The sequence below is a fragment of the Haliotis cracherodii genome, unplaced genomic scaffold, assembly GCF_022045235.1.
Source record: "Haliotis cracherodii isolate W230 unplaced genomic scaffold, xgHalCrac1.p SCAF_2, whole genome shotgun sequence".
Lineage (NCBI taxonomy): Eukaryota > Metazoa > Mollusca > Gastropoda > Lepetellida > Haliotidae > Haliotis > Haliotis cracherodii.
The window spans coordinates 33,091,819-33,209,121 of NW_027266275.1; the positions used below are offsets into that span (position 1 = coordinate 33,091,819).

General features: G+C 40.9%; 3 protein-coding genes and 1 long non-coding RNA gene across 4 annotated transcripts; 2 read left to right on the forward strand and 2 right to left on the reverse strand.

Annotated features, from left to right (window-relative positions):
- Window positions 1-29,236: 29,236 nt before the first annotated feature.
- Window positions 29,237-30,113, forward strand: LOC139469676 (neurogenic differentiation factor 4-like). The gene has a single exon (XM_071251915.1). The coding sequence runs from the start codon at window positions 29,237-29,239 to the stop codon at window positions 29,792-29,794; it is 558 nt and encodes a 185-aa protein (XP_071108016.1). The 3' UTR covers window positions 29,795-30,113.
- A 10,799-nt stretch (window positions 30,114-40,912) lies between these two features.
- Window positions 40,913-83,046, forward strand: LOC139468006 (uncharacterized). The gene is made up of 35 exons (XM_071249655.1): window positions 40,913-41,088; window positions 41,265-41,333; window positions 45,759-45,811; window positions 45,916-46,085; window positions 47,418-47,578; window positions 48,759-48,915; window positions 49,761-49,935; window positions 50,984-51,057; window positions 52,395-52,544; window positions 54,274-54,379; window positions 55,246-55,394; window positions 55,764-55,871; window positions 56,478-56,544; window positions 57,018-57,118; window positions 58,127-58,282; window positions 58,914-59,036; window positions 59,762-59,860; window positions 60,291-60,348; window positions 61,535-61,684; window positions 62,108-62,187; window positions 63,558-63,667; window positions 64,144-64,248; window positions 64,661-64,739; window positions 65,388-65,505; window positions 66,034-66,114; window positions 66,838-66,947; window positions 69,179-69,292; window positions 70,060-70,221; window positions 70,924-71,052; window positions 72,718-72,848; window positions 73,640-73,780; window positions 74,558-74,681; window positions 81,076-81,172; window positions 81,354-81,464; window positions 81,992-83,046. The coding sequence occupies exons 2-35, from the start codon at window positions 41,302-41,304 to the stop codon at window positions 82,057-82,059; spliced, it is 3,849 nt and encodes a 1,282-aa protein (XP_071105756.1). The 5' UTR covers window positions 40,913-41,088; window positions 41,265-41,301; the 3' UTR covers window positions 82,060-83,046.
- A 4,237-nt stretch (window positions 83,047-87,283) lies between these two features.
- On the reverse strand, window positions 87,284-91,975 carry LOC139469757 (uncharacterized). The gene is made up of 3 exons (XR_011653742.1): window positions 91,873-91,975; window positions 91,611-91,632; window positions 87,284-87,519 (listed from the first exon to the last, which is right to left on the reverse strand). It is a non-coding gene; the product is annotated as an uncharacterized lncRNA (long non-coding RNA).
- A 1,185-nt stretch (window positions 91,976-93,160) lies between these two features.
- Window positions 93,161-113,795, reverse strand: LOC139468253 (CUB and zona pellucida-like domain-containing protein 1). Its single transcript, XM_071250098.1, has 17 exons — window positions 113,760-113,795; window positions 113,267-113,300; window positions 112,413-112,576; window positions 110,416-110,548; window positions 109,271-109,443; window positions 107,792-107,945; window positions 105,723-105,758; window positions 105,441-105,619; window positions 104,322-104,484; window positions 103,322-103,360; window positions 101,354-101,526; window positions 98,913-99,069; window positions 98,037-98,081; window positions 97,413-97,606; window positions 96,121-96,515; window positions 93,988-94,253; window positions 93,161-93,318 (listed from the first exon to the last, which is right to left on the reverse strand). The coding sequence occupies exons 1-17, from the start codon at window positions 113,793-113,795 to the stop codon at window positions 93,161-93,163; spliced, it is 2,499 nt and encodes an 832-aa protein (XP_071106199.1).
- Window positions 113,796-117,303: the final 3,508 nt, after the last annotated feature.

Here is a 117,303-nt window from a genome sequence, read left to right on the forward strand (position 1 = left end):
GACAGAATTGAGCCTGTTTTTTTACTGAGAAACACTCCACGTCTTGGAACACCAGCGTTTCTTCTTTACTGGCTTCATTAATTTAACGCTGAAGTGTTATTACAGCATTATCACTTTTTGAGCACCAATCTTGCATGTTTTATGGAATAAATTATGATGATCGAAATAGCGTTTTTAATGCTGGTTTGAATAACATGAAAATGACATTTGGATGAAGATGAAAGAAACAATTGCGAGATTATCCTGATGGGTCACAAGTTAAAAAGATCTAACAGTTTCTTTTACCCCAAAACGACCGTTTACCGTTTAAAGTGGTCACTTTCACATTGTTTCCCGTGACAACTATGATGATTTGATGAACGGAAATCAATCACATCCCGAGGAGCATATCGAAAATACCCATTTAACACTTTTAGCCTCCCTCACTATTTTCTTTGTAATGCGGAAGTAGCGTATTGATCTCAAACTAAGATGACTTTTGAACCCCTCATGTGTTTTCATTTGCAGTGATGCGGTCAAAATGAACATGTCTGATACATCAATTAATGCGAGTTTCTACTTAGGTAAGGGTAACGCTTGTAGTCCAAGAACAACTGATAAAAGAGGAGAGACGCGCAACGTCCAAACAGAGTTGCACCTGGACGAAAAGATCGATCACTTTGATGTCCACGATCTTAAAGAAACAATTGAAGATATTGACGATTGATAACCATTCTCTCACCTTGTTACACCTTGATATTGTCATTAAGCGTTCATGTATCGATATGTTTTAATAATCCCACATGTCACTGTATAAACTAATTAAATTGTGCACTTGATGAACGGAATAATACGTGTTTAATATTACACTTATAATTTCGAATGCAGGAAAGATCAAGCAAGATTAAACTGCTCACTAATGAAAGTTTAATGTGAATATAAACACCGCTTTATGAGTATGCTATTAATTATATTCAAACGGTTTGAATATTGTCTTTGGGCAAGGTGGACTAGTGGTCTATATATAATTGTCAAGAATAGTCCCCCTTAACGTTCACGATCCGCTAAAATCTAAAACCCAGATTCGAGTCGATTACGGTTCTTATGTCTCTCTCTCTCTCTCTCTCTCTCTCTCTCTCTCTCTCTCTCTCTCTTGCAAATTATATTGTGCTATACACATTAGCATTTACTCTGATAACAATATGGACAGTAATTAACACAACGAAATCAGGGGCGGTCGGGTAGCCCAATGGTTAAAAGCGTTCGCTCGTCACACCGAAGAACGGGTTCGATTCCCGACCTGGGTACAATTGTACATTTCTAGTGTCCCCCGCCGGGATATTGGTAAAAGCGGGGTAAAATCAAACTCACCGACTTATAGCAAAATCAGTCACAAGGGCTTGAACGCAAATGCATGTTATCACCGATTGCGAATGAATATGTAATCATGTTATTCACCAGAACCACACTGGCATCTGACTAGATCACATTTAATATGGCATGTATCTGTTACATGGATGCAGTGTATGAGTGAGTGAGTGAGTGAGTGAACAAACGACAGTTTATCACTTAACGCTACAATACTGATCTTACATCTAAACAAAGCGATGGAGTGCTTAAACATGCGTCTGCGTGAGTGAGTATGGCTTTACGGTGATTTTCCAAATATCCATGGACAGTGGCATGCATTGAACCAATGGCGAGAATCGAACCCAATTCGTCAAAGCAAGCACTTTAACCACTAGGCCACCCGTGTCGCCTGTGACAGAAACAGTATTCTGTTCATGGTGGGAAGGTGTATACCTGCCGGCTATATGACATCCACGCTTTGTTTTTCAAGCCGTTATCATATACAACGAAGGAGTATGGGAAACAAGGGTTATAATATGAAATATAATATAAAATCATTAAAGTATACATTATAGGAATAAACATAAGCATGGTATTTAATAGTCTAGAAAATGTGTTAAGTAGTAAATGGTAGATAAAATATTAAACTTATCTGTTATTTCCGCAATTTCATCAACATTCGTCCCGTTCTCCATTTCTTAGTAATAAAGTGTCGGGCTAATAAAGATACACGGTTGACCAATGTTTGATGGTTGATGAAAACAAACAAGAAATGGTTATTTGTCGGGGATGTATTTGATACGGGTATCATTGTCAGTTATGTTTTGGAACTTGCTGTGTTTTCAGTATCGTTTTGATAACGTTTTTAATACTTTAGTCAAATCCAATTGTCAAGTCTCTTTTGCCCGGCCTTTTCATTTTTAACACGTTTCGAGATTACATAATAATCATACTCATGACAAAATGATAAAATAAATATATCGTGTTTACAGTAATGTTCAATACAAAAATGTTAACATACATGTCTGACGATCACGGCGTTGCCGAAAAAAATGTTTTATTCAGTGTACGTTCGAAATTTTATACCAAATTTATATCCTTTTTAGCGGTAATCGTGTGTCTTTCAATGATTGTTTATGCGTCTAATGCCATTTAGAGAACTGTGTTTAAAGGCAGTAAAAATTAACACACATTCACAGACGGGTTACAGCGTTCTCGTGTTGGCTTCACGTCCATGTTTCACCGTGCCATATAATTCCCCTCTTTCTGTTTTTTCCCTTTTTTTTAGTTCAGTGTTCGACGCAGTTGATTGCTGTTTCGGGTGAACGACTTATAATGACTAATTTTCATTTACTGTGCTTATCCACAAACGACATTTTAGGATAATAAAAATAACAAAACAATCAATTTTAAAATTATTTATTTCCTGACACTACTCGCGTCAATGGCTATATATTCTGATAATGTTAGCTTACGATTGAATAACTCTCAAAAGGGCGGAATGGCTCGGGGAACACGCTTGTTCCCAGGGAGCACCGACAACGATTGAGCCATGAATACCCGACACACTCGATTTACTTGCTTCGTATGAGATGTGTTGTTTTAATTGCGCATTGTCTTCGGCGAATCTTTCGCACACCGAGGATGACGGACAGAACACGGCGATAGAACAGATGAAAGATTCAGCAGGTGCCACGGCCAATTCTACTGAATCATGCAATTTTGCATTAAAACCATTATAGTAAAAGCACACCTTGAAATCAGGAAACAATCTTTTCAATCTTCACACGCCGACGTAAACCACATTCACAGTTTTTATCTCGCGCTCCGCACGTGCGAGACTGCTCACTGAGGGACACGTCATTGTTGGTGATTGTTGCGCTGCATGAATTCAGTTGGAGAAATTTCCCTGATTTCATAAAAAAAGGCCTTTTGGAACAAAAATGAGCACCTAAATCGCATTTATATTTTTTTACGGGCATACAGTCGTGGGATGGTGTGAGGTTTGGGTTGCCCATTGACCAAGAGCACAACACTGAATCACGAGTTGCTGTGATACCGTTAATCTTTTTACCCAAATGTTGAATATAATTAATCAATGCCGTTTCATAGAAGATGGCTGAGTCTTGATAATGCATTTATTCAGCTCTAAAGACTATTTACCGAGTTAATTCCGAAATTCAGAATGGTAATATATTCACGTTTCAGGTAATACATAATTGGTGAACAGAGAGCGATTGTCGGGAATGAAATAAAAAACCGGGACACATTAGAGATAGCACCGGTTCCACCGACGTGTTTTTTGTTGTCAAGGTCGTTTCCTATACAACCTGTTATTACGGCATCAACATACTATATAACATTTTGTCAATGGAATTGATACCGTGTTCATTTCAAATATTATAATTACTATTGAATATCAAATGAATTAAGATTAATGTGCCGTTATTGTATTAACTTTTAAACATTGCTTGAACCAAAATTTATCAAACTGACATGAATATGAAAATTATCATTTAGTCTTACACTACCTGTGTATGCGATGAAAGTGAGTGAGTGTGTGAGTTTGGTTTTACGCCGCTTTTAGCAATATTCCAGCAATATCACGGCGGGGGACACAAGAAATGGGCTTCACACATTGTACCCATGTCGGGAATCGAACCCGGGTCTTCGGCGTGACGAGCAACGCTAAAACCACTAGGTTACCCGACCGACGAGGTGACTTTTGAAAGTCAGTCAAATGTTATATTCCTTGGCTGGAAGTTGCCTCCTACGCCAAAGACGCTGTTAAAGGAGGTCTTGACTCGAGCTAATGATTAACCTTAGCTGGTTTGTTTGACGTCTTTCAAACATTGCATGTACATTGTTTGTTTATTATCCTAACTACACTCAGATATGTCTAAAACAATCTGGCGAAAACGTACTTGTATATTCTTCAAGGACAGAGATAACATGTTTTATGACACTGATGTCATAATAATATTTGTTTGTAGGTTGTATATATCCTTTGCTAGAGCGTCTCATAATAACGCATTTTAATTAAAATGTGTGACTTTAATGTAATAGTGTACATATCGCTGAGACTAGAATAAATAATCTCTGTCTGTCCTCACTTCAAAAGCAAGGCCCTACTTAAAACATCCGGATATTGACTGGCAATCTGTATCGGAGCGTGCTGCAAAGTTCTCCTTTAAGGATTGTTTGTTTGTTGTTTAACTCCAACTATATGAAGGCGCCCTGTAAATAATTGAGCCTGAACCAGACAAACTAAACTGCCAGGCAAAAGTAAGTGTACATCCATGTTAAATGGTGTCTGAAAATGAAACAAACAAGAACAGTTTTTTCGACGGTGAAGTATTTGACGGGTATCATTGCCACTTGTGTTTTGGACCTTAAGTATGCTGTGTTTCGTCGACTGTTTTCAGCCCAGTAACTTTTTGATTAGGTTTAATTTTTTTGGATAACTACAGTGTTCCCAGTGTTTAGTATTGAGACCCGTGAAGATCCGGGGTAGAATAGGTCTTCAGCAACCCATGCTTGGCGACTATGCTTGTTGTAACCAATATTTCAAAGGTCACATATTAAAATCTTCATTTCAAATCGGCCAAAAAATACATCGTCCTTTGTTTCACTCCTTGGACCGACACGGGGAAGAACAGGTTTTCAGCAACCATTGCTTGCCCTAAAAGGCCATGCAATTGGGTTACGATGACATGTATCAACCAAGTCAGCGAGTCTGGCCACCCAATCCTGTTAGTCGCCTCTTACGACAAGCATAGTCACCTCTTACGACAAGCATAGTCGCCCTTTACGACAAGCATGGGTTGCTGCAGACCTATTCCATCCCGGATTTTCACAGGTGTATTTGACATGCACTCAGTAATGGATACACTGACGTCCTGTAGTGACAACAAATCGTAATATTTGAACAATGGTAACACATGTTATTTTCTATGTGAATACCAACTTATGATGGATATAACGAACTTTAAGGACTTTGAAGAATCGTGCGAGTACTTACAAGAAAAGTTCATATCCCAACCTTTGAAGTATTTGAAAAACGGCAGTTGTTAATATTATTTAATCAGAATCACCTCATGCAATGTTTACTTATAACATTTTAGGTATGGTTCACTTGGTATTCAAACACAACCTTCAACAAAAACAGTAAAACAAAAATCAACCATCCAAAGAAACCAATTATTTGAGAAGGAAATGTATAGTTTAGTTTTTTTTGTCTTTATGGCCGTGAACTGAAGTAAAGCTAACGAGATGACTTTAAATCCAGCTTACCACAAAATTATGACTGTTTTTATTGCCGGGCTTTTCGACTTAAAGATGAAAAAGCATTTTCATAACTATAATTAGCTCGTAGAAGGCAACGTTTTCACGATAACGCCAGAGCACAGGGCGTGGCTGTATTAATTAAATCTGTTTGAATTTATAACGCCCTTAAAAGTTCCACCTGCCAATTGTTGTTGATTTGTCTGATAAGTTTCTTCGCTCTTTGAAGTTTTGTCTGGTTTAAATACTTTCCGTGATACTGGGTATTTAGACCGAACACACCGCTCGCGTGTGTCAAGCCTCAGTCCTTATCCTCTTGTTTAACGTTTACGGCTGTTGTGTTGCTCGGCCTGCCCTATCAATTATGGCCTTGTGTGGGCAGCCATAAACAAGCTCCAACGAGCTTCTTTAAATGACTTGTTTATACATACACCACAAAAGTTGAATTCATCGTCCTTAAAATATTTATTTAGAATGAAATTTATTCATATTTTTTTCCCAAATCATAAACGATGTGTTAACTGATACACAACCGTCGCATGCGGGCGATGATTACATCATCAACGATGACAACCGACATCTTCTCTGTTCCATAAATCATTAAAAAACACGTGTATTTTCTTAATTTTTTAGATTTGCGATTTGCTTATGCTAATTTCAAGCATGAATCATTACGCTATATATACAACAATCCAAGGAAAAATGTCAACTGTGTCAGAACATAAACCGTTTTTTTTAGCGATTAACCACTTCCCATTGGCGCATTTCAACTGTTATAGAATTTTCTACTCAGCGTGTTAAACATTTAGGCGTTTTTTGCACCGTATATTTGCAGTCGATTAAAATTTGGTTTCTCAGGTGTGGATAAAAAAAAACTTCGTTTCGTTCAACCTTGGTTCAGTCTTGGTTAACCACAGTTCATATACTCTGCCAAGCTCCTCAGGTGCACTGTGTCTTGGGCTATATGAATAATATCAATTTCAGAGGCAGTCATATTTGATTAATCAGAGTTATTAAACTTCGCTTAGGTCTCTTGATCAAGACAGTTATGAAACAAAAATAGTGCCCGTTACCTGACGGGTGTGTCCCGATTTCACTACACTCGGGAGATTTTTTCTTCTGATTTTGATCACGTTTTACAATGTGCCGCCGTTCATTACCACTCTGAACGTTAACATATTTACAATCAGCGCTCGGTCGAATCTTACTTTGTTGTTCTTAGCGATACTGCCAGCCTGTTTAAGAAACCGCTTTTGAATATTCTGTCCTTCTTAATTGGAGAATGGTTGCGGACATTGGGCGACTGAGCTACGTTGGAGACAGTCTATTGTGGAAACGCTTACCCGTTAGGAGCGGTGTCATTGAAATGTCTGGCTGGACAACACAATGGGGAGAGAGAGCGAGCACGGAGAATTGAGAGGCCATTTCTAAATTAAAAGATTACATTAGTCAGTCAAACACCTCAAATTGCGGAGCTAAAATTTAAAAATGTAAATGTGGGTTTTGGGTCTTCGTGTGTGTCAAAATTAATTTGAGTAATACAAATATTGTACAAAAGCCTATTTCAGGCAAAATTATAATCAGTATTTACTTTTTATATAGATTACGTGTAATTCAAGCAGGTACGGAATTTGGCTATTTTGATGAGACATTTCGGATTAATGTAGCTAATATGAACCTAGAGATGTACTGATAACAACAGAAGCTTTTGGTACATGGTTGCTATGACAACGTTATCAATAAATTACTTAGTCCTGTAATAAAAAAGGTACATTATATATTAATATATTAAATATCAAAAGAGATATTGTTTCTAAATAGACTTTCATGTTTATATTTCTAATTAGAAACAACTGTGTTTAATATTTATATTTATTATTTTTGGATTAAGCGGCCAAACTCATCTGCCTTAACTTGTGCGACATTTCATCCAATTTTAGAATATGTTGTTTCTTTGCCATCAAACATGTTGCGTGTAACATAAACTGCCGGTCAAAGATGTATACAACCAATTTTAATCGTGGCTTCAAATTAAACAGGAAATGGTCAGTCGATGGTGATGTAATGGTGATGTGTTTTGGTCCTTAAGATTGTAGAGTTTCGGCGAGTATTTTCAGCCTTGTTACGTTTTGATAACATTTGTAAGTTTTTGGTCAAATCCAGTTATCAAGTGTACAGTCCGAAAATTCCGTCATTGCACTATCTCGTCAAAGGATGTTCTGGTCCGTCACTGGATTGTCTGGTCAAGACTCGATTGTGTACTAGCCACCGTCGTATAGCAGGAGTAGAGTGAGTGAGTGAGTGGGTTGGGTTTAACGCCGCTTTTAACAAAATTCCAGTTATATCACGGCATGACAGCTTAATGTGGGAGGAAAGCCCGAAGTGTTGCAGGTTTCAGACGGTTACCGCTTCGGTGAAACCCACGAACACGGGTATGGTGCTGACAAACCTAGAAACATAATCGAGGAGAACCGGGATTCAAACCCACAATCATAGGTTTTTGGCGTGCCCAAGGGACACAACTCTGCACAGCGAATCGCGGCGCCTTAGACGACTGGGCCACCCGTGCCCCCCAGTAGGAGTAGAAACGTTGACTTTTTTTATGCAAATTGTGTGAGTGGTGGGTGCTGCCGGTCGGGAAGGACGTCATGCTCACCCTTTTCTCGAACACCTGGTGTCATTATTGTTTTTCAACGATCCATTCAAATAATTTAAACCGTTGTTTAATTTCTCCGGCAGATAATCGAGACTCTGGTGTTGACGTTTCATATTTGAAATTCCTCCGTAACCATGGTCGCTAATCCGGACGATTTCAACCGGAACGGGGCTGTCCAGATTAACGGGGTTTAACTGTATATAAACTATTACTTTCTAATGTAATCGGCAGTGTTGTCCATCTCCTATTTTTCTTCATTGATTTGTATGCGTTTATGAGCCATCAAGTCAAGTTCAAGTCCTTTAAATAAGCTAAGTCTGTTAAATATGTATGACTTGTCAACTCCGCTCGAGTGAATCCAATTTTCTCACAGTTACACCCCGATGAATGAAGACAACATTGAGCGATAGAACAGTCTATCACATTATTAAACTCCCTCCCTCTAGAGCTGAAGCTCTGTCTCAGTCGTGAAACCTTTACATCTAAACTTAAAACCTACCTGTTTGCAAGCTGCAATAGCAGTCTTTATCATCTCATTCTCGATCTCAATTATCATTATTATTATTATTATTATTATTATTATTATTATTATTATTATTATTATTTATCTTATCCTTTGATATGGGCATACTGGAGTCCCTAATCTGCACTCCCAAGTACGTATTTTTATTGATTTACAGATTAAAATGAAAACTGCAGCAAGGGTTTAGGTGATCCTGGCACAGTCAGGCTGGTTAGGCTCATCATCGTATATGCCTTGTCATCATCATCATCATCATCATCATCATCATCATCATCATCGTCATCATCATCAAACAACATGTCTAGTGGTAGAGCATCCGCCCGGAGAGCGGAGGGTCCGGGGTTCGATCCCCGACCGCATCATACCAAAAGACGTTAAAAGATGGTACTTGTTGTCACCCTGTCTGGTGCTCGGCATTAAGGGGCTAAAACAAGGACTGGTCGGCTCGGAGTCAGTATTCTGTGTCTGAGTGGGGTATTCAAATTAAACTGCGGCATGGTATCTCAGTGGGCTAGCACTATAAATCGGCATCAGTCCGGACTAGTACACACACACACACTTTCACCTCACTACCTTATCATTATCATTATGATTATTATCAAGCTCTGCAGTGCAGCATTAACCCACTGGATGTCAGATATACTTGGACAGTCGTAGTATTAATTTATGCCAGGCAAAACTTTTGTTTGGTGTATATTTTGTTGTTTCGGTTGCTCACTGCCAATTCACAAAACGAGATAAATGTTTCTTATATTGTAGTGGTTTTATCAAATTGTTTTTTACCCAAGGTATAAACTCTTGTTTTTATTCATGCAGACGCTTTTGCATTTCAGAAATTCTTTACCCCAACTTTAATTCCGTTTATTGTGATAATGAAAGCAATTTAGAAACAAGCCACTCTGTCCAACTGCTGCGATATGTTCACCCGATAAAAGGCAAAAAATCTGCAGCTTATTAAAATAGGTTTTCGATTATGTTTTCGATTGTGTCTAAAATAAACAGTTTAAAATTTGTCCCGTTTTAAAGTTCCTACAGCAATCACCTGTCCTTTAGACTATTAAAAAACAATGTATTTTTTAGTAGCCGCCCATGCAGTCATTTTCAGAAGTCGTTACCAACGATCCCAAGTCCTACCCCCCTCCCTGATCTCAGAGCGCGACAGAGCTGTACTCTGTACCCTGTAAAAAAACATGCAAATGTTTTTTTTGTAGAACCAGTTGGAATTTTGTGTCGCCAACGTTGAAATAATTTAATGAGTGTATCGTGATCAACTCCATTTATTGTTAAAATGACGATCCCTACAAATGCAGGCACACCATCTAGATGGCTGATAACACGTGCGGATTATAATAATGTACATTGCGTTATCAGAAACATAGATTTAAAGTGTTCCAATGAATAAAACGACGGCATGAAATTACTGGCATTGCCGTAACCTCAATTGCTGAATTTGTACCGCAAATGCATGATTCGTGCTTTTCATTAAACCACCACATGCTCAATGCTACTGCCCACAAACAATAGGTGTTCGTGTGGATTGAGACTTGCAATCTATTTGTCCTGATTTATGTACGTTTAGATTCCCGGGGATGTGGCATTTTATGGTTTATCCTGCAGAGACATGGCCCTGCTTCACGCTTCAATGATTTCCTTTCGGTTAGAGTCAAAATTCGGATTTGTTTGAATTACCATGTAATTTTACATGGCTGTACACTCACTCGGGCTTGGGAACAACTCGGAAAAATTATCCGGAGTCCAAAAAGTTTAACCTTGTTGGAAACGGAACGATAATAATTCTTAAGTTTTTTCCGCATGTATCCTCCGTCATTTATATATCTGCTATAGATGCTTTTACAAATATGCTTTTACACATATGTGTTATGATTAATTCGTTCTTACTTTTACAAGAAATGAGGAGCGGTGGGGTAGCCTAGTGGTTAAAGCGTTCGCTCGTCACGCCAAAGACCCGGGTTCTATTCCCCACATGGGTACAATGTGTGAAGCCCATTTCTGGTGTTCCCGCCGTGATATTCCTGGAATATTGCTAGAAGAGGCGTAAAACTATACTCAATCACTCACAATAAATGAATGCATTATGCGTGAGTGAGTGAGTATGGCTTAAGGCTGCATTGGTTATTTCAGTTATAATATCATTTCCTCATTTCCATTTGGTCTTATACTACTGTCTATGATATATTTGTATACGTCCATGTCTACTGTAGCGCTTTGAGCAGACACACAGTGTAAGGAATTTAGCGGTACAAATACACAAGTTTATTATTATGATTATGATTAAAGTAAATAAATATACAATTCAGAATAGATGACTTTCACTTCTATTTTACTACTATTTATCTAAGGTTGAGATTGACTCAATGTTTGTTTGTTGTTTAACGCTGCACTCAGCAATATTCCCGCTGCATGACCGTGGTCTGTAAATACTCGGCTGGACCAGACAATCCAGTGATTGACATCGGGACCATCGATCTACACAATTGGGATACGATGATATGCTTCAAACAACCCGGTCCCTTTAGTCGCCTCTTACGACAAGCATGGCTTGCTGAAAACCAATTCTAACCCGGATCTTCACGAGTGTTGTCATAATAATGTCAGCAAGTTCAGAAATATATTTTCAGATAATTAAGATGTTTATGGCTTCAAGCATTTCTTTAGTTCGGACATATTACACAAATGATATTTTTGTGCTATATACAATATTTTTTGTTCGTGGAGAACGTTACATATATGAAGAGGTTGAATAGAGTATAGACTCTGTCTTCGATTTCGTGACAGATGAAACAATATAAGCGCCATAAAACAACATGGCCGCCATGGTTGAACCTTTCAGTGAAACAGAACTGTTTAAGTTTGTCACGGACATATGAAGAATATTTAAATGCGCCAAATCACACACGCTGAAATGGTAGATTCAGTAAAGTCTGGTCCCTTCTCGTAGATTTTTGGATATGTCGAAACATAAAAATTAAACGTAGCTTGCATGTAAAAACAACTACATTTTAAATGTCGTAAATTGTTTGATAAAAACATTAAATTTATTTTAAGTATGGCATTTCAATTTCAAGGACGGACAGACATAAATCCAATGGTGAAACGATGTCTTCCTTCCATGGGAAGTTGTGTTTCTGCTTTAGTTTAATTGGCGACAACACATTTGACTTGTTGTTGAACACGGAAGCGTTTGTGATTTAACAAATCAGGCAAAAAGAGAACTCAACATTTCGGCAGGATCTAAGACATTGTTAATAATACACAGGAAGGGCCCGCGCGAGCCCGGTCCAGGCCAATTAGAATCCTCCTTTCATTGTTCCGACACTGTCTCCAAATCTGACATAAAATAACCATGAAGACGCTGACCTTTGACCTCAGGTCGTAACCTTTAGTTTGGGGTCAGCATAAAATTTGGTTAGATCACTGATCTGACATGAACTTTGTTGATGTGTGTCCCGATTTAAAAATGACTTTATTCATACATGATTGAATACAGGACTCGTAATACATCTTCTGAATACATGTAAACTGCCGTGCAAAAGAAAGTATACCCTTGACATTTGGATTACACCATCCAATCGCAAACGTTACGCGACCAGTTTCTGACCAGTCGTGAGATACTCATTGATATATTGGAGATAGTGCGATTCGTCTCCAACAGAGGATGAAAAGCGTATAGACTCTGTCTTCGATCTCGTGACAGATGAAAAAATATGACCGCCATAAAACAATATGGCCGCCAAAGGTTGATATCGCCTATAATACCCGTATAAAATACATCACCATCGATTTAGAACCATTTCTTGTTTGTGTCATTTAAAGCCAGCACCATGTCTGTATATATTTAAGAATTCCACCTAGAACTGTAACTCAGTGTTTACACTGACAGACGTACAACGGAATAAAAGAGTTAATCACCTTTTGTAGTTTGGTTTGAGCAAATTGATTCATTTAATATCATCCTTAGATGAAAAGGGTCTCTTAAAAACTATCCCGTCAGTAATTTTGACAGCGCTTCGTAATATATTTACATTAAATACACGACGTCAAAATGGCTGACACGTTAAACGTGACGGGGGAGGTTTCCGAAGTTGTTAATGAACCTGTGGCAATTAGTAGTGTTCGTCATCATTGATCAATTGGCCGCTCCTTGCATGGTGATAAGAAAGATGTGTCAAATAGATACTAAGGTAAATTAACAGATTGTAGTAGACTAAGTAAGGATAAGAATTTATGGATGAACAACGTCTTTATTACAATTAAGAGCCGATAATAAAATAAATTCTTATCCTTACTTAGTACTCCAACTTCTAAATGCCTATCAAAGAAGTTGTAGTAGACTGTCGCCTGTGAGTGTCGACGGGGATCGAGTCCACAGTCTGGATGTGCATTTCTTCGTTTTATTCACAAGGTTCGGTCGCATCGAGGATATTCCTGAACGCACATGCAGTCAAACTCTATGACTTATCCCAATGTATGCTAAAACGCTAATTTGAAGATTATAGAAATTATATTTTCAGAAACAACGCTTCTGTATTTATTCGCACAAGGGAATTCACAGGAATGTGGAAATAGTGAGTGTTCACGTCATTTGAAGAATACAATCTCGTGAAAAACGCATGAACGTCAAAATGTGTCGTTCATACACTTATGAATGTCAGTTTGGCGGTCATGTGACCGATTTCTCGTCCAATTGAAAAGCCGTATTTCGTGCAAAACTTCACATTGAAATTTGTTTGCCCTGCAGTTAATACTATACACAACATGTTTGATGGTAAAAAAATAAAATATTTTCAAATTTGATCGAATTTCGCTTCACTGTTCATCAGCATTGTTTCCTAAGTATTATATTAAATCTTAAAACTGATGACTCTCATTTTTCAATATAAGATTTTATAATTATAAATAATCTTTGTTTCACCAAGAGTGAGTGAGTACGCCGCTTTTAGCAATATTCCAGCAATATCACGGCGGGGGACACCAGCAATGGGCTTCACACATTGTATCCATGTCGGGAATGGAACCCGGGTCTTCGGCGTGACGAGCGATGGCTTTAACCACTAGACTACCCGACCACCCCGTGTTACCAAGAACCACACAGTTGCTCGTGGGTTTCACGAAAGCGGTACCCATCTACATATTTGATCATTTCGGGCTTTCCTCCCACTTTAAACTGACCAACCGAGAAATAAATAAAATACTGTTTAACTCACACGCTTCTAATGACCAGGGGCACGGGTGGCTAGCAACCTATGGTCGTGGGTTCGAATCCCGGTTCGTCCCGATTATGTTTCTAGGTTAATCACCACCATACCAATGATCGAGCATGCATCACTTGGGGCTTTCATCCCACAGTAAGCTGACACGCCGTTAAATAACTGCAATACTGTTTAAAGTGGCGTTAAACCAAACACACTCACTCACATATTACGACATACCAAACAGACAGTGACAAATGGCATCCAAGCGATAAGGACGGATAGTAAATTATTGTGAAAAGCTATTTTTTGTTTGAATGAATATTATCATGAGTCAAAGGTCAAAATGTCCGTTTGCATATGAAGCAACACTATCATATACGACTTTATGAATGTCTATCTAACATGATAGTAAACTGTAGTAAACTGACGGGCAAAAGAAAGTATATACTTGAACATTGGATTTGATAAAAAAAATATAAATCAAAACGTTAAGGCTGTATACTTAAGGTCCAAAACACAGTTTTCACAGTATGAAATGCAATAAACTACGGTTATAACGAACTGACAGGAACCGCTAAATTTAGTACGTTATAACCGCAGACCGTTATATGCATACATGCAGCATAAAAACAGCAAATGGGCGGGGCCCCCAAACCGTTCGTTGTATCCGTCTGTTCGTCATAAGCCCATAACCTATAAACGTAATTTACTGTTCATCAACATCGAATAACCATTTCTTGTTTGTTCATTTTAACCACCATCAGACACCATCACAGAGTAAAACAGTGCTATCAAATTTTACCTCGGCAATGTACATGGAATTGATTTGATTGAAATATACAATGATTCGCCACTCAGGTGCCTATCTGTCATCGGTACGCATTCACCAGAATGATGTATGCTCATAGACATTGAAATATGCGAGGTCCTTCATACTTTGCACTTATTTCGTACACCTTGAATGTTCATCGACACGTGCTAAAATAACTTTTAAAACGTCTGAAGTCAATTTAGTGTGACGATATGATATCATTTAAAACATCTGTATATTATCAATATTGTCTACCTCTTTTGATAACATCTATGTCTTCATTCTCATCATTGTTGGTTAATGTGATGTAGAGAATCTTGTATTAGATAAGCCGGGTCAGGAGGGTGCGTTCCCAAAGTTGATAACAAAAAAGAAAGTATTTTGATAAGACATGGCCAACATTTCCAAACATTATCATGCGATTAAACTTCAAAAAGCGCCATTGAAAAAAACATTTTTTACAGCATTCAAGCGATATGGGACAACAAGGTAAAGATGGGCTTCACAAATATAAGTCTACAGAGCGTCATCTTACTAATTGTGCTGTCGCTATCTCCAAACAGTCCTAATATGGTTTTAATACGGTTCAATTTGTCATGGGGTTGGGCGTTGAACGTCGCCTTCAGCGTGGTGCCGTCTGAAGCCCGTTTCGCCGAGTTAGTTTCGTAAGGGCGCTGAAATGGTGGAAAGATTTTGTGAGAACCAAGAAAAACGGCTTTATCATTGAGGTCACGGTTGACTTAATGAACGGGGGTGGGTGGTACGGGTGTCGGAGGGGGGATATAAAGGGTAAGGGCTTTTGATCAAAGTCAGCGATAAGCTGTAAATATGGAGTAAATGGGAATGGTATGAACGGCTTGGTTAGGAGGAGGCTCATCTTTGCACTTGTCTTCCGTGCATCCTTTTACTTCATCGCTCCGCAGCCATCTTATACTCTCACGTTATTTGTAAAGATATGCCATAAAATATAATCACCTAACTTCGGGGTCCGGGACGAATCTAGCCATAAAAGTCAATACAATATGACAATGTAAAGCCTTGGAGTACAATACGGATGTTCTAAAGCCTTGTGAGGTTACGGCAACAATTATAGCTGTATTATAACGCGATTTAACCCATAATAAATTTCACTTATTTGAATTTTACGATAATGTTCCGGATTTTGATATAGACGTAGGGATGGATTATCTTTGTAAGTTCTGAATAGTTCTTCATACATTGAATGATCTGGACATTAAACTGAGAGAAATGATTTGTACTCAATTAAACTAAAGCAAGGGCAACTAAACTAAACTCATACAACTGTGCAAGGATCGGAATCTATTCCGGTGAGTTCTTGATTTGTACAAATTTGCATTTTGGTATTTTTGTAATTTGGCAACGTACGTATGTCTTGTCGCAAATTAACACATATGCTGTGTGTTTATCCGCGTTCACGAGTCTCTTCAAATCCCTGGTGATCTTGTAGAGCTTAGCCCCTAAGACGAGCCAGACACCTTCAAATGTGGGGTTGAATTTCAAATTCGATATATATTTCAATTATATCTTTAATTATAGGTTCGTCAGCACAACACCCATCGGAATACTTTCCAAAATGTCTTTTAAACTAAACGCACTCACGTAACGTGGCCTCTTAACGCGAAGTCATGTAATGTCCCTGTAATTCGAACATTGGTGTCGTCGGGTGTACCGATATTACGAAGCATTCCTTCGTACCTACCGTATGTATTTAAAAAGGAACAACGTTTGTCTCGAAATTCGAAATCAATCCCTTTCGGTTAGAATGCCGAGTTCACTAATGGACAGTGTATCCTTTTTGTTCTATAATTCTACAAATTTGAGTTTATCTCTTAATCTGGATTTTCTTAATATGGGCGTTCACCGTGACTCCTTCCCATTCGAGAGAACAGGAGTATATATTTTGTACTCTTTTATCACCATTAGGACTCAAATCAGTGAACTATCTTCGATCGTCGACAACCGTTGGTCTCTGAGCAAGGGTGGGAGTCTAAGCGGCACATAGTCTTTGTGACCTAGTGTATTGAAAATGACTCACAGCAGTATTGTCCGACTCTATACGAGTGTTCTCTACTCAAATGAAAAAAAATGCCGTCGACCAACAAGACCAACCACAATAATAAAGCACTTGTTACTCGTGAAATAAACTCTCAAATTATGACGTACGACATTGCCAAGGTGTTGGAATAAGTGGGGTGGATGAGGGGGGTTGGGTTGGGTGGGATGGGATGGGATACACCAGCCTCAAGCATCCTACCAGCACAAGGGTACATCGATGTCAGCATTAATGGTTTCCAAACTTAGTTAATAGAGAGGAAAGGTTATTGACTTTTTTATAAAGGAATGGGCGTATAAAAGAATTTATCAAAGGACTATCAAACGTAACGTTAATGCAACCGCTAATGATATTGGGTTACGATTGTCAGTGTATTGGTATTGTTCGGAGGGGACAAACTTTAATTGAAGTATTGTAGATTGTTTGAAAAACCTCAATCCAGAACGTTGTGATCGGCGTTTGGAGGGTTGTAAGAGGTTTGCACTTTATGTCAACCTGCCAACCCTTGCCGCTGTATCGTGGGATAAGGTGCCAACTATTTGATATTCAGGAGCGGGGGTATGTGTGCTCAGATTTCATAGAAAGAAATATATTGTCCCAGAAAAGGCTTGACATATTTTTTTATGCTTCAGATCGCTGAGGAAGAGGGGAAAAAAGAAATTGTCCGCCACAAAACTAAGTTGATGCGAACCTTTAAAATCTATTTAGACTCATAGTATTATGAAACAGTCGGTCCCTAACGTTAAACATACGTTCTCATACACCCCAACAAGGTTTTTTAAAGAAGAGGCGGAAACAAAAGTACTACAGTACTACGCTGTCATACCCTTGGTTTATGTGGTGAGTGTAGTGACATTATCCACGCGATATACAGTATTACACTGTCCTGCCCTTGGTTTATGTGGTGAGTGTAGTGACATTGTCCAGGCGATATACAGTACTACGCTGTTCTGCCCTTGGTTTATGTGGTGAGTTTAGTGACATTGTCCAGGCGATATACAGTACTACACTGTCCTGCCCTTGGTTTATGTGGTGAGTGTAGTGACATTGTCCACGTGATACACAGTACTGCGCTGTTCTGCCCTTGGTTTATGTGGTGAGTGTAGTGACATTATCCATGCGATATACAGTACTACGCTGTCCTACCCTTGGTTTATGTGGTGAGTGTAGTGACATTGTCCACGTGATATGCAGTACTACGCTGTCCTACCCTTGGTTTATGTGGTGAGTGTAGTGACATTGTCCACGCGATATACAGTACTACGCTGTCCTGCCCTTGGTTTATGTGGTGAGTGTAGTGACATTGTCCACGCGATATACAGTACTACACTGTTCCGCCCTTGGTTTATGTGGTGAGTGTAGTGACACTTCATCGTTGCACGATGTCACATGTTCAGCTAAGTCACAGAGACTGGTCACCTAATCCACACCAGTCGCCCCCTAGATATGCATAGGTTTCTGAGCACGCATTCTACTGCGAATCACCTTCGTGATGGACATTTAATTGAGGTAATACGTTTCTAGGAACCATAAACCGTACCCACCTTAACGCTTTATTTCGATTTTACACAAATGATATAATTTTTAATTAAATGATTATTAAACGTTAAACCTGTCTATGCAGCCTATTTGACGTACAAAATCAGTGGATTAAATACACAACGACATGTGCTATCAATGTACGGTATACCCTGTATCCGCTCCTGAGGTATAGGGAGCATCACATATTTCTTAAGTCCTACCCATCATCCTTTAAACTCAGTTAAACTTTATCGGTGTGCTATAACACGCACATACAACTGTTGCAATAAGACAGATTGTCCGACGAAATCAGGAATTCAATAAACCCCTATATTATCCCCACATTTTGAAATAATTATAACTAAAATGATGGACTAGGATTTTTAAATTATTGGAAACGACGGGACATTTGGTAAACAGTAGTTTATGTCTTATAAAACCATGTGTATTTACGGACCTTGGACCACCTAATAATATGGTTTCGTCGAGATTTAATTTCATTATACAGCAAACAAAGTTAACAAAAACACCCTGGCCCATTGAAAATGTCATCCGTAGCGGAGAATTACTGTAATTATATAGAGCGTAATGTTAAGAGAACGACACATTATGCCCGTCCTATAAGGCGATGTTGCTGGATACTTATCACACTAGGAAGCTCCGTACAGAACAATTCCTTCCAACCATTTCACCCCTTCTAATTCTTATGACATCCCATTTACAGAGTCAATGAGCGCTGAAGAATCGGATGTACATTGTAGGGAGAGGTTCCTCGCTCTGGATGCTGGGTTTCCTGGGGTACAGGGAGGAGAAGAACTGGGGAAGAGTCCTCATCTTTGTGTCCCCTGACCTTATGTGACCCTGTCAAGCGGGACCCTGGGGATAGGGACAAACACGCATACCTACACCGGGAGGGGTGGTGGGGGCGTTTGGTTTATCGTGCTCTAGAGTGTTAGATCGTACGAAGACATCCGACAAGTTGTCAACGAGGAGTTACCCGTTGAACTCTCCACATAGGCTTTGCGTGATGTTAACGGTAAACTTTATATTTTATAAGAGCGCAGTGGATTAGTTAAGAAGGGTTGAGTCGTTGTGGAATCATATATATACAAATAATAAATAAAACACGTACATTGAACGGGTAATGCGTTAGGTTTCATTCTGAAATGTTTTACTGTACATGGGTACTTTGATTCTGGGTTACTGGGTACATATGCACTTGACCTGGGGTCATGGTGTTGAATGTATTATGCGATTTTTAAACATGATAGAATTTCGACAACCATAGTGATACAGTCAAGAATCGAACTAAAAATAATGTCACTGAGTAATTACCACCACAGTCGTATTTGCAAGGGCAGCCCTCATATTGATATCTAACTAGGAGAAACAATCAATTGCGTTTCTTGAGGCCCTTTGGTTAAAGCTTGGAATGAACAGTCATTCATTTAGAAGTAAAACCAGAAAAGTGACTTTAACAATGATGATTTTATATTTGTCTTTACATTAACACGGCATCACATATTATAGGATGTGACGTCATCATATCAAAGTGACATAACTATAAAATATTGACACTGGGGTTTCCGGAAAACGGATATGAAGATATGAGTCGGGGTAATTTCTTTGATCATAAAATACAAACGAGTAAAAATATTAACTCCCTAAAACCTAGTTTCGTATGGGACCAGGGTTCTTTTCAAGTAAATGTTTTGTGATATCGGTACATTCGACGCTCATGAAGCTCGAGTTAAAGGGACATTTACGTTACTTTGCATTAAATGGTTATATGGAGTGAGTGAGTGAGTGAGTGAGTGAGTGAGTGAGTGAGTGAGCGAGCGAGCGAGTGAGTGAGAACAATGATAGTATTTGTTTTATGTTTGTGTGTTTCTTATTTAAGAAGTAATTATCTGAGGTATTCATTTGGCCCGCTGCATATTGCAATTAATTTTGTACAGTGAAACCTCATCATTCCGGAATGGTCGCGAAATATATAAGACTGTATATTTTTTAATCAAATTCCATAATTACCAGCACTTTTTAAATCAATAATTTAGTTACATCAAACATACACGTACACACGCAGCCACGCACCCAGGCACACGCAGCCACAGACAGGCACACGTAGGCACACGTGCGTAGCGCCGTACTAACATACGCCTTCTAACACTACACTATGTGTAAACAGACGTTTAGACGACTGTATAGCTTAATAATCATATCAATAACATATGTCGATAAGTGAGAACGTATACTCAACATACACATTAGGTTAACACAGTAATTGCTGCCTGTGAGCAGGTGTTATAGATAAGATGATGCGACTGAACCAACACATTATGAATAACAGTCAGTGATGGCCCACAAGACGTAGACACTGAGACTATATGTTTACGACCGTCGGACAAGGCGTCGAATGGATTGAGGCGTTCCTAAAGTAACTGGATCGTGTACATCCAAATCGCTTCATTTCACTTCAAATACATATATAAGCGTAGCGGTGTAAATTGTAGGGTAAAGTTGGTTCACACTCAAAATGAAGGATAAATCTGGTTTGGGGGACAATAGGCCAAAGCTTGGATGTAAAGGCAAACTGGATTCCACTGTGAAGGACGTAGCGGTAATAGATTCTCCATTAGGATGCAGAGTTGCCGAATACACTGACTTCAAAGCCGTAGCCATATGCTGCTACGATTTGGTAATTATGCCGAATTGTTCAGTTTACCGCGATCCCATTTGCCAAACCAAATGCATTTTAGTGGTGAATCATAGTGATCAAACGCACGGCAAGGTGTAAGTAGATTTATAGCCCTGCGTTCCTTTACTTGGGTGCTGACGCTCTTTTCACCATACAGCCGGTTGGCTGGTGTCATGTGACAAATTCAATGTTAAAGTGTACCCTAGAAAACAGGTGAGTTTGGGGCTGAAAGCATTGTAACCCGAGTCTGTCTGCCGGTCTTTGTGGGTATCCTACATAAATAATTTAATTTGAGCGTAATATTAATGACTTTGACATGTAAAGCTTACCGCGTCCTTTGTTGGTTCTTGTGAAAACAAGTTCTGCCACTGGTGTAACTAATAGCACAATTGTAACATTTTTAGTACACAAGTACAACACACAGTACATGCATTAGAAAAACACACTGTACAACGAGGAGTACTATCCATAGTACAAGCAGTATAATAGCTGGTACAAGTAGCACAAATTGTAGAATCAGTTGTACAACAAACATACAAGTAGTACCACGAGTAGTACAATCAGCAGTGTGAGGAGTACAACTGGTAGGGCGACATGTAGCAGAAATAGTCGTACATGTTGTACAGTTTGTAGTACAAGCAGTAAAAACAGGAAACATTACAGTCAGTAGCACAAGTAATAGAATCAGTAGTACAATTAGTACAACAAGTAGTACCACAAGCAATACATCAGTAGTACAAGTAGTACAAAAAGCAGTACAACCATTAGTTCAATCAGCTGTACAAGAAACATCACAATCAATAGTACAACATGCAGGACAACAATTAGTACAATGCGTTGTACAACAAGTAGTATCACCAGTAGTGCAATGAACAGGACATTCAGTTGTACAACAAGCAGTACAAGTTCTGCAACGTAATACAAGACGTAGTACAATACGTAGCACAACATGTAGTAGAATCAGTAGTACAAGTAGTACAATCTGTTGTACAAGCAGTGCAACAAGTAGCATTACAAGAAAAGGTACAACAGTTAGTACAATCAGTTGTACGAGCAGTGCAAGTAGTAGTAAAATAAGTACAACAGTTAGTACAATCAGTTGTACAAATGAAATGGAAGAACAGACAGTAATACAACATGCCCTGATTTAAATGGGATCTGAAAATCAGGATTGTTGGCGTGTCTATCATATCATCAATTTTATAAAACAGAGTTAATATGTTACCTGTAGTATATCATTATGTTACACATTGGAATTTGATTATAAAAATCATCAACCTGGAACATAATTCCTTCAGAAATGGATGATAAACAAGTGATTTCACCACCACGCGTACTATTTAAAGAGCCCGAGCAAGCATATTTAGTTGGATGAAAAGACAAGGACATAGAACACCGCCTTGCCTGAGGCCTGAGGTGTCATTCGCGTGCAACCCATGTGCTCACTCGTGCCTAACCCGGACTGAAAGTGACAACCTCCATATTGTACCCTTGTCATCACGGAACATCTCAATCGTTATAATGTCCCAGAGGAAACCATCGAAAATATCCTTTAAAGTACTTGAGCTTTGTCTTGTCTGCCCAGAATTACATCCATCCCATTGACGGGAATCGATGCGTGGGCCGCATGTAGATACGCTTCGCTGTTAATGTCTAAGTTTATAACGATGGGTAATACACGACAAGAGGATTCATTGAGAGCTAACAATATGGATGGGGCAGCGGTATAGCGGAGAATAGTCTGCACGCTAAGATCTTTCACCTTTGTCAACTTTCTAAGTAGAAACATGTATCTTATACAGAGGAATTATTACTATTAATTCAAATGTTCCCGTGTTCACTATCTTTAAATTTTATAACGATATTCAAATAAAGATTTTGTGTTGCTCAAACCACTTTCTCATGCCCTTTCCTTAACAGTTGCCTGACTAAATTATTAACGCCAACCACCACCACCACCACCACTACTACTACTACTACTACTACGCCGCGATATAACTGGAATACTGTTAAAAGCGGCGTAAAACCCAACTCGCTCACTCACTACTACTACTATTCCTCCTCCTCCTCCTACTACAACTACTACTGCTCCTACTACTACTACTACTACTACTACTACTACTACTACTACTGCTGCTGCTGCTACTCCTCCTCCTCCTACTACTACTACTGCTACTACTACTACTACTACCACTTACAGTACCGCGGCTACGACTACCACCCCCACCACCACAACTACTACTACTACTACTACTACTACTACTACAGCTACTACTACAGTTACTATCAATTACTACTACCACTACTACTACTACTACCACTTCTAGTACCACGACTACGACTACCACCACACCACCACCACTACCACCACCAGCTCTACTACTACTACTACTACTACTACTACTACTACTACTCAATACTACTACTACTACCACCATTCATCGCTTTCATTAATATTTTTATTATATTTTTTCCAGCTGGTACTGCCGAGTATCATCCAACTGAACTCATGACCGTGTCTGTACCCATACTGACATTAACTACCGCTACCTAACATACTTCAACTATCGTCTATCATTGCTACTACTTCTACTTCAACCCACCAGAATAGATTGTTTCGTCATAATGCTGGATATGTATATACACATGCCATTTGAATTACATGCTATATTTGAGGCCAATACTAGAATATAATTGTTAACATTTCATGTTTGCTTCTGATTTTAACGATATATAATGAATTTCCTTTCGTAGAAAATTGGTGCTATATGTGAATATGTGTATCTATAATTAGGTATAGAAGAGTATCTTTGATAAATGTGATATCATCACTATTTGATAGTGATTCACAGACATAGGCTTATAATATAGCCTGAAGCGTACATACGATTTCTTATGAAAATGGGAATGTTTTCTACTCCTTTCTACTTTCTACGAAAAAGAAAGCATACACAAATACTTTTTGAAAAACTCTCAATTGTCAACCTGATACAAAGGGTGAGCATATTACTATTACTATACGTCTAATACATTTGAGAGTTGCTTCGATAAACGTGGCAGAAACGAAAATAATTATACAGTATTGCTTATCTATGGTGAGATGTATAATTTTATATAAACAACCTGTCAGAATAATCCCTTTTGAGTCTTAAAGAATCTAATTCTTGAAAAACGACTATCAGAAGCATTCAGATTTCACTGACCTAACGGTGGCCTATCAAAGCGCCAAGCACCCAGTGCCCCATGCATCAGCCTAACACAAAATTAAACAGATAAAAATCATCAGAGTTGAGCTATTATGACAGATGGACTATAATAGAAGCCTGAATATTTGTGAAGATTTTGGATTATTAAATCGGGAGTCTGAGACAGCCTGACGGTCGGGCTGAGAGTCAGTGTCCATTACAGTCCAGACTTGACCATGGTCCACAGTGATACAATGAGGGAAATGATAATATAGAGTCCACAGGCATTGTCCACGGAAACCCCGGAGCAGAGACCGTCCTTCTGATGCTGGGAACAGACCGCTAGTAATTATCCTTTTCTACTGAAGCACAGCGGATCCAGAACTATCCGTCTGGTCAACTGATGAGGTCAATATCGCTCAAATAAGCAGTTTCTTTTTCTGCAATTGTTACCATTTTGTGAAATCGCATCCGAAATTGAATTTGCATCGGTGACCATATGACTGTTTGAAGGGTGGAGGTATTTCTTTTGTAACCAACGAGGTCGTTTAGCATTAAAATGAGCTTGACCGTGATGAAATAACGGCCTTTACCTGATTTGGCTCGATAGTTACTGTTTTGTAGGTTCATTGAAATGTAATAGTTGGTGACGGTGCCCGAATTCTGTTACTGTAGTAATTAGTTTTTGTCACAGAGGATGCTGAGATAATTGGTGGTTAGATTGGACATTAGTCCAGTTGTCCAGTTCTTACTTGGACATTAGAGCAGTGTCAAACTATATGTACTCTAACAGACGCGACGCGTTGAGAGACACCAAGACATTATGAAATCGACATATGCAAATGAAGGTTTGACAATACGTGTCAGCCTTAAGGCAAAATTGTATTTAGCAATTTGTGTAAATATAGCTTGATACTCACATACAGACACTCACGCAAAATGTACACGCAATACTAAAGAAATAGAATATCAATCAGCACTGTTTCTTTTCGAATTTAATGACTTTTTTTATACATATACAGACGGTAAAAGTATACACTTATAAATTGGATTTGGAATTTGATTTCACCCCATATACAAACTTTATCAAAAAGTTTTACGGATAAAAACAGTCTCTGAAACACTGCAAACTTAAGGTTCAAAACTCAATTATGATAACCGCAGTACATATATCACATATAATAAACATTTCTTGTTTGTTTCATGTTTAGCCACCATCAAACATGGGTGTATACTGTTTTTACTGGGCAATATATATATACCATGTTCACTAATAACTTCGATACTTTTAAGGTGTTTTCTTTAAACTTAACCGTAGTAAGCAAATATTATTTCAACTTGGACTACGAGTGTATAACCTTAGTTTTCCTTAAGAGTCAACTGTATAGTGAATTGATGTAGGATTAGCGAAAAGAACGTTAATGTACAAAGCATTAGGCGTTGAACGGGAGGGGGTGAGAAGATTGTATGAAACAAAGCGGGGTGAGCTTTGATAGGTTCTCAGGCAAGGGTTTATATTTTGTGTCGGTAGCGTCCGACAAAAACAAGATCAAAGAGCACTAAAATTTCTAACGGCAAGTTAACCAGCAGCGTTGTTGATTAATGACATTAGAAAGACATCATTGATCATCGCCATCAGCCCCGGGCCATCAAATGACATTTTAGTGGGGCTGAAATACTACCGAAAAACACACGTTCAATTAAGGCTCATGGCGAACACTACCATAGGTGGTTGTGATATACTTGGCGGTGGTGATGGACTCCATGTCGGAGTCAATCCATACACACCTTTATGTCATTAGAAAGCGCCAAGCTCATAAACCTCTACCCCATAGAGTACCTAGCGTATTGTCAGAGTCGAGATGCAGGGTTGATTGGGGGATAAGTTCTTCCCTCTCTCTTGTATTTAGATATTTTACCAGCTCCCTAGTATTTACAAATGTGAAAATTACAAAATTCAGATATTGGAAAACAGCACTTTTAAAGCTAACACTTAGAGGTCCCAAAATACGTATGTATGTATGTATGTATGTATGTATGTATGTATGTATGTATGTATGTATGTCTGTATGTATGTATGTATGTCTGTATGTATGTATGTGTGTGTGTGTGTGTGTGTATGTGTGTGTGTGTGTATGTAGCAAAGAGAGAGAGAGAGAGAGGGAGAGAGAGGGAGAGAGGGAGAGAGATATTGGAAAACAGCACTTTTAAAGCTAACACTTAGAGGTCCCAAAATACGTATGTATGTATGTATGTATGTATGTATGTATGTATGTATGTATGTATGTATGTATGTATGTATGTATGTATGTGTGTGTGTGTGTGTGTGTGTGTGTGTGTGTATGTAGCAAAGAGAGAGAGAGAGAGAGGGAGAGAGAGGGAGAGAGGGAGAGAGACAGAGAGAGATGCCATGATTGATGTACATTCCATGAGATTTTGACATGTATATATATCTATGCATATATTTGTGTATATAGTAATACCATGCCAATACAACTTCTTCCATATAACTCTTAATACAATTGACTTCATATTTATCACATTTATGTATTAATATAGCATATTGCCTGTTACCACATGCGCACTACAATAGTGACGTGGATGGTGCTTCTTTAAAAAAATTAAAAACACTAAGTCAAGACATGCAAGTTAGACATGTCATGTAATTTTCACCGCTATTTGGCCTCACGCCCAATTGGATCTGTTTCGGCGGATCTCCAGAGTGGTTATTCCCTGGCGTTGACGATATAAATCATAGCACGTAAAAGGTATATGAGGGAGTTTCATGTATGCATTTAGAAACATATATAATTCCATCTCCCTCATCAAGAAGAAATGTACACTGGTTGCATCCAATGTTTGCGCTTCAACCACTGTGCCACTCTACCGCCACTTTAATTACGAGAAATATTTGTTAAATTGAAATTGTATAATAAATGTAATATATTCAATGCCTTCAATCATTGTTCAGCACATTTTGATTAAATAAAAGCGACAAAATATTCATAAGAAATTGCTGAAATCTCTGATTCAGACAAGTCATAAACATAATTATGCGGCTATCTCTCATCATGGCAGGACAGGTTTGGTCCATATCCAGGGCAATCTTGTGGCTCAACGATACATCAATGAAATTCTCCTACCACAGGTCCTCCCAACTGCAGCCAACGGCAACGGTGTATTCCAGCAGGACAACGCTCGACCGCATACAGCACGGATCACAAGAGGTCCCCGGATTTGAACCCGATAGAGCACCTGTGGGATGAATTGGATAGACGGCTACAGCCCCAGACGTTGCAGCAGTTGGCTTTTGCGTTGCAGGCCGAGTCGGCTACCATTCCCCAGGATGTGATTCGCATAAGATGATCATCGTTTTCCTTTAGTGTGTCCTACGCAGGATTATGAACCATACATCGTGTTCCTGCTATTTAAGGAGGCACAGGTGTAATCCTGAGATTCTAAACACCCCAAAAGACACATCGGCTCTTCAAATTATAGGGCGTCTCTTATTTACACAGCCTTGCATCTAAAATAAAACTTATACACAAGTACAGACACATTTTATGATTACAAACATTTGCGACCATGAGACCTATAGTACTCCTTGTCAACCTTATACTTGAAACATCCTCTTTAACCTTCCGTACACAGATTGAAGGAATACTGCCATTTGCAACAATCCAAAGAACAGTTAATGCATCAACAGTGTCGTAGCCAGCCTTGGGGGTGGGGTGGGGTGGGGGGGTGGGGTGGTGGGGGTTACAGAAAACATTTTTCCTTGTGACAGTTAACTTGAATAAAAAATGAATAATCTTATTTGACCGCCCACCCCCCCCCCCCCCCCCCCCCCCCCCCGGCAAAACAGCAAAAAAGGTTAACTACGGCCTTGGTTATTGGATGCCGATGAGTGTTCCATCTCCGCTCACACCATACACTTGCCTGTACAGATTTGCTGAAATATTCATAATTAAAACTCATTTCTTCAGTGTTGTGACTCGTTTGATTACCTCGTAATGAACAAATAGACGAATAGACCAAATCGTCGTTTATCATTTATTCCCTCAGAAATGTGTAATTGTAATACCATGTTTGGAGGGTAAGTGTTTGAACGGGCACAAGTGTTGCCTGAAGCTGCTAATATCAGCAGTGAATAGTTTCATTTCCGTTTGATGTGGAGTCTTACTGTTAAACACCTTCTTATGAAACTTGTCCTCTTTAAAGGAGATTTTATAGTTTTATAACATATCAACTGAACACTTTTCTACCATCGACGACACCTGCTCTGGAAAATGAGAACATACAGAGATGTGTAAGAACATGGTTTGAAACCATTCGTGATGTGAATCTGACAAGCGATAGAAGGTTCTCTTAAACATCTGTAACTACAAAGAGATTTAAAGTTTGAGTGCGTGGGGCTGTACGGAGCGAGAGCTGTGGGCGTGACAAAGGCAGGGGGCATCCCTGAGTGTTCCGACAAGTGTATGGCACACCACAGGCCCGTGTGCTCGCTCAGCCTCGACGGACAGCTCATTGGATGACAAACTGTTTTATGTAGAGCAGTGTCTAAAGATATGTTGATCTGTACTGGGATACAGGATGGTAATGTCTCATACATTATTTACCGTCGTCGGAGGGTTGTAAGACAAGCTGTGTCTCCCGCGTCGTCAACATCAACTGTGTTTGAAGGAAGCTTATGTTTACCTTTGTTAGCTGAACGTTTTAAAGCAGTTGCTTCATCTCATAAGCGAAGTATATTCATCCAGTTGACGTGGATATATGGACATTTAATTTCAAAGGTGAGACACGATTTGTGAAGTCTGTGTAGGAGGTACGCTTATGAGTATCCTGCCCGGAGCTTCATTGAGCAGTGTAACTGATACAGTTAGATAATATTCTCCTGTTGTCATCACATAAAGAAGATACAGATTGAAAGATAGAGAAGATGAGCTACAACTTTAGAGACCTTGCAAGCACAGAGGAGATTGTACCATCAGGACAGAAAGTGTTGAACATTACTCTGGAATCGGAGATGCTATCAAGCAGATTCAGAATTAATATTACTGACGATGTTCAAGCGGTTATAAACAGGAATCTATCTGAAGCGGAGACCCCGCCATGCACTCCCTTGACCCCACTAAGCGCTTCTGGGAGTGAGGGGGACGTTTTCACTTTCTCCCCGCTTTCTGAATCGGACGACCAGTGGTCAGGATGCACCCCACACAAGACGAAGTTGCTTGACCACAAGTGTCCGAGAGCTCCCCGGAAACGACAATCAACTTCAGACGCCGACATCAGCATCGATGAACGACGACGTCGACGGCTGGCGGCCAACGCTCGTGAGAGGAGGAGGATGGAGGGCTTGAATGTAGCATTCGATCGTCTTCGTGCAGTTATTCCCGCCAGCAGTGACGACAGCCAACTGTCCAAATACGACACCCTCCAGATGGCACAGACGTACATTCAGACTCTCTCAGATCTGCTGACCAAGGTTGAAAACTGAACACTGCACCTACAGTGTAAGGTCATACACCCGCAACAAACTTAAACCCGACAGGTGCTCATATTGTGAATTTTACTTTTTACTTTCAAAGTATGAAAGAGTTTGGGGAACTGTAGCCTTCTGATGGTGCGTGAAATAGAGACTTGCGAGCTTTTTTTTTACCTCTGGTGACTATTCACAGACGCTTTGATAGAGGGACAAAACTATTTAAACTCTCTTTCAGACAGATGATCCAGCATTAAAGGAAGATGATATAACACGCTACGGTAGGCCATGCTTTGTGTTTGTCTTCAACGACGGATGGAGGTGCAGCGAGGTGACACAAACATCTGTCCTCATCCTCATCTTTTTCTGAAGAAGAGCGTGCCGGAAATGACAAGTAGGTAAGAAGTGGCGCGTGCTTGCTGGAGAAAGCTACTCGTGGCAAAGTGATGGACGTACGCGAGAACACGGCGTTATGCATGACTGCAGTCTCATCTAGAACCTCTTACGCGACAAAGATGCATTGCAACGCTTACAACTGCTCTTTCTGTGTGTTGGATATGAATGGAGTACCAGACCTTTATGAGAGAAGAAACGACATGTCCACTGAAATGGAATTGAATTGCATCATTGACTTGAAATCATAGCCAATTTACCATCCTAGATTCGGCGATAAGGTCGAAGGCTGCAGTGATTTTATGAATGTCAGACTTGGAAGTTGAAACTCGTTGACCCTTCTTTGTGGTTTTGACACGACAATTACACTTATATTTCTATGTTCATATGTTCTTATCAAATCTAGCCATCTCAACCCACCAGGGATATGTTTTGATAACATATTGTCACGCTGTGACAGGTTGTACCTGTTAATTCAACGTGACAACGATGATCCGCTGTGGTCCCATCTTCAACCCTCCTCTACAGTACCCTGAAAAGCAAACCGACGGGGAAACAGAATCTGCTCGCATCTTAAGCGCACTTACAATTGTAATTGTGATTTGAAGTGACAACTGTTAACCCCAAACCTACACTGAAACAGCTATAATGGTGTCTGATTGGTTCGTCACGGATGTCCTGTTTGACAACGAGTGTCAATCAGGCGCGTGACAGGCTGTCGGTCACGTGATGTCACGTGGCACAAACTATGAACACTGTCGGATGCAAAGCATACAGGCGTGACTTGATACGTTTTTTATGTCGAAGTAGGGGTAAATAGCTGTTAATTTATAATTCGTTATGCAAAAGGGAAACCCACTGAACGTGTGACAAATACATGTAAGAATACTTCAACTGAATGTTATGACTGTCTTATGTATCACCGGCCAATGGTTTTTCATAGCTGAGTTTATATTTTATGTCTCAATAACATATTTTGTAAGAACAATGATGACACTGCCAGATTATTGAAAGTCGTGTATGGACTCACTATCCATATTGCTCAATATTATATTTTTGCTGATGATTTTATGGAGGTTTATATATTGTTGATTAATAAACTATTTTATATAATTAACTGGTTTGTATTATTTCATGACATGGAGCATCTCTAGTCTGGACACCTCATATTCGGACGATTCCTTTTGTGGACTATATAATTACAGGGATATTTATGAAGGAATGATTCAGTTTTCCGGTCATTATTAAATCTGAATGATTCCTTAGAAACGGTACCGTCTGGGTTAACGGGGTTTTAAGATTTTACATTATTCTCTGAATGTACACAGGACATTTGTCGGGCTTGATTGTTTTGTGCAATTTGCCAAAACGTGTCTGCTAAAGTGAATACAACACTTGTACAGCTGACAATGACAGCTGGTACAGGACCGGGCCCCACGGATACCGCGTTTCTTTAGGTCCCCCAGTCTCTATTACCTGTCGCGTAGAGCCGACATAATTGGATCGGAGGGACTGAGGTGGTTCTCAGAAATGTATGATCGTGGGTTCGAATTCTCGGATTAGGCTTCTAGGTTTGTCAGCACCGTAAACGTGCGTTTTATCAAAGCGGTGCATGTATAAGACCCACATCACGCTGTTAAGAGCATCATTAAACAAACCTCACTCAGTCACTTAATGAAGCCGGTGGTAATACTCTATGATTCAGCTGATTGTGTAACATCGTACTCCGACGGCATGGGACGTTGCTCATAATATTAATCACCGGTTTGTGTGTGTGAGTGAGTGAGTGAGTGAGTGAGTGAGCCAAAGTTTAAAACACCTACGACCGAGCCAGTGGTCCCATCTTCAACATTCTGACACAGAAACATCCAACAGTACATCCAGCGCAGAGTAACCTACTAAACAAATACTAAATACTAAACATAAACTTCCCTCCGTACCAAGTCTATTTTTGGAAATGAGAAAATCATTAAGACCTGGTCGAGATCCATCTTCACCATGACTACATGTGGCGAGACGGATATACAGATATTTCTCATATGCGCAAAGGTCTTGTTTTTATAATATATTATGGTTTGCGGATTTTGTTTTCACAATTCTAGTAGGTCTTGTGGTTGAAAAAAACAACAAAAATAGAGTTTTCATTAAAAATATTTTGTCGGTTATGTAACACAAAGAACATAAATTGTGAAACATTTTTTTTCTCAGTCAAGCTGTTATATTCCTGCCATTTTTTGTCGTATCTCGTGATTTTGTTTATTTGAAATTAGTTGATTGTCTCGGATGGAAGGGAAAAACTGTTTCAGAATATACCCAGAACATGAATTTATCAACATTTGTGAAGTTTTGGACGGTATAGATATACTGTTTTATACCGTGATCTTGCATCATGACGTAATATGTATGGCATGCTCACAAACGCGCTCATGAATATGCGTTTAGTATAGCCCATGTATATGTATGTGTGACTCGTGGACACAGGTGGCCGAGACGTCTACCACGCAACAATTCGCCTTGCAAAATTGCGTCCCTTAGAAGCGTCAGTATCCTCTGATTTGAGATTATGATCCTTGGTTTGTCAGCTAAATACCCATGGACGTAGGTTTCACCAAAGTGCTTAACATTGCCGATCTGCGTCATTCACAGCTTCTTTCTGGCCAGCCTTGATACAACTGGAATTGTGTTTCAAACGGCGTCAAGCCGAATCACAGAGCAGAATATATGTTCATCAGACAATCGTCAGACAATCGTCACACAAGAAATGTGAAAGTACCGAGTTTGCAAATAATAAGCTAATAAGTGCTTGGGGTTGTCATGAGCTGATCTCAGTAAGTACATATGTGGTGTTTGTAATAATTAGGCAGATGGGAGAAAAGTTATATTCTTATGCTTTGTTTGTTTGTTTGTTTGTTGTTGTTAACCCCTCACTCAGCAATATCCCAGCTATATGACGGCGGTCTGTAAATAATCGAGCCTTGACCACACAATCTAGTGATTGGCATTATGAGCATCGATCCACGCAATTTGGGATACGATGACATGCTTCAATCAAGTGAGCGAGTCTGGCCATCCGATCCCGTTAGTCGCCTCTTAAGACAAGCATAGTCACCTATTATGGCAAGCATGGGTTGATTAAGACCTATTCTACCCCGGATTCTTCACGGTCTCTAATGCTATGTACGTTTGGGTGATCTATGTTGTTATTGTGTTAAATCTCTCTCTCTCTTCCTCTCACTCTCCTCTTTCTCACTCTCTTCTCCCTCTCCGTCTGTCTCCCTCTCTCGGTCTTCTCTGTGTGTGTTCTGTTACACACACACACACACACACACACACACACACACACACACACACACACACACTCTCTCTCTCTCTCTCTCTACCACCACAGCGTTATTGATCCGGCAGGTGCCTCAGCTGGCGCGTCAGTGGTACGCATGCGGAATCAATGACGGCTTCACAAGAAATAAAAATACGCTTTGGAAAGATTTGGTAAGACCGATTGCGTTTTTTAGTAAATACTATTTGAAGGCACGAAAACATACTGTAATACAGTTGGTACTCCACACGGCATATGACGTATACGTTTTTATAATAAAAGTAAACTTTTTTTGGAATATATTCAACGTTTTTAATGAAAATTTGTGAAATCATGAAACACAGAAATTGTGTCTGTGACGTAGATAGCAGGTGCCCGGCCCGAGTGTGCTGTTTCGTGCTTACCGCCCGTGGGGGAAACACCCTCCGGTTAACTAATCTCGTCGACTTTCATCTGAACGTGAAAACGCGGTATTTATGCAAGTTTAGATATTAGTTTCATAAATATGTCATTTCGTTTCGTTTTCCTGATTGATAACGGCCGAGAACAATAGCCGACCAGTTTATTGGGCAAGATTATCTGTCGCACGTGCTAGACCAGCTTTGCCTCGAGGCTATCTTTTAACGGCGCGCGCAACACAACTTTGGGGGTTACCTGCAAAGAACAGAGGCAGGTTGACACAAGAGCATATGGGTTTACAACCCCAGCAGTAACACAAGGCAAAAAGTTAATTATGATCTTTTGGGTTTGACAGGTAATTTGTTTGGCAATACAACTATATTCTCAAATAGTTACCGCCATTTAATACGATAAAATACTGATCAGGCTATTGATACCGCTGTTGCGAAAACTGTGAATAATGATATGAATATTTTTGTAATATAGTAGTTTCCTGCTAACGTCCGTTATAAATTAGGTGTAACGTTATACAATGAGTGTTTTTCTGAAGCGCCGTTCCTTGCATCGTGGGCCTCCGTTAACCGAGAATGTCGTAAGAGGCGACTAACGGGACTTGGTTGATGCATGTCATCGTATCCCAATTGAGTGGTTCGATGCTCATGATGTCAATCTCTTGACTGTCTGGTCCAGACGCGATTATTTACAGACCGCGATCATATAGCTGACATATTGCCGAGTGCGGCGTTAAACAACATACAAACAAACAATAACCGAGAATGAACGATGGCGTCTATGTTGGCCATCCACGACTGTTGGGATAATTCTGACTTGCTGATACATTTGGTATAAACAACACTTGTTATTGTAGGGCAACTGATGTCTGTGCGGCATTCGTCACCACTCGCCCCTTTCCGTCACCTGCAAGAAGACTCGTCCCCCTATCGATGAATGTTATGTGCGAAAATACGACAAACCAATCAGAATGCGCGTATGATTTCAAGTTCGTCGTCAAAGAATCCCTCGGAAATAATTTTTGATTTTATATATGTCTTGCATCTTAAAATATACCCAAGACACAGTTAAATGTGTTCAATCATACTGTATAATTCCGCATCTCCCGATGTGCTGTAACTTGCATCTGAAATATATACAATATATAGGGAAATATATGTGAACCATTACGCAAAGAGTTGACAATTGTTTTAGGTATGCCCGTTTGCGCCAAGACGGAACCCGGTCGCAAAAATGGCCATCAGAGGGGCACGTGTCGCTATTCGGCTAGTCCCGGAATAACACGAGTTGGTCACGAATGGTCTGTGCGGATGTCTAAATGAAGCATGTGCGGTCCACATCAGCCACTGAACTTGTAAATTTGATTCAATCAGAGATTTTACGGAACTTCATTAGCTACCATTGCGCCGTACAAGGTATGACGTGGTAACCTCAGTCGTTATTAAAGTACTGTATTCTTCGCTTGTTTGTTCTTTAACGCCGCACTCAGCAATATCCCATCTATATGGCAGCGGTTTGCAAATAATCGAGTGTGGACCAGACAATCCAGTGTTTAGCATCATAAACATCGATATACATAATTGGGATGCAGTGATATTATGTAGTGTTAGATGTAGAAAATAAATGGACTTTTGACCCTCACATTTGATTGTTTAAAGAAAGACAATGTTTATTTTGTTGATATAAACAACAACTTAATTGGTATTTTGATCTTGTCTAAGCCGGATAAACATCTACAAAAAATAGACATTTACACGTAAACATGTTGTGAAATAGGACCCTGCGACGCGAAACATGAAACCCACCACTCTGTGTTATGAGATGTTTTCGTCGCCTAGTGATGCGCATTGTGTAACGCTGTTATTGTATATAGCCGCTGACAGGTGTGACGAAAGAGAGACGAGCGGTGTCAAATACTTCACGTGCTTGTGTACTTAAAAACATCCAGTACAATTATTTGTTTTCAATGATTAAATAGAATTTATTACACCAAAACACCATTAGCTGTAAAGTACTTAGATCGACTTGAAGTGTGCGAGTGACCACGCACTGGGAATGACAGCGGGAAACAGCGATCTAGCTACTTTTCGACCTTTTTAGAGTCCGGACAATCTAAATATGAGGTCATTTGATCATTAAATCATTTAAAAGAAAATGATGCCTTTTAATATTCTATACACATCTCATGGGTAGCAAGAACACTATTTTTTCAAATGATCCCCCTGTAATAAAATATTTGTCATATCGGCTCTTGTTATAATATGATTTGAACAATAGTTTAAATTAAAGTTAACAAATTGGGATATTTTACAGACGCATCATTAAGTGTATTTAAAAATAAAAAGGAACATGTCTTCTGAAGTGACACTGTTTGTTTGTTGTTTAACGCCGCACTCAGCAATATTCCAGCTATATGACGGCTGTCTGTAAATAATCAAGTGTAAGAGGTGACTTAATAGCTCAGGCAGTCTGGTTAACTTGTCGATAGCATTGTTTGTTTCTTGTTTAACGTCACACTCAGCAATATTCCAGCTATATGATGGCAGTCTGTAAATAATTGAGTCTGGACCAGACAATCCAGTGATTGACATCATGAGCACTGATCCACTCAATTGGGATACGATGACATGCATCAACCAAGTCAGCGAGCCTGACCACCCTATCCCGTTCGTCGCCTCGTACGACAAGCATAGTCGCCTTTTAAGACAAGCATGGGTTGCTGAAGACCTATTCAACCCGGATTTGATTTCCTGATATTTACGATATGGAAACACACTCGGCCAATAGTCACTATTTATATGATTTTATATTAAAATATTTCGAGAAGAGGACATTCTTTGATATTTGAATCTGGTATGCTATATAATACATGCAATAATGGTTTTGTATCAACTACCTTCATATGTGGAAGGATAATTCCATAACGAGAAATATATGAAGACTTGTCTTACTACATCTATAGCCTACAATGTCTCAGAGAGTAATTTCATTAAGGGATAATACCATAGGATATTACTATGGTAACAATATTACTATGGTAACTATTACCAGGTAACGTCAGAATATATTGTAAATAACCTCATTTTGAAGTTCACATGGGTACAATGTGTGAAGCCGTGATGTTGCTAGAATATTGTTATAAGAGGTTTAAAGTTATACTTGACTCACTCACCCATTTTAGAGAGTTTACCAATCACTTATATTTTGTGCTGGAAGGAGTTTTATATGCTGAACTTGAAAACTCGGATCAGTGTAGGGTTTGGTTGTTACCGCCAGTACCACCATTTTCAAAGATGGTAATGCCAAAAGGGGTCACGGGTAGCCCAGTCGTCGGTGGCACTTCAATTCGCCGTGTAGAGTTGCGTCCCTTTGGTACACCAGGAGCCAGTGATCGTGGGTTCGAATCCCTGTTCGTCCCGATTATGGTTCTAGGTTTGTCAGCATCATATCCGTGCCCCTAGCCGAACGTCTAATACGTGCATCACTTCGGGGTTCCTCCGACAGTAAGCTGACACGCCTTGACATACCAGCTAACAGACTAATAGTCAGGGACTGTACACCCTTCAGGCATGTACTGCAGAAAACACAATACCAATGACCGACATGGTAATCCATGCCATGGCTTCAACATTCAGTCAACAAAGAACTTCAAGACTCAGTTCTGTGGAGATTTTAATATTTTTAGACAACTGTTACACCTTTCTAAATTATTGATTGTCAGAATCTTCTTTCTTTGGTGCTGCCCTAGGGCACGCCAGAAACCTATGATTGTGGGTTCGAATCCCGGTTCACCCCAATTATGTTTCTAGGTGTGTCAGCACCATACCCGTGCTCGTGGGTTTCACCGAAGTGGTAAACGTCTGAGACCTGCATCACTTCGGGCTTTCCTCCCACATTAAGCTGACACGCCGTGATATGACTGAAATACTGTTAAAAGCGGCGTTAAACCCAACTCACTCACTCTTTCTTTGGTTTTGCCTTAATCCACTTTTCTGCAACATAAAACAAATTCTGAATATATATATATATATATATATACACACACACACACACACACATATATATATATATATATAATTATATATATATATATATTCATTCAACTGAAGAGACGAAGAGACAAATTAATATTAAATATTCCATGTAAGATAACGTTTTACATTGTATTCTAACAATAATATATTTGTAGGTGTTTGGTGGAAACTTAGAGACAGATAAATAAAGCACAAAACGATCAAAAGATACTTGATCTAGTTGCTCATGGTATTTAACAACAGTTTCTGCACTTACGTTTGCATCATTCACAGCCCCTGGTGTATTTGGTGTATTCCTCAATACACCTAACATTTCCGTGTGTAGCTCCTGGAATGCTGTTGTCCCTGGATGCAGCGAAAACAACAACGTTCCAAATTATAACAAAGTTATAACTTGAACTATATTCAATAAGCATTATATTGTTAATTCAAAGATGAATTTAAATAATCTTATACAGGTTCATAAGATTATTTTAATTCTAGAAACCCAAATGTCCTTCGTGAATGTTTGAAGGTTTTCATTGATGAAATAAATTTGATTACGAGTTACCGATCGTCGTATGATCACATTCTCATCTTTAGTCCCATCACATCAATCTTTAACGGTTGTGCGTGTGGGTGACAGGTGCAGTTGGTAAGAAATACAAAATGTTCTGAACAGTATTCAAAAATCAAGTGGTGTGCAAGTCCATACGCAGCTATATTGTGCAGCTGAAGAAAACAACCGAAATTTTATTGTGATATGTGAAGAAGAGAAATATATTTACTTAATAAATTCCAACGTTTTACAAAAATTGCTTGCCGCAATGCTTTTTAAAATTTTACGGTCGTCTCCATGATTATTGAATTACCTCTCTCTCTTTCTATCCTTTCTTTTTCTTTCGTTGTTGAATAGAGGAGTGTGTTGTTGTTTCCTGTGAGTCTTCTGATTTCGTAACTAAATTTCCCACATCTCACATTATATATTTTGTTTATATATTTTGTTTATATTGTATATAGTGTCTCATAAGCCAGTTTCTGGCTGGACGAACTCCATACACCTTTTGTCTTTTGTGCATCTATTTTATATTGTACATGTTGTGCGCGTGACACTTTAATAAACATTTTACTACTACTGTATTTTCATAGTTGTTTACATCAGGGCCTTTATGCATTGTGAACATCATTTCAATGCTACATTGCATAATGTGACGATTACTCACAATGGATTGCAACGACAGCTCATGGGTGAAAAGAACTTGGTATCAAACAAACAGTGACATTAACATTACGAGGCCGTGAGAAACACATTGCTGTATTAGCCAACTCAAGTCAACAGTGTCCCTCTGTATTTCTACACAATATGATATGCTACAAGCTGACCTCTGGAATACGCTAAAAATACAAAAATACTCTGCATTCAACACGGGTAAAAGTCTGATTGCTGATGTGAATATGATGATTTTTCAAGTACATAAGGGAATATATTTTCCGCATATGCACATAAAAATTTTCACTTCGAGCATTATGTATTGTGTAGGTTGGCGTCTGGTACATTTGTAACTTGAAAGGCTTTCAGGAATGTTGTCTAACCCCCTTAGCCACCGAGGCCCCACAAAAATCCGACAACTGGTAGTCTAGGGGCGCGTTGCAAGCCACGAATCACTTAGAGAAAGCAAATTAATTTTGCAACAGTTCGAAACGCATGCGCACGCTTCCAAAATGGCGGCGCAACTACCGCTTGGTTGCCTTGACGTAGACGAACGTAATAAAAGAGGCTTGATGACGAGCTAATGAAATTTATGACTACTTTGAAGATGTGGAGCAGACTGGGGAGGATGGGGTGTTAGCTACCTTTGATCATTTCCTCGTTGATCCAGTCAAGAATTTCTTGCATAGCTGCACACTGTCAATCCGTCTATGTACACTATGTTAATACATAGCTGCACACTATCAATCCAACTATATACATTTTATTAAGACGCATATACACATTGTGTCAATCCACCCATGCACACATAAATGCACACTGTCTCTATTCACCTATACACGGTTTGTTACAATATAGATGCACATTGTGTCTATCCACCTATGCACGGTTTGTTACAATATAGATGCACACCGTGTCTATCCACGTATACACGGTTTGTTACAATATAGATGCACACTGTGTCTATCCACCTATACACGGTTTGTTACAATATAGATGCACATTGTGTCTATCCACCTATGCACGGTTTGTTACAATATAGATGCACACCGTGTCTATCCACCTATACACGGTTTGTTACAATATAGATGCACATTGTGTCTATCCACCTATGCACGGTTTGTTACAATATAGATGCACATTGTGTCAATCCACGTATACACGGTTTGTTACAATATAGATGCACACCGTGTCTATCCACGCATACACGGTTTGTTACAATATAGATGCACACCGTGTCTATCCACCTATACACGGTTTGTTACAATATAGATGCACACTGTGTCTATCCACCTATACACGGTTTGTTACAATATAGATGCACACTGTGTCTATCCACCTATACACGGTTTGTTACAATATAGATGCACACTGTGTCTATCCACCTATGCATGGTTTGTTACAATATAGATGCACACCGTGTCTATCCACCTATACACGGTTTGTTACAATATAGATGCACATTGTGTCAATCTACGTATGCCCGATATGTAAATACTCAGATGCACACTGTTTCAATCCAAATATTCACAGTTTGTTAAAACATACATGCACTCTGTACCACAACATTGATATACGAATGTGTGCCATTGAGATGTGTCCCACCTCACGTTAACCTAACCTGTTCAATGTTGCAGGTTAGAAAATCAAACATTTGAAGATGTTACCTAAATCCAGAAGCATGCTCGTGCTTGCAAATGTGACCAGTATTTACGGACAGTGAGCCAGTGAAATACAGGTCTGTCAACCGCCATTCAGTGTGCTGTACTCTCTACTGTGCCCTCATCTCTCAGCGACATCTCGTAGGGTGTGTAGAGTACTATGACTCAACACAAGTAGGCTGCTTGTGTATGCACAGAGCGCGGAGTTTGTAGGTGGTGGAATTTCTCCGTACTGCTTTGTCAACATTTGGTTGAAGTTGTAGGTGTTCTATACGGGCGAATCTTTAAGACAGGCTACATTGCAGGTATGTGTATTAATCATTGTATATGCCAATAAATAAGCATTTATCATTTAATACAACCGTATAAATAGTTCATTATTAATGGTATGAAAATAATGATAGTAATATATTAAATGGCTATCTCAAATGTTGTGCGAGTTTGATTGGACTGATTTGCCTGTGTTTGACGTTTTATTCAGCTAGAGGTCTTGACAGTTCGCTCTCTGAAATCCAAGGATGCCTGTGAAAGGAAGGAACCAGGGTCAAGGGTAAATAGCCTAACACTATCTCTCATTAGAGCCGCTCAAAAACATTCATTGAAAACGCTCCAACCTGTAAAATCTGGAATGATATTATCTAAACAATTAATACAATGCATACACCAATTCTACAGGTATCCCTGACCATCCCCTATAAAAGAACCCGAAAGAATCCAGTTTAATCCATGGCTCTTTGATCCAAGCATCTGCATTCATAAATGGTAATCGCAATTAGCAAGTCATTTAACATTTTTTTAAAATAACTGTCTCTACACAAATGAATGGTGTCATGAACATAAGTTCAACCTTAAAAAGGTATAGCTTTCCCAATTTTGGGTTTAATTTATGAACAAAGGATATGTATGTCAGATATTAAAAACTGGCTTTAAAATTGACACCCTGTGTGGATTCCGGGCTAAAACAGGCCAGTAACCTTCACGTACGCTTGTCGTAAGAGGTGACTGCCCTTTACGCCAAATGCAATCTGTTTCGGCGGATAATCAAGACTGGTTATTCTCTTGCATTGACATTATATATTTTTTGGATTTGGTGGTCCGTCTCATTGACTTGACTGACTTGACTCCGATGGTGAAGATCGTTGTTCATTATATCAATCACTAGATTGCAAGGTTCAGGCTCGATAATTTACATTATGTCGTCATATAGCTGGAATACTGTTGAGTCAAAATAGTATAAATTGACATTCCATGACAAGGTATTGTTAATTTGCTAGATTGCTTTAGTGTTTATGATGTATATATCTGAAACGTTTGTTATTGTGTACATGTACATGCCCTGTTGTTGTTTTCTCTAGTTCTATTTCTCATGTGGTAAGCCTATTCATGCGTTCCAAAGTTAAAAAAATGTTAAATAAATAAATTGCATGTGATTCGAATTTTTTTACATAAAGTTTCCTTTTTGCCACGCCCACTAGCGGTCTATTGTTTCTACATTGGCTGGTGAAAGGGATGTGGGATTTGGGTTGTATTATTGCGCAGAACGATGCCACTGATTTTGTACTGTTGTCTGCAGTTTTTGTTGTTTCGGGTGAAAGCAGCAGTCTGTGAAGTTATTGTTGTTAACTTAATTATTTATAAGCATTTACTTAGAGTAGATAACAAAACGCAGTTACCCCATTTGATTGTAGGTTTCGATCCCGCTTCGCCAGAATCATGTTGCTAGGTTTGTCAGCATCATACTCGTGCCCGTGGGTTTCAGCAAAGGGGTAAACACCCGAGACCTGCATCACTTCAGGCTTTCCTCCCACATTATAATTATTCTGACACGCCGTGATATGACTGGAATACTGTTCAAATCGGCGTTAACTCACTCGCTCTCATATTGTAATGCCAGATTAATATTGTTATGTTTTATTACATATCACAAATAAGATTATAAAAAGATAGATTTATATTATCTGGTATTTAATTTATTTTCAAGTTTAAAAGTAGGTCAAGTAAATAAATGTGTGTGAGGGTCAATATTTGTGAAAAGACTAAATGCGTCATACCCGGCGTTGTCAACAGGCCAGACCAGTCGGAGAAATATTTGATGACAGCACTTTTGTAGCATGGCAAATTTGAAACCACAATAATCTCACACACTCATCACTTTTTACCATACACTAACACCAGATGATGACGTAAAGGTCTCGCCCATATACCTGCTATATAACATCGCTGGGTATCTTATTCACAAATCCAGGCCAATCATACACGTCCCTAAGTGATGCTGGACATTTTGTGAAAATAAAATGTACATGTCATGTCATGTACAGTATACTACGGTTATAACGAACTTAAGTGACTGCCAATCTTAGTTCGTTATAACCGAAGTTCATTATAAGCATATTTTCAGCATATATACAGCATATGGCTGGGACATAAAAAACAATTCGTTATATCCCTCAGTTCGTTATAAGCGTAGTATACTCTATTTTTAATAACGCGCCTTAAAGAACACACTAGCAACTTCATTGTTTTCGGACTAATATCACTTTAATGATGTCGAACAATGTGGTGATTAAAACTGGGTTCGCTTTAACCAAATATTCAATACAACCGACTTCGTTATTTCAACGACAAAGAATAATAAGGCTCTACCATCTGCGGAAACAAATACCCATTGGGTGTAAAATATCAAACAATGGTGACAATTATATGTCCTTAAACAGGTCCCTGAAATCAGTGATGACGTCAGGTGTTCGTGGAAAAAAGGTCAGCACCCGCCACTCGCACAATTATTTGTTGTCTGACGAACGTCATTCTCTGAGAACACTAACAAAAATAAACCTACATGCGATATACACAATCAACATTTTCTAAAAAATATACATCTCCATGAATGGGTTATCCCCAAACATCGCAAATTGACCAACACATTCAAAGAGGAAGAAATACATTTGCTGTGGCCTTAGGTACACAATTTCAACTTCAAGGATATGACATATCCAGATAGGAAAGTTGACAAGGATACGTCCAAACAATGGAAACAAAACATGGATATTACATACTCAGCACTAGACATTGAGTTTACCCTGATCCAACATTTGCTTTATATATAGGCTGGGGTCGTAAAAAAGCAAACACTCGATGTTACTCACTCGATGGGCAAATGTTTTTACAAAAAGTGAGAACTGAGAACTCACTGACTGATCTCGCGGAGTTGTGTATTGACACAATGGGCGTATCGGTGTAGCATGAACCGGGATGTGGGTTAACGCTGCACTGTAAGCCCAAACGTCGCCACAGTTATAAATCTGACTAAAATGTTGACCCAGTCCTCTTTTCATCCGTGTTACATATACAGAAACGGAAGCCATAATGAAAGATTAATAGCATGCCAGAAAAATCCCCCCTCCCCGACATCGGCCTTGAGCGTATAATGTAGATGCGGTTTTAAACAGGTTGTCAAATCGTGTTTGATGTTTGTGATGTATTCAACTGACGGAAATCATCATAGAGGGGTATTTTTGTAAAATGTCCCGCTGTAGTACACGGCACGGCGATTATCTCCATGATTGTATGAAAGGGCCAGACAAGTCAATAATGGAATGTATTAAACAAATTTGGAGCTCGTATTGAGAAAAATCAGTCCTATAAAAAAGGAAAGGACCTTCAGGTCCTATTTGAGAAAAAAAACAAACCCTAAGCACTCTCCTGGATGTTGAGCAGTGAAAAAGTCAAACTCCGGGTATGACGAACTTCGTTTTATCCGAAGTTCACAATTCTCATGATAATAACGTTGATTACCATGCTGATCAATCGAATCGTATTCGCAATAACTTAATTGTATTATTCGTGATATCCGTAGTTGAATGTAGTTGTGAAGTGTTCTACAACTCTGACGCTGTAGTGAGAGATCCTGTTTGACATTTGATTCACGGCTCAAATGATGGCTGCGTATTTGTTCACAGTCAGGGAGAGGCCTGTCACCAGAATGATGATCCAGCGAAACATGTAACAACAACCCGCTGACAGACTGATCCATCTGAGCGGTAGATGACAACACTCGTGTACCGCCATGTTATGCACCTGATACTGGGTGTTTGTTGCAATGTGTACCAGTAAACACATCTGACATACAAATACAATTTTAACCTTCATATCCCGACGTGTCCTCAACGTGGCATATACAGCTTCCAAAACACGAAGTCCTCCATTCAAATATACCTCGAATTATCATTGTTCGAGATAAGAGTCGAGCGATAACTCGATATTAGTCCAATCTATAGGCAGAACCATGAAGTGATCGAGTAAAACGATGCATCGTGTTATCAGGGTTCGAGTTAACGAGGCGTGGGTACATACTCACACAAAACACACATATTATGAAAGTTAACCTCGTTTTGGATCAACCATTTTATTAGAATGCTGAAGGGATCGGTATCTTTTTTTGAATTATGCATTTGTAATAATGAGTGAGTGAGTTTGGTTTAACGCCGCTTTTAACAGTATTACAGTTATATCACGGCACAGCATATTGCGGCGCCTAAGACGACTGGGCCGCACCCCTTGAAATAAGGATGAATATACAGTCTGATCTAATGAGTCTAAAATATTGTGCAGGTGCATGTGCTCCATGGACATGGTGAGTGAGTGAGTGAGTTGGGTTTAACGCCGCATTTAACAGTGTTTCAGTTATATATGTGCGTGTCAGCTTAATGTGGGAGGAAAGCCCGAAGTGATGAAGGTCTCAGACGTTTACCACTTTGGTGAAACCCACGAACACGGGTATGGTGCTGACAAACCTAGAAACATAATCGGGGCGAACCGGCATTCGAACCCACAATCATGGGTTTCTGGCCTGCCTAAGGGACGCAACTCTGCACATCGAAACGAGGCGCCTTAGACGACTGGGCCATCCGCGCCCCCGGGCATGGTGGAGAGTTATTTCACGTGTGGATTTTGTTAATATGAAATTTTGCATTTACAGGAACACGGCTTGCACACCCGTCCGGTTCTTTATAAACGGCAAGCAGCATACAGGTAGGTGTTGTTACGGACAAGCACCATTCGTATTTCAACATTTTGATCATTAAAAGTGTGGTATTCATTATTGTTGCCTGACAAGCATATTCCCTACTTTCCAGTCCACGGCGAATATGACCCGACTACGTCCCTTAACGACTACATCCGAGACACTGCAGGTCTACGGGGTACAAAGGTCATGTGTCGAGAAGGAGGCTGTGGGTGCTGTGCTGTCATGGTAACGCAGAAAGACGTCTCCAGTGGACAGGACTCAAGTTTCTCCATCAACTCAGTAAGCTGCTTAACACGCCTTGTGGCTGGAGCAAGGGTGGAAGGGGAGTGGGAGGGGGTAGGTGGAGGGGTGGTAGATAGGGTGCAGCTAAGCTGTGTCAGGTGAAAGAGTGTCCTAGTGAGAGCGGATTTACCAAATCGTCCACTCTAAGCCCATAGTTGTCCCTCCCTACCCAACCCCTACAGTAAATATCAAAATGACAAAACGCCGGTAAAACCTTACGAATATCCACCAAGAACTATTCTCAGATGATTACAATATTAAGTTAGTGAAAGGAAATAGCATCCAAAATTTATTGAGGTGTATCAAGATCACGCATTTGCATTTGCTCATTTAACTTTAATCCTGAATGGGTGTGTACTTGTATAATGTGTTATGTGTCTGCTGTCTCTATCCTGTACATGTGCTCTGTGTCTGCAGTGTCTGTGTCCTGCACATGTGAAATGTGTCTGGAGTGCCTGTGGTCTGTATCTGTGTTATGTGTCTGGAGTGCCTGTGGTCTGTATCTGTGTTATGTGTCTGGAGTGCCTGTGGTCTGTATCTGTGTTATGTGTCTGGAGTGCCTATGGTCTGTACCTGTGTTATGTGTCTGGAGTGCCTGTGGTCTGTATCTGTGTTATGTGTCTGGAGTGCCTGTGGTCTGTATCTGTGTTATGTGTCTGGAGTGCCTATGGTCTGTACCTGTGTTATGTGTCTGGAGTGCCTATGGTCTGTACCTGTGTTATGTGTCTGGAGTGCCTGTGGTCTGTACCTGTGTTATGTGTCTGGAGTGCCTATGGTCTGTACCTGTGTTATGTGTCTGGAGTGCCTATGGTCTATACATGTGTTTTGTGTCTGGAGTGCCTGTGGTCTGTACATGTGTTATGTGTCTGGAGTGCCTATAGTATGTACCTGTGTTTTGTGTCTGCAGTGCCTGTGCCCTGTACATATGTTATGTGTCTACAGTGCCTATGGTCTGTATCTGTGTTTTGTGCCTGCAGTGCCTATGGTTTGTACATGTGTTATGTGTCTGCAGTGCCCATGGTCTGTACATATGTTATGTGTCTGGAGTGCCTGTGGTCTGTACATGTGAAATGTGTCTGGAGTGCCTATGGTCTGTACCTGTGTTTTGTGCCTGCAGTGCCTATGGTCTGTACATATGTTATGTGTCTGGAGTGCCTGTGGTCTGTACATGTGAAATGTGTCTGGAGTGCCTGTGGTCTGTACCTGTGTTTTGTGCCTGCAGTGCCTGTGTCCCCTGGACATATGTTATGCGTCTGCGGTGCCTGTGGTCTGTACATATGTTATGTGTCTGGAGTGCCTGTGGTCTGTACCTGTGTTTTGTGCCTGCAGTGCCTGTGTCCCCTGTACAGTGCAGACGGGTGGCAGATCACCACGGTGGAAGGTATCGGCAACAGGAAAGATGGCTACCACCCCATACAGGACAGGATCGCCAAGTTCAATGGATCCCAATGCGGGTACTGTACCCCGGGGATGGTCATGAACATGTACGGGTAAGTGGAACGTTAAAGCCCAGGACCAAATATGTCTGCTCATGGACACACTTCATTTAGTATAATTAGCAATGCATAACATGACATAGATTATGGAAAACTCACACCACAGAAGATTCTGTGGTGAGATATAAAGTTCAAATTGAAATCAAAAGGAGATTTGAAAGCGGGTTTCGATTATCTAATAGGCTCAGGTCATCGGTGTCTAGGTGGTGTCCTTCTAGTATCCGATGGTGTCTTGATGGTCTCGTGGGGGTATCTGATTGTGTCTGGATGGTGTCCGTGTGGTTTCAAGTGGTGTGTGGTTGGTGTCCATATAGTATCAGGTGGTGTCTAGATGGTCTCGTGGGGTTAACCGATGGTGTCTGGAGGGTTTTCTGGTGGTATTCGTTGTTGTCTAGATTGTGTCCGTGTGGTATTCGTTGGTGTCTAGATGGTCTTCTGGTGGTATCCAATGGTGTCAGGATGGTGTCATGGTGGTATCCAACGGTGTCTGGATGGTGTCCGTGTAGTATCCGATGGTGTCAGGGTGGTGTCCTGGTGGTATCCAATGGTGTCTGGATGGTGTCCGTTTAGTATCTGGTTGTGTCTGGATGGTGTCCTTGTGGTATCCAATGGTGTCTGGATGGTGTCCGTGTAGTATCCGACGGTGTCTTGATGGTGTCCTTGTGGTATCCAATGGTGTCTGGATGGTGTCAGTGTAGTATCTGGTGGTGTCTTGATGGTGTCCTTGTGGTACCCAGTGTGTTTGGATGGTGTCCTTGTGGTATCCAAGGGTGTCTGGATGGTCTCCTGATGGCATCCGCTGGTGTCTGGATGGTGTCCTTGTGGTATCCAAGGGTGTCTTGATGGTGTCCTGGTGGTATCCACTAGTGTCTGGATGGTCTCCTGGTGGTACCCGATGGTGTCTGCGTGGTCTCCGTTGGCATTTGGGTAAGTGTGACTGGATTCTGTTCTGGGGTCTGGGGTCTGGATGGTATCAGAGTGCTGTTTAACGTGTATTCGGCAAGGAACACATTGAGTCCGATGGTGTCTGGAAGGCTTTCAGATCGTAAAGGAACTTTGTGTGAACCGTTTAAGGCGTTCAGGTCGTATCCACGTAGTATCCATGCTGGAAACATTTGCGGAAGCAGGGGATGAAATACTGTAACTGATGTGTGCCAACCCCTGTCTGTACCAGGCTGCTGCACGACAACCCCTCCCCCACCCAGCAGAACGTCGAGGACAAGTTTGACGGCAACATCTGCCGCTGTACAGGTTACAGACCCATCCTGGACGCCATGAAGTCCTTCGCTGTTGACTCCACCATCCCGCAATCACAGTGTATTGACATAGAGGTGAGAGCATGTGTATCTGCAGCTTGACGATCAGACATGTGAGGGGCGGTGGGGTAGCCTAGTGGTTAAAGCTTTCGTTCGTCACGCCGAAGACCCGGGTTCGATTCCCTAAAGGGTACAATGTTTGAAGCCCATTTGTTTTGTCCCCGGCATGATATTGCTGTAATATTGCTAAAAGCGGCGTAAAACCATACTCACTCACTCAAACACTTGAACCACAAGTTCACGGTATATCTCCAGGGCTCGCATTTCGGTGAACCTACACTTATCCCCGGATCCATCCCCGTGGTTCTCGCGATCAAGCATTACCCGCCCTGGATTTGTATCTAATTTAACATTTTACGACCAATCAAAGGAAATGGATAAGGGAAGACTTGTCTCCGCCAGTTTTAAAAAAAACATGAAGAAATCCTTTCCATGAAAAAGGTTTTTGGAGGCTTCTTTTGCATGTGATGATCAGTCAGTTTTTTTAATGTTGATTTACTGTCAAACTCAACAGTAATCATTGGGACTGGCCGCCCTGTTGTTGATATCGCCAACCAAACATTTGCGGCTTGTTTGAAACTCATATTCCGATTGGTCCATTAGACTGAGTAGCGCTTCAAATCAAATTGGCTAATGAAAATCGAGGGCGGATAATTTGAGATCGCGAGAACCACGGGAATGGATCCAGGGTTGGTGCAGGTTCACCGACAGAGAGCTCTTGAGATAGCGGTATAGTCTACACCACCGACTACCGACAACAGGAGTCATTCATTTACCGCAAAAACATTCATTTAGTGATGAAAATGAGACTTTTACAATTATACAATTATGTTTTTGTCCATGGCCAATCATTATTTCAGGATTTGAACAAGAAGCTGTGTCCTCGCACTGGCATGGCGTGTGGCGCGGATGGACTGCGGTTGTGTTTTGGCGAGCAGTCTTGGTACAGGCCAGAAACACTGAAGGATATGGCCGGCATCGTGATGGAGAACCAGGGAAAGAAGGTCCGCCTGCTGTACGGCAATACAGCGTCAGGTAGCGTGATACAGATTATAGTCCCAAGTTTATATTGTGAGAAAAGCCGAGTGGATCCGAGTGGAATATATACTTCATATGAATCCCCTTTCTCTCAGCTATATTGTTTCATATGCGTCCGGGTAAGGAATTCCGGATTAACGTATAATGAGTGAATGAGTGAGTTGGGTTTAACGCCGTTTTTAACAGTTTTCCAGTTATATCTCTGCGTGTCAGCTTAATGTGAGAGGAAAGTCCGAAGTGATGCAGGTCTCAGACGTTTACCACTTCGGTGAAACCCATGAGCACGGTTATGGTGCTGACAAACCTAGAAACATAATCGGGGCGAACCGGGATTCGAACCCACAATCATAGATTTCTGGCGTGCCCAAAGGATGCAACTCTGCCCAGCGAATTGCGATGGCTTAGACGACTGGGCCACCCGCGCCCCCTAACGTATAATGAGTGCGGAGATATGTCCTTGGTATTCAGACGCACGTTTTAATTAAAAGAGATCTACCAACAACGTTATTAACAATGACATCACCGGAGATCGATGATCGCACTGCCAGGAGTCACCGTGACCATAGCACGTACATAGGTTTAACAGTTTAAAGGATAACACAAGTAGGTACAAGACAGTTTACAGTCTCAAACGTGCATGATGAATTTACATTGGTAAATGCTTTTACGACGCTTCAGCTTATTAAACGTTCAGTTATTCCCGCTCGTAAGCGGAGTACATATATGGCTTAATGCGTAACGTTTATAAACTAGAATGAGAAAGCACAAGGATTCTTTACCTTTTTACATTGCATGTAACGGCGATATAACGACGGCGATGACGACGATGGTGATGATGATGATGAGTGAGTATGGTTTTACGCCGCTGTTAGCAATATTCCAGCAATATCATGGCGTGGGACACCAGCTTCACACATTGTACCTATGTGGGGAATCGAACCCGGGTCTTCGGCGTGACGAACGAATGCTTTAACCACTTAGCTACCCCACCGCACCTGATGATGATGATGATGATGATGATTATGATATGTGTACTTTATTCTAGGTGTATACAAGGACGACGGCCCTTTCAGTGTGTACATTGACCTGCATCACATCAAGGACCTGTACCAGATCCAGGTACATGCCCTTCGTTACGTCGTCTGTACGTCCTTGCTTTACCACCTGCCCTTCACAGATGATTACTCATCACAAAAACAGGAAGTCTCGTCCTCCAAACTCGGTGTCGTTTACGTCACTGAAGGCTTTCAATGACGTCAGATCTTACAGGTCGGCGTACACAGACCCAGACGGTTTACGCATGATCAGGGCCCACTTGCACAAAGCGATCTGTAAGCCTATGTTAAAGTATGGGAGTTACGATCATCATAGCACTAAGATCGCTTTGTGCAAGTGGGCCCTGGTTGGAGATGCTTCACATATCAGGAAAGCGATCGGCGGTTGTCGAAGCTGCTATGAAGCTATCACAAAGGTGCTGGGTCTAATGCAAGGAGGTTGCGGTTTTCCTGGTGGTATATTGCATCCACAACCTGTTGATAGTGGCCCTGGTCCCGATTTCTCGAAACAAACTTAAGTTTTTACTCAAATCTCAAACTGAGTTTGCAAACAAAACTCAGCTGAGTTTTTTACTCAACTGCATTTCTCGAATCAAACTCAGCAAAAACTCTATTAGCAATCGCCATTTTTGTCCGAATAAAAACTTAAGTTGCCATGTAGGGTTACTTTATTAATTGTTAATAAAACGGGTCTTACCCCACGAAGTGCATAAAATCACTTGAGCACCTTAATTAAGAACATGAAAGGCGGAGCACATGTTTTGCAAATCCTGCTGTCATGTTGAAATCCATGTTGTTTACGAACCGGATGTCTAGTTCGTTACACGGTTCATCAATCAAGCCAAAATGTAACTCCGAAATTCCAGGGTAGTTCGGCAAGGGTGGACTTTTATTGTCAGTTTACGCTCTTGCCTCGGGAAGATAGACAAGCATACATCATATTTACACATTACTATTTTGTTCACTGCTTTAAATCAGACGGGAGCCAGACGGGAGCCAGTCGATCACTGTAATATTAGAGGTGACGTGAGGTGAAATTGGGTTTAACGTCGCGTCCAAGATTATTGCACTTATATACCGACGTGCATGCACGTGTGTGTGGCTGCTTGTACTAGTCCGGACTGATGCCGATTTATAGTGCTAGCACACTGAGATACCATGCCGAAGTTTAACATGAATGCCTCACTCAGACACAGTATACTGACTCCGAGCCGACCAGTCCTTGTTTTAGCCCCTTAATGCCGAGCGCCAGACAGAGTAACAACAAGTACCATCTTTTAAAGTCTTTTGATATTGACGCGGCCGTCGATCGAACCCCGGACCTTCCCCTCTCCGGGCGGACGCTCTACCTTTAGACCACAGAGGCGGTCCTGTAATATTAGAGGTACTGTTTCCTTACAGGTTACAGACACCAGCATGCAGTTCGGCGCCAACATGTCCCTCTCCAAGCTGATCGACACACTCGACCTCAAGAAGTCGGAGAAGGGATACGCCTACTTCAGCGCTATTGCCAGTCATCTGAGGAAGATAGGAAATGTTCTCCTCAGAAATGTAAGTCTCATTTTAGGTTAGTTTAACGCCGCTTGGAACAGATTTCGTGGATCAGTTACATTGATGTACCTGCGTGATGTGGGAGGAACGTGATGCAGGGGGACGTTTACCACTTTAGTGTAAATAAAACAACAAAACCCTTTCAAATAAGCTACTAACAAACTTTCAGGGCGAAATTGGGTTTCGAACCCACGATCGTAGGTTTCTGTCACCCTATGGGGCGCATCTCTGAACAACAATTGCGTCGCCTTAGATGACGGGGCCACTCGTGCCTCCAGAAACGTAAATAAAACTTTGACAAATATGACGGTGGAAAATATGTAAAATATAACCAACGCGACAGTAACAAATGTTATATTTGGATAACACTTTCTTAGTAAAGTAGAGAGTCTAGTGCTTTTTGAGGCTCCCACAAAAATGAAAGGCGATTATGTGCCTCACTCTGGCAGCGTAGGTTCGAATCCCGAATTGGACTCAATCAATGTACTACAATCTGTACTTCACTGAGAAAGTGTTATCCAAAATAGAACATTTGTTACATTTGACCACTTTCTAAATGTCACTGTGTATTCATAGCTTTCGGCAATGGCAGCCGTGCCAGTTTACACTTGTCAGAGGGGTACTCAAAGTATGTGATCTAGACTACCAGTTGTCGGACCTTCATTTTTGTGGAAGCCTCGGTGGCTGAGTGGGTTAGATCGTTGACTTTGTGTGCTGGCGATTAAGTGCCTTACTCTGGAAGTGTGGCTTCGAATCCCGGACGCGTACGGGACTCAACCCCAGAAAGTACGAGAATCGGTACTTTACTAAGAAAGTGTTATCCAAAATAGAACATTTGTTGTTGTGGAGTTGGTTACATTTGACATATTTTCAACCGCCATATTTGTTACATTTGAACACTTTCTAAATGGCATTGCATATTCACAACCACAAAGTGACCAGATAAGTTTATAATTTACAAGAAGAAGCCACGTTAACACGAACGTAATTATCTGATACGTCTTATGACTACTTTTTGACCATGGCGGAATCGTTATCGGCATCATGATATAGCATTGTATTTGGCTTGTCTGGAACTTCGGATGTCTCGACATGTAATCGATGGTGCCCAAACTGTCGATTTCATGGGGTTCCAGTGTATTTAGTTCCCTTTGTATTTGCTTCATCCTTTCAAAACGTGATGGTAGCCTAGCGGTAAAAACTTCCGCTCGTCACCCCGAACATCCGGGATGAGAAGCCCATTCCTGGTGTAGATCGCCCTGATATGACTGGAATAGTGTATAAAAACGGACTTAGACAATACTCACTTATTTGAAATTGCGAATTCCAACAGCCTTTATCGTCCGAACAGAAAGAATGTGATGTAATAGTGAGTGAATTAGTGTGTGAGTGAGTGAGTATGATTTTGCGTAATTTTAGCAATATTCCAGAAATATCACGGCAGGGGACACCAGAAATGGGTTTCACACATTGTGCCCATGTCGGGAATCGAACTCGGGTCTTCGGCGTGACGAGCGAAAGCTTTAACCACTAGGCTACCCGACCGCCCCTCTAATGTCAAGTGATCGTCAAGCTGCAGATACACATTCTCTCACCTCTATGGCAATACACTGTGATTGCGGAATGTTGGAGCCATTGTGGCTAACGATATCGAAATTTCACTTTTTTTAGGCACTATGGTAGAATGGTATTAAATATTATGTACATGTCGTTGTATGTGATGCTGCAGGCTGGCTCCTGGGCCGGTAACGTCATGATCAAACACGCCCACCCCGACTTTCCGTCCGACGTCTTCACCGTCATGGAGGCCGCCGGGGCTCACATCGCTGTTGTTGGTAAGTTCCGGGGTTGTATCGCTGTTGTCTAGGTTGTGGTGCTGTTGTCTGGGCTGTGTTGCTGTTGTCTGGGCTGTGTTGCTGTTGTCTGGGCTGTGTTGCTGTTGTCTGGGTTGTGTTGCTGTTGTCTGGGCTGTGTTGCTGTTGTCTGGGCTATGTTGCTGTTGTCTGGGCTGTGTTGCTGTAGTCTGGGTTGTGTTGCTGTTGTCTGGGCTGTGTTGCTGTTGCCTTGGCTGTGTTGCTGTTGTCTGGGCTGTGTTGCTATTGTCGGTAGGTTCTGGCGTAATATCGTTGTTGTCAGTAAATTGCAGGGTTGAATCACTGTTGTCTGGGCTGTGTTGCTATTGTCGGTAGGTTCTGGCGTAATATCGTTGTTGTCGGTAAATTGCAGGGTTGAATCACTGTTGTCTGGGCTGTGTTGCTATTGTCGGTAGGTTCTGGTGTAATATCGTTGTTGTCGGTAAATTGCAGGGTTGAATCAATGTTGTCTGGGCTGTGTTGCTATTGTCGGTAGGTTCTGGCGTAATATCGTTGTTGTCAGTAAATTGCAGGGTTGAATCACTGTTGTCTGGGCAGTGTTGCTATTGTCGGTAGGTTCTGGCGTAATATCGTTGTTGTCAGTAAATTGCAGGGTTGAATCACTGTTGTCTGGGCTGTGTTGCTATTGTCGGTAGGTTCTGGCGTAATATCGTTGTTGTCGGTAAATTGCAGGGTTGAATCACTGTTGTACGACCACTTGGAACTAATTCTAGTCCGGATGCGCCTGGAAATCCCCACAAAAAGGAATTCAATGCGCCAATACACCAATTTGATTATCTATTCATAAAATGCAAGGTGAAATCTGTCCCCTGTACGTTGTTTCACAGACTGCGCGGACGGTGTGGTCAAGTCCTACCCACTCCTGTCACTCGTCACGGAAATCGACATGAAGAACAAGCTCATCGTGTCGCTGGAACTTTTTAAACAGGACGAGAAGTTCAAACTGATATCATACAAGATCATGCCAAGATCTCAGGTATGGCATCAGAAACACGCACACAAACAAACACACACACACATACTATCCACACGCACGCACACACACACACACGTACACGCACGCACGCACGCGCGCACACACACACACACACACACACACACACACACACACACACACACGCCAAACAAAACAAACAACAACACAACAACAACAAACAAACAAAAAACCCAACAAAAACAACAACAACACGCACACACACACACACACACTCCACACACACGGGCACGCACAAACCCCATAAACACACACACACACACACACACACACACACACACGCACGCACGCACGCACGCACGCACGCACGCATGCATGCGCCCACCTACATACCCACGTTTAATTTTACAGAACGCCCACGCCTATGTCAATGCAGGATTCCAGATCCATGTGGATGCGTGGAAATTCAAAGTTGTCAAGAAACCGTCTCTTGTGTTCGGGGGCATAAACCGGGATCTGGTAGGTGCTATCTCATCCACGTCTATCCGGGTTCTTGTCATCAATCTATGGTGATTAATACTCTTATACCTATTCGCCACCAAAGCTGGGTCACTATAACAATCTCAAGTAATGTAACTTCTCACAAAGTTTCTCTCGGTTAAGAATTGAATTTGATTGGTCGTCTATTTTTAGCATCATATCATTTGAAGCGGACTCAAAGCGAAGCGAATTGGAGACTCGAGATTGAATACTCTGGATTATCGGGGATGGTCTTAAGTCAGAAACACAAACTCATGACAGCAATAAGCAATGAAAAGAATATTTTGAACTTTATCCCTCGCGCATTTGAACCCACATTTATATAAAAAGAAATTACAGTACAGCCAAATCTGTAAAAACATGACGCTGTCTAATCCGGGTTTATGACAAGAACAGACCAATTTACATTCCCGAATTTACTATGATGAATAGACTGTTTCAATCATATCTATATTATCCATTTCTCTAACTCCTACTATATTCTCACTTATCCGGATGTTGTCTGAATCGGACATATTTTCGGTCCACGGAAGTCAGCTCAGACAGAACCCGCTGTTAAATATTATAATTTCATTTTACCTAAAGATCCACGCTTACAAGACGGAGGCACTGCTGAACGGCAAGACGCTGACAGATGGGGTCGTGTTGAGAAGTAGGTCATTGGGGTTATTCTCAACCACACCCAAAAATGTTCTACTAAAAAATATTTACAATAGTTACATTTCATGCACATGAGGGAATTAACTCTTTTTGAGAAGTATATGTACGCTCACTCGTGTCAAATCCTAGAATATGACCCGTTAGGGTAGAATGGTCGTGTGCAATAACTTTTCGATATTTTCACATTATCGTCTGAGCAAGCAGCTTTGGAGCGAGAGTCGTATGTCTTTCTGTGACATACTTCGTAGAAATAGCAGGATTTATCGTACCTCAAAAGTTGTTTCAAAGTTTTAGGTTAATAGTTTGACCAAAGCAGACATATTGATTGTTTATGCCTTATAACACGAATTTATTTTGACCATGTTCGTGGTAATATTTAACACATGGATAAATCATAAACCACCCCCATTGTACATTGTATGTCTGTCGCTGTTTCTTCTAACCCAGCTTCTGTCCGTACTACAGGTGCTCTGGACTGTCTCGCTTCTGAGTTGGAACCCACTGCCGACCGTGTGCTAGCCAGTGCTCAGTACCGCCGGAGCCTCGCTGTTAACCTCCTCTATAAGGTGAATGATTGACTGGTGGATACGTGTGTGCGTGGGTATGTTGGTGGGCGCAGGCGTTGGTGCGTGCGTGGGGCTCTAGGTGGGTGGATACGTGTGTGCGTGGGTATGTAGGTGGGCGTATGCATGGGTGCGTGCGTGGGGCTCTAGGTGGGTGGATACGTGTGTGCGTGGGTATGTAGGTGGGCGTATGCATTGGTGCGTGCGTGGGGCTCTAGGTGGGTGGATACGCGTGTGCGTGGGTATGTTGGTGGGCGCAGGCGTGGGTGCGTGCGTGGGGCTCTAGGTGGGTGGATACGTGTGTGCGTGGGTATGTGGTTGGTTGGTTTTGGCTTTCACGGCGCTTTTAGGAACATCACGGCGTGGGACACGAAGAACAGGAATCGCCCCTGTCTCTACAATGACGAGCCAACGTTTTAACCACTATGCTACCCGCGCCCTTTTCTATAGAACACGGAAGTCCTGGCATTGAAGATAATATTTTTCCAAATGCAGAACCACGAGCGTGACAGTTGCATATCCCGATAGTTTCTTCTTGAGAAACACGTTGCTGTTTTCCGAAGGTGAAATTATAAAACCTGTCACATCAATTAGATTTAACATTTCCAATACATGTGCAATGTAGCCGGTTTCTCCCTGCAGTGGTGAACGCGGGTGACCCAGCGGCCAAAGGCACGTCCTCAGCCGTATCAGGATCCGCTGATATAGGGGTCAAATCCCATATCTTTTGATTTGTCAGCACCTTATCCTTGCTTCGTTGGTTTCACCAAAGGAATCCAACGTTTGAAATCCCCGTTGCGCTGTCAAACATATCATTCATACATAAAGAGAGATATTTGACAGTAAAACAACATATCTTTAATTATTTTAATAATAATTCCCTAGTCACCTGTCAGCGACCTACACCATTTCTGGATATCTCCATCCGCCAAGCAGACATACCGTGATATAAATGAGATTCTGTTCTGAGTGGCGTTGTACACCACTCACTCACTCGCTCCTTTCTTGCAGTGTATCTTGGAGCTGTGTGGAGCTAAACATCAGACAAGAGTGTCCGGGCCTCTCTCCATAGAGCGCCCTCTATCGTCAGGAGTGCGAGAGTTCCAGGAGAAGAAGGCAGACTGGCCGCTCAAGGAACCCATGCCGAAATTGGCGTCCCATGCACAGGTACATGGATACTGCATACAGTGAAACCTCATTAATCCGGACCCTGGACTAAATTCACCTAATTCGTAAACTGGCTGAAAATGTTACTGCCACTTTACATTTCCTGAAAATTTCATCGATTTTATATATTTGGCAGATTGACTGATCAATCTCGAATTAGAATGAATTAGGAGATGACGTGAGGAGAAATGAAGCTTAACGTCGTATTCAAGTATATTACAGTTGTATAGCGACGTGGATGAACGTCTGTGTGTGTGTGCCAGCGTGCGTGCGTGCGTGCGTGCGTGCGTGCGTGCGTGCGTGCGTGCGTGCGTGCGTTTCTTTACATAAAGAACATAAAGAACTTCTTGGGAATTTTGTTCCCGTGGTACTTTGGTAATTTAAGACCCGTCGGACTCTTTTCTGACCGCCGTCATATAGCTGGTATATTGTGAGTGCGGCATAAAACAACAAAAATCCAAATCTCTACCACTCAAAGGAACCACCCGATTCTCTCATGTTACTCTCTTCTAGTGAATCAGCCATTCCGTTACAGATTAACTAATATGAAAAAATCATGTGGTCCTTAACTTCTTTTGAGTGTATATATATCTACATCTATATCTCCCAACGACTGGATTTTTCATCCAAGGCATCAGGCGAGGCGGAGTTCGTCAACGACATCCCATCGTCCACCCAGGAGTTGTGTGGTGCCTTCGTTGTGACGTCACAGGGACCGGCTACGATACAGAACGTAGATGCATCGTGTGCCTTGGTAAGACAACACGTCCATATTCAGACACACACCCTTTGTCCAGGTTCATGATCAATAGCCCCAAACAACCTTTGCTTGTTGTAAGGCGACCTAATGGATCCGGTGGTCAGGCTCGATGACTTGGTTGATTGCGTGTCATCGTACCCCAAAGGCGTGGATCGTTGCTCATAATATCAATCACTGGATTGTCTGATTCAGATTCGATTTTGTCTGATCCAGAATCGATTATCTACAGGCCGCCGTCATCAAGCTGGAATATTGCTGAGTGCGGCTTTACACAACAAACACTTCAATCACATGAGTAGGACTATATTTCCTTAAAACGTTTCCTGAAGTACCACTTGGAATAATGGTATTATATGTCAGAAACATCCTTAAAGTCTTTGCCGTGAAGAGCTTTGATTGCCGTGATAATCCTAAAAACTACATGTACCTGGCTGACGGAATGAAATAGAAAATATACATTAACTTTGATATTCCATCAGAACTTACGGTAGTTTGATATATTGATTATATTCAATCTGAATGGCATTCATGAGTTTCCGAAACCATTAAAAAAAGCTTTGCCTCGAGGTTTTACCAAATAAAATATAAAGAACCCCCCCCCCCCCCCCCCCCCCCCCAAACACACACACACTCACACACACATACACACGAAACATGTTAAATTGCAAGTCCCTAGTCAGTCCCCGTTCCTAATTCACCAATTGTGCTATTATTTGTAGCGTCTCCCCGGCGTCGTGGACTACATCAGTGTCAAGGACATCACAGGTGTCAACAACCACGTCGCTTCACTTTCAATTGCTCCATTGGCACCAGAAGAGGTGATAATTCGATTCCTTAAGAAATGTTGTAATTGTACACGTTTCAATATTATGATATAATTATAAAACGGTATTTAGTATTCGTATTATGCTTTGAATAGTGATAACGGTGTGACAGCTTAATGGAAAGTATAACCTTAAAGTGACATGAATAAACACAGCAGTACTAAGGGACGCAACTCTGGGTCAGAGAGCCATCATTTCATTTGTGAATCGAACCATGGTGTTTTTCATGACAAGTTGGACACACACTCATAAATGTGTTCTTTCTTTCCTGTGGGTGAATAGTTGAATGTAAACACGAATAACAATCATCATCATTATCATTATAGCAGACCAGTCCTTGTTTTGATGCCGAGCGCCATATGTGACATTTACCTCATGGAAACACACTCGCCTAATGCTCTATGTATCAAATGTTCTGCTTCAGCTGTTCTGCAGTGAAAAGGTTCTGTTTGCAGGACAACCCGTAGGACTTATTCTCGCAGGTATGTGGCGGTTCACACACTAAGTGCGTTTAACTCCGCTTTTAACGGTATTCCAGTTATATCGCGGCGTGTTAGCTTAATGTTGGAGGAAAGCCCGAAGTGATGCAGGTCCACCACTTCGGTGAAACCCACGGCCACAGGCATGGTGCTGGCAAACCTAAAATCATAATCGGGGCGAATACAATCTCACAATCATAGGTTTCTGGCGTGCCCATGGGACGCAACTCTGCACAGCAAATAGCGACGCCTAAGACGACTTGGCCACCTGTGCCCCCACTGGTTTAAGTACCAAGGTACATTGTAGCGATTATGAACCGAAATATGTTTCTAACTGCTATATCTTGTTCGAATATTAAACGTCAAGGGCAGAGAATAATCAATATCGATTATCTCCAAAGGACGTAAAATGCGAATTAGTGATGAAAATATGAATGGATCACTGAAAATCAGTGATGACACCAGGTGTTCGCGAAAAGGATAAGCATGTTCCTCTCTACCGGTAGCACAGCCACACACAATTTCCCTGAAAATGTATATATCCAAACGTCCCTGTCTGTATGGTCGTCGGATCATAGGTTTTCGGACGTAATACGGCAATGTTTATCGCGATTACTCGCGCTATAACTGGGGGTGTAACATCACACAGACATTGTAAATACTCAGATGATGGAGTGTTTTTAAGAGGAAGTTGTCTTTCAAATGTGAATGAGATGTTTTACAGTTGTTCTTGTGATGAGAACGAAAGCTACGAATGTTTTTTAAGGCGTCCGAAAACCCATAACCATCTTCCCGAGGCAAGAGAGTTAACTGACAGTAAAAGTCCAGTTTCTACCCTTGTCCAACTAGGCTGAAATTATGGAGTTATATTTTAGCTGGACTAAGGACTCTATGCATAGTCCAATCAGAATAGCATAACGAAATCGACATCCGGTTCGTAAACTGCCGTGCAGATTACGGTCGATTGAAGGATTTGCAAAAAATTTGTACCGACGACTTAGCTCATCAGATATTTTCCAAATCTTTTCATGTTTTTAAATCAAGGTGCTCATGTGACTTGATGCACTGCGCGAAGTAAGACCCGTAAAATCACAATATAGATTTTGTTTATCGATCATGATCAGATCATCTTCACTATTCGATAGAAAATCTACATAAACTTGTACCCACCATTTGTATGTTAATACAGAGTCTCAAACAGCGGCCGACGAGGCGGCCAAGAAGGTGGCAATTACTTATAGTGACGCCAGGCCACCTATCCTTACCCTCGATGAAGCTATTGAGAAAGAGAGTTTCTTCGCCAACCCCATGGCTGAACACAGACTAGGCGACCCGGAAAGTAGGTATAGATGTGAGTGTGTGAGTGAGTGAGTGAGTGATTAGGAACGAAAGTAGTCTAGCTACAGCATGTTTAATGATTCTAAGGAAGTTGAGCTTCACCTTCTGTATCGGAATCTCGGACTATGGTGTTGTTTTACCTGGAGAAAATATCTATTATGTTTGAATTAGTGTTTTAAAATCAGTGTCTGGAAATTAATTTTTAATTGAATTATAATATTATTTGAAATAGTTAATCTTGTATTGAGATTTAAATCCCAGCCGTACATGTGAGCTTGGAGGGGTATGTAAATAGTCCACAGTTCTTCTAATCTTACCGTAATGTCAGCTATATGCATCATGATGCTTACTTTAGCTGAGTCCCAGGCATACATGTACGCTGTATGTACCATGTGCTACATCACTAAGCCTACCTTTCTTGCAGCTGCTATGAAGAAATGCTCCAAGACGCTGAGCGGCAGGACAGTGTCAGGTTCAAACTACCACTTCTACATGGAGAACCAGGTGAGCTACAAGGAATCTCCTAACCTCGGTTGCTCGGTAATACTTGACGGCAATAACGTTAAAGGTCACTCGAATCTCTGAAACCGGAATATGATCATCCCTCTAAGCGAGTCCTGTCAAAATGGGTCCCCAGTGCTTCATGCAGAATTGGATCTGGTTGTTTTTTGTGGCTTGGCTGATTGAGTGTCACATTACTCAGTTTATGTGCTTGTTTGTTTGTTGTTTAACGCAGCACTCAGCAATACCCCAACTATATGACGGCGGTCTGTAAATAATCGAGTCAGACCACACGATCCTTTTAGTCGCCTCTTGTGACAAGCACTGGGCTAGTTGAAACTATATTCTAACCAGGAATACCCCGGAATAGCTCTCTTTAATGAAGATGCGATGGGGTAGCCTAGTGGTTAAAGCGTTTGCTCGTCACGCAGAAGATCCTGGTTCGATTTCCCACATTGATACAATGAGTGAAGCCCATTTCTGGTATTCCCTGCCGTGATACAGCTTATATATCGCTAAAAGCGGCGTAAAAGTATATTCATTCACTCTTTAAGTGATGCATGTGTTCAAATTTAGATTTATGCATAAAGAGACTGTATGACAAGTGGGATGACTTCCAAGTTCCAATAGTCAACTTTCCCTTTATAACAAGCAATAGTCCAGCTGCTCCAGCTTTTGGTGTCTACATTTGACAACTTTTGAGATAGAATCGAGCGTTCTCTTTCTACCAAGATTTCGAAGAGCGTCATACAACTCTTGCTCAGAAGTTGTTTGATCAAGGTTACGACATTTAAGGCCTCAGTGAAGCTTTCAAAAAGTTGTATCGTAGACACTTGGAGGACATTTCCAAATTTGACGCATCAGTGACAAGAAATGTGTCCAATGCATTTCCCCCTTTTGACTTGTACAGAATGTTCCCGTTTTTTTAAGGTGAAATATTGACTTTCCTTTGCATGTGTTTGTGACGGGTGCCACCGGTGGGGCAGGATACGTTTACCTTTTCGTGAACATCTGGTATCATCACTATTTGATAGTTATTCATAAACAAATGGTCATGATGTAGTCGGAATCTTACAATCGACTCTGGGACGGTCGGGTAGCCTAGTGGTTAAAGCGTTCGCTCGTCACGCCGAAGACTCGGGTTCGATTCCCGAAATGGGTACAATGTGTGAAGCCCATTTCCGGTGTCCCCCGCCGTGATATTGCTGGAATATTGCTAAAAGCGGCGTAAAACCATACTCACTCACTCACTCACTCATTCACTACAATCGACTGTTTTTTGGCAGAGATTTCTTATTGTAAGGGTTTTCGTCATTGGTATATATATTAATGATGATAAAAAGAATATAACTATCATGTCTCCCGTCCACCAGGTGACGCTGTGTGTGCCATCAGAGGAACGCTTGGATGTCTACACCGCCACACAGTCGAGTGAATTGACCCAGGGGTCAGTCTCCATGGTTACAGGACTACCCATGAACAAGTGAGTGAACAAACACTTAGAAGCCGATCTTTTTATATTCTTGGGCTGGGGTCAGGGGTCGGCGTGGTGTCGCTGGGGATCTGTTTTAAATGCAAAAGGCCCAAAACTACTAAATTTAATAAATAATCGTACACATGACACAGGCGTGAAGATCCGGGTAAGAATTGGTCTTCACCAACCTATGTTGCCGTAAAAGGCGACTATGCTTGTAAGAGGCGACTAACGGGATCGGGTGATCAGACTTGCTGTCTTGGTAGATGCATGTCATCGTATCCCAATTGCGTGAATCGATGCTCATGATGTCAATCACTGGATTATTTACGGACTACCATTATATCGCTGCAATATTAATTGCTGAGTGTTGCCTTAAACAACACACAAACAAAACATATGACAACTGGATGGCAGTTGTAGTAATACTAAGCATTAACCGACGTAGACCTAAATCTAACCGTACCCACCATGTATGTTTTCAGCGTCGTCGTTACAGTCCCCCGGGTAGGGGGATCGTTTGGGGGCAAAGCCTTCTGCTCCATCCCTGTAGCTGCTGCAGCCGCTGTTGCAGCACACAAGACCAAAAAGTAAGTATTTTCTTCTTAGCGAGAGCGTGTTCGTTCAATTCCGCTTTAAACGGTAAAACCCTCAAAGTGACGCACGTCTCAGACATTTACAACTTTGGTGAAGCTCGCGAGCACGGGTATATCTCAGACAAATCTAGAATCATAATCAGGGAGAATCTGGGATTCGAACCCAAGATCATTGGTTTCTGGCACGTCTAAGGGACGCAACTCTGCACACGAATTGCGTTAGACGTCAGGGTCGCACATGCCTCTTGTTGTAGTTTACAATATACAGGTTATGTATTAGTACACAGTGGAGATGTGACCGTACGTGAAAATGATACATGTATTGATGTTACTGCCGTTGTAAAGTTACAGTGAAATAGTCATGTATTTATAATTTTCATACAGTGTACATATTCTTTTTTCATAGACCAGTGAAAATCTCCGTGAATATGTCGACCAACATGAAGATGTCTGGAAAGCGGTTCCAAGTCCTTGCCAAATATGACGTAAGTTCTTACATTTCAGATGCACAGTTTTATGTAGGATAAAAGGCCTGTTGTTTCCGTGATCACCACACCCCGTTTTGTTGGAGCCTATAACCGCAGGCATGATGCAATATAGGATAATTATAATAAACTGACCTATTTGGGATTCGAACCCACGAACTGCGGCTCGTTGAAACTAAGGACCGCAACTGTTCACTACAAAATGCGGTGCCTTATAATTGGCCCACCGGTGGACACACAGTTTCTGAGGAGATATGAATATTTATCATGTGAACATTCAATGATTCAGATGAAACTCGCAATGTAATTAGACAACCTTGACGTTTCTATTTTGTAAAGCGTTGCATAAAAACACAGTACGCGCTGAGTGATCGTGTCAGTGATCGAGTGAGTGATCGAGTGAGTGATCGAGTGGGTGATCGAGTGAGTGATCGAGTGAGTGATCGAGTGGGTGATCGAGAGTGATCAAGTGAGTGATCGAGTCAATGATCGAGTGAATGATCGAGTGGGTGATCGAGTGAGTGATCGATGAAATATGTGTTCGAAACTTTCGCAGTCCCCCAAAGCGGAGTGGCCGGCGATATTTCAGTAGGTGACGGTCTATCAGAGGCTGAGGACTTTTTTGATAGATTCTTCCCTTTGTTCCAGGTTGGGTTTGACGAGGCAGGTCGTATCCACGTTGTCAGCATGGACGTCTACTGCGACGGCGGCAGCTCCCCAAACGCAGCGTTGTTTTTCAGTGAAGTAATGATGTCGTTGGATCAAGGTATGTTGGTTATATATTCTCATCTATATACTGACGGCAATAAATAAAGGAACACATACAAAGATACTTCGTTAGACTTGTGTTCTTCATGTGATACCCCCTGTTGATCCTGGGTTAGAACTGATCCCCAGCAACCCATGCTGGTCGTAAGAGGCGACGAAACGGATCGGTTGTCAGGCTGGGTGACTTGGTTGATGCATGTCATCGTACCCCGATGGCGTTGATCGTTGCTCACAATATCAATCACTGGGTTGTCTGGACCAGACTTGATTATTTACAGGCCGCGTCATAGAGCTGGAATATTGGAATATAGTGATCTAGACTACCGGACTTTCATTTTTTGTGGAAGCCTCGGTGACTGATTGGGTTAGATCGCTGACTCTGTGTGCTGGCGATTAGGAAGTGTGGGTAGGAATCCCGGACGGGTCTCAACCCAAAAGAAGGGTACGAGAATCTGTACTTTACAAAGAAAATGTTATCCCAAATAAAACATTTGTTACATGTTAGAAAATATTTGGTTGTTGCCAGGCTACTACATCCCCAACTGGAGAATCAAGCTGGTGGCTTGCAGGACGGACAAGGCGGGGACCACCATCATGAGAGCGCCAGGTCAGGGATCCCCAACATCATATAAACAACAAGCAGACCACGGAAACACACCCAGTTATCGCCCTTCCATCACAATCGGAATTGCTCGGTTAAGTCCGCAGAACACCATTTGATAGATGTTCGCTTTCGAGATAATATAATCATATCATTATACTAGCATTTGTAAGACGTTTGGTATTTTCCAGCGTGGTATAGGAAACTTGTACCTCAAATGTCAGCCGGATACATAAAAAAGGCCCTTTCTGTAGCCAATCAAAAAAGAGTATCTTAATGCAAGGTTAGAAAAATATCAATGTTCCATCCACTCTCAGATGAAATCACGCCCTAATTGGGGATTTTGCATGGAGATTACATATTTATTAAGCTACAGCTGCAAAACCAGATATTTTTTTAAAACTAAAAGTATGAGTCTGAATATTTTATAAAGAAAAACCCCTTGCAACACCGTATTATTTGTGGTAGACAAGTTCTTTCTATTTAAAATAGATTGATCGAAAATTATTTTTCATGCCATTTCGTAATGTTTTCGATAAAATCCCTGCCCCAACCCCCCCAAAAATATCAGTTGAGTCTGTATTCTATTTCATACGGTCGACGCGCTTTCAACACAAATCAGTGTAGCCAAGTGTGTCTCATGTATTCATGTAGATGTTTGTCTCGTAGTATGGTGTGTGGGCGTGTCCCTGACTCCATGTTGTATCTCACTATGCTCTATGTTAAAAGGGACTCTCCCAGCTGGTCTCCTTATCGAGTCTGTGTTCGAGCACGTGGCCAAGCATCTCAGTCGGAACGTCCTGGAGATCAAGGAGCTGAATCTCTACAAGGCTGGCCAGGTAACATCATATTTTGTGTTTCTCGACCCCATTAAAATTGTCATCCAACTGAAACTGTAAATCCAATCTACGAAAAACATAAATGTTTGTTTCATGTCTAACGCCGCAATACGTAATATTCCGCCTATATTACGGTGGTCAGTGAATATTCGAGTCTGGAGAAGACAATCCACTGACTGACATCATGAGCATTGGTTCACCCAATTGGGATACGATGACATGCAATGAACCAAGTAGCCGAGCCTCACCACCAGATGCACTGCATCGTCTCGTACGACAATATTCTTACCAGGAAGCCCCACATGTCTTTATGTAAGGGCGCGAGAGTATCAGGAACAAACAGAGATAAGTCTGTCCACATCAAGGCAAGTGACGAAGTATCCTATTCCCAACCCATTCTTCAAGAACTTTGGGAAATAATATGTGAATCACAATGATACAAAAAATCGAAGCTACATGCGTTTATCACAAATAACATAGGGCGCGGCATGAGATATTTTTGGGGCCAACTGGACCGTCATGATCATAGGAAATGAGCACAGTCAAGACTTTATGTATGAAACACATAACAATCATTAATACAGTATGGGTATGACACAAATTCGTAAAAAGATTATTTTAGAAAGTTTCAAGTTTTTTTTAATGTAACTAGAGTCAATCTTGGTCTTAAAGGGGCACTGATCTAACGCAATTCCCCGGGACTGGTTGTTGCCTTTGTTATTGTTTTTTCCCAGTGAGTACCCGGATGTAGAGCAGAAATCTAGACTAGCTCGCGACCTCTGTTGCGCCATTCGTAAGCGCATTAGTCACTTTTATGGATACCGGTAGTAATAAGAGCGTATGGTCACATTGATCAACAAAATGAAATACAGTTTTCGAGATAATAAGGAAATGTAGGTATTTTTGTGGGTAGCATCGGTAATGGTGACGAAGTTTTGATAAGTCACTTGCTTGGTAATTTTGCGATTTTCGTTTACACTATTTTAACTTGCAACACAAAGTAAATATTTCATCTGAGCATTGCTTTTTTTATAGTGTGTATATTTTTTTACTGTCAAAATGTGTAACATATTTATTAAACGTATAAATATTCAGTTATTTTACAAAGTGACTGAAAAACATTTCCATCTGTATTATTATGATAACGAATTCCAAACATTTTGATGTTTAATGTCATCACCAAGAGACTGAAAATGTTACGTTGAAAAGTACATTTCTATGTTGTTTGGCTTCTAATCCTACATAATAATCTGTTGTGATGTTTGTAGGCCCTTTTGATCGTCTTAATCAATCTGGACAGATCTTTTAGTCAAAATGACTGAAATATTTACACATTTTATAAATTGCCTGAGAGAATCACATTTTACAAATTGACGGTAATCTATACACGCTTACAAAGGAAATGACCTGTGAAAACAACGTCTATCGCGCATTGAAGAATTTCCCAACCAAGACGTAGAGAAACAAGAACGAATCGGTTCAAATGAAGGAAAACAAAATGCAAATACCATAATTACAACTTACCAAATTTATGTGTATAAATAGGCAGCTTCCTTGTTCGAGGAATGTATCCGTGAATATCCACACAAAGGAATAATGTCCCACTCATCTGCAGCTATACAAAATAACTTATTCGATGTCACGTGTCTCTGTAACTATCAAATATTCTAAAAGATATATATCGTTTCGGGATATTATAACCAGTGTTCGTTTCTCAACTGATCACTTGGATTGTTTCAGGTGTTTCACATAGGTTATTATTATCGACGCAATCCGAAATCCGAAAATGCTTTCACTGCATGGATACCTTTTTTTAGTATTAAACTATAACCATCTGGGGTATTTCCAAATGACGACTTCCGATGAGCTCCGCCGTTCTTTTTGTCTGTTTGTTTAGGCTGAAGAAATTAATTAACATGCGCCCTTTGTCGAATCTTTATAGATCACATTTAACTAATCAGTGTTTATTCAAAAATGCGTAAAACAAATATTGCCTCCAGCCTCCAAGTTTATTTAGCTGTCCTTGCAGACGGTAGCCCAGTCTCTGGTCACGCTCAGTTGCGTTGCGTATCATCCGGGTACTCACAGGGGAAAAAACAATAACAAAGGCAACAACCAATCCGGGAAATGGCGTTAGATCAGTGTCCCTTTAAGTGAAGTGAAGGTTGTTTAACTTAACAATGAACTTCAATGACATGAATGAATATAGTAAATTTTCTTGGTTGTCTCAGACTGACCTTCGTGGACATGAACTGACATATTGCACCTTGAGGAAACTGTGGACAGACCTACAACAGTGGGCGGATGTTGCCAGACGCCAGAACGAGGTCAACAGCTTCAATAAGGTACAGTAGCTCACATATCCTCTTCATCAGTAACTTATAAATACAGTGAGTCCTGGTATTTTCCACGATGGGTGAGTGAGTATGGTTTTACGCCGCTGTTAGCAATATTCCAGCAATATCACGGCGATGAACACATTCAACCCATGTCGGGCACTGAACCTAGGCACTGAGAACGATGGAGTCTGACATTCGATGCAGTGGTCGTTCAGATAGCCTCTAGCCTCTGGGCCGCTTGATGTGGCACTTCGCATGGCTGATACTCATATCTGTGCCGTCCAGCAGTACAGAACCGTCAACAAAATCAACATTGACATTGAGATTATGTGAAATGCCTTGTTTTCAACATGAGTCTTGACATTCTTCACAAGAGGACCATCAGACAAATAAATGTGTGCAAAAGTGCACAATACAATTCTATCATGAAGAGCCTCTACTTTAATCATCATCATCATCATCATCATCATCATCATCATCGTCGTCGTCGTCGTCGTCGTCGTTCTTGTTGTTGTTGTTGTTGTTGTTGTTAGAGTTTCAGCATGAAGTAAACACTAATGTGCAGTGACGCTATAACTAGTGTCGCATATGATATTATCTCACTCGGTTAAGAAAGAGAAACCTCTTTGCGGCATCCGTTTGTTGAAACCAATCTGACACACATACACTCATGTGTTAATCCAAACTGGAAATGCTAAACTGGTTAAATGAACACAGCCATTGATACCATGTTTGTAAGACACATGCAGTTGTAATAATTATACTTTTAATAGGCTAACCAATGGAAGAAACGTGGGTTGACGATGACGCCGGTGAAGTATGGGATGTTGTACATGGGGTCGGGCTTCACCGTCGACGTTGCCATCTATGCCCGAGACGGCACCGTCACTGTCGTCCAGGGAGGCGTTGAGATGGGACAGGGATTATTCACCAAGGTGTGTAGACATATTTGTAGGTGGATGTAAATAAACAATAAATACAATTATAATACAATACAATACAATACAATACAATACAATACAATACACAATGCAAGCCGCAATATAATGCAATATATTTGTTGTCTAATGCCGCAGTCCACAATTTACCAGCTGTTAGTGTGGCCTGAACGTAGCTTAGTCCAGACAAGCTAGTGGTTGATACTATGAGCAAACGTCCCACGCCATCGGGATACAATGGCACAAAATCAACACCAATTGTAACTCGTAATCAAAAGAATACAATACAATACCACGAATGCAATGCAATACAATACACTATACTATTATGAAATACAACAATAATGCAATGCAATACAATTCATAACAATCGTCTTAAATGCAATTACAATACAATACCATGCAATACAATGTCATACAATACAATCTCGTGATTAGCGTACATGTTTTCCTACATATGCTTGTCGTAAAAGGCGACTATGCTTGTCGTAAGAGGCGACTAACGGGATCGGGAGGTCAGGCTCGCTGACTTGTTTGATGCATGTCATCGTATCCCAATTGCGTGGATCGATGCTCATGATGTCAGTCATTTGATTGTCTTGTCCAGACTCGATTATTAACAGACCGCCGTCATATAGCTGGAATATTGCTGAGTGCAGCGTTAAACAACAAACAAACAAACCTATTTTTTATTTCTAGGTTGCGCAAGCGGTGGCCATGACATTGGGCATCCCCGTGAGCAAGGTGAAGGTCCTGCCTAACCAGTCTCACACAACAGCCAACAGCTTTTTGTCAGGGGGAAGCACATCCAGTGAAATATCTGTCATGGTAAGACAAATTGTATAATCAGGATTTTCGTTTAAGTATCAATACTTTTATCAATGCATGTTTTGTGTCCAAAAGACACGGTGACCATAGATAAACTTACATCTCTTTCTTCAGAGATTCAAGAAGATTTGTCAGGAATGAAAGCAAGATTAATGTTATCTGAAGTTTACTGAGAAACCAATATATGAAATGCTGGACATTCTCCTAGATCCAAGTAAAACTTTGACATTCAGGACAGAAGTAGGCATCACCATGGATACCAATTGTGTTCCCCCACTTGCTAAACTGTTTCTCTTATCATATCTGAATATTTAATCAGAATGGCAAAATCGAAACACGAGACTTTGGCCAAGAACTTGTTTCAAGTAAATCGATAGTCTGATAACATTTAATTCCTTGCAAATCGCAATTCTCTTCCACTGATTGTCACCCCTGAACGTGAAATTATAGTGACCAGTGACAAAACGTTCCCTTTGATATATGTCGAGCAATATCCAAGCAGCTTCAGCCTTTGGTGTCGACATTTCACACCTGTTGAGGTACAATCCCAAGAAAATTTCAAAAATCGTCACACGACTCTTGCTCAAAGGTCGATTTATCTGTGTTGCGGCATTTATGATGGACATGTGGAGGACATTTCTAAATGTGATGCACACGTGACCAAAAAATGATGTCCGATGAAATTCCCCATTTTGACTTGTACCATATGTAACCGTGTTTGTTGAGGTGAACAATTGACTTGCCTTTGCATGTGTTGCGACGGGTGCCACAGGTGGGGAGCAGGAAAAGCTCACCATTTCCTGGTATCGTCGCTATTTTAGAAAACATATATATATATATACGTTTATGAAATGACTAACAAATAGGGAAAATATGAAAATGTCCATATTTTTTATGTTTTCTAAAATAGCGACCATATATATATGATATAGTTGGAATCGTACAATGGATTCTGCTTTTAGTAGAGATTTCTAATGATCATGGAAATTGCCTTGTCTCTTTTATTAAACTTTATCATTGTCTATTTAATGCGGAGACATCGTTCTGTTCATTGTCAATTGACTCCTGAAGATCCGGGGTAGAATTGGTCTTCAGCAACCCATGCTTGCCGTAAAAGGCGACTATGCTTGTCGTAAAAGGCGACTAACGGGATCGAGTGGTCAGGCTCGATGACTTGGTTGAAGCATGTCATCGATCGATGCTCATGATATCAATCACTGGATTGTCTGGTCAAGGCTCGATTATTTACAGACCGCCGTCATATAGCTGGAATATTGCTGAATGCGACGTAAAACAACAAACCAACCAACCAACCAATCATCGTCAATTATCCAGTCTATCGTATCTCCATTATATTATGATTGATGCCCAGGACCCTTTCGTAAGCAGATCGTCTGTTTCTCCATTTTCTTATCAGCAAGTTCCCACAGAATGTATCTCTCGCTGGTTGTAATAACCAATCAGATATGCATTCAAATGTCTGATTCAAGAGTTACGTCCCTTATACAAAATTTCAAAACATTGACGACTAGTTTGTTGAAATTCGCAGCGGAATCTAAACGAGTGGGTTCAGGGTATTTAAAATGCACCATGGTAGAATGGAATATGTAATACCCTTGATCGTCGAGGATACAAATGCTTATACCTCTACTACGTGTCCTACAGTCTGCCCTGAAGTGCTGTGAGATCCTGAAGGAGAGAATGGCACCAGTCCGTGACACCAACCCTGATTCTGACTGGGAGGCGCTGGTGAAAGCGTGTGACTTGGCGGGAATAGAACTAACTGCAAAGCACAAGTAAGTCTGACATTATATATTGTATATTTCCGGTTCGCCTCTGTGAAGTTTGCCAGCACCTCACCCGTGCTCGTGTCTTTCACCCAAATGGTAAACGTCTGAGGCCTGCATCATTTCGAGCTTTCCTTCCACTGTTAAAAGCGGCGTCAAAATCCAAACTCACTCACTCATATTACAACAGTTGATCTGCCAGGGAGACAATGGCATTGAACTTTAACCCAATCCTAATTCACATAACACTCAGAAGAAATAATCATCGACTGCTAATTCCAAGCTTTGGTAATCCCAAAACGATGATTATGTTATTGTGCAATATTTAGAGTCGGAGATGGAGATTTTTTTTATGATAATAGGAAAGGATTTTGTCACATTTATTTCATCAAAGTAAAAAACTTCTTCAACTTGCACCAACTTGGCCTCTCATATTAAGCCGGATATGTCTTCAGCAACCCATGCTTGCCGTAAAAGCGACTATGCTTGTCGTAAGAACCGACAAACGGGATCGAGTGGTCAGGCTCGCTGACTTTGCTGATGCATGTCATCGTTTCCCAATTGCGTGGATCGATGCTCATGATGTCAGCCACTGGATTGTCTGGTCCAAACTCGATTATTTACAGACCGGCGTCATATAGCTGGAATATTGCGGAGTGAGGTGTTAAACAACCAACAAACATACAAACAAACAAACAAACAAACATCAAGCTTACACACTGTGATACTGAGAATACTTTACCCAAAGCGCGTTACACCTAACTCACCCTCTACACCATCATGTTTATTCTGTGCCCTAGATCTGTCCCCAAGAAGAAGGACGGACCCGGGGAGTTCCACTACTTCACGTATTGTGTGGGGGTGACGGAGGTGGAGTTGGACGTCCTCACCGGGGAGAACCAGGTCCGGAGGGTCGATATACTGTTCGACTGTGGAGAGAGGTAGGTTCATGCGTACTGTGTAAATTAATAACGCCAAGGTCAGCGAATAACCGGTCTCGATTATCTCCCGAAACTGATTCTATTGAGGAAAGTGATGACATTTAATGAATGGATCACTGACATCAGTGATGACACAAGGTGATGACATCACTAAGTTATCCTTTATTGATTCATACATCGGAAAACTCTGCTTGTACCTGTCCGGACTAAATGGATTTATAGTGCTATCACACTGAGATACCATACCGCAGTTTAACATGAATACCCCACTCAGACACAGTATACTAACTCCGAGCCGACCAGTCCTTGTTTTAGCACCTTAATGCCGAGAGCCAGACAGGGTAACAACAAGTACCACATTTTAACGTATTTTCGTATGACACAGCCGGGTGGAGGGTCTACCACTAGACCATGGAGGCAGTCCTGGCTATGTGGGAAAAAAGTGGTTGCGTATTCCCACTAATTAATAAACGCCGTGTAATTAAGTGACTCAAATAAATGCTTTTTTGATTTGTATCATTTACATTTGGTGATGAAATACGGCTCTTTATATTTTCATAATTGTCAAGACAACCCTATATTAGTTTGTCTTGTCTATCTCGAGGAAAGTGATTGCAAGTTTATAATATGTTAGAAAGATAAGCGGTGCTCAGCAATTTGTTTCTACTGTGTTTCACCAAGATGCTATAGTTAATACGAAAAGTATCCCCATCATAATTATGCTGATAGAATCCACCAAACCTTACACAATTGAACCAGAAATATCTGAACTTGCAGCCTGAACCCGACTATCGACATTGGTCAGATCGAAGGTGCCTATGTGATGGGGCTGGGAAACCTGCTGACAGAGAACATCATCTACGACCCGGAGACAGGGGCTGTGCTGACTGATGGCACCTGGGTGAGGTCTATATATACTTACCCCCCACCCCCACCCCCGTTACAAACTGTGATACTTGCCTTACTGTTTTACTGTCCTTTTGTCCACAGGTATTTTAACAATATTTAGCTTGTTTTCGTCGCAATATGGCTGCAATATTGCCCATGCGATGTACAATCATAAATCACTCACCCCCCCCCCCCCCCCCCATCCCGTCAGGGCGTTTAACATACACGCGCATTTTGAACTAATTTCATAATTCTGCGGATATCATCAAATCCCTTTTTAAGAAAACTTGAAAGTAATTTGTTCACTGAACATGCTAGATGTTACGAAGACATATGTTTCTGGTGTTTGAATGGCATTTAGGAGTGATACGGATAAGGTAAAAAATTAACTTCTTTATTATGAGGAACACAACGTTTCGAGGTATATACTTACTCCTTCATCAGGTGAATGGATGCTCTGACTTACTTACTTACTTACTTACTTACTTTGGAGATTTAACGTGCGCTTTCCGACTGATGCGTATTTCGCACACGGGCCCGGCCAGGCCATTTAATGTGTTTCCGAAAGGGGCGAGGGTGGTCTGTGCAACCCAAGAGGGGGCTTTAGGGGTTGCTTATATAGAATTTGGGAATTTTGAGATTTGGAATAGATGCCGATGGGGTTGGGGAGGAGAACTAAGGGAGCTGGGTATGGTGGATGATTGTTTGTTTATGTGATTTTGATTTGGTAGGTTATTATGGTTTTAGATGCGTTTTATTAGTTCCGTTTTGATTAAGAATACGCCTAAGGCCTTGAAGTTTTCTAGTTTATTTTGTGGGTTTAGTATTGCTTCTAGAGTGAGAGCCTTGTTTAGATTGAGGGTGGTTTGTAATGCGGTTCGATGTGTTAGGTAGTGTGTGCAGTGGATGAGTGCGTGTTCTGGGGTTTCTGGTTGTTTGCAGTGTGGGCAGTTACCTGTAGTGTGTTTTTTAAATTTTTTTAGGTGGTTATTTAGGTTGGTGTGTCCTGTTTGGAGTTTAGTGATTACTCTGTCGATTTTTTTTGATGGATGGAGAATTTTTGGTTTGGTTAGTGGTTTGCTGAGCACTCTTTTGATTTGGCTATTTGAGTTTAGATATAGGTTATGCCATTTTTTTGTGATTTTTTGTTTGTTTACGCTTTTAATTTCTGATTTTGAGATGGGTAAGTTTAAGCTTATTTCTGGGATTTTGAGGGATAGTTTAGCTGCTTTATCGGCGTTTTCATTACCGTATATTCCTACGTGGGCGGGTATCCACAAAAAGGTTATTTGTTTGCCTGCCTTAGTTAGGTCGTTGGAGCTTTTAAGTATTTGATTTATTAATTTAGGTCGGTTTTTGGTATTTTTGTTTTGTAGGGCTTGTAGTCCACTTAGGGAGTCAGTAAGTATTAGGATTTTTTGGTGGTTTTTGGATTCTTGATTGTGGAGGGCTGAGGCCATGCCCATTAGTTCTGCCGTGAATATTGATTGGTTATTTGGGAGTCGGAAGGATTGTGTGGTTTTAGTTGGTTGTGTGGTATGGACTCCGAAACCCGTGTGTTTGGAGGTCGGATCTGAGGATCCGTCCGTGTAAATGTGACACCAATTTGGCCAATTTTTGTGTATGTATGCTAGTGTGGTAGTTTTAGCTATGTTTGGGTCGGTTTGTTTATTTATTTGGCTAGCTAGTGTTGTGTCTATTTTGGGTATTTTAAGTTTAGGGGTGAAGATATTTGATTGTTTGCAGTTTTGTTTAAGATTTTTAATTTGGTGTTCATTTAGGTATTTTGTTATTCTTTGGGATATTGGGGTAAGTAAGGGGTGTTTACGAGCTAGAGCTTGGTTTTTAGGGCTGATGTTTTGGTTTATTAAGTTTTGGATGAGAGGGTTTGATTGGGACGCGGCCCAGAAATTTAAGCTTAGCTGTTCCCTGCGTAGACATAGTGGCATTTCTCCTGTTAAGGCCTGAAGTGAGGTGTAGAAGGTGCCATGTTGGGTGCGTGTAATGAGTTTGAGAGCCTGATATTGTATTGCGTCAAGTTTTTTAGATAGAGAGTTGTTTAGGGTGTTGTATATGGCGCAGCCGTAGTCTAGTTTTGATCTAATTAGGGATATGTAGAGAGAGAGGAGAGTATCTTTGGAGGCTCCCCAGTTAGAGCCAGTTAGGCATCTTAGGGTGTTTAGGTCTTTACTGCATTTAGTTGTTAGGTTTTGGATGTGAGCATCCCAGGTGAGATGTTCATCGAAAATAAGTCCTAAGAATTTGGTTTGTTTTTGAAATTTGATTGTTGGATTGTTTAGCAGGAGGATTGGGGAGGCGGGTTTCATGTTTTTATGTTTGAATACTATTCCTGTTGTTTTTTCTGAGTTAAGGGAGAAGCCCCATTTGTCAGCCCATTGTTGTATTTTATTAAGAGATTTTTGGAGTAGATTTTGGGCCATTTTCATGCTTTTAGTGCGGATCCAGATGGCTCCATCATCCGCGAATTTTGATGTGTTTACTTTAGGGGATAGACCCTCGAATAGATCGTTTATCATTATATTGAAGAGGGTGGGGCTGAGGATACTGCCCTGTGCAGTGCCATTTTCTAGGGGACATTGGTCCGATAGAGTTTGGTCTATACCCACGGTTATTTTACGATTGTTTAGGAAGTCCTGGATGTAGTTTATTATCTGACCTTTGAGTCCTATTTTTTTAAGTTTTTGTATTAGCCCATCGTGCCATACCATGTCGAAAGCTTTAGAGAAGTCTAAGAAGATGCCTGTGGTATATTGTTTATTTAGTTGTCCTGTCTTAATATCTTGTTCTAATCGGGCGAGGTTATCTAGGGTTGAGCGGCCAGGAGTGAAACCGCTTTGATCTGGGTTTATGGTGTTATTTTGGGTTAAGTAATGTTGTAATCTATTTTTAGCCATTGATTCCATTACTTTACATAAGTTTGAAGTTAGGGATATTGGTCTATATGAGTTAGCTTGATTAGCTGGTTTATTAGGTTTAGGGATTGGTATGACTAGGGCCTGTTTCCAGGGAGTAGGAACCTGTCCGTTTAGGTAGATGAGATTGTATAGTTTGAGTAGTGCCTGGAGTAGTTTTAGGGGGAGTTTTTTAATTATTTGGTAAGAGGTTAGGTCTAATCCTGGAGCTGTGCCCTTTTTCCTGTTTTGGATTACGTAGAGGAGCTCCTCCATTGTGTAGGGTTGATTTATTTCTAGATTGTTATTGTTTGGTTTTTTTGTGGGTTTGTTTTCTGTTTTAAGTTTATCTTGGAATTTTTGGCTGAAGTTGCTGTTACTGCTAACGGCCGAAAAGTGGTTGGCGAGATTGTTTGCTTTTTGGGCGGGGTTGGTTGAGTTGTTAATGTTAGGTGTTTTTTTATGTCGTTTTAAGCCTCTAATGGCGTGGATTTTGCGCCAGACCGTTCTGGCATCTGTACGGTTATTTATACCTTCGCAGAATTTTTTCCAGTCTCTACTTTTGGCTATTTGGACTAGTTTTTGAACCTGGTGGTTTAGTTCGTGGGCTATGTTTAAATATTTGTAGTCGCGTTTTGCTTTATTGAAGGCTGATTTACGTTTTCGTCTAGTCTGTTCTATTTCCTCATTCCACCATGGTACCGTCGGTTTGCCTGTCTTAGATGTTTTGAAGGGGATGGAGGTTTTGGCTGCGTTTATTATATAGTCTGTTAGGTTTTTACAATAGGTTTCTGGATCCTTATTTTCTATTTCGTTTAAGTTAGCTTCGTTGCAGATATCTTGGAATTGGTCCCAGTTAGCTTTATTGTAATGGAATTTTGGTTCTTGGTTTTCTGTTTGGATTGGTACGTTTGTATTTCCTATGGTTATGTTTATGGGGAAGTGGTCACTACCTAGCGGGACGTCGTGCACTTCCCATTGAGTGCTTTGGGCTAGATCTGCGGTGCATATGGTTAGGTCGATAGCCGACATTTTTTGGTTTATCTTATCGTACCTCGTGGGTTGGTTGCTATTAAGGAGTACTAGGTCGTTTGTTTCTATCCATTCGGAGATTAATTTGCCATGATTATCTATTTTATCATCTATGCTCCATGTAGGATGGTGAGCGTTAAAGTCTCCTAGGAATATAGTAGATTTATCGCTTATTTTGAGTAGTTTGTTTAGATCCTCAGGTTGGACTTTTTGTTCCGCCCAGTGGTAAATATTTATGATGTTTATGTTTCGTTTATTTAATGTGATTTTAATGCCGTTGGCTTCTAGGTTTGGCGTGTCTATTTTTATTTCTTCGTAATTTATATCTTCCCTGATAAATATGATTAGTCCTCCTGCGGCTCTTCTTGTTTTCGGTTTAGCTCTGTCAGTTCTAACTGAGTTGTAGTTAGGTAGTGTGAATTTGGATTTTTTTGAGAATTTGGTTTCCTGTATACAAGCAATGTGAGGGCCTTTATTTAGTTTAAATTTAGTTTTTAGTTCATGGCCGTGGGAGGTGAGTCCGTTGGCGTTCCACTGAAAAATATTTAGTCCTTCCATTATTGGTTTCGGGTGATTGGTGATTTAGTTTTTCGTTTTTATTTTATTCGGTGAGTTCTTTTAGATGGAGGTTAAAGAGGAAGAAGGGAAGATCGGTTAATTTTAGATTGAAAGCTACTTTGTGGAAGGATTCCATACTAGCTTTTGGTGAGTTTTGACTATGCATGTAAGCTAGGAGTAAGGTGAGGTTATTTAGGTTTGGGGTGTTGCCTGGTTGGGAATTTTGGTTTGTTTTAGTTGGAGTAGTGTCTATTGTTTCCTGAGTAGTGGAGAAATCTTCATCATGGGTTGGATTAGGTTTAGCTGGTTGAGTTTCCATGGGGGAGGCATGTGATGTGGAGGGTTGTGAAGGTGTTGGCGGGATGGGTGTAGCTGATGTTTTCTTAGTGTTTGTGTTTTGTTGTTGTGCTTGCTTGTGGGAGAGTGTTGTTGCCATATGGGCTGTAGGGTGCTTGGATGAGGGTCGTGTTGTGGTGGTCATTTTGAGGTTTGTTTTGCATGCGGGGGTTGATGTTTTGGCTATGTGAGATGTGGGAGGGTTCGTGGTTGGTTGAGTGGCTGCTTGTGTGTGTGAGGTAGGTGCGGTTTCTCGGAAGGGGTCCCAGACAGAGCTGTCGGTTATGGGTGTGGTGTTTGTTTGTGGGATGGTGTTTGGGTGTGGTGTAGGTAGGAGTGGTTTAGATGCAGGTGTAGCAAATTTTCGTGTTTGGATTTTAGCCGTTTCTATGTTTATGTGTTTGTTGGCCTGCTGGGTGAGTGTGTGTCTGTGTGGGCATTGGTTTGAAAGTGAGGTGTGTTGGGTGGATTTGCAGTGGATGCACCAGGGTGTGCATGTGCCTGGGCAGTCTGTTTGTGCGCATTTTTTACATTTAGTTTTAGGGTATGTGCATTGGGAAGCAGTGTGGTTGTATTTGAGGCACTTTGAACATTGCTTAACCTGCTTTATATAGGGTTTGACTTCTAAGTTGGTGTGGGCTCCGAAAGATATGTGTTTGGGGGCTTCAGGGAATTTAGCGGTTTTTTTAAAGTTGATTATGACAATGGAGGTTGGGACCGTTTTTCCGTTTCTAGTTGAGGTTATTCTGCGCGTGCTGGTGATTAGGGGTTGAGGGTTTTGGTCTTGGTTTATGTTAGCTTCTAGAGAGTATAATTGTAAGTCCTCAGTTGTTTCCCTTGGGTTAACCCTAATTACGCCTCGTGTATATTGTTGCCAATTAGGTGTTTGTTTGATTACCGTGACGTGGAATATTTGAGTTATTTTATTTGCTGCGTTGTAAGATTCTCGGTTAGGAAAGATTATCTGGTATCCTTTGTTGGCTTTTTTAATATTGTTGTAATTTATTTTTTGTCTTTTGAACCAAAGTCCTATTTTGTCTGCCGATGCTCTGAAGCAGAGAACATATATATGTACCTGTAAGAACAACAAAAGTAACATAAACTTAACATGGGAAGCCAACAGTTAATTCGCGCTGATAGGTGATTAGCAGTAGACAAATGGGAGCCAACGCTTAACAGTAAATTAACGCTGACAGGCGATTGCAATGACAACTGGAAGCCAGGATTTTAAACTATCACTGATTGGTTATGGGTAATGGACAATGGGCAAACGGGAGGCCGAGAAATAATTATCCAGCTGGCCATTGTCCATTGCTAATTACCCTTGGCCTCCCGTTGTCCACTGCCCATAATATTGTTCCTCATAATAAAGAAGCTGACATCCATAGATTCTCTTTCTTATATGTTTCTGGGTTCAAAATGTTCTGCTCGTTATAGAGAAAACCCGTTTTGCATGACTTCAATCGTCTGTCAAATGTCCCTCCTCCACCCCACCCCATCTCCCAGGTTAGTTAGGAGTTGGTCTCTTTGTACTGAAAGCGAAGAGACATGTACTTTCTTATCACACAGGAATACAAGCCCCCTACCACTAAAGACATCCCTGTGGACATACGCATCAGACTGTTGCCTGATGCACCTAATCCCTACGGAGTTAAAGCATCGAAGGGTAGGTGCTTCATTCCATAAAGTTAGGTTAATAATAAAATAAACTGTCTATAGTGATGTCTGGTATCGTCATTCCATTATTGTTTAATTAATCATTCTACCATGAATTTAGAAAATACTCGATCGTGATTGGTCACTTAGAGGTTTCAAATCACCGTAATCCCTTACTATGTATTCCCCAGCCTCCGGTGAGCCTCCTATTGTCTTGGCTACTGGAGCACTGTACGCCTTGAAGCAGGCAATGGAAGAGGCCAGGTTTGATCTGACGTCAAACAAAGAGTTCCAGCCAACAGGTAACATAATATGCTTTGTTTGTTTGTTGATTGTTTAACGCCGCACTCAGCAATCTCCCAGCTATATGACGCCGGTCTGTAAACAGTGTGTAGGCTTAATGTTTGTTTGTTTGTTTGTTTGTTTGTTGGTTGTTTAACGCCGCACTCAGCAATATTCCAGCTATATGACGCCGGTCTGTAAATAATCGAGTCTGGACCAGACAATCCAGTGATTGACATCATGAGCTTCGATCCACGCTATTGGGATCGCGTGTTCAGCATCGATTATTAACAGACCACCGTCATATAGCTGGAATATTGCTGAGTGCGGCGTTAATCATCAAACAAACACACGATGTATGACAGCAGAGAAGTATGTTTTTTGTTGCCGTAACTTGAAAACAGGTAATCCATATCCACTGAGTGATGAGCTGAGGTGAATTATGGTTTAACGTCGCGTGTTGATTATTGCTCTAACAACTATCCACTATCCACCGAGCTATGGTTGTGTGATGTTTCTTATGTACATTTGTATCTCCATTTTCCAGTGGCGCCGTACACGGTGGAGCGACTGATGCTGGGGTGCGGTGTCCATGTTGATAAACTCGTGTTGTGAGCGATGTCTCCGTCGGGGAAGTTTGAGGATGAACATGTTCACTATAGCTGGGATATATGCAACTTTATATTACTATTACAGTGTCTTGAACTAGATGGGCACTCAGTAACAGATTTCATATCCCGCACAGTTAACGTGCTATCACAACACGAGAATCGTGGATATTAATCCATGATCATCGGATCCTGTCACGACAAGGGACGTAACTCTGCACAGAGACTTACAGCGCCTTAGATGATTCATTTGTTAATGAAAACAAGTCTGATATTAACATAATTACATGTAAATTTTTGCATCGTGTTTGACATTAGATTTTATAAGAAAATGAAATACGATGTAGAATAACGTGCACAGATCGTTGATTCTTCAGATCGATGTTTTCTACCGCTCCTCCACACATAATTACAATTATCCACTCATATCACCTTACGTTGCGTTGCCGCCACGTATATCATATACAGTATACATGCTATTTGGGTTTGACAAGAAATGATAATTGTAAGGTTGAACTTAAGGAAATAGTGTATTAAGTACACCCACATCATTCTCTACAGCTTGTCTTCCTTCCATAAAACGAAACCCGTTAATCAGGCTGTACGGTTATCAAAGAAATCGGCCCAATTAACAGATTTCCGGATTAAAGAATCATAATTACGAAGAAGATTTTAACGTTATTACAGTATAGCCCAAAAAGCCAGGTTTCCGGACTAACGAGTGTCCTCTGTACACTATCCTCGATACTATTATTAGAAAAGGGATAAGGCTAACAAAAGGAAATGTTTTTAGCCGTCGGCGGGTCACTGTAATCCACTCCAAGGCATTTGTATTGCCAATGAAAAGTATACTTGTCTAATACCTGCGTCATATTATAATATGCAGACTCTGTAATCTATGCTTGACAACTGACTTTGTTTTAAAGAGCTGAGTTCAATATGTACCCAGCTGTGTTTGTTGGTATGCTTGGTGGAATAAATAAAAAAGGATTCCTCTCTCATTGTTTTCAATCAAAAATGTAAACTCCTACACCCTCTTCACATTTGGAGAAACTTCCGGTTTAGAATATGTCTCAAGCATCCCAACATCTTGTGCTTGTCGTAAGAGGCGACTAACGGGATCGGGTGCTCAAGCTCGCCGACTTGGTTGATGCATGTCATCGTATTCCAATTGTCAATCACTGAATTGTCTTGTCCAGACTCGATTATTTATAGACCGCCGTCAGATAGTTGCGGCGTTAAACAAACAAACAAACAAACACAACAAACAAACAAGAAAACAAACAAACAAACAAACAACGTAAGAGCTGACAAATGAGGATTGGGTGGTCAGGCTCCATGATTTTGTTGATTGTGGGTCATCGTGCCACGACAGATGCCGTGGGTTCTTGCCACACTCACTTCACTATAAAGGCGTTAATAAGATGTCTGACCAGTCCTTGTTTTAGCCCCTTAATGCCGAGCGCAAGGCAGGGTAACAACAAGTACCATCTTTTAAAGTCTTTTGTTATGACGAGGCCGGGGATCGAACCCCGGACCCTCCGCTCTCTACCTAGACCAGAGAGGCTGTCTTGTAGAATGGAAAATACTCCAAATTGCTTAAACTTTAAACAGATTTCATATCTCGCACAGTTAACTTGCTATCACAACACGATAATTGTGCATATAAACCCATGATCATCGGATCTTTTCACGACTAAGGGACATAACTCTGCACAGATACTTGCATCGCCTTAGATGATTCATTTGTTAATGATTATCTCAGACGAAAACAAGTCTGATATTAACATAATTATATTGTACATTTTGCATCGTGTTTGATTTTGTTGATTGTGTGTCATCGTGCCACGACAGATGCCGTGGGTTCTTGCCACACTCACTTCACTATAGAGGCGTTAATGAGATGTCCTATCAGTCCTTGTTTTAGCCCCTTAATGCCGAGCGCCAGACAGGGTAACAACAAGTACCACCTTTTAACGTCTTTTGGTATGACGAGGCCGGGGAACGAGCCCCGGACCTTCCGCTCTCCGGGCGGGCGCTCTACCACTAGACCACGGTGGCGGTCTTGTGGTAGATGGACTTCTTCGACTGTACACCAGGAGGCAGTACAGTGTCGGAGCTCTTGCACGTCGCATTTTATGAAGTCGTCAGTTTGTGCCGAGAAAGGAAATGGTACTGAAAGGTAGTACACGGTTATAACGAACTCAAGGGGACCACAAAGTTTAGTTCGTTATAACCGTAGTTCGTTATAAGCACATAAACAGCATATATACAACAAATAGCCGGGACTAAAACGTATGTTCGGTATATCGGTCAGTTCGTTATAAGCGTGTTCGTTATAACCGTAGTTTACTGTATTGGTTTATTTTAATTGTTAGCCTGGAAGCCGAAACCTTACTTGAATACAAAACCTAAAACCCAACCCATCCGCTGTCCCATTCACACAAGAATATACATTTGAACGACCGATAATACTCACCCTGTGATAGAAAGCGACCCACGTGCAATCCCCTGTTCACCTATGATATACAACTGACCGTTCGTCCTCAAACTATGTTATATACTGCTCACAAAAAGTAGGGGATATTGAAATTAAAATCAGTGGCACAAAGACAGTAACATAGAGGCCTACAAATAATTTATGTATGATTGAGGAAAAGCATAGGTCCGTCTGAGCATGCCTCACAATGACCACCAGATGCCCTTGCATCCAGGAAAATTGCATCCAAACGTACGAGGGGGTGGGGATGAGAAATCACATCTTGCAAATGACAAAATTCACGTGCATCACGTGCAAAAGTGGGTGTTAACATGGGTCTTGGACCAAGTTCATCCATCACTTCACTACTTTCCACAATGCGAAGGTTACGAGAAGACGAGAGATTGAGAGCAATTGGGATGATCCAGGCCGGAAGAACGCAGGCCTACACAGCCGCACAACTGCATGTCTCACAGTCAGTAGTCAGCCGGTTGTGGGTACCTTACATTGCCACTGGAAGGGTTCAAGACAGACCCCGAAGTGGTCGTCCAAAATGCACGACCAGACGTGATGACCAACGGATCATCACTGGAGCCCTCCGTGATCGACGTTTAAATGCGACACAGCTGCAGCAGGTTCACAGACATGCCACTGGGAATCTCATCTCCACACAGAACCGAAACCGGCTCCATGCTGCAGAACTTCGAGCAAGGCGACCTTACATCACATTACCCCAAACAAACCGTCACAGACAAGCCCGGCGAGAGTGGGGTCGTCGTCGTCACCAGAGGTTGAGCAATGCCCGGTGGTCCCATGTGATGTTCAGTGATGAGTCGAGGTTCTCTTTAGACTTCAATGATGGCCGTCATCGTGTCTGGCGTCGTCCTGGTGAGCCTCATCAGCCAGCTGCCATGATTCCACATGATCGCTATGGGAGGGGTTCTGTTATGGTGTGGGGTGGAATCACGGTGACAGGCAGAACCTATCTCCACATCTGCCAAGGAAGAGTTACGGGTTTTTACTATTGGGACAACATCATCACGCCACATGTCCTGCCATTTGCACACCGTCACGGAGAGGCTTTCATCTTCCAGGACGATAATGCCAGGGCTCACCGTGCGCACGTCGTCCTTAACCATTTGCGGCGGCACCAAATTGAAACTCTTCCATGGCCAGCGATGTCCCCCGACCTCTCCCCTATGGAGCATGTGTGGGATATGCTCGGAAGAGTACAGAGGCGGCATCCCCCATGTCAAGACTTGCAACAACTGGGCGTGGCACTCCAAGAGGAATGGCAGAGGATTCCCCAAGTTCACATTGGTCGCATCATAAGGAGTATGAGACGTCAGTGTAATGCTTGTTTGGCTGCTAATGGTGGGCTAACCCGGTATTAACCAATTTATGACTTTAGGGTTTCTACCCCTCATGAACTTTCCAGTGTCTACAAGATGAAATTGCTGTTTGATCAAAGTCATTACTTTCAAAACTGTTTCTTAACTTCCTTATTTCCACATTATTTTTGTTTCCCAATGAAAATTAAACATAATTCTGAAGCTTTTCGTCGTAACTTTTCAAAATCCCCAACTTTGTGTGAGCAGTATATATAACCAACCCACGTGTAATCCCCTGTTCACCCTATGATATATAACTGACCTATTGCACTCCTCACCCTATGATATATAACCGAACCACGTGCAACCCCCTATTCATCCTATGTTATGTATTTGACCGATTGCACTCACTTTATGATATATAACCGGAACTCATGCAATCCTATATTCACCCCATGATAAATAACTGACCTATTGCACTCACTCTACGGCAATCTGTAAATTAGAATGAGTGAGTTGGGTTTAACGCCGCTTTTAACAGTATTCCAGTTTTATCACGGTGCGTCAGCTTGATGTGGGAAAAAAGCCCGAAGTGATGCAGGTCTCAGACGTTTACCACTTCGGGGAAACCCACAAGCACGGGTATGGTGCTGACAAAACTAGAAACATAATCAGGGTGAACCGGGATTCGAACCCACAATCATAGGTTTCTGGCGTGCCCAAGGGACGCAACTCTGCACAGCGAACCGCGGCTCCTAAGATGACTGGGACACCCGTGGCCCCCTGTAAATTAGAAAATGGTTTTATTATTGAAGATGACTTCAACTGAGTTGTAGTTTGTATATTTCAAATAATATTTTAGAAAAAATATTACAATGTATCTTGTATGATTTACTGCGTGGGATGTAGCTAATGGATTAGGTAATTATTCGTACAGATTCATATATTCTTGTACCTGTTGGTTGTATAATTTTCATACTTCTCATTGGCAGTATGTCGTGCGGATTGTAGTTAAATAATCAGTGCTAAATATTGAATCACCTTTATCTTTTCCAATTCCATCTTCACTTGGCATTAATACGCACTACTGATGCAGATTGATACCCAGGGAAGAATCAAATAGCTGATATAGTGTTATGCAACTTCTTCATGGTGTTGTTGGTAGAGCGTCTGGCCAGAGAGCGGAAGGTTGGGTTCGATCCCCGTTACACGATTGTACTTGTTGTTACCTTGCCTGGCGGAGATCCAAAGATGAGCTGTAAGTTTGGGCAAGAGTTCCCTGAGTAAATGGGACCACGCCTTCAAAGTAATCGCATATGAGAAGCGATCGAAAGGACGTTTATTTGGAACAAAGCTGTGGTTGTACGACATACATGTACGCTCTTAACTTAATATAGGTAAAAGAATGAACAATGGACACATCGATATAATATGGTTTTAATGAAAGATGTATAATGTACCATGAAGGAAACAGTTCATCCTGAAAACGATTTCCGCCGATACGTTGTGACAGGGAAAGGGGGTTCGGTGTCTGAAGCCTTCTTCTTGCGAGCCAGCAGGCACACAGCCGAGATTATCACGGCGACCGCCGACGCCACCAGCACTGTGCTTGATGTGAATAGACTGGTCAGAACTTGCGGACTGTCAGGATTAGAATCTGTAAGGAGATGAATTTTCACGGCATCAGTTTTAACTATGTTACAACTTACATGTACTCATCAGAAGAGACCCGTGAAGATCCGGGTTAGAATAGGTCTTCAGCAACCCATGCTTGCCGTAAAAGGCGACAACCGCGATCGGGTGGTCAGGCTCGCTGACTAGGTTGAGGCAGGTCATCGTTTCCCAATTGCGTGGATCGATGCTCATGATGTCAATCACTTGATTGCCTGGTCCAGGCTCGATTATTTACAGACCGCCGTCACATAGCTGAAATATTGCTGAGTGCGGCGTTAAACATCAAACAAACAGAAACAAAAAACCCAGAAGAGAGTACTCAGTACGTTACAGACTCAAAGTTAGGCACTTTCCTACCCAGAGTTATTTGCGGTCAACCGAGTATCTTTGTCTCAGGCTTGCGGGCTGTGACGAATCGCTACATTTTAATGGTGTACTCAATAAATGCCATATGTTTATGATCCATTTAATTTTTAAACGTATACGCATGATTAACATATTGTTAATGTCATTGAGAAAATTGTATTTAAAGTACAATTGTTGCACATTTCAAAGTGCTGATCATAACATGGTATCCTGTTGGACAGATGCCCAACCAAACATTAAGAAACAATATGCGTTCATTGTTCATTTATGTGCCCTCTGGCTTTGTCTGTGGTCTACACTACGACGACCTTCTACCACACGCCCTGTGTTATTGTGAAACTTTAAGCATGTATCGGGACATGCTGTGGTGTGACATCATCAACATTGGTCCTGTGGAACTCAGTGTCCAACTGACCCGTGAAGACTCCGGGGTAGAATAGGTCTTCAGCAACCCATGCTTGCCATAAAAGGTGACTATGCTTGTCGTAAAAGGCGACTAACGGGATCGGATGGTCAGGCTCGCTGACTTGGTTGATGCATGTCATCGATCCCAATTGCGTGGATCGATGCTCATGATATCAATCACTGGATTGTCTGGTCGAGACTCGATTATTTACAGACCGACGTCATATAGCTGGAATATTGCTGAGTGCGGCGTAAAACAACATCAAACCAAACAAACCAAACCAGTGTCCAACTCCAAGATAGATCCGACACTGATCTTGTCTGCAGCCTCCTGTCCTGTCAGCCTCCTGTTTCCCTGTCCGATGAGGATCAAGAACTGTTCCAAATATCTGTGATAACCAGACTATATGATACGTGCCACCTCTAAAGTGACTCTTAATCCATCATGTAAAATCTCTCCTTTTCCCTGTTAACTTATAACATGTTTTGTACTCCACTATGGAGGGAAAAAGGCATATATATGGTATCCTGTTTGATAGTTAACGATGGTTTACGTGTGGTGTCAACCAGGGCAGGTGACATAGTTTCTGTTCACCCAGCAGGGAATGGGTACCCGGTATGTCAGGTGGATGCAAAAACAGCTTTGGTTGTATACTCCCCAGGGAGTTGAGAATGATAACTCGAATGCAAACGGATCCACTGTTCGGGGAACAAATAAAACCGCATTTGAGCAGATACTAGTACTGGAATACCTGCGATATATACAATATAATATAATAATAATAACATGGTCACATCGATGTGTATTTCTTTGATAAATGTTTGTTAAACGTCTTATATTCCTAACTTTCACGCTTGTAGTTGGATATATCTCTAGTGTGCAATTAGTCTCTGAATCGTAAAGAAGCTTTTGTATAAGTAGAAGCGCGTTTGGTTTATACAAGAGAAAAGTCTGGTCACGTGATATTCAAATTACGTTGAGGAAAATGCACGCTAAACTGGACATTCGTTACAAATAATGTTCGAGCCAGTAAAATCACTATTTGTCACGAATGTCGAGTTACGCGTGCTTTATCTGACTTAAGCTTTAGCATTAAAAGTAATAAAATACTGCGTAATCAGATATAAATACAGTCTGGGAGTTAAAACAGACACATCACAAGCATGCAGTACACGTGGACCTTTCGTGAGATCGCGTTTTGTGCTCAAGGTTGGGATTTCCTTTTACGAGAGCTTCTTTCAGTAGATTGTGTTCATTTGACAAGTTTATAAGGTTTTTACCCGGAGAATGATCCGGATCATAAGTTGTAAAAGCACATGTGACGGCTGCTGCGGTTGTCGATTGAGAGAAATATATTTAAGTTATGTTGGGAATAGGCTAATAAAATGTAGTAAGTACCTACAGCACATTTCTGAATATGTGTGTACATGTAGGGAAAATATGAAGTTGTTTAATAATGCTTCCATTGAAAGTTTCTTGTCATAATTTCGAAGATGTTAAAATCCGGAAAATTCCGGAATACAATTTTCAAGTATAATGTTAAAGCAGGTTTTGGTGTGTTGTCAGTGTAAAGATAACATAAACGTGTAAACATTTGTTTGTTATTGATGAATAAAAAAGTGTGTGATTTTAAAGAGCAAGTATTTATTGGAACTTTGTTTCTTTTGTACAGTTTGTATCAATCAGCTGCTTGTCAGTCTGCCTTGTCTGACTGTCGGGGCATGCTTGAAATTTGAAAAGTGAAAATAAATTAATTGACTGAGTGCCAAAAAATGGGCTTGATATAATTCCATTACATCTTTAACTTCGCGCTTCGATATCCGTGAAGCATTTGAACAAGCTTATATGTTCTGACCGGATGTGCATTTTGTGCGATTTGGTCGTTGTAGCCAGTACATTCGTAAAACAATTAGACTTAATGCATGAACTTAAAATTTTGATGAAGCAAAACACACACGAAATGTTGTCGGGTCACTGATAAGGAAATCTAAAACTGGACAGGCAACTCTATAAATACAAACAATGTTTACTTGGCCCGGTAGCTATCTCCAAGTACTTCCCTTCACGCTATTCTTTAAGGGCGATATCTGATATTTATCTCCGTTGAAATGCCAGGCCAGATTTGGCCCAAGGGCATTACAATAATAGTTTGACACCACAACTTCACATAGTCTGATTGTAAACAATTTTCTATACTTATCTCGAGGTTATCGGGATTTTCGAAGAAGAAATTATGCTTAATAACAGCCATGATGCAAGGAAATGTTTTTCATCTAAACTCTAGATCCACTCCTATTTCATCCAGTAAACCGCCGTCATGTAGCTGGAATATTGCTGAGTGCGGCGTTATGCAACAAACAGACAGTAAGACACACAGAGTAAGAGAACACCCCAATCTCATTACAATGCGAGCCCGTGAAGATCTGGGGTAGGTCTTCAGCAACCCATGCTTGCTGTAATCGGCGACTATATGCCTGTCGTAAGAGGCGACTAACGGGATCGGGTGGTCAGACTCGCTGACTTGGTTGATGCATGCCATCGTATCCCAATTGCGTGGATTCATGCTCATGATGTAAAGCATTGGATTGTCTTCTCAGTGCGACGTGAAACAACAAACAAACAAACATTAAAATGCGATCTGAGGACATCCCATTACAGGTCACGTCAGGTTTAGTTTTACCCTTTCCGCGAACTCCTGATCTCACCACTGATGTTCATAGATCCATTTATATATTTTGAGAACTATATATTTTGCCTTTCATGCCCATAGAATCTGTCTCGGCAGAAAATTTGAGACTGCGTATTCTGTGGCATTGACGTTTTGTTTCAATAAGCTGCACGAGGTGAAATTTTGTTGTTATCATGGCCTAACATAGGATTTCACTGACAAGCTACTCAGTGCCCATAATACTACACGTACATACATATAGCGCCTGCCCGTAGAGCAGAAAGTTGGGGGTTCGATCCGCTCCCGCGTTATAGCGAGTGAATGAGTGAGTGAGTGAGTGAGTGAGTGTGGTTTTACGCCGCTTTTATTAATATTCCAGCAATATCACGGCGGAGGGCACCAGAATTAGGCTTCACACATTGTACCCATGTCAGGAATCGAACCCGGGTCTTCGGAGTGATGATCGAACGCTTTAACCACTAGGCTACCCGACCGCCCCAACGACGTTAAGAGATGGTACTTGCTGTTAACCTGCCTGGCGTTTGTTATTAAGGGATACAACAAAGACTACTCTGGACTAGGACACGAAGCCATACACGCACGCACGTATACCCGCTCGCACAAAGGTACATACCTGTTGAAGCTGCGATTTGATTCTGAAAGTAACAAGAAAACAAAACAATAACACGTGATGGTATTTATTTATATAAACCCGAATCATATACATCATCAAGAAATATCTTTAAAGTTCACATAACATAATGATTGATTCACATTCCACAAAAATATTTTGATAACTTCAGATCGCAAAAGAATAATTCAACGTTCAGCCTTTACGTTTTACCACCAAAACAATAGAATGAAATGCAGTAGAAAGGTAAAAGAAATATACTCACAGTTAATACTGAACACAGAACAAACAGAGACAGTAGCGACATTGTATGACAGTCAGGGGCGTGGGAGTTTCAAACAAGAAGGCGACAATACCACACGATCTCATCCCAGGCGGACTGGAGTGTTTGCGCATGATAAGGGACATAACTCAGTCTGTCTTAAGTAATTCCCTTGAGTGGTGAGGGTCAGGTCACGCCGTGGTAATAAAAGATCTTTCCATACTTAACGAAACTCCTTTCAAAAGAAACAATGAAACCTTTCATGACCTGTCGAAAAAGGCCGCCCATTTGAATTCTTTTGGGGGTATGCATGTCTATATGTTTTGAATATTTTTTTCTTGAAATTACTGTAAAACATAATACATTATTTAGTATGATTTCACGCGACAAAAATAATTGTTCGCCGTACATACTGGATATCCTGAAACAAATATTCGGGTTAACGGATCATTTTAACGAAGCTTGCCTGTGGGTGGCATTTTTTTCCAAAGGTCTGAAGCATAATTATTTTCAGGGACAATTTATCCGGAATCCCTTCTTACTGATCCACTTTATTAATAAACAGTCAATTATGACTTGAGTCCAGTTGAACTTCCACTGAACATCAATGCTTAAATATATATATTGAGGTGTTGGCCTCGACCTGTAATAGTGCACCGTTGTAGATTGACAATAAGCAACACATCTGAGGTACAGAAGCTCACCTTCAGTCATTGATGTAATACTTGAAGAAAGTGCTTCACTGGCCCTTTTCTCTCAAAACCAAGCTGATGTAGACACTTAAAGCTTGGACACAATAAGTTTCAATGTTATTTCCGAATCCTCTAAGTGGGAACAATGAATACATATTGACCTTAAACTTGGATTTTGGCAATCATTTTCACTCATATGGAAAAAAATGCGAATGAGGATAACTTTATTTCAAATCTTCTTGGACAAATCCATATTTTACGAATATTTCGACCAATATACCCATATAATTATCTTGAAAACAGGTTCTTGAAATAAAACAAACTAGACATAATTTTGGCCTTGTTATAAGCTCTCATTGGAGCCTGGAAAATGAACTTACACATAAGTACAAAAACAAAAATCTTTCAAATATCTGCCCTGTCGATATTCATCCCACATCCATCTTTGCGCATGAACTACATGTATATATCATAAAACCAAAAGCTTTACATTGAATATACACTTTCGTCGCCACGCATCGTGTTTGCGACATAGGCTGGAGTGCTTGTTGATGTCAAATTGCATTGTTTTTCAGTTCTTTCGTTCCAGTTTGTATTATCTACAAGCTTGGTGAATCGTTCGACTGTTTCCGAGCCATTTTCCTTCTCACGATCACCATAGCAACAGCAGCCAGTACCATCAACATGGCCGACACTGCCATAATGGTAGCTACTGCGACAAGCGTACCTGTCGTGTTGCCAGACCTGTCGGACAAATCTGCAAGAATAATCGCATGCTTTGAAAAGCAGATATCCATGTACATGTATAAATGCTTTCCCCAAAAGAAATAATTAATGTATATGTTATTAAAGTGAATATTAAATATTGTTGCAATTGTGAGTGAATGAGTGAGTGAGCGAGTATTGTTTTACGCCGCTTTAAGACTATTCCAGCAATATCACGGCGGGGGACACCAGAAATGGACTTCACACATTGTACCAATGTGGGGATTCGAACACGGGTCTTCGGCAAGACAAGCCAACGCTTCAACCACTAGGCTATCACATCGCCCCGTATTGTAAGAATGGGAATTTTAGTGTTAAGATATATACTTTTTTCAAAACACATCAGTCACGTTTTGAAAATGACGATCTATAAGTGAGAATTAATTTGATCAGATAAATATATGATATTGATAATTTTACAACTTAAAAGTGAATAAATCAGTGAATGTTGTTTAACGCAACGGTTAGAAATATTCCAGCAATATCTCACACGTCTGTTAATAATCGATCTGGTCACAAACAAGTGACAGATCATGAAAGGATAAGAAGCCATCCACGCCACGTCAAGTCTTCGAGCTTGTCCAACTGATCCTCTTTAGTCCCCAGGGGCCAATTTGAAAGGGATCCTACTCAAACACGTATATGTTAAAACCTCACTCACCGGAGTTCCTCTTGCTACTGAACCTGAGTGGTCCCTGGACGATGTAAAGGTCATGGTCACTTCCCTCTGTGACGTCACGGCGCTTCCGGTAGAGGTTATCACAATCACTGTTACATCTTCGGCTGACATCAGATCCGTTGCATACAGTAATATAGCAAAATATGTACACGTCTTCCTTCTTGCGCAAGAACTCAAACGTCCGGAAACGGAAGTCGATGTGTGTCGGAGTTGAGTTCCCCATCTGTACTGTCTGGTCAGTGGGACACCTGTGGAGAGGGAGTGAGTGAGTTTGGATTTACGCCGGTTTTAGCAAAATTCCAGCAATTTTATGGTGGATAGCAGAATTAATCTTCCTGAAGCAAGGGAGTTAACTGATTATAAAAGTCCAGTTTCCACCCTTGCCAAACGAGGTTGGAATAATCGAGTCTATATTTTGGCTGGATGAACGGGTCTATGCATAGTCCAATCAAAATCACGTAAAGAAATCGAAATCCGGTTTATAAACAAAATGGCAACTACCGTTCAGATTTTGGTCGATTGCAGGATTTGCAGAGCATGTGTACCGTCAACTGGGAGTCTCCAGATATTTTCCAAATCTTTTCATGTTTTTATTCAAGGTGCTAAAGTGTTTGGATGCACTTCACGAGGTAATGCCCGTTTGTTTTAGAATAAAGATCCTTATTATCGCTCAGATCGTGTTGACTGGTCGCCGCCATTTTGTTTGAAGCAAATACAAGTGATATGAGAGGTGGAGTCTGATTTGTCAATAGGAGGGACATAGAAGGGACACAACTCGTAAAAGTCACTGGTGGCGCTGTGATCTATCCATGATTTTCAAGCCTAGACTGGACTTTAACAGTCAGTTGACTCTCTTGCCTCGGGAAGAAGGCAGAAATGGGCTTCACACATTGTGCCAATGTTGGGAATTGAACCCGGGTCTTCGGCGTGACGAGCGAACGCTTTAATCACTAGGCTACCCGACCGCCCCAAGTGGAGAGTGAGAGTGAGAGTGAGAGTGAGAGTGAGAGTGAATGCAGTGTTTCGCTGCATTCGGCAAGTTTTCAGCAATAACACGCCATGAGAACCAAACATTGGTTAACACATTACATCTGTGCGCTCAACGCCGCCTTGAATAGTACCTCAGTTATATCACGGCATCTCAGTTTAATGTATAAGGAACGCCCGAACTGACAACTAGTGCTACCTGACCAAAGCACATTTTGCAGCATTTGTTTGAAATGTGCCTCTGTTCACCCATTGATAGCCGTTGTGACCTTCACCCTCCTAGACCTAACAGGCAGCCTGCGTTGAATACTCCCAAGGGATCCGAGTTTGAAAATAATGTAGCCCTTATTTCCGAAATGGGTTAAAGAAGGACTCTGAATGGTTTGTAATGTTTTAGTTTGTTTCTTTGTTTGTTGTTTGACGCCGCACTCAGCAATATTCCAGCTATATGACGGCGTTCTGTAAATAATCGAGTCTGGACCAAACACCTCTTACGAAAAGCAAAGTTGCCTTTTACAGCAAGCATGGGTTGCAATCAAACAATCAAACAATCAAACAATTGGGTTGCCACTCAAGTTCGATTCCCTGAGTACATTATTTTAGTGTGTTATTTTAGGTTCAATATTGTCAAAAGCGCCGTTGAAACACTATTCACTCACTCACTTAAGATTATTAAACAGGTAGACAGTAAATACTAATAAAAATATGAACAAGGTGAAGGTCGTCAATATTAAGAGGCTCTTTTTCCACACCACACCGGGGAATAATATACGTGCTAATAATGACGAATATTTTATAAATGAATAGTTGGTTCAGAAATATCCCCAAAATGAATATTCTGTCGGCAGTGGTGAAAATAGTTGGGAAAAACCCAAACGTCAAACTTTTGTGTTAAGAAAATAATTGAAATGAAAAAATTATTTGTTCTCTAAACACCCCCTCCCCATAAAATATAAGTTTTAACATGTACCAAAGTACAAAGTATAAAAATGTTTACCGTATTCATCTCCGTCATAACATTTGAACCTTGGATTGAAATAAACAACAGAAATATGACAAAAATATCAATACCACTTTCATAACAACTAATGTCATCCACAGACACTGCCCGAAACAAGGCAGACATACCCATTCCTGATGAGGTAGTAGGCGTCCGAAAAGTCATCAGTGCTAAGCGACGGTTTAGCCAGACATGTTCGGGGGGCTATTTTCAGGTTTGCATCCTTTGCGTCCATTTTCACGTCAACGAAGAGTTCCTCGTCCAGCTCAACTGGCGAGGGGTAGGTGGAGATCCTGTCGCTGTGGTTGTAGTCGCGGTAGAGGTCCATGTAGAGGGTGAAGTTGCCGAACCCCAGAGCCATCATGGTGTTTCTGTGCTTGGGCCAGTAGTAGCCAACCGCTGAAGCTTCTCTGCTCATGTGACACTCCACGGGGATGTCCAGGGTGTCATGTCGGGTGATGACATCCTCTCCCTCATGAGGGATGCGGATGGTGTTCTTGTATATGATGTAGTCGTCAGTCTCCTGGGAGAACAAACGTATCATTATATGGGTAACACGTCAAATGTGTTATCCTTCTGACACAAGTAATCTTACTATCCTTACACAGTCTTATTATAAGTATATTAATAGCTCTAGTCCTCTTACTTTCCTTATGACAAACGAGTACTTACTAAGTATCCTTCTGACACTAATCCATTTAAACTAAGTTTCCTTCCTTCTGACACTACTCCTCTAACTATCCCTTCTGACACTAGTCCATTTACTATCCTTATATTAGTAATCTTACTATCCCGACACTAATTCCCTTACTTCTGACACTAACTAGTCCTCTTACTATCCTCTGGCACTAATCCCCTTACTGTGCTTCTGACACTAACCTCCTTCCTATCCTTCTGACACTAACCTACTTACTATCCTCCTGACTCTAACCTACTTACCATCATTCTGACACTAACCTTCTTACTAATTTAAATATCCTTCTGACTTTAATGTAAATGTCCTTCTTACACTAATGTCCCTACTATCCTTCTGTCACTAGTCATCTTACTATCCTTCTGCAACTAATGTCCTTACTGTCCTTCTGACATTAGTCATCTTACTATCCTCCTGACACCAATGTCCTTACTGTCCTTCTGACACGAGTCATCTTACTAATGAGTATCCTTATGACACTAGTCCTCTTACTCTCCTGACACTAGTCCCCTTACTCTCCCGACACTAGTCATCTTACTCTCCCGACACTAGTCCTCTTACTCTCCCGACACTAGTCCTCTTACTCTCCCAACCCCCTCACTCATTCACTGTATGGTTGTGTTCGATAGGACATCATGTCAAGTACCAAGCTGATATTGTGCATATCCTTACATTGAACAAGACACACGATCAGGGTTTTTGGGTGACTACAAAAGTAATTCTTACCTCTCGGGTCATGCCACATCCAAGTAGCGGGGATGACAGTGTGCAGCCGTCAGAATACACCTTACTAGTACAGCTAGGGTCATCGAGGGTCAGGTCAGACATTGATATGTTCGGAAAAAGCTCAGTGCTACTGTTGATGGGAACTGACACCCAGAGTCCTTTATTGGTGCACTCGACAAGGATGTCTCGGACAGCTGGAATGAGAGGCACTTGTGAGTGGTTTCAAACCAATATTATATCTGCAATTGCTTTTTCACCCTGAAATATGAAATGTAAGAGGTACACCTTGTGCCTCGCGACAGCAATTCCCGCACAATGTTCACTTTTAAGAACGCATGAAAGAGTGCGTAACAAGAAAATAACTCCAGGGGGGTTAAAACGCCACAGTCGTCAATTTTCCAGAAATAATAATAGATTCTGGATCAGACAAACAAGTGATTGATATCATGAGCAACGTCCCATGTCGTCGGCTACCAAATAAACCAAATCGGCGAATATGACCACCCGATCCATTATGGCAGACAAGGGAGATTGCTTGGGATCAATTCTAACTAATCAAAATTGGCACGTGTTTACAAATCATATTTATGTTTAATATAGGATAATAACGCGCTTGCTACTCACCACCTTCTTCGTGGTTGTAGACCCGTTCCCCTCCTGGAGCTTTTGCTAAAGAGAGAAGGATTGGACACAGTTCAGACTGAGTGAACTGATGTTGGTTTATGCCGTGTAACGACCTCTCGTATATCATTTTCGTCTCTTACAAATGTTCTGTTCCACACATACATTAAATGGTACCACTGTCGATATGCATATACGCAATAAAATAGCTATATGTGCTATAACACTTCCCGCCATCTCTGTCCTTAATCCAGTCTATGTTTTAACATCCTCCAACTCCTGGACCGCCTCCGTTGTCTAGTGGTTGAACGACCGCCCGGAGAGCGGAAGGTCCGGGGTTGATCCCGGAGCGCGTTATACCAAAAAAAGACGTTAAAAGATGTCTTGTCGTTACCCTGTCTGGCGCTCGGCATTAAAGGGCTAAAACAAGGACTGGTCGGCTCAGAGTCAGTATACTATGTCTGAGTGGGGTATTCGTGTTAAACTGCGGCACTATAAATCGGCATTAGTCAAGACTAGTACAAGCAGCCACACACACACACACACATGTGCATGTACGTAGCAAAAATGCAAAAAACTTGGACGCGACGTTAAACCCCATTTCACCTAATCTCACCTCCAGCTCCCAACACCGAGGTACAGGACTATACAAGCGGTGCAAGGTTCCGAAATTCGCTGTAAAGAGTTGTGTCCCTGAAATCTCTGTATTGAGTTGCGTCCATTATTCGTTCACCAACGTGGTAAAAGTCTAATACCAGTATCACTAATGCTCCCCCAAATCAAGCTGACCAAGCTGACGAGCAGTAATATATAACTGAAATACTGTTCAAGGCGGCGTTAATTTACTATTACGTTAATATATTATTTATATGTGATCACCTCTCCACGTGAATCTGAAACCCCTGTCTCCGTTAGTTTCATCGGATCTAAAGTAGACCTGAAGACCTGTTCCCCGCCAGCTCAGGTCATCTCGCAGGCGGTGACGCCCTGTGAGGCTCTGTATGGTGATGTATTCGTTACCGTTGTATCTCCTTATCTGGTGGAACATAGAAGAAGTGTCATCGTTTATATTTATTTGTTGTCTACGCTACATTATTATTCAAGCGATATGAGGGTGGCTTGCAAATAACCGAGTTTAGGCAAGGTAAACCAGTGGTTGATAGGAAAATCTCCGTTCCCAGCCGTTTAAATTCGGTGACACGCTGGTCACACAGCCTGACCAAATGATTCCCATTTTAGTCGGCTTGATTTACTGGGGATCTATTCTGTTTATCAGACTCTGAATCCCCAGAAGGTATCATCGCCAAGAGACATTCTGAAATGAATGCGATCAATGCAATGTCTTCTTTCTCAATAAAGTATTGACTGACGTTTCTAATAAGCTTTGATAGGAGTGTCCAATGTGTTGCCGAAACAAGGCAACAAACATGGCTGCGGGTCATTTGGCACTATATGACTCACACAGAATAATATAATAAAGAGATTATTCCTCACGTGTGTTTTCCGTCTCGTAAATATCATGTGTTAGGAATACAGAATACGAGAGAGAGAGAGAGAGAGAGAGAGAGAGAGAGAGAGAGAGAGAGAGAGAGAGAGAGAGACGCGCGCGCTCGCTTATATGTATTACTTTTTATTTATTAATTTGGAAACTCCTATCAAAGCTTATTATTTTCTTATTAGTTCTTAGTAAATTAACAAAGATGACGACACAAATATATAAACCTGTCAGAAATATACAGAAGAGGAGGATTATACCATCAGAAACTTTGCCCATCACTCCACAGATACATGTAACTTGTGAGACAACCGTGATGCCCAAGCCCGCTTACAAATGTCAGGCTGCAATGAATGTTATTCATAGCGCGGGTAGCCCCTGAAATTGCAACGTCACAACCACGAGCTCGAGGTTACCAATGAAACATGTTGCAGGAAAACCTTTGTCGTAATTCTCGTAATATATTTGAAATTAATATCCACGTGATTCGTTCTTATACTGCACATCTCCAATGAACACTTCCATGCTAGCGTTGCTGAAAGCTTTACAGAAAGTTTGGGACAATATGTCGGTGCCAAATCTGGTGAATACGGATCCCAAGGGCTGTTCAATTAATTGCAGCCATGGTGTCAACAAATTTGTGCACTGGTGCATTGTGCTGGTGGAACAACATGCCTTTAGTGAGTTTTGCCCGAAGTTTAGCCTTGATATTCCCATGCAGCTGCCTAAGCAGATTAATTACCATAATATTGGCCATTAATGGTCTGACCTTTCGGGAGGTAGTCCACCAGCAGGATTGCCAGCTGATGGAACAGTCCTTTACTTCTTCGAAGGAGATGTTTTGTAGTCTCCAGTTGTGAAACCAAGACTCATCCATAGTTACAAATCCCTCAACAAACCCAGTTGGGTGTGATTAAAATGACTTAAGTTCTCACGGGAAATGGTGAATCTAGGGCTTACTGATCAGAAGTCTTGGATCTCATCATGTTGAAACCTCTGTCATGGTGAGTAGTCTATCATCATCATCATGTATTTTATCAATAGTTTTTTTATTGGTTGCTTCTGGAGGTCTTTCGGATCTTGAATCACCTACCCCTATTAAACTCCACATCCCATCTCTTAACAGTGGCAAAGGAACGATCCCCTAAAGTCGTGTCCGGATTGATGACAACGCTGTAGCCAAGTTTTGTCCATTTCATCAACAGGGAATGCGTGTACCTAAGGTCATGTTTGTCTACGGTGGTCGTAAGTTCATTAGAATGGCAGCAACTGATTGAAGCGCTGTTAAATATATTGAGTACCGTCGCCGGGTACGACGACACAATCCACCAAGTCACCGAGCCATTAGGCCGCCCCAAGGTTGCTGGGGAACTATCTTACACGGAATCCGAACGAGAATGAATGCGAACTCATTGCATTTAATTTAAACATTGGACTTACTACCAGTCGAGGGGTTGTATATGTGCCTTGGGAAGTGGTTGAGGAGAGGGAAGTGGAGGGGTTGGGCAGAAAATGCTAATGTGTTTTACATGTCTGCCCTATTGCTGGTCTTTAATATACTTATAGTCCTTAAAACTAGATAAAATACATGCGTCCAGCTAGCTATTTGGCAATACATTTGTTTTTGGGTGATAGAGAATTTTAGTCTCTAGTCCTGCAACCATGACCGTGATTATTTGCATTTAGTTTAGTTATAGGAAAACCATTCTGGCGAAAAAGAAAGGTATAACCGGCTATTTTCAATATCAGCGTTCACATTTTGTTTCATTTATTATATATTGAAATACTAAATGGTAGTCTGAAGCAATGCCTGTGTGCCACATACCTCAACGAAATCGTAGTCCTCCTCTATAGCCATGTCATCCAGGATGAGCTCCACCTCCTCCGTGATGTTGATGGTGTAGAAGCAGTCCGCAAAGACTGGGTAAGACTGAGGGTAGTTGGGGGACTCGATGACGCCGTACCGGCTGTTGTACGTAGTTTGACACTGCGGTAACTCTGACACGTAAAGAAATGGAAGTGAGTGAGTGAGTGAGTAAGTGAGTGAGTGAGTGAGTGAGTGAGTGGGTGGGTGGGTGTTTGGGGGTATGGGTGGGTGAGTGAGGGAGTGAGTGGGTTGTGTGAGTGGGTGTTTAGGGGAATGGCCGGGTGGGTGAGTGAGTGAGTGTCTTCACCGAATTAGAAATCCAGCAGCATCACGGTTAGGAGACGCTAAGATTATAGTTTTCACTTTGTAGCCAATGAGGAATCGGACGCGGATCTCAGGCGTGACGAGCGAACGCTTTAGCCACTAAAGGGAAATATAGATTGAGTACACCGTAGCCAACACCATAACTTGTAGTGGGTGAGTACGGTTTTACGACGTTTAAGCAATGTTCAAGCAATATCACGGGTGAGGAGACAAGAAATAGGCCTGACACATTGTGGTGATGTAGGGCTTCGAACTTTGCTTGTAAATGCAAACACTTTAACCACCAGGCCATAGTACCATGTAAACCACGGGACCAGTAGGTCTGGTTCATTGACTTGATTGACTGCATATCACAGTTCGCCACGTCGTGGAACGTCGTTTAACATATCAATCACTGGATGTCTGGTCCAGATTATTACCCTGGAATACTCCTTAGAGCAGCGTTAAATCACATACACACTAATTACTTGCAATGACATTTATTGGATTATATTCCACGAATCAATTTGTTAACCACAAGAACGAATCCGTTTTATAGTTAACCACAAGAACGAATCCGTTTTATAGTTGACCACAAGAGCGAATCCGTTTTATAGTTAACCACAAGAACGAATCCGTTTTATAGTTAACCACAAGAGCGAATCCGTTTTATAGTTAACCATAAGAACGAATCCGTTTTATAGTTAACCACAAGAACGAATCCGTTTTTTAGTTAACCACAAGAACGAATCCGTTTTATAGTTAACCACAAGAACGAATCCGTTTTATAGTTAACCACAAGAACGAATCCGTTTTTTAGTTGACCTCAAGAACGAATCCGTTTTATAGTTAACCACAAGAACGAATCCGTTTTATAGTTAACCTTAAGAGCGAATCCGTTTTATAGTTAACCATAAGAACGAATCCATGTTATAGTTAACCACAAGAACGAATCCGTTTTATAGTTAACCACAAGAACGATTTTCTTTTATAGTTAACCACAAGAACGAATTCGTTTTATAGTTAACCACAAGAACGAATTCGTTTTATAGTTAACCACAAGAACGAATCCGTTTTATAGTTAACCACAAGAACGAATCCGTTTTATAGTATTATAGCCACGTTCAGTTTTCAATGTAGAGTTTGGTTTCAAACTCTATTTAGCTTAGTAAATCTTTGCAACCTAGCCGTTCACTTTAGTATGTTATCTCCTAACTTTTGGCGATGGGATAGCCTAGTGGTTAAAGCGTTTGATTGTCATGCTGAGACTCGGATTCGAATCCCCGTATGTGTACAATGTGTGAAGCCCATTTCTGTCGTCCTCCTATGTAATATTGCTGGAATATTGCTAAAAGCGCCGTAAAAACCTACTCACTCACTCCTCACTAGCTTTCTCCGTGTAGGTTCAACAGGTACTTAGTATGCACTGTTTATAATGTGCATTCAAAACACATACACTACTTCACATAAGTACGTACCTCTTCGTGTACTACCAACGCAAATGTATCGGGTTTACGCGTATTTACACAGTGTGCAAAGATACTGAAATCAGTTCTTTTTAGCTGACATATCCTCATCCACTGTGCAGTCCTGTGCATACATCGAAGTAGCTTATTAACGTACCGACTGCCATCTCCTTCGTCGGGTCGACATGTTTGGATACTGAAAGACAAAATGGTAAACACACCTCCAGAGTCTCCTCATGAATGAAATAATCCTCCTCGAAAACCTATCCCCTCGGCCCCAAACCAAGATCTTAGAAAGGCATTTAATAGTTAACACTTGCTTAGTGTGTGTGTTTAGAGACAGACATTGACTCGAGGATCTAATCCAGACTCAATTATTTTCATGCCCAGGGCCCTTGCTCCCACAGGAACTCTATGATAGCGTGTTTAGCATAATATATTCGTATAGTAAAAAATCACACCCCTCTCTATAGATATAGACAAGGAGTGACACCGGCCATCTTGGTCCTCATTGAAGACTTTGCACACGGTTCGAATCACAGCTCGATATCGCATGAAATATGAAAGTCACTTATTTCAACCTATTGGCACCTGCTAAACAAACCATAGGCTACACAATCGTGTTGAATTGTTGTCACCTTAGCTCGTATTTATTTTAAAACAATCATCAAGTCTCAACTCTAAGCTTCGCCGCTGAGATGTGTGTGTGTTCAGTGTGTGTGTTTTCAGTGTGTGTGTTTTCAGTGTGTGTCTGTGTGTGTGTGTCTGTGTGTGTGTGTGTGTGTGTGTGTGTGTGTGTGTGTGTGTGTGTGTGTGTGTGTGTGTGTGTGTGTGTGTGTGTGTTTTAGAGACGGGAATATTTTCGTTACTTTATAAAGACATACATTGACTCGAGGATCTACTCCAGACTCGATTAAAAACATGCCGCAATATGGAATATTTGCTGCGTGCGGCGAAGAAACAAAGAAACAATGAAACAAAGAAACAAAGAAACAAACAAACAAGCCAGCCAGCCAGCAAGTAAGCAAGCAAGCAAGCAGGAAGAGACAGACAGAACTGACTGTACCCTGGGTATACTTAATTCAAATATATCCAGTATTAAACATCCTGTGATCTGTATTAACTATACAATGAAAAGTACAGTGTATTCAACTTACGCGGTGCCCAGGTGAGTCGAAAGCCACGAGCAGTGTCATTTCCATCGTTCACCAGTTCTAAATCAAAGTAAGCCCCGTTTATGCTGTACTTGGGATGCAACTCGTCACCAGTGTAATTCCCATAGATGTGTTCAGACAGCTCACCTCGCTCAGAAACATTAACCTGTGAAGTACATGATGTGTCCACAGTAACCCCGGTTAATACGGAAACCTCACCCTCCAGACGATTACTGCTGTGGAAGCTTACAAGTAATTGGGTACCCGGTAGGGTAAGATGGTACGTGTAATGACTGTTAACATTCTAGCGCCTTACATGCAGCTCCAAAAGGGTTTCATATATATGTAACATAATGTAGTGGTTACTGATTGGCCACGTGTTATAGCTATAAAAGACGTTATATAAAAGCAGAATATTTGGAATGGTACACATATGCTTCAAATGATGTAGAAGTGAGTGTTCCCGTTATATCACAGCGGATCAATTTAATGTAAAAGGGGAACCCAAAGGGATTCAAATCTAGGACGTTTGTGAATTTGGTGAAACCAAGGTTCATAATCGGAGCAAATTTGGAATTCGAACACGACATGCGGATAATGTTACGGCTAAGGGACACATACACACGCGCGCACGCACGCACTCACACAAACAGTCACGCACACAGACACATACCCTAAAATAACATTCAAGACATATACATTGTACGAAACTAGACAGGATCTTTACACAGACATCCTAAATATTAGTCGTAGTATTTGTACATCTCATGATAAAAACCTGGACGTCACATCCCCGTCTCTCTTATCAGTGACTTCGCCCAGAATGTCTCTTTCACATGAATGTATTTGATTGGACAAATACTTAACACGCCTGGAGTAATTGCGATGTGAGTCCTGTGGAAGCTATGATAGCGACTGGGTCCAGGGTACTTATGAGAGTAAACTAGAGATTTAATACCCTGGTTACTCGAGGATGGTATGCGGATAGTCAACACAAAGTGGCGACATCAGCAAAAAAATAAAGAAGGTATATAATATGAGCACACATTTAAACGTGTGACCTTTTGGAACAGTTTACAGTATTTATTTGAATAAGAGCTCTCTTTTGGTCAAAGACATTACCAGCAGGTAGTCTTCAAGAGGCACCAGTTGAAAGTCCTGGACTTCAAGACGTATGTCCTTAACCTGATCGTCATATATAATGTAGTTGCAGATGGAGTCGGGATAGTAGTTGTCGGGGTAGTTAGGGGACTCAAGATATCCGTACGCACCGACGAATACACCGCTACACCCATGGGGATCTAGGAACACAACGTAGCAGACATAATATAGAAACAAGTCAAGAGAAGAAGATTACAGATGACGAAACCCAAAGGATATCGAAATATTGTAATACTCGCTTACCCGTATCTTCATATGTGTCATCCCAAATACCCTCGGCTGAAACAATAAAGACTTATTGTGTATCAACATTATCACATGTGTACACTAATATTACTACTGGGACTCACCTGAGTGAGTGAGTGAGATGGGATAACACCGATTTTAACAGTATTCCAGTTACATCACGGCGTGTCAGCTTAATGTGGGAGGAAAGCCCGAAGTGATGCAGGTTTCAGACGTTTTTTATTTCGGTGTAACCCACGAGCACGGGTATGGTGCTGACAAACCTAAAAACATAATCGGGGTGAACCGGGATTCGAACCCATAACCATAGGTTTCCGGTGTGCCTAAGGGACGCAACTCTACACAGCGAATTGCGGCGCCTTAGACGACTGGGCCACCTCTCCCCCTGGACTCACCTGAGAATAACAGAAAATAATGAAGTATCCCAAAAGTTATAAGCATGTTCAATCAGGAACTCGCCACAATTCAGAACCAACGTTTCTAGATGTGATACATGTACGTTGGGAATGTACGCTCCGTTTACCGAGTTTACGGTGGAACCGACTTGACCTCTTTGAATGCTGCTTGGTCGATACCACAGCAACCCCTCAGAGACATTTGTCATACATGTATGAAGGAAGTACGAAAATAGTGCGTCAAGATAGAATTAAGCAAGGTATAATATTGTTCAATTATGGGTTCAACTATGACGTCAAGTTGTTTTCATAAATGACGTTATGATGCCGTAGTGGTTCATAAACACATGCTTACGATATAGTCAGAATCGTTCATATGTACGAAAATAGTGCACCAAAATAGAATTAAGCAAGGTATAATATTGTTCAATTATAGGTTCAATTATGACGTCAAGTTGTTTTCATAAATGACGTTATGATAACATTCGTGATTCATAAACACTTGCTTACGATATAGTCAGAATCGTTCACATGTACGAAAATAGTGCGCCAAGATAGAATTAAGCAAGGTATGATATTGTTCAATTATAGGTTCAACTATGACGTCAAGTTGTTTTCATAAATGACGTTATGATGACGTTAGTGATTCATAAACACTTGCTTACGATATAGTCAGAATCGTTCAATGGACTCAGTTTTAGCTGAGATTTCTAATGATCATGGAACGAGTTTTGTTGCTTTTCTTCGTATTTATAATTCCCGAATTTCGAAACAATGATCCGTTAATCCGGATATTTAATTTAGGGCATCCAGACTGTTCAGCGAACAACTATATTTTGTCTTGTAAACGATATATTATGATCTTAGAAAGGGGTTTGTCGTTCATATTTTTGTGCTCTCAATAAGTGTCGCTTTAAGGTTCAAACGGACAAATGGTTTATATGACATTACATTCTTTATATATGATCGCACATAGTGACATTACGAAGGAGTTAAAAGCTAAAGTTCATACTTGTCCATCATTTAAATGCTGGACGGCCTTTCCCAATGGCATACAGACCCATTGTGTTCTTGCTGCGATACTGACTTACAGCCCAACCCTGACTATAAATACCCTACAAGGTGGCGGTGTTTCAGTTTCGAACAGTGACTGACAATGTAAACACAACCGAGTGTCGGGAGAAGCTTTTTGAAAACCGTACGCAAACAAGATCACCATTGACCGTCAAACTTCGCATCAACTTGAATGACAAACCCTGGATACCCCAAATGGCTCCATATCTAGATAAAATTCTATAAATTTTCTGTAGTTTTATCATAAAAAATCGAATCGATCGTGCTTGGCGTCTACATCAATCACAGTGCGCGGAGGATGTGGAGACGACGTGGCAGGTAGGTTATGAAACCCAAGACCTACGCGTTTGTTGAAAAGTCGTGGAATCGTTTGATGGATATTTATTACAATTAAAACTTACGTCCTTGTTGTCAAACGTCCCACGTGGGTGGGTGTTTACGTGCGTCACCCGTTTACGCATTAACCAATGAAATTCGTGTGTTATCATATTGTCATGACGTCACAATGACCTGTCAGATCACTCGTATAAGCTCCGCCCACTAGAGTGCGGTAGACCCTACCGCAGATGGCTCTTTAAGCTCAACACTTATGGTTACCTTCCTTCCAGGTCAAGTGAAATCCACGACCACTTCTACCATCACTATCTGACGTGAACGTTATCACGAACTTCCTGCCATTTAGTGTCACGTTCTTCTGTGTACCGGTGTAAAAGACGTGCTGCACTTCCCCATTGTAGTCAAGACCGGTCACCTGGGACAGTGAAGATAGGAATGAATACATACACGACCAATCATGAGATAAGGGACCTTATGGGTGAAAAATCACTTTTTGACTTCTCACTATAATATTTTAAAACTACGGTATCTTTGGACCATAAAAATACATTTGATAAGTTTCAATTTATATTTATTACAGAGTAACATGGATTCAAACATTTGGACTCATTTTCTGCAAATTTCCATTTTCAGGCTTAATGTTGTTTATGTAATAATTGCAGTTTTTAGATATAATGTCTGATTATATGAAAGTAGACATGTCTGCTGAAATGACTCATAAACTCAAGTTATGTCAAAGGGACTACTAATTTTAGTTCAGCATTACACAGCATAACTACAGCAAATAGTCGGGACCAAAAAGTAAGTTCGTTATATCCGTCAGTTCGTTATAAGCTTGTTCGTTTTAACGATAGTCTACTGTAGTCGGAATCGTACTATCGACTCTGCTTAATGCAGAGATTTCTATTGAAAATGGAAAGGGTTTTGTCGCTTTATTTAATTTATTATGATTGAAATAATGTTTTTATTGCATTACGAACTAACGAGAGAAACATACGATACATTTTTCACAGTCAACACACATTGCGAGTTTTACGGAAGTAAGTTGACGTCAAACATCTTTCTTTATGACGTCACAACAAAATTGTATCCTAGCAGCCATAAGGTCCAATTTCCCCTGGCGGGTCACATAGTGTGCATATAACATTTCATATGGTGTATTATGAGTCGATCTCGTTTAAAGGATTAAAGATGAAGTGAGTGAGTGAGTGTGGTTTCACGCCGACGCTTTTAGCAATATTCTAGCAATATCACGGCGGGGGACACCAGAAATGGTCACCACACAGTGTACTCATGTGGGGAATCGAACCCGGGTCTTCGGCATGACGACCGAACGCTTTAACCACAGGACTACCCGACCGCCCAAAGATGAAATAGTTGTCTCAGAACTTCTAATGAACATTTATGGTACATGCCTTTTTATACAGATATAGAGACATTACAACTAATTGAGATAATTCACAGAAGGATTAAAGCATTGATAAGTTTCTTTCTATCTTCTTCCCGATGCAAGAGCGCCCACTAGCCTTTTTATCAAAGTCTTGTTTCCACCCTTGCCACATCAAGCCCACTTTCCTTTGCTGAATATGATTGGACAATCGCACATTTCGATAGTCCAATCAGAGAACGTGTCACAAAATCAACATCCACGACTGGTGCACCTTCGTATGAAAGTGATTTTCCGTTGCCTGTCTTTGTTGATACGTCTTTTTCATCTTAATAAAGTGTGTCTTTACCAACCTGAAGCAAATCCTTTCCTTCTCGTAGATCAAGGTCGTCGATTGTAATCTGTGTGACATTGTTGCTGTGGATGGTGTACACACAAGTTACGTCATTCTCGTAGTTAGATGGGTACCCGGGAGATTCCAGCATACCAGTAGTGCTGTTGATGGTCTTGTTGCAACCGAGGAATGCTGCAGACATCAATGTCAGTTAAGCACCATGACGTAATCATAAAACCTCATTCTCACACTGAACAACACAGCATAGAGGGCAAGAATTGAAGACGTCAATGTCCATACGTTTCCTGGTACGTACTTCCCAATTACGGTATGTTTCATTCATGGAAACGGGTAATTTGAATGTTCCCTAAAATACGGATATTATCTGAAAACGCATATATGACAGAAGAAAACTACTTTCAAAACCTCACGAAGCCCAAACAGACCACAATGAAATATACATGGTATTGTAAACCCATCACTAGCATATGACTGTTGTTCTGTACCACTGAACCAAAAGCTTTGCACATGTGTACATTAGCTAGGGGCAGTGATGGTAAATATGTAACGTCAACAGTAGAGAATAATCAGTCTCGATTATCTGACGAAACAGATTCTTTGGGGCGTAAAAGGCAAAATAGATTAATGTATCACTAATAATCAGTGATGACAACAGTTGTTTGCCAAAAAACTAAGCATGCCCTGCCTAAGAAATGAAGTTTCATTATATTTAAATTACCGTACCGTCCAGCAGTACAGAACCATCAACAAAATCAACATTGACATTGAAATTATGTCCCACATGCTTGGCTCGTGTACGAAAACCATGGATTGCCTTGTTTTCATCATGAGTTTTGACATGCTTCACAAGAAGATCATCAGACAAATAAATGTGTGCAAAAGTGCACAAAACAATTATATTATAAACAGCCCCAACGTTAATCAAACCACGCCCTCCCATTATGATTGGTAAATATAAGCGATTATTATTATTATTAAATAAATAAATAAATAAATAAATAAATAAATAAATAAATAAATAAATAAATAAATAAATAAATAGTGTTTATAAGAAAGGTTGAAATGCATACTGTCCACTTTCCTTCACTGTTAATGCAATTATTCATTGTTTTCTAACATTGTCACATGTATGTGTTCTTATACTTTTATCCCATGTAATTTGGAAGGTATGTCCGTCGGAATCTCCGATGTTGAACTCCACGTCAAACCGAGAACTCTGCAGGTTGTACTTGACCAAGTCAGCGCCACCGTAGTGCTTCCCGTCAGCGTCGGTAACCTGGTTAGAGAAGACACTCATCAAACGCTGAACGGATTGAACCTCAAGCCATACGTGTTTATTGACTGTCTGTTGAATCGCTAAAGTTCGAGCAAATATATATCTATACACATCTCTAGTTAATGATTACAACTGTCTTGTTATAATACACTCGTAGACGTCCTTTCATTGAAATGCTCTTAAATAGTTACAGCTCAAGTGACCATATACGTCTCACTTAGCGATTAAACTGTCTCGTATTGATACAATGATAAATTTCATTTTATTGATTTGTTGTTGAATATCTTCAGCTTGAGGCACCAAAGTAATGTATACATTCAACTGAGTGATTAAAATTGCCTGGTAATAATAAATCCTATATCATTTTATTGACTTGCTCTTGAATATCTACAGGTCGAGTAGCTGAATCAGTAGATCTAACCTAAGTGATTATATGTCTTCTATTGGCTTAGTAAAAAATGTTATAACACGTGAGGCAGGGCGTATTTTAGCAACAGTGTATGTACTGTTAGAGCCTCGACTGTATAAGACACACTGGTCAGCTCAAGTAGGCGATATGCTGCAGACTCGTTGACACAACGTAAACACTGACATACTTTATTGGTACTTAATAAATACGCCATGTTCCTATCCATCAGAGCAGGCTGTGCAAGTATTTTCTTGTAAAGAGATGTTACTCAAAACTTACAAATTGCTGAATTAAACTCTAAATATTAAATATGAGTCATTTTTGTTAACATCCTTTGTTTTAAAGCACAGGACTTAAATTACATTTAATTACATTCAATAATTTTATGAATTAATTACTTAATAATTTGATTTAATAAAATATTACTAAATTAGGATGGCGAGGCCAGGTTAAAAAACTACAGCGACAACTGAGACCCATGATTTATTTCATCATATATTTATACTGTACGGGTATCAAACATGCATGTTATATTCGCTATGCTCCAATGTCGATTTGACAGATTTAACTTTGCATTTTAGGATGTAATGGTTACGCAGCTTTGTACAAAGCAATGTGAGCTTTAGAAAGTGGTGTATTTTTCAACAGATGCTCCATGGCACTGGTTTTTCCGTCTCATAAGAATACACACTTTCAGGTAATCCATGACGTGCCTAATTTGCACGGATTTTATCCGTACCACAAAATGGAAATTGGAAGTGAAGCTTGTTCTTACGTGTTGTATCCGCGTAGACGTAACTTGAGGCGAACAATCAGATATAAAGGGAAGACGGAAACCTTAGTGAGGATAATTTCGAATGATTATTTCTGACGACGTTTTAGGGTTAATTGTACACCTATATCAGACGAATGCCTGAACTAATTACACATTGAGTTAAATAGGCAAATGTATTTACGTGGAGTAGACATAATAATGGGATACAGTCTTGATTTCATATAAATGGTACACATACATGCGGGGGGTTATCACTGAAGCCTCGTTAGAAATGAACTAAGCTATTGTTGAGATAATAAGAATGAATTTCACATTTTATTCTTTCCTTCAGAAAGTGCTTTATCCCTCGAAATATAACATATTTCTTAGGTCTAAAGTTGTATTTCTTAGTTTACGGATTAATGTTGTTTGTTGAAAATCCAGATGGCTAGGTGAGAGGAAATAAATATAAAAAGACATTTTTTGTTCTTCAAATAGGCAAAATAGGCATTGCCTGTTCAGCCATCTCGTCGTTTTTTGTAGTGTTGACTGCACAGTAATGTTTCGTCAACACTTTTGTATTCAGAGGCATAAAATATTTATTTCCCCTGTTTTTCTTAGGGTAGGCAAATACGTGAACGTACTAAAATAAAAAGTCTCGCCTTACATTGAAAAGGGAATGCATTGGCATCAGTACGAACCTTTACAGTATTCATGTCGATATCAGCGTCACCATTAGTAGTTGTGAGGTAGACAGTCTCTCCCGGGGATATTGTGTAGACACAGTGGAGACTGTGTGGGGATGGACTGTGTGAAAAGGGGAACGAAATCACCCCATGGGTAGTATAGTATGTCCCTCCGCATTCTAGAAAAAGATGATTCATTTACACGCATTTGACAGAAAATGCATCCCGTTACTACTAAAGCGATACATGATGTAATAAGATCACAATGGCAAATTCCTTTCTGCACACTAGGGATGGTTGCTTTGTTGTTTAACGCCCCACTCAGCAATATTCCAGCTGTATGACGGCGGTCTGTAAATAATCGAGTCTGGACCAGACAATCCAGTGATTGATATCATGAGCATCGATCCACGCAATTGGGATCGATGACATGTATCAACCAAGTCAGCGAGCCTGACCACCCGATCCCGTTAGTCGCCTTTTACGACAAGCATGGGTTACTGAAGACCTATTCTATCCCGGAATCTTCACGGGTCGCACACTAGGGTTTTAACTACCATTTAATACTTGCATGTTGAAAGATATCTACCCGAGGCAAGTCATCAGTTAACTCCCTTGCCTCGTGAAGATGGTTGAACGATAGGTTCACAAAATAGAGCGAACATGTAAACCTTGTTCTTGGAGTAGGCAGCGCTGGGAATGACCACTCGATGAACCTTTAAGTTGAGATCCGAGTAAGTAGTGGTGTGAGATAAGAGACTGTAAACGTTATAATAATAAATTCACAGGTATAAGTAAAAAGTCACTCACTCTCTGATATTTTTTGAGAGTAAGTACATTTTCAAAAACTAAACAGTAAACCGGTTTACCTTTAACTTCAGTATTACTGGCACTCTCTGCAAACTGCAATATACACAGAGTGAAGAATAGCGACATAGTACATCTCTTTCTGGAGGAATGCATTTATACATACAACTGACATTCACTTGCGAGCGCTATAACACGTTTAGGATCCCATGGGGATTCTGGGTCATAACACGTCCCCAGCAACTATGCTAGTCGAATAAAACTACTAATGGTTCGGTTGGTCAGGATCGGTCACTTATATGATACAGTGTCATTGTAGTCCGACTGCCTAGATTGGTCTCATAATATCAATCACTGGATCGTCTGGTTCTGACTCGATTAGTAACAGGCCGCCGTCATATAGCTCGAATAATGCTGTGTGCGACGTTAAACAACAAATAAACAGACAATCTAGAAGCCGTTGTCATGACTGTATGGCATCAGTACGATTAATTTTGAGAAGTATTGCCAAATATATTATCGAATTATTTTGAAACTAATGGTTCAAGTACTTACATTACAAAGTGCACAAATAAGAATTATATATTTCATATTCCTCACAGTGGACGTGATGGGCGATGACCCTGGTCCGATAGAAGCACACAGTTTCAAGAGTACCGATATCTTACATGTGTGTACTGCTTAGCAATGCTGTAAGTTAAGGATCCAGCACGAATACAGATGCTCCGCTAGGTGTGTGCCTCATCGGGGTTAGTTGTCAGCGCCATCAACTGGTATGTGAGGCCGCTATGTGACAGATAGCAGTGTAAGATGAATATAGGAAGCTGAACTTGACTCTCATCTACTCTTTCACGTTGGTATGTGTCACCTTCCCGATTCAGTCATGTTTACGATCAATTGACGCACTCAAACACGCATCAAGAATGTGACCCTTTACGGTGGAGAACAAGATACGGATGCTTTTTATTTCTCAAAATGAGCCCAAAGTGTTCTTGCGAGGAGGAAAAAAGGAGAGTGAGGTGAATTCGGTTTAACGTCGCGTAAAAGATTATTGCACTTATAAACCAACGTGCATGCCCGTGTGTGTGTGTGTGGCTGCTTGTACTAGTCCGATCTAAGCCGATTTTTTGTGCTAGCTCACAGAGATACTGTGCTGTAAGTGAACATGATACCAAACTCAGACACAGTATATTGACTCTCTGCCGACCAGTCCTTGAGTTGGCCACTTAATGCCGAGCTCAAGGCAGGGTAACAACAAGTACCATCTTTTAACGTCTATTGGTATGACGCGGGCGGGAATCGAACCCCGGATCTTTCCCTCTCTGGGCGGACGCTCTACCATTAGACTACATGAGTCAAATCTTTCCGCTTGTTCGAATGTTAGCTTGCACTGAACTCGAAATAGAGGAATGTTGTCAATGTTCCCTAAAGGAGGTGGAATTGCAGTGAGCGTGTCATATATATGTATCTCTGCAGGTAATTATATATACTAGAAGAAAAAGTTGAAGAACACCCGAATCTTTCATATTACCTTTGTTAATCTCCCATGCCATGGGGCAGCCTTCGTGGTCAAATGATAGAGTGTCCGCCCGGAGAGCGGAAGGTCCGGGGTTCGATCCCCGACCGCGTCATACCAATAAAAAGGCAAGCATAAGCCAATAATTTGTCATTTAATTGTCAACACTTTTCAAGTTCGAAAATGCCGCGACTCAGCGCTGCCGATCGGAACATCCGGCCCTCGTTTTGCAACAGATCCATCGACAGCCACGCTTGCGTTGGTGCTGTACCTTATAACATTGGAATTTGAGAAACTGGGGACGAGTGTGGTTTAGCAATGAATTCCGATTTCTTCTTCCCCGGCGAGATAGAAGACAACGAGTTTATCGCCGTCGAAATGAGAGTTTTGCCCAACATTGTGTACGTGAATTCCACAAATTTGGTTGCGGTAGTGTCATGGTGTGGGGGCCATATCCTACACCACGAGATCCGACTTGGTTGTGGTTCAGGGAAATTTGAAAGCAAATCGCTACATGAATCAAATTCTTCAACCTCACCTTTCTCCAATCATTGACCGCCAGAGGGAGCTTTTTCAACAGGACAAGCTCCACCGCACATAGCCCGTGCCTTGCAGTGGCCGTCGAGATCTCCAGATCTCAACCCAGTCGAACACCTCTGGGATGAACTCGATCGACGTTTACGTCAACGTCAGAGCACGCCGCAGACAAACCCACAACTGGCCAACATGTTACAAGCAGAATGGCGCAGAATTCCGAAGGACAGAATTCGTACACTTATCCAGTCAGTGCCGAGGAGATGGTCACACGAGATACTGATCTCTGAGTTCAGCACAACCTTGTGGCCTTATGTGACATGACAATGAACAGTTTTCAATGCCTTTGTACAACGACAACATGTGACTATCGAGCTCCAAAATGTCATATATCTATGAAATTAAATTAAATATATCGACTTTATTAGGTACAATAAAGTTACTAAAAATCTACCCGTGCGTTTCTTTTTTTGAAGAGTGTATGTCTATTAGATAAAGGTTAGGCCTTGAATTGATGTAGTTAAATCAATACATAACAGACGATGCTAGACATATTTTATTCCTTGAAAAGCACACAGCATTTCACAGTAAACATTTACGTTATCTTGTATAATTCACGATCTAGGTTGTGCAAACTAGACATCAACATAAAAGTCACGTATTTCAACTTATATTTATATTTTGGGTTCGGGGGAGATTGTGCTTGACAAACTGCAGCCCATTTCTTTCATAAATACTTTCCTTATTCATGCAACTTGTGTCAAGACTGGTTATTCTCTTTCATTGACGTTAGTCAAAACAATGCATTTACTGGCATCTGTGAAAAATTGGCGCATTGTCTCTGAGAACTTAATATATGATGTAAAGAAATTCACGCATTTTTGTAAATAACACCTGGAGAATGGATTAATGTGTATAATTTTCATCTATGTTTCTCATCACATCTAGTCACCAAGCATGCACAGAAAACAAGTATTTTCAAAAAATGATTGTCTTTAGTCTGATCTAGAACAATTTGTTTTTCAACCAAACCTTAAAATCCTAATAACATGAATAAATAAATGTGAGTAAAAGTGAGAAGTCTGTCACATTAACTACACGTACAAAGTAGATTCATTGTGCAGCTAAGTGGTGCAAACGTTCAGTAGAATAATTGATAAATATAATCATGAATTAACGTATTTCAACACATCACGTATTTACCGACAGCAAATACACATACCTTCTTTCTAAAGTCTGCATCCCGTGATAATTGCCAGGTTGTACATGCCACAATACAGGTACACCAGAATCAATATGGACCAATATATGATGTATATAATGTATTCGGTCTCCGTGTGTTATCGGTGTAGCTAAACATTGACAAAGGGCCTCGATAATAAACGTGCACAGACGAAGAATGGTTTATGTGAAGCTATATGTTTATCCAGCGAGTTCATCTTCGACGGAGAACAATGTACGTGATGATTAATGTCAGCGAAACACTAATATGGACCCTTTTTTAATGTTTGAAACAACACTTCATTACTTTACACTTGATGGTCCCTCGATATCAATTATGTCTACAATTCAAATTAATTAGGCACCTTCTTTTTTCGAAACATATTAAATATTACTTTATTTAGGTGATCTGTTATCTTGTGTGTGAACGTATAACTAGCCATTTTGGCCTGCAACAAACATATTACGAGTTATAAAAAAAGCGTGCAAACAATATTAAGCCAATTCTAAAAAAAATAAATAAAACGTACGTCAACAATAATAACTTTACAGACTGCTTATTTAATGGTTTAGACAGTCACAAAAACAACAGTTACTGTAGACAACATAGTCCAGCATACTGCAACGTTCCATAATCAGCCATTCAGGACACTTGGCGTCGTTGATGTTTCGCATAAAAATGCGCTTGGTTAGCCAATCAAATACCACGGAATCGCTTGCAACTGGTTTATGATAAAATATTTAAAAAAAAAAATGATTATGTTCTATGTTCATGGTTATTGAAAATGTGCGACTCACATCTAGTTCCTCGACCTCCTGAAGGTTTAG

What these genes read in the sequence shown, in the direction of transcription:
- LOC139468006 (XM_071249655.1), top strand. Translation starts at nt 41,302, where the DNA reads ATGCCTGTGAAAGGAAGGAACCAGGGTCAAGG. An exon ending in AAACGGCAAGCAGCATACAG is followed by an intron (nt 45,812 to 45,915) that starts GTAGGTGTTGTT and finishes CCTACTTTCCAG; the next exon opens with TCCACGGCGAATATGACCCG. An exon ending in CAAGTTTCTCCATCAACTCA is followed by an intron (nt 46,086 to 47,417) that starts GTAAGCTGCTTA and finishes TTGTGCCTGCAG; the next exon opens with TGCCTGTGTCCCCTGTACAG.
- LOC139468253 (XM_071250098.1), bottom strand. Translation starts at nt 113,795, where the DNA reads ATGAAATATATAATTCTTATTTGTGCACTTTGTAAT. An exon ending in TCACTTGACCTGGAAGGAAG is followed by an intron (nt 105,759 to 107,791) that starts GTAACCATAAGT and finishes TTATTGTTTCAG; the next exon opens with CCGAGGGTATTTGGGATGAC. An exon ending in TCGACTCACCTGGGCACCGC is followed by an intron (nt 103,361 to 104,321) that starts GTAAGTTGAATA and finishes TTTGTCTTTCAG; the next exon opens with TATCCAAACATGTCGACCCG.
- LOC139469676 (XM_071251915.1), top strand. Translation starts at nt 29,237, where the DNA reads ATGAGCTACAACTTTAGAGACCTTGCAAGCACAGAGGAGATTGTACCA.